We start from the raw sequence: 144,179 nt of genomic DNA, 5'->3' as shown, positions 1-144,179 counted from the left end.
GATAACAGCAGGTTTTGAAAATGAAAGTACCAGAAATGGACTTAGTTTTCTTCTTTATACACATTAGCGGCTCGTGACACCATACACAGGCCTAAGTCGTCACTCAGTAAAAAAGAGTTTATTGCACATAAACGAGTATTAACAAATAATGTGTTATGTTCACACTAGAACCTCTTGTACATAACTTTTCAAACTGTTGGTTCAAATGGTTCAAATGGCTCTGAGCACTATGGGACTTAACAGCTATGGTCATCAGTCCCCTAGAACTCAGAACTACTTAAACCTAACTAACCTAAGGACAGCACACAACACCCAGCCATCACGAGGCAGAGAAAGTCCCTGACCCCGCCGGGATCAAACTGTTGGACTTAGTGACAATAGTCTCTCATTTTCTCCTTCGTGAAGTTTGTTGTAAGGAATTATTCACATTTCGAAAACAACATAACATTCACAAATACAATAGTAGAAGGAGAAATGATTTACACAGTCCTACATTCTGCCATAATGCGACACAGAAAGTAGGTATGGGAAAAATCGACTCCTTAAAACCATTTACCGGTATTTGAGTTGTGAATAACCGCTATTTTTCCCCGTATTTGTACGATCTCGATTATAAAAGGTGTTTCTTTTGTTAAAAAAACAAAAAAACACCTTTTATAATCGAGTGAAAAACCGAAATATAAATTGGCAGCAATGCTGAAATTTTTCCTTTTTAAATAAATCTTTCTAAAAAAATTAGTAATTTTTATTCGGAAAATTTACATTGGTTTGAAATATTGCTTTATTACAGAAAAGCAGTCAGTGCGACATAAACGAGCAACAAACAGATGGCAGAACAATTGGTACAGCACTGTTGAGACAAGGATGTCCACCCTGCGACCCGCCCCCACCTGGTCTGTACGGTAGTGTCTCTCTGTCGCCGTCGGACGTCCGCTGTATTGCAGAATGGCACCAACACTAGTCAGGAAACATTTTTACAAAGTCACGTAGCAATGAAGTACACTGCTTCATTAGCCTTTAAAGACTAAACATCTGTCTGCCATTTCTATGAAATAATAAAAGAGGAAGGAAATTATGGTGACAGTAATAAATTAAAGACTTAGCAGCAGTTCATTCATAGCACACAATAAAAATGTAAGGTAATTGATCTGCTGCCTATGTCTACGTAATATACCTTTATCGGCTTGCAGCCCTTGAAAACGGACTAATTAATGTGAAAAACAGAGTTCTTCACCCTCAGTTATGACCTTTAAGCACTGACCATTCGTAATGCCCAAATAGTGAATGATCCCCGCTTAGAACATGATTTTTGAACAGAGTTTCAAAAAGTTAGAACCAGTAAGAGAATACTGGTATTGTTTGTCGTGTTCATCCTTTTACCACTTTTCGAGAAAAGCAGCGAACGGTGGACGGACAAAGTTTGCTTTCATTTGCCTATTAAATTTCATATTTTGATAAGATGCATTTGGAAAAGTGACAGAACCCAGATTTTTCAACCTTTGATAAATTTCTACGTTTATAACAGGAAATAAGAGGAATAAAAAATCCAAAATTTCAGAGACTGGTTATTTTGAGCGGTTTTAACAATCAAGTTAAACTGCCGTGGAAAAAACGGTATAACCGAAAGCTGGTTGTTTCAGCTACAACGGCCATCCTTAACAAAAATGAGTCACGAATTCAACCGCAAAGAGTTTTGACCACCTACCCAATGATGTAAAGAATATAACAGACAATGAAACGTCAAAAACAAACTGAAATCATTTTTCTCTCACAACACATTAGCTATGGATTACAATTGCAATCTCTCGTCATGATGTGCAACGAGTTGGTTTTACAATTATAACACACTTTTTGTTAGTGAAAAATATGGCAACCTGCTGACTACCTACAAGACTGTTTTACGCTGTCTCTCTCTCTCTCTCTCTCTCTCTCTCGCTCTCTCTCTCTCTCTCTCTCTCACACACACACACACACACACACACACACACACACACACACACACACACACACACACACAGAGAGAGAGAGAGAGAGAGAGAGAGAGAGAGAGAGAGAGAGAGAGAGAAATTAACATAATAGAAACGAATAGATATTACTTTTCAGCATATAATTCGTTAGGTTGGCAACATGTACGTAAACAAACCAAACAGGACGAGTCTTAAAGTGAACTTCCAGTAGTTAGGACTGCAAATCACAGTTTTCGATCAAATATCTAGAACTAGTTATATAAGACTAGCAGTGCTCTACAGAGATAAAGGCAAGCAATATGAAAATTGAGAAGAAAAAAGTTCGAAACATGAAAACGTGCTTATGTTTCGTAAGTGAAGTTATAGTGTGACCTCCAGTATGTGACTAGATGAGAGAAAAACAGATGCCAACTAAAAACGCGAAGAACTGTGAGTAATGACTTATTTGCGTAAAAAACGAGATGTGAACTGTTTTATAATTTAGAAATATCACATATCAAAACAAAACTGTATGTTTCTAGATCCCAACGAAGATGATTTAAAGTAAGAGGTGAAACACATCTGGAAGAAACAAAATACATAGCAGCAATAAAACGTGGTTTTTATTTACGAAACGAATATTACTGTGCTTGCTACGGAAGATTGCCAAGCAAACTTGTTAATAACCGAACACCCATCACAACGAGACCATGGAATGCCTCCAGTCAAAACTGATGACGAAACACGCTTAGACATTTATCCCATTGGGAGACGAGACGATCAGTTCCTGTTTTGCAGAACTCCGTCGGCCGCTGACGAATCCACAACCGCACCCGCTCTTGCACTTCCTGGACCAACTGAAGTCGATGTCCTTTTTCAGGTCACCAAAGATGTGAAAATTACACGGTGAAAGTGTAGCCTTCGTCCATTATGCAGTATAGGGGTGGATGGTACTGTGCAAATGGATGGTTTGTCTGACAGCATTCCGACAGGCCGTGGCCCAATGGCAAAGCCAACAGCGGGAACATCTCACATCACCCCGCCAAGAAAACACAAAACTGTTGACACAAGTTCCGATAAGGTAATTATGACCTCCTCTTTCGACTTCAGGGGCCCTCTGCTCGTCGAATTCCTCTAGTGTGGAAACATAATCAATGCGTAGCGCTATGAAGACACTTTGCAGAAAATGTGCCATAGAGTCAAAACGCCCAGGAATGCTTTCGGGCGGTTTCATCCCGTTGCACGATAATGCCTGTCTCCACACTGCAAATCGGACGAGGGGCACATACACTTCAGTCATTTGGTTGGGAAAGACTGCAACATCCTCCGTAAAGGCCGTATCTTTCACCGTGTGATTTTCGCATCTTTGACGACCTGAAGAAAGACACTCGTGGACGAAGGCTTCAATCAGACGAGGAAGCGCAAGAGCGGGTGCAGTTGTGCATACGTCAGTGGCTGACCGTGTTCTACGAAACAGGAACAAATCGTCTCGACTCTCAGTGGGATAAGCGTCTTAAAGGACGTGGTAATTACTTTTTAATGGCACCATCCAAGGTCCAGATGCGGAGGGTGTTACCTTTTCATTTGATTGTCCCTTATAAATATCGCGATTATGACAAATCAGCTGTTGCCTAACACAGTATCAAGTTTGTCGAAACGAAAATTTTGTTCCATACATCTACCTACTGGGAGTCTTCCATCAAAGATGCCGTTGAGGTGGCACTTACCACAACAACTTTAACTGGGACAGCGTCTGTATCCTTCGTACTGCATGGAAACAAGTGCTACGTGCTCAAAGGCTACAGAGAAATGTGCTGAGTTATCTAACTGACTCAGCATCGCCAGTAACATTCCTCCATCAGAGACATCGACACAGTATCTGGTAGTGTAAGTGATTTCCTGACATGTTAATGACGAAACTCGGTCAGCCATAAGGTTCACTCAAAAGAGAAAGAGACAGTTGGAAAAAACGAAGTAAATTGTATATTATTTGCGCATTAATTCCCGTAACTGTTAATATATTTATCCCAGTACAAGACGGTCAATACCTTCATGAAAAAAACAGCTACCTATGCAGCTGTAACCAGGATTCACCTCTTTGTCCGAAGCAAATCGACAGCCACGAATGTCTTTCTTCTGGGCTCTAGCAATATGGAAATCACGTGGGGAGAGAGTAGTGTAAGAGTTTTCTGCAGCGTAATCCAAAAGGCTAGGAATGTTGACGAACGGCATCATTCAAGTTGCAGAATATGCCCGCCGACATGGTGCTACGGTTGTTTCGACTGCAATGCAGAAGTTTCACTGGAAAGTCTTGCATATATTCCATGCAGTCCGAATCTCTCCTCGTGCGATTTCCATGTATTTGGAGTCCTGAAGAAAGACGTTCGTGGCTGTAAATTTGATCCAGATGAAGAAGTGCACGGCTAGGTAGAATCATGGTTACGAAGCCAACCGCAAACATCATTCAGTGAAGGCATTGACTGTCCTCTCTCGCAGTGGGATAAATGTATTAACAATATTGCGATTACTGCGCAAATGATAAACAGCTTACTTCCTATTTTTCCAACTGTCTCCTTTTCATTTGACTGCTCCTTTGTATACAATGGCGCCGCACTGCCAGTTAGTAGTACCCAGCGGATAAAGTAATTCAGAATATCCAGGATGCCCTCCTCCAACTGCAACGACTGGGGAAGGAGATGTCGTAATTTTGGGTACCAGGGCACTGCGAGGAACGAAGGGGCGGATCTAGCAGCCAAGAGGGCTTGTCGTCATCCTCAGTTATTTCAGTGTGGCATCCCCCAGCACGCTATCACCTCACTGTTGAGGTCCAAAGTCACCCGTCAACGGGAAGACGTGTGGCTTGAAGTGCAATAAAGCCCACAACTCGGCCGTGGCGTACCTCTTTCCAGCCACGTCGACGGGACGAGTTCCTTCTTATTCTTCTCATAGGCCACAGTCCTATGACGCCTGGCTTCTTACTGGGGCGAGAAGACCCTCCAATGTGAAGTGCTTTTGGCGTACAGGTAACTGCGCGCCACATTTGATTGGACTGTGTTTTATTTTTCAACCCGCGGCCCGGTCCATCCTGACGATGGCAGCAGAGATAGTCGTTGAAATCTTGAATTGAACAAAACTGACAAGAAAACTGGGAAACGTTTAGCCAAGAACAACACCACAGAAAGCTACGTCCACGTAGTTCATGTCGCTGTCAACGAGGTTCATCTCTAAGAACATTTACCGAGCAAGGTGGACAAGTGGTAAGGTGCTAGGCTTGTGTACGGGATGGCACTGGTTCAGATCCCCCTCTTGCAATCCAGTTTTCGGTTTACCGTGATTTTCCTAAATTGCTTGTCGCGAATTTCGGGTTGATTCCTTTGAAAGGGCACGGCAATTTCTTTCGCCATCCGACCCTAATCTGAACTTGCGCTCCATGTCTGATGACTTCGTCTTAGACGGGACGTTAAGACCTAATCCTCTCACCCTCCTTCCTTCTTTCCTTCCAACAGATTTCAGACAAAATTTTGCACAAATCTCAACGTATTATCATTCTCCCAGGCTCTTGAATTGACACCGGCCGCATAGGTAGCCACGTTACCCGCCATTTGCGGGTCCGTGCGGCGACTTGTGTCCCGGCCGCCACCCTACAGCACCCGGCACGTCACTTATATTTTTCAAGGATGACGGCTGTAGATCGCCGATACGTTGAGTTGCGGATTGCAGAGGCGCTTAACTTCCTCCTCGCGTGTGTTCTGTCAGAATATCTCCAGGAAACACCAAGTTTCACGGTCAACTGGTCGCACAAACTTGCTAGTCCCATATCAGAGTCATCACAGTGGCTTGTAACGTGTAAGCTTCCATTCCCGCTCGCTCTATTTCGCTGCTTTTTAGTGGCCGCAAATTTGATTAAAGGCAGCAGGAAAAATTTTGTCGAGGGTGAAGAACACACACACATATAAACAAGGGAATGTTAAGACGTGTTTACATGCAGCTCGTACCGATATAAAGCCCCTCTTTCAATTCTAATACAGCTTGATAATGCTGCGGTATCATAATGGTAGGACTGAAATAGTTTACACTTAATAATTGTGATGAACTACACTTGTAAGTATAGTCCCTGTTTACTAGACAATAATTTCAAGCCGGCCGCAGTGGCCGAGCGGTTCTAGGCGCTACATCTGGAACCGCGCGACCGCTACGGTCGCAGGTTCGAATCCTGCCTCGGGCATGGATGTGTGTGATGTCCTTAGGTTAGTTAGGTTTAAGTAGTTCTAAGTTCTAGGGGACTGATGACCTCAGAAGTTAAGTCCCATAGTGCTCGGAGCCATTTGAACCATTTTTGAATAATTTCAAGCTGACAATACATCAACCGGCACTCAACCTTGCCATTACGTTTGCTTCATTATTTCAGTCAGATTACCGCCATTCTGGAAATTTCTCCACGCAAACTGCTGAAGTTTAGATGAAATCTCATACAGGATGTTTACTGTTTCTCATCATGCACACACAACTGTTGTTCTTAAACATTTGACCGACTTGACTCCTTACACTTCTTATTATTTTTCCCACCGATGGTTTTAATCAAAGTTTTTCCTGTTATCGTACTTACACTTAGCTGTGCTGAACGTAACTTTATTCGAGTACTTTATTCTGCCTATCTCCCTTCACAGTGCGGTCTATCGCCCCTCTTTGTCTCTCACTTTACACTGACTTGAAAAACGCTCGTGTGCTCAAATCGGAAAAGTCGCTTGTCAGCACGACAAATGTGTACCTCCGGAAGAAGCTGACCTTTTGTAGATACGGCATCGTTAAAAACCTCATAACATTCATGAATTACCTACACAATAATTCTTCACAAAGTCTCTCGCATTCTTGAACACATCCGCTCCCACGCAGGTAAGTCCTTCGTCTTCTGTAGTGACTCCTTAAGCAGCCTACAAGCTCTCGACCAATGCTTCCCTCGCCATTCTTTGGTAATGAATATAGAGGAGTCTCTTTAAGCCCTCTGAAAACACTGGATGTTCAGTGTCCTTCATTTGGACCCCAGGACATGTCGGGATCCGGGGCTTTGCTGACAAGGTGGCTAAGCGGGCTACCTGTAAACCGAGCCTAGAGATCGGCACACCGCAGACTGATCTCCGATCGATCTTACGCCATAAAATTTTTGGAATCTGGGATACTAAAAGGCGCACCCTCAGTACACAAAATAAACTACGTGTTATCAAGGAGACAACAAGTGTATGGATTCATCCATGCGAGCCACTCGCAGGGACACCGTTGTCCTTTGCTGGCTCGGCATCGGCTGACTCACGGTCATCTCCTACGTCGTGAGGACCAACATCAATGTGGCTGTAGTTCCCACTTGACTCTGGTCCGCATCTTGTTGGACTGTCCAACTTTAGCCACCCTGTGGCGAACTTCTAATCTTCCCGCCACATTGCCTACGGTGTTAGGAGACAAAGCCTCAATGGCTTATCTAGTTTTAGGTTTCTTCGAGGGGGAGGATTTCATAACTCAGTCTGAGGGTGGGCGTCTGGCCTTCTCTCCCAGGTCTTCATCCTCCCTCCTTTTTTAACTCTTCCTCGCTCTTACTTTGCTCTTTGTTCACCTTGATGTTCGTCTTTTCCCTGTTTGTGCTTGTCTAGCCTTGTATTTTTCGGCTGGAGATTTTAGTCTGTTGCAGAGTGGCTGCCTTATCCCTTTTAATTCTTGTAATCAGCCAGCCCAGGCCATCTGCTATATTATTTTAATACTTTCCACCGCTTTTTCTCCATTCAGTGCTCGTTTCCCATTTTGGTTTCTTCTTTCGTTTTCTCTTTCAGTGTGATTCCCGGTTAGTTTTCCGCCTTTTTGCTTTACTCGACTCCTTTTGGGAATGGTGTTAACCTGAAACCGGTTAGCGTGAAGAAAAAGGGGCTGATGACCCTGTAGTTTGGTCCCTTTACTCTCCAAACCAGCCAACCAACCATAGTACTCGGAACATGGAAAGTACCCGCTGTCGTGTATTTACAGCGGCCCGCGTAGGATGGATGTAGATGTAAATTCCGAATTCTGATAAAGAAGAGTCCAAAACAAAATCGATCTTTCCCTGTCTGTGGCTGGCCTCTGTTGCCGAGCGGTTCTAGGTGCTTCAGTCCGGAACCGCGCTGCTGCTACGGTCGCAGGTTCTAATCCTGCCTCGGGCATGGATGTGTGTGATGTCCTTAGGTTAGTTAGGTTTAAGTAGTTCTAAGTCTAGGGGACTGATGACCTCAGATGTTAAGTCCCATAGTGCTTAGAGCCATTTGAACCATTTTGAACCCTGCCTGTGTGTGGTTTATTTAACAAATTAAACCCCAGAGGTAATTCAAAACACAACTTACTTACGTAAAAGGATCGAAATGTAAATATACGGTATAAAATATCACAAAAAAGTACTACACGTAAACGAATTCTCACCTTTTCATCATAACGAGACGGTGCCACTAATGTGACGGCGATTATCGTCATTGCGATGCGTCTTGTTAACGCACTTCTGGGTGTTGTAGGCGGAGCAACAGCGCCTGAAGTATGCTGCCAGGATGGCTCTGATGGTGGGGGGCGTGGTGCGGACCCACCAGCTGTGGTTCCTGTGCACCACCAAGGCAGCCACCGGCAAGGACAAGAAGAAGAAGAAGTAATACGAGAAACTGGGCGACTGACTGCGTATAGCGATTGTTTGTGGTCTACTCCACAATTCATGAATATGTGTGTTTTTGTGCTTACAATATAGTTTACACATTTCTTCAAAGAATTTCTGTTTCATTATTGTAAAGCAAAATTTAAATCTTACGCTGCATTCATGTAGAAAGCAGTAATAAATGCATCTTAATACTTACATCGTCTTCTTCTTCTTTAGCCCTATTTTCCAAGGACTGTAGTCAGAAAATATTAGTGGCGGGAACATGTCGCTTGTACAGCATTTAGAAGGCGTATGGCTCCATACCTATCAATTACAAATATTTATTTCATTAGTTAGTAATGAGAACTTTTCCTTGGTACGGAGGTATGATAAAGAGTGTCTTAAAACATACTTCTGTTGCCTAAGAAATATGGTATTCGTATAAAATTACTACACATAATAACTGTATGCTGGCCAGTACATAATCACTAGGAGGCGAAACATTTATAACTGCCCACAGACACACAAAAAAGTATTAGACATTAGCCAGATTTTGGGGCTGTTTGGTTCTTTTTATCTAGGATTAGGTTGGGTAAGGTCATAGACCCCAGAGATGAAGGGATCCGTCTTTTGTAATAAAGCACACACAGAACTGTCAAAATAACGTGCAACGTGAATATCACTCTGGAACTCGATAGGAGCCGACAAATGAAGAACTTTCGGGAGATCATTTTCGATTTTCTCATACTTCGTCGTTTTCGCATTATAACATGCATGTTATGACATTATACCGTCTGAAGGCAACTACACATTGAAGATTTATCACAAACATGTCACTCTTCGTACGATTTGTTATGATTAAATGCCTGTTAATTACATCTTATTAGTAGAAGTCATCAGGAAATCCCAAAATGAACAACACTGTCGTTGAAAGTTGTGTGTGTTCCTTGTGGTGAATTGGTTAGGGAGGCAGAGAGATGGAGAGGAAAAATGCAGGTTCAGGTCTGGGTATATTCTAATCTTTTTTCATCTCTATGTTTGTAACACATTCTGGGACTTCCGTCTTAGTGTAATAGAAGTATGTTCTGCAATATTCGATATTATTTACATACAACAGCACTCTCCCTCAAGAGTGAGTTTGTTCCATTTTGTGGCTTTATTTTTATCAAACCACAACAGATTAAATTGCTATGAGTGAAATGAGCAGCAATGACATTTATATTCTTGCTTGTCACAAGTACTTGGTGTTTATTTCCGAATATGTCGCAATTTCAGTTGGTGTCGAATATAAGAGAACAACTTAAATTCCTGTGAGGAAAACAAAAAGCAGTGACATTTATATTCTTCGTTGTCACAAATATTTAGCTGTTTTTTCGAATATGTTAGGATTTCCGAGGGTCCACTCACGCACAGCTCACTGTATTGACTGCTGTCAAGTTTCGAGGTCGCACTGAGCGATGCGTCATTTTGACATCACTTCACAGTACGTCAGAAACGAAATCAATTTCTTCTACAGGTAGGTCCCAAGTGTTACGAGAAGGGATATCACGCTGAATGGCTTAGCAAAAAACCTTGGACTGGTTCCCAAAGTATACCTTTCACTGTGTGACAGACTTCGAGCAGTTGCGGAAGTCACTCATGGACTAGAACTGTTTGTAAGATTAAAAAACAGATGAAATAAATTTAAATTATTTGCTCGGCAAGTAATAACTAAAAATTGACAAAGCACCTGCGGACGAATAGCAGCATGTTTCTGTGGTTCATGGTAGAAATGCTGACTCAGGTCTCTCGTCGACATCCTCCTATTACCTCTTTAGAATTGCAGGTATTTAGAGGTTATGAGTAAATTTTGCTCTTTGGTTCAAAATGCTTAAGAAACGAACAAGTTAATTTATAAAAATTCTTGGATGGGCCAAATGGAAAAGTAATAGGTTTCAACAAAAGGTAAATACTATTGAGCAGTCTGTAACTGCTACAGGTCTCATGTACAAAAACATCTGCTTGTAAATCATAAGTAGGACTCTTCAACATTGTCTTACAAGTAACCGAATAGACCTACAATAACTGTCAATAAAGTAAATTAGACCCTCTAAAATTATTCAGTACATAGCTCAAATGATTTCTACCGAAAAAAGAATTTAACTGAAAAACAGAAAAAAACTTTAGACGAACTGACATATCACCAAGTCATAAACAGCTAAGCTATACATTTGCCATCGATCAGCATGGGAAAAAAACTGTAATAATTTAGAAAAGTCAGAAGCAAGGTAAATGTTTTCATATAAGTTCATGTGTTAGGCACCACACGGCTCTTGCTACAAAACATTATAGTTTTCTTACAACCAGGAAGTTATCAACTAATAGCAGACGGGTTGTTTCCAGGATCTCAGCTGGCCTCCTGCTGACATACTGTATTCCGTTAGAACTTCTGCAAAAAAATATATGGATGACAGGAGGTACGAGAAACTCTTCTGAAAGTCTTTTGTATTTGGTATCCATGGAAAATAGAAACAGTGACTTAGATTTTTGCAAAAAAAAAAAAAAGTTACAGGAAAATTTACAGAGAGGTGCTGTTAGCTGCAAAAAAGCTTCCAAACAACAAAATGTTGTTGAAGGCACAAAACAAGAACAAGACAGCCTAGAACTTTATCAGACATGATACAACAGTTGTCGAGGGTGTACTCCTGAATGATGAGAAGGAAAAAAATTATAAACAAAAAATATTGGTAAATAATTGCATTTACATATGTATAAATGAATAAATATTTTATACAGCCTTCTGTAGACTACGCTTTGCAGTAACAATCGCTCACTTGTGTTAGGTTACGCACGATAATAGAAGAATACCAAAATGTAGACTTTCACGGCCGGAAATATCATGTCCATTATAATTATCCGGGCTGTTATGTCGTGGTCGGTTGATGAATTCTGTGTCGATTCCCAACGTTTCGTCTCCGACTGCGGGAGACATCTTCAAGGGGGTCCGTAGCTCAATGGAAGGTCCAACGTACCTCCTGGCTCGCTACTGAGCGAGTACAGTAGCGAGCCAGTGGGTGTGTTGGACCTTCCATTGAGCTATGGACCCCCTTGAAGATGTCTCCCGCAGTCGGAGACGAAACGTTGGGAATCGACACAGAATTCATCAACCGACCACGGCATAACAGCCCGGATAATTGTAATGGACAAGAAGAATACCAACACTTGAGTTGGGTTACATACATAATAATGGCAGTTTAACATGAATCAATAATACCAACAATGACTCCGATTATGCTAATCCAAACACAAAGACAATAAAAGAAAATGCGTTGCAGCAAAGAGTTTCAGAATAGATTAAAGAAAATTCTCCCTGGCCATTTTGATTCGTCGTGAGTACTGTTGTTGTTGTGGTCTGCAGTCCAGGGACTGGTCTGATGCAGCTTTCCATGCTAATCTATCCTGTGCAAGCTTCTTCATCTCCCAGTACGTACTGCAACCTACATCCTTCTGAATCTGTTTAGTGTATTCATCTCTTGGTCTCCCTCTACGATCTACCCATGTAATCTTCAGCATTCTTCTGTAGCACCAAATTTCGAAAGCTTCTCTTCGTGTCTAAACTATTTATCGTCCACGTTTCACTTCCATATATGACTACACTCCATACAAATACTTTAAGAAAAGACTTCCTGACACTTAAATCTTAAATCGTGAGTACTAATCTGTCGTAATTCCGGCTGCGAATGCTCCCAGGGAGAAGCAGAACGCGAGTAATTAACACACACTTTATTACTAAACATGGAAATACAGAGAAATGTGTGTGCAGGAGGCAACTGATCACAAAAAACTGAGAGAGTCAAAGATGTTCTCCCTGTGGAGGCCAATCCCGCTGCCAAAGAGTGTTTTTTTTTTAACATTTTATATCATCGATGGTGAGGTCCCCACAGAGCTCTCCCCCTCCCCTCCACCCAGAGTGTGGAGGGAGATCGCCGAATATCGCAATTACTGACGCCATCTTCGCGCAGTTGTGCATGACCAGCCAGGTGGCGTAACTGGTTACAATGCAAAAAAATGGTTCAAATGGCTCTGAGCACTATGGAACTTAACTGCTGAGGTCATCAGTCCCCTAGAACATAGAACTACTTAAACCTAACTTACCGAAGGACATCACACACATCCATGCCCGAGGCAGGATTCAACCCTGCGACCGTAGCGCTTGCGCGATTCCAGACTGTAGCGCCTAGAACCGCTCGGCCACCCCGCCCGTCGGCTACAATGCAGTCCACAACTGAACAGTCTCATCGAGAAGAAAAAATATATAGTGCCGGTGTCCCTCTCTCCTTGTTAGTAAATGTGTAATGGCTAAGCTATGGATGGGGAGGGAAATGGATGTCGTCGAGGACGGCGGTAGTGGGATTCCTGGTCGGCTTTGAGATTATCAAGTTGTGGTGGCGGAGTTTTCGGCTGCGGAAGTGACTGGAGAGGAGGTGCAGTATCACCTGTCTCTGTCTGTGTGTTCGCTGGCAGCCGTTTTCCTCTAGAAACAGTGATCATTAGGAAACTACTGGCTGATAGCCGTGATGTTATTGCTGCAGGTTGAAGTCTGTTGGATAGTTTATAGTAGCGAGTGAACTGTGTGGAACGAGAAGTGTTTTTACCTGCCATTTCTCATGCTGTCCTTCATGCTCAGTGGAGTTGTCTACTAGTTTCAAATCATGTCGCTGGAATTGTTGCACATCAGAACTCACCTTGAACGCATTGGGTCAGTAGGCTCAGTGTCTGATGTTTTACTGGCAGCAGTTTTAGCTGATTGTCGTCTGTCTGGTGCCAATCTGCCCTGTTTGTGGCAGACTGACGAACCTGGTGTATTATTAATTTATGTCTGGGGAATTTGGGGGGGGGGGGGTGGGGGGTGGAGGGAGGAGGGATGAAAGGGAATTGTGGGAGATGTATTTGTGATGAGTCATGCACTGCAGTAAGCCCCGAATGTATGTGCGTGTCATCCTCTTGCATCACGGCAAGTGCTGTCTCGTTCACATTGGGGGTTTGAAGACCATGATGCTGTTCCTGTTTTTAGCTGTATCCAGGTCACTTCCTAATGAAATTAATTTTTTTTGCAATTCGAGATTTTCTTCAAGTACATTGAGATTCTCCTTTTTCACTGCTTTACAAGTCGTTGTCACTTTTTGTAGTTCCTGTTCTATTGCCTGACAATCATCAAGCAGTTGCAAACGGGTGTTGTGTCTAGAGATTGAGAGAGGTGCTCTCGGAATAGTTTTTGCGGTCAGCTAGAAACAAATCGAGAACATACTGACTATAGTTTCCAGTCTGCAAGTCCACTTTCTTGTCTTGCCCACTGAAAGAAATGTTTCTACTCTCTATTTACTCAGCGGGATCAGGATCTAATATTATAAATAAAAATTTGGAGTCCTAATGGATAGATATATTTGATAACTTTCACACGCACAACATAGTAATATTCCTCATGATAATAAGAGTAATGTTGTCTCTATCATAAACAGCTCCATGAGCAGTACAGAAGCGACCCCTATGGCAAGTTCCCAAGAAATGATTTTTCGCCCTGACTTTTAATAATCTAAATTAATTGGTCACCACAAAAGTGGAAAGTAATCTAACCACTTGGCATGCAGTTTTGGTATCATTACAGGTGGCACACAAACAGTTACTTCCATGAAATCGAATGATCCTGGACAGATCCAGTCCTCTCGAGTTAACTTCCTATTTGTACCGAAAACATGAGTTAAGTTGCAGTCTGGTTGTGATGTCACCCAAGGCAGCACGTAAGCTGGAGAAATCACTGCCTCTCAGGCCGTATTTGTATTTGGGTGCAGCAAGTGGACAAGGGAACACCTGCCGTCATCCAGTCTATGCCCCGGTAGTAGCCTCTAAATGGCCGCTTTCTCGGACACACAATATTTTATAACACTGTTGTGTACTGATTTAGAATTTTCGTAATTTCTGTATGAATGTAATTAAGTTGGCTATAATCACAGAAAAAGATTTAGCTTGACTGCATTTTAACTTTGCCGTCTACAATTTTTAGAACAGAACAGACAGTAGAGCATGACCTCTGAACCACAACTTTAAGATACCTTGTATTGATTGTTTTAATAACAATTAATACAAGGTTCTTAAAGTTGTAGTTCACAGGTCATGTTCAAGGTCTTGAAACTTGCTATAGTTCTATTATTTCATGGGTCCTGCTTCTTCCATACCCAAATGAACTGTGCCATGTGAATCTATAGGCTGCAGCATGCTCTTTGCTTCCACAGATGCTACTTCGGCGAACCACAACCTAGCCCTACTTACTATGCCTTTCAGAAGTCTTGTTCACAAGAATCGGACCATAACTGACCAGGAAAGTCTGTAAATCGTCAGGAAGATATTCCAGAGAGACGGCTACAGTGACACACAAAATAAGAAGGCAATGTGAACAATTTGCAGCGCTGAAATAACACAAGAAGAGGGTGGCAAATGGCGTTTCTTCCAAATGTAGGGCCAAAGACAGCCAAGATCGCAAGGATTCTAACGAAATATGACTTAAAAACACTCTTTCGACCACTACAAAAGATTATACATGATGTTGGCTCTGCCACAAGCTTGGGGCATAGTACATTAAGCATGAAACACTGCTTCTTGGATCACACCAGATACGTTCATTTCAGGCAGGAAGGTAAATCACACAACAACATATGATGACTTTGAAAACTAAGAAAATGTCTACCAACTGAGCTCTACATAGAACCCATTACTGGCCATGGTACTCTGGAGCACTCCAAACTGAGAGACATCCATACTACATCTGAGGTGCAACATGCAGGAGGACATTAGTGCTTTTGTCCCTTCGATGATGAGGTCATTAGACACAGACCACAAGCTAGGATTGGGGAGAGATGGAGAAGGAAATCGGCTGCGTTCTTTCAAAGGAATCATCCCAGTATTTACCTCAAGCGATTTAGGAAAATCATGGGAAACCTATATCAGGATGGCTCAACGCATGTTTGAACCATCATCCTCCTGAATGTGAGTGCAGTGTGCTAATCACTCCGCCACCTTGCTTGGTGGTGGAGACTGACTCAACATGCAAGGACTCGATTTCTTTTCCTATCCCCTACTGTAACTTCTTGCGGCATTGGGAAAAGGTTCAACCCACTATGGCATAGTCTATGTAAAGACAATTCAATGCTGTTTTGATACTTCATCAGAAACACAGTAAGAGCCTCATGATGTGTGGGAACATACAGCAGTCCTCAGCAGTTCGAGGGCCTAGATCAGTTGTAAAGTCTAACAGAAAGAAGAATGTTCTGCTGCTATGTAGTTTGCACAGTAGAGGTGTGGGCCAGCAGTTGCAGAAAGTGTTGGGGAGTGAGTACCAGGTCACCAGAATTGCGAAGCCTAGTGCAGGGTTGGCTCGGGTGACTGATAGCATAAGGGAGTCATGTAGGAATTTTACAAAGGAGTGTCAGATAGTGATAGTGGGTAGAACAGGGAACACTCTTGATAGGGACTGGAAATAGGATATAGGTGGTGACCTGGTGCATTTCGTGCAACTGTTTCAGCATCATGATCAGCCTCATCTTAATGCGGCTGTTAGGCGCTTTAACATGAGGCTGGAGAGGGTGCTGATGGCAGAGGGCATCGTCACATTTCAGTGATGCCAGTTGGGTCTATCAGTAGATTGGGTTTCACTAGGCATGGTCTGCACCTCAGAAGGTATGGGAAGGGGGAAGGGGAGGCTGTTAAAACTTATAGCTGACAGTGTAGTGGGTGATGGTGGGATCACTCATGGAAAAATTCCTGTAGTAATCGGTGTTAGAGCTGTACCTTTTTAGACTGAAGTCAGCTGATAGGTATACTTGCTTAGAGGAAGTCCCTCTAACTAACGGCTCACCTTCACAGGACATCATGTTTCCAAGTAGAGAAGAAATTGGCATATTTCACCAAAATATAAGGAGTGTTAGAGATAATGTTAATGAACTTCATAGATGTTGACTCTGAACTTATTGGTATATCGGAGCACCACTTAAATAATTTGACAATTCAGAGGCTTCCTTTACCAGAATACAGATTAGTTGGCTGTTTTTCAAGGAGTTCCTTGCAGGGGGGGGGGGGGGGGGGTGGCTATGTACGTAAAGAGCAGTATTCCATTTGAGTCCATAGATGTATCACAGCACTGCCCCGAACAGATATTTGAATGTTGTGTTGGGACAGTTGAACTCAGTGAAACTAAACTTCTAATTGTTGTTGTTTATAGGTCCCCTTACTCTGAGTTCAGAGCATTTCTCCTCAAGCTAGAGGGGGTTCTAGATACACTTTGTAGGAAATACCAGAAATTAGTTATATGTGGTGACTTCTGTATAAGTGTTGTATATGAAGGTGCAAGAAAAAGGTTGTTGGTAGACCTCCTAAATTCATATGATATGATACAAACAGTGTTTTTTCCAACTAGGCTGCAGGGGAACAGTAGCCCAGCCACAGACAATCTTTTTATTCATTCTTCATTACTAGATGGGCATTCAGTGAGTAAAAGGGTGAATGGCGTTTCAGACCATGATGCACAAATTTTAACACCAAAAGGATTTTGTACTCAAACAAATGACACATATAATTACAAACTATGTAGGAAACTTAATCCAACAGCAATAGCGAGTTTTTAAACCTTGTCAAGGAACAAGAGTGGCAGGATGTTTATAGTGCCGATAACATAGATGATAAATATAATGCTTTCTTTAACACATTTCTCATGCTCTCTGAGAGTGGCTTTCCATTAGAACGTGCTAAACGGGGTACTAGGCAGCCCGTGTGGCTGACCAGTGGGATAAGGATATCATGTAGAACAAAGCAAGAATTATATCAAAATGTTGGAAATAGTCACAATCAATCTACAATAGCCCATTACAAACAGTATTGCAAGGAGCTTAAAAATGTCATTAGGAAGGCAAAGAGTATGTGGTATGCAATTAGAATAGCTAATTCAAAGAATAAAATTAAAACCATCTGGTCAGTTGTGAAGGAAGTGTTTGGTCAGCAGCACAAGGTCATAGTAAAAATATTTCTGTTACTGATAAATCAGATATATGTACAGTATTTAACAATCATTTTCTGAGCATTGCTGATGAAATATATAAAAATTTAGTTTCTACAGGGAATTATATAACTTTCTTGCCAAATTCCTTTTGCAAGATTGATGTCTGAAATACTCCTCTGTGATACAGACAAGGGGGAGATTGAGTCAATAATTAAATCACTGAAGACTAAGGACTATCATGAATATGATGAAGTGCCTAGCAGAATATTCAAGTACTGTGCTGCGCATGTTAGCCCTGTATTTAGCTATATTTGTAATTTTTCCTTTAGGAATGGTCAGTTTCCTGAACACTTAAAGTACTCAGCAGTAAAGCCGCTTTTTAAAAAGGAAGAAAAGGATAATGTAGACGATTTTAGTGTTTGCTAAAGTTATTGAAAAGGTTGTGTATGTAAGGATAATCGATCATTTTATATCACACGATTTGCTATCAAATTTACAGTTCAGCTTTAGAACTCATTTAATAACTAAAAATGCTGTATTCTCTTTTCTCTGTGAGGTACTGGATGGGTTGAACAAAACGATTCGAACGCTAGGCATATTTTTTGATTTACCTAAGGTGTTTGAGTGTGTTGATCACAAAATATTACTCCAGAAGTTTGACCATTACGGAATTGGTTCACCTCTTACTTTAGCAACAGACAGCAAAAGGTCATTATTGACAATTTTGAGAATGGCTGCAATGTGGGGTCTGAGCGGGGTACAGTCAAGGGGAGGCAGTGCCCCAGGGATCAGTGTTGGGGCCACTCCTGTTCTTAGCTATATAAATGATATGCTCTCTAGTATTAAGGATAACTCTAAAATATATCTGTTTGGTGACGACACTAGTGTGGTAGTAAAGGATGTTGTGTGCGACACTGCACCAGTTTCAAATAGTGCAGTTCATGGCCTAAGCTCATGGCTTGTAGAAAATAAACTAACTCTAAACCACAGTAAGACTCAGTTTTTACAGTTTCTAACACACAATTCAACAAAACCTGACTTCTTAATTTCACAGAATGGGCATATGATTCAAACTGAACAGTTCAAATTTCTAGGTGTTCAGATAGATACTAAACTGTCGTGGAAAGCCCATCTTCAGGATCTTGTTTAAAGACTTAATGCTGCCATTTTTACTATTTGAACGGTATGTGAAATGAGTGATCGTTTGACACGAAAATTAGTCTACTTTGCTTATTTTCACTCACTTATGTCGTATGGTACTATATTTTGGGTTATCTCTTACCATTCTAAAAGGATATTTTTTGCTCAGAAACGGGAGGGTCGGGCAATAAGTGGTGTAAGTTCACGAACCTCTTGTAGACCCCTCAGCTTATTCCGAAGAATAAGCAGCTTTCACTCAGTTAACGTCGTGTGACAAGGGCCTCCCGTCGGGTGTCCGCCGCTCGTGGTCTCGCGGTAGCGTTCTCGCTTCCCGAGCACGGGGTCCCGGGTTCGATTCCCGGCGGGGTCAGGGATTTTCACCTGCCTCGAGATGACTGGATGTTTGTGTTGTCCTCATCATTTCATCATCATCCAGGAAAGTGGCGAAAGTGGACTGAGCAAAGGTTGGGAAATTGTACGGGCGCTGATAACCACGCAGTTGAGCGCCCCACAAACTAAACATCATCATCATCTCCTCCCGTCGGGTAGACCGCTCGCCTGGTGCAAGTCTTTCGATATGACGCCACTTCGGCGACTTGCGCGTCGATGAGGATGAAATGATGATGATAAGGCAACACAACACCCAGTCCCTGAGCGGAGCAAATCTCCGACCCAGCCGGGAATCGAACCCGGGCCCTTAGGATTGACAGTCTGTCGTGCTGACCACTCAGCTAATACTTGGCGGAATTCAAACCTGTGTTTGGATCGGACCTCCTTAGCTCTTGTACAGAGAGGTGTGCAGTATACTGCTGCATCCTTTTTCAATAAGCTGTCATTCGAATAAAAAATCTTAGCAGTAATCCACGCGCTTTCAAATCGAAACTGAAGTTTCCTCATGGGTTACTCCTTCTATTCTGTCAAGGAATTCCTTGAAAAATTAAGCTGATTCTTGTTGTATTGTTGATTGCGTTTACTTAAACTTATGGATTTACTTTTTTCGGGTTCATAAACATTCTATTTTTATCTGTTATTACTTTTATGTTGAAATTTCATGTACTGACATGTTCCATAACCTTGGAGATTTGCTTCTCAATTTGGTCCTACGGAACTTGACGTGTAAATAAAATAAAATAAAGGGGACAGTCACCCAAATGGTGCTCCATTTCAATGAAGTAATCCAGCTAACAATATTGTGAAAAGGAAAGTTGCTACTTACCATATAATAGAGACGCTGAGTCGCAGATAGGAACAACGAAAAACTGTCACAAATATACAAGGGTTGAATGAAAAGTAATGACTTCACCTTTGTTAACTGGGTATGTCTGCTAATATCTTAATAAATCAAATGCAGAAATAATCCTTGGAATGTGGTCTTTAATTGCCAATATTCACTTTTCCATACAATCACCACCCAGTTGGATACATTTCTGCCAACTATGAACAAGTTTTCTGAAGCCATCAGGAAAAAGTCGACACTCTGTTTCCGTAACCACAGTCTCACAGTTCTCTCAACGTCTTCATCAGAAGCATAACGATGTCCCTGCAGATCGTCTTTCACTGTCGGGAACGGATGGAAGTCAGACAGTGCTAAATATGGACTGTACAGAGATGCCGTATGGTGGTGAGATTCAGTCTCTGAAGTTATGCTGTGGCGTCACGTGAAGTGTATGGTTTGGCATTGTCATGCTGCAGGAAAACATTTCCCTTTTCCTTTCAGGCCCTTGTTAGCCATCGTTTCAGAGTTCGCAGCATTGTGATGTAATGCTCTGAATTTATTGTTGTTCCACGATCAAGGAAATCAACATGGATAACACCATCTGTGTCCCAGAATACTGTGGTCATAATTTTTCCAGCTGAGGGCTGCCTCTTGAATTTCTTTTTGTGGGGCTAGTCTTTGTGTCCTGTCACAACAGAATGGAGAAAGGCGTCACTTTCATTCAAGTAATGTGAAAGGAGTTCCTGGCAAATTTCAGGTCTGTGCGCTTTCAATTCAGGAGTCAGTATCCGAGGTACCCATCGTGCACCGATTTCTGACCACCAAGAAAAGCAATAATGTGGCCCACACGTTCCTGTGAAACGCCAGTTGTGCATGCAATTTCTGTCTGAGTGATACGACGATCGTCTTGAATCAATCTGTCGACATCTTGCGTGGGAAACTCGGTGGTTGATGTCACAGGACGTCCAACTCTTTATTTGTCACGCAGTTCAGATGTTCCCGCCTCAACATCTTTAAACGTACTCGCCCAACGATGCACAGTACTCAAATCAACATAATCACCATAAACTGCTTTCATTCTCTGATGAATCTCCTTTGGGGTGATACCTTCTGCTGTCAAGAATTTAATGACTGTGCGTTGCTTAAATCATATTGACCGACCGTCTTATCAGGGTTACATACTTTGCACTGTAACAGCACAACCGTTCAATGCTAAGGCTTCCCGCCAACTGGAGCTGTAGAGAAAAGGCTATGGAACAAGACAGTACCTGCCACATACCAATGCTGCCAACTGTTGAAGAGTTACAAAGGTGGAGGCATTACGCATTGCTTTTCAGTCAATCCTCGTAGCTTGCAGCCAGTAAGGCCTTCGTCAAAATTAAATCACACACACACACACACACGCACACACACACACACACACACACACACACACACACACACAAGCACAAACACAGTTTCTGGCAGCTGTAGCCAGGTTTCGAGCACAAGTGCGTCATGGGAGAGGCAACTGGGTGACGGGAATGCTCCTCTGTGGCCGGATGGTGGGACTTTGGGAGATGGTGGGAGACTGGAAAGATAATGCACGGGAGATTTGTTTTTATACAAGGTTGGGAGGTTAATCACGATTAGTAAAGGCTACAGTGAGACCCTCAGTATGTTTCGAGAGGGATCGATCGTCACTGCAGGTACGATGACCACGGGTAGCTAGGTTGTGTGGATGGCACTTCCTGGTATAGTACAGGTGGCAGCTGTCAAAGTGGAGGTATTGATGGTGGTTAGTGGTTTTGATATGGATGGAGGTACTGATGTAGCCATCTTTGTGGTGAAGGTCAACATCTTGGTAGGTGGCTTGTTGGGTTGAGTAGGACCAGGTGAAGCAAATGGGGAAGAAGTTGTTAAGGTTCTGGCGGAATATGGATAGGGTGTCCTCACACTCGATTCAAATCGTAAAGATGTCATCAATGAATCTGGCATTGGGCATTGGGCATTGAGAAAAGTAGTGTTCAGTAGTGCTAAGGCCATGGGCATTAGGGATGTTAGTGTAAAGGGAGGTAGCATTAACAGTGACAATCAGGGTACTGCATGGTAAAGGGACAGGAAGTGTGAAGAGTCGGAGGAGGAAATGGTTGGTATCTTTTATGTAGGTGGGTAGGTTCCAGGTAATAGATTGAAGGTGTTGGTCTACAAGAATAGAGATTCTCCCAGTGTTGGCACAGTAACTGGCCATAATGGGTCGTCTTGGGTGGTTGGGTTTATGGACTTGCATGTAAAAGATAGAAGTGTTGGGAGTGGTAAGGGTGAGCAGAGAGATGGACTCTGGAAAGAGTGTCTGGGATGGGCCTAAGGATTTGAGGAGTGACTGGAGATGCTGCTGGAGTTCTGGAATGGGGTCACTGTGGCAACGTTTGTAGGTTGATGCATCTGACAGCTGGCGGAATCCTTCTGCGATTCAAAACAACAGTGGTGGAGCTGTTATCTGCAGGTAGAATTATAAGATTGGGAACAGTTTTTATAGGTTGGACTGCGGATCATTCTGTGGATGTAAGGTTAGTTTGGATCTTGAGGAATTTGGGAATGATGGTGAGGCAAGATTCAAGGTTAAGAAATTCTGGAAAGTTAACAGGGAGTGATTTGGGGACAGTGAGGGTGGATCACGGTCGGATGGAGGAGTGAACTGAGTTTGGTAGGGTTGAATGTTGCTCTTTGGTTGAGTCTGATTGGTAGGGTGGGTGGCGAAAAAGTGTCTCCACTGTAGAGATTGGGAGAAGGAGAGAAGGTCTTTAATTGAGAACCTTATATTAGTAAAGGAAACTTTGCAGTTTCTACAGAAGACAATTTGCAATTTATCTGGATCTTTCCAATGCATTTGACTGCATACCACTTCCAGCTACTCATAAATTAAGTAACTACAACATAAGTAGTAAATAGCTGGTGTTCTAAAATCGTACATAGAAAACAAAAAGGACTATAGGTAGATGAAGCATAATACCAGCAATACAGACACAAATGGGTACAGTAATATTATGCTAGCAAAATACAGTGCTCCACAAGGATCAGTTCTGAGGATACTCCTATTCCTACCAAATGTAAATGCTTATATTTCACCAGTTAGTGTCACTGTAATTAGGGTATTGTGGTGAAAGAGGTTCCTTTTGAATATAAAACTTTGTAGTTGTACTCCTACATACATATTCTACAAGGCACCTCATGGTGTATGGTGGAGAGTACCTTGTACCACTACCATGCGTATCGTTTTCTCCTCCACTCACAGACAGAACAAGGGAGAAACGACTGTCTATATGCATCTGTACAAGCCCTAATTTCTTATCTCATCTTCTTAGTCCTTATACAAAACGTACATTCTCAGCAGGAGAATAGTTCTGCAGTCAGCTTTAAATGCTGGTTCTCTAAATTTTCACAATAGAGTTTCACAAACACAACATTGTCTTTCCTCGAAGGATTCTCATTTGAGTTCACAAAGAATCTCCATAATACCTGTGTCCTGATAGAACCGACTGGTAACAAAGCTAGCGGATCACCTCTGAATTGTGTCAATGTGTTCCTTTGACCTGAGTTGGTAGAGATCCTAAATGCTTGGGAACTATGCAAGAATGGGTTGCACTAGTTCTCTATACTCAGTCTTCTTTATAGATGAGTTACATTTTCCTAAAATTCTCCCAATAAACAGAAGTTTATCATTCACCTTCTCTGTCACCACCTATATACGCGGTTTCGAATTCGTATCGGTTTTCAACATTACACGTAGGTATATGTGACTGTGTCAAGCAGCATACCATCAATGCTGTATTCGAAAATAATATTTTTTCTAGTCTTAATTAACTTACATATTTCTACTTTTAGAGGAAGGTGCCATTCATCACACCAACTACAAATTTTGTCTAATATAATACGGTGTTTTCAACTTGTGTTGTCCCACCACCACCACAGCTTCATCTGATATCTGATACAATCTGACTGTATGACCATAATTTCGTGAATATTTGTAGGTTCATCTCATTTAAAGAGGATTGTGGTAAACAAATTAAACTCCTTGTCTATCAGTTTTATAAATTGTAAAATTCAGTTATTGAGTTTCTCCATTGTCCAGAGACCAGCAATGCTGTTTAAACATATACTCAAACAAATCAGTGAACTGTTCATTTCTCTAATGTACACTTGAACATAATTATTTTCAATCTTAACCCTCACGCCTGTGTACCTGAGTATAAAGTGCGCCAATCATAAATAACTTCGTCTTGTGCCATTCCATTGTCGTTTTACTATTGTGATCACATACCTTTTCCTTCATTATTGGCTCAGTTAGCACAATAATATGCTGTGTCATCACATGCACACATGAGTAACAGTAATATAAAATAAACAGCAAGCTAGGTGAGAACAAATTTGTTATCTGTGCAAGAAAATGATTCAGATTTCGAACTTGTAGCACAATCCCACTATGAGGCAATAATACACAGTTGGCAGGGATCTGATAAAACTGTGCTGCTTAATTCTTCTAGTGGGGTAACACTTGTATGCAGCAATAGAGGGATATAATGAAAGGTTTATTTTACTATTGTTTTATTAAACAATGATTTATAATGTAAGTTTATTTTACCATTGTTTGATTAAATTAAAAATAAAATGTGATTTTGCTCATACGTGTTTTCCTTGGTAACGTAAAGACAGCTATTCTTTACATGTGTACAAAGTGCGCCACGTGGCTGCATGTGTTTTGAAAAATGGCGTCTACTCGAGTGTTAATATAGTGGAGGATTATTTCCTATGTAATTGGATTGTGTACTTTTCATCAACATACAGTTTGTAGCCTTTTCCTGTCCTTGAAACATCAAAATATTGTTTTGTAAATTTATGATGATTATAAAATCAGAGCTGTACTTTTAACTCTTAGTGCTTCCCAAAATCAAATAACATTTTCAACTGCACATAACCAGTTAATTAAAATTTCATGACAGTCACTACTGAAATATTATTCTTTGATTATGAGGTAGGTGGTATCATTCAGTGAACATTATCTATTTTTCATAAAACATTTTCAGATGCTTTATTTCCACCAATGATATACAAAGGTAGGCCATGTAATAAAATGTCTTAACTTGTTCCATAAAATGACCTCAATTCAACAGTGGCCAAGACGAGACTGAATATAATATAGAAGGAGATAAAACAGACTTCAGGTTTCCTCATGAGGTGGACAGACATCAAACACTTGTGTGCTGTACCCAGTGAAATGAGAAAGTATAGCCATAATTGCTCGCCATATCGCTGTGATGTGTACATGCAACAAGTAAAAACACACCAACAAGTAAACATAATCAAAACACTTTGTAGTTTAAATTAAACAAAACTATTATTATTACAAATTTATTAGGTTAAATGTAATCAGTACCAAACATTATGTAGGTGTCAAATTTAACTGTGACACTGTACAACTTCTGTATAACTACAGTATGCAAATGACAGTTGTCTCATATAAAATACTGATTTAAGCAAAGACCTGCAAGAGAGAGTTTTTCAAAATATAAGCCACACAAAAACATTTTTTCAGTCAAAATAATCCATTTACAAATGCTATGAAAACTACACAAATGCAGTGCATATTGAGTCATTACATACAGATGTGGCTAGGCATTGAGGCATTACAGGTAGGCATTGCTAGAAGCGTATAATCCGTTTTGGCAGGTGATAGGGCACAACATGCATAAGTTCTGACACAAATGAGTGTCACTCAGAGGAGGTAGGGACCAGAGTCATCTGCTTCACATAATGGACAACACTTTCTCTCTCTGCAATTGGTGTAAATGAGAGACCACGAAGTAAGTTGGCTGAGAGAAGGACAGCAAGTAGCCTGTAGCATTAGTAACAGAGGGGAAAGCCCATGTGGTTGACAGTTGCAGAATCTCACTCTGATGAAGAGCCGACATTGTGTGGATTCAGAGCCCGAAATTCCATTTCACAGCTACAAAATACACAAAATCCCGTCTATTATAATTACAATAATTAATAGCAAATTATGGCAAACTATCTCACTAATTAAAATGTAAATAACAAGAAAAAATTAAGGACCACAGCTAAAATCTAAGGACAGCACAGAAATGCTAGTGAGATTCTGATCGTGACCAACATGCAATATGCACAGTAAGAATAATTTAAATGTAAATTTGGGGAATCATCAACAGATCTCGTTTGTATGAAGTTGGTCACAGTTCAATCTGAGAGTTGACCAAGGTCAGATATATGAATGAATGTGAGGTATGTCAATTATAGTTTTAAGTGACGAAAGTTTCGTGAAATTGTAAAATCTTATGTAGGTGTTGTGAAAAACTTAGAGAAGTTCTGATAGTTGGTTGTAGCTGTAAGTGTGAATACTTACGACTTGGCCTTGGAAATATTTTGGTTGCTAATCTTATGAATTTTAACTTTTATACAGAATAATATTGGCACCTTTAATGTTTTAGATGTTAGTGTCTTGGACTGCAGCTATGAGCTGAATCATTTGGATTTCTAAAATGTTTATATCAGGTAGTTGATGAATTTGTAAAATATTTTGACAGTTAGTTTCCAGAACATTAACACTGAACAGTAACTAGGTGTGCCGCATTCAGTATTTTTGTAATTATGAGGGACTCCATCTCTCATTGTGTTAATTATACAATCTTCAATGATTAACAAACATATTTTATTTCTAATCATGAGCCATTTGGTTTTTGGAATATTACTATTTTTCTCCACTGACCACATCTTGCCTGTAGTTATTAATTATAAAGAAGTTCACATAACTCTTTATTGGGTACTGTGATAGGTGCGTGACCAATCTCCTAGTCATTACAGTATCCAACGAACACTAAGTAGAAGGGAACATCTTTATCAAAGGGAGGTGTGTTCACATTAGTTGTTTCATTAACCCGACTGCAGTTAATCTGGTACTGAATGGCGATAATGAGTTTATGAGATGGTAGTTCAAGATAAAAAAATCTGAGTATTACATGAGAATTAAGGCTGATAGACACTACATATGAATGAAATGGAACAGAATGTCAGGTGATGTCAGCATCCAGTGGTGGATTGTTCACACTAGACAGAATGTCAACATGTCAGTATTCTTAGCCTAATTTCAAAAGACGAAAGTAAGGTTATGTGATATCATCCATGATACAGTAAGTCAGAGAACACTGTCAGAATCAATGAAAAAGTTTGTTAATGGTCTTTCAACTTCATAACACATGTGATTGATCAATTTTGTATAGTACCTGTAAACTGCTGAGAAATGAAACAACATTTCAAAACATCAACAGTTGTTTGCTAACGAAAATGTATACTACAGCAGGGTGGGTTACAAAAATCGTTTGGCGTACTGTTCAAAATAAACGTCCACCTACGTCAGTACAGCTTCTGCTCGACATCCCTTCACTCTGCAAGTATAGATACTTACTAGATGGCGAAAAAGCAGCATTGAAGAAAACGCCGCCTAATATCTGTCCTGCAAAGTTTGTGTAAACTCCAGTAGTATTTCAGTTCCTGCAATCCCACATATATCAAGATTTCGGGTAGTAATATGATGCATTTTTTCTCACTGTAGATGTTCAAAAAATTAGTAGATAAGCCTTTTTATTGGTTCTAGCACACAAGAATCTGAGTATTACATCAGAATTAAGGCTGATAGACACTACATATGAATGAAATGGAACAGAATGTCAGGTGATGTCAGCATCCAGTGGTGGATTGTTCACACTAGACAGAATGTCAACATGTCAGTATTCTTAGCCTAATTTCAAAAGACGAAAGTAAGGTTATGTGATATCATCCATGATACAGTAAGTCAGAGAACACTGTCAGAATCAATGAAAAAGTTTGTTAATGGTCTTTCAACTTCATAACACATGTGATTGATCAATTTTGTATAGTACCTGTAAACTGCTGAGAAATGAAACAACATTTCAAAACATCAACAGTTGTTTGCTAACGAAAATGCATACTACAGCAGGGTGGGTTACAAAAATCGTTTGGCGTACTGTTCAAAATAAACGTCCACCTACGTCAGTACAGCTTCTGCTCGACATCCCTTCACTCTGCAAGTATAGATACTTACTAGATGGCGAAAAAGCAGCATTGAAGAAAACGCCGCCTAATATCTGTCCTGCAAAGTTTGTGTAAACTCCAGTAGTATTTCAGTTCCTGCAATCCCACATATATCAAGATTTCGGGTAGTAATATGATGCATTTTTTCTCACTGTAGATGTTCAAAAAATTAGTAGATAAGCCTTTTTATTGGTTCTAGCACACAAGAAAATGGACTATCAAGTCCGCTTGTACCGAACTAACGTATCTATTGTTCTCTGTTCACAGTTCATACAACCAATTTCACACTCAAAGCAGCCAGAAATTTATACAAGTGTGACCCAACTGATGACGCAATCTCACAGTCACAGATCCGCTACTATAAATGAGTTTCACATTCGGTCCTTCTCAGTGGGTTTCTTTAAAAGAAACTGCACGCCAAATACTCCATAACTGAATACGGAATACGCCACACGGAATTTTCATAAAGACCGAAAGATCACATGTGACTAACTTTCCAACAAAACACTCCCGAAACGCCAAGCTTTCATCAAACTGTTCGTAAATACATCAGCGTTAGTCATAACACGTATTAAACGCGAGGAACTCAATATTCCTTCATTTGACACATAATGAGAATCATCACATTTAACATGTTCTTTTGCTGGTGAGTGACTCCCCAAATGCTGCCTCACTCACAGCATATCTAACTAGCTGTGCGCGGGAATTACGTAATTCTGATTGGCTGATCAGTCTGACGGACCAGTCAGAATGATCCTTCGAGATCATTCTCACGGCAAAACTCGTCTAAGCCAATCACTGTTCAGAAAGTAATTTATGTCATCCCAAAATGCAAATACTAACACAATGTTTAATAAAACAAAACGAAATAAATTGATAATAATTTAGAAAACGATTGCACTTTAAACTGATATTCTGGCTGCCATCTTACAAAAGCAATCACCCCTAGACATACATCATCATCAATGTGGGTAAATTACATCTTTACCACATTCCAATAATGTAATGTTGTACATAATATAATATTGAATTTTTCGTATGAGCCACATACACCATCTTACTCATTCTCATTTATTCACACAACAACATATTAAACAGATACTAATTTTTTCTGAATTTTTATACTACAAAATGAAGAATAATTAAAGTTTTGGAAATAAAAATCCAAACTAATTGATTTGGTATATTGAGAACTGTGATTTCAAATGGTAACAAAAGTGAAAACTGTAATCGTTCCTAACTGAATTTTTCACCCTGAGTGACGGTTTGGTGGATTTTAGGTAATTTTATGGATCTCCAAAACTATTATATGTACAGCTTTGAAATTTGGAGGAGATCTTCTGAATAAAAAAATTAGTATACCATGTTTGAAAATGTTTTATTTAGATTCATAGGGGGTATGAATATATGGTCGTTTTAAGTGTCACAGAAGCCTGTTCTCATACTGGCTAGTAGCGACAGAGGTGCTATGAGTCATGGCTAAGACACAAGTTTGCAGCCTTCTGTACATTCGCCGGGCTCCAAGTCTACGTATCTTACTGCAATGAATGTTATCCTATAATAACTTGCGACGTCACAACATCAAGCACAATTTGTGAGGGAATATGTAGAGCCTATTTACATTATGTTTTATTTTTCATATATAGCAAATAACATCATAAACAACTGTATTTTGTCCTTCAATAAACTGACTTTTTCACTCAATAAAAGTTTATTTAATGAAAACTGCTTCATCAATATATGTTGTCATATATACACAATGTAGGCATCAGCTCTGTTCAGATATTGTAAAACCTAAATAATTTTTTGCATTCATTATCTAGTCTATATTATGGAAAAACATTCAACGGAGAAAATGTTCATGTCGTCGTGAAACATTGACAATTGGTCACGAAAACAAAGCAAAATAATAAAGCAAAGGCTAAGAAGAGAAAAAAGCGCGATATCTACTATTATAATATTAGTGTGCGTGGCGAAAATAAATTAAAATCAGATGTCAGCAAACGACGACACAGTCCCCACACAAATATCAGTGTCTGACCTTTCTTTCCAAGAAACCTTGACCTTGGTGTTCCATTGAGTCCCTTCCCTTTCTGTTCTGTTAACGGCTTGTGTGAGTACCTCATTGTGGAATATTCAGATGTTCCATTCCATCCTGTTCCATTCTTTCAAAGGGGAATTGACCTTTAAGGAACTAGCAATGGTAGTAGACTTTATCAACGGAAAAATCAAAGTTTATAAACGAAGTTCTTGACAAAGGTGGTATAGAGAACTTTCCACACTACTGAGAATCAAAAAAATACGAAAGTATCGTCCAATCATTAAAAAACGTCAAATTTATTTTTTCAAAAAAATATACATCTTACATGTCAATACATCGAACAATATTTATATGTTGCTTTGTTTTCGTGAGAAATTGCAAGTGTTCCATGACGACTTGGATATTTTGCCATTGAGTGCTCTTCTCTAACAGAGGCAAGATACTGACAGCGAAATATGATTTAGATTTTACAATACCTGTGCAGAGCTGATGCCTACACTTCGTAGAAATGGGAATATAAGTTGATGAAAGGGTTTTCATTAAATAGCCCTTTATTAAGTGAAAAAATCAGCTCTGTTGAAGGACAAAAATACTGTTGGTTATGACGCTGTTTGCTTCGTATGGAAAATCAAACATATTAATAAGGTAAACAGGTTCTACGTATTCCCCTATAAAGTTTTGTTAGACGTGTTTATGTATACAGTATATAGTTTCGCTATGTTTTGAAATGTTGTTTCACTTCTATGCAATTTACAGGTGCCACACAAAATTGAGCAGTCACATCAGTTATGAAGTTTTATTTGATCATCAACAAATTTTGTCGTTGTTAGTTCATAAACGCCTATACTATTCGCCTTTCGGTACTGGGCTAAGCAAATTGACATCGTGTACACGTTCCATTTAGTGTGAACCAACGACTTACAGTTGAGTCGGCAAAGTTGATCTCTGGCAGCCAGCTTTCAACGACCAAGTGCAGATGGTAAAGAGTGAAGACAGTGGCCGTCTGTAAAGCCCCGGCAACACTGAGGCGTTAGCATAGAGACATTAACAAAACTGTGTAACGTGATTGTTTGCAGTAGGTACGCGGAGCTGCTGCGCCCAGCCCACTGCAACTTTTTACTGCAACACACACACACACACACACACACACACACACACACATATATATATATATATATATATGTGTGTGTGTGTGTGTGTGTGTGTGTGTGTGTGTGTGTGTGTGTGTGTGTATGCTTTACCTGCAGATAAATCATTCTGGAATAAGCTGGCAGTCATATATATATATATTCCTTTTTGGTCTGAACCGCCCATCATTTGACGGACGGTAAAGTCTGTTGATAACGAGTGTTGAATCGTCCTTTATGCACAGTGTATGATTTTTTTGTTGTTTGGCTGTTATAAAAAGTAAATAATTTTTCGATCTAGACGTTTGACCTCTTTACGGAATAACACTCTTAGGGAAAAAATGAAAGTCCTCCTACAGCCTTGGCAATGTGTCCCGAGCGCAATTACCATTGGCGCACTGTGCGTGCATTATCTTTGCAACACTTGGCATAGTAACTTTGATGAGCCCTTATCAAGATTAAGCCAAAGATATAGTTGTACCATATAAATATGTCATATGCCTAAACGTTTAATAAACATTAAATTATTTGCCGATATGAGTGATGGCGTTCATCAAATAAGAAAAGCTTTTTTTTGCCCCCTAACCTGCCTGTATATTATTCTCCCCTTTGTGCGCCTAATTACGTGTACCGAGCAAATAAAGTAAACTTAATGTTGCCCAACATGAGAAGACAGCGTATTGTTTAAGGGTTTCGCCGGTTACCAGGAAACGTTAAAATGCTAGCGAAGCAAGTCGTCAGTTGCAGATTGGTGACGTACGTACAGGAAGTCAGAAACACTCTGGCTTTACGACTCTGTGGTAACAATGCCTATACAGGTCTTTCCGTAGTTAAACGCCGTAGCACCGAGCTTGTGAAACACGTCAGGGCTAACGAAATGCTCTTACCGGTGCCTACCGTTACCTTTAGATTGACGTTTGTGTAAAGGTGATGAACTAGTAAAAATGTCATTGCGAATTAGTTGGAATGAACTGTTCCCCACGAAATGGAGCGTAGTGATATTCATCGCGTACATGGTGTTGTTTATAAATCAAGGTTGGTGGTAATATCAATTTGAAATATGCTTTACCTGCAGATAAATCATTCTGGAATAAGCTGGCAGTAATTTGTGTGAGGTATGCGTGCTTGTATGAATGAATGCTGTTTGTTTCTCTTGTTCTAATGAAGGCTGTGGCCGAAAGCTTATGTGTAAATGTCTTTTAATTGTGCCTGTGTGCAACTTAACGTGTCATCTTTTGTTAAAATCCATCATATTACTACTTTTTCAAGACTGTATACATTCTATTGAACTGCTCCTCTTAATTTCTTTGTTGTCTCTGGCAGATTTACAATGTCACAAACAAACCATAAGCTTTTTATTTCTTATCCGTGAACTTTTAATTCCTGCTCCAAATTTTTCTTCAGTTTGCTACTTTGCTTGCTCAATGTGCAGATTGATTAACGCCAGTGATAGGTTACAACTTTGCGTCACTCCCATCTCAACCACTGTTTCCCTTTCATGTCCTTCCACTCTTGAACTGCAGTCTGCTTCCTGTACAAGTTATAAATAACAATTTGCTCCTTGTATTTTATTCATGCTGTTTGTTGTTGTGGTCTTCAGTCCAGAGACTGGTTTGATGCAGCTCTCCATGCTACTCTATCCTGTGCAAGCCTCTTCATCTCCCAGTACCTACTGCAACCTACATCCTTCTGAATCTGTTTAGTGTATTCATCTCTTCATCTCCATCTACGATTTTTACCCTCTGCGCTGCCCTCCAATACTAAATTGGTGATCCCTTAATGCGTCAGAATATGTCCTACCAACAGATCCCTTCTACTAGTCAAGTTGTGCCACAAACTCTTCTCCCCAATTCTATTCAATAATTCCTCATTAGTTATGTGATCTACCCATCTTATCTTCAACATTCCTCTGTAGCACCACATTTCGAAAGCTTCTATTCTCTTGTTGCCCAAACTATTTATTGTCCATGTTTCACTCCCGTACGTGGCTACATTCCATACAAATACTTTCAGAAAAGACTTCCTGACACTTAAATCTATACTTAATGTTAACAAATTTCTCTTCTTCAGAAACGCTTTCCTCACCATTGTCAGTCTACATTTTATATCCTCTCTACTTCGACCATCATCAGTTATTTTGCTCCCCAAATAGCAAAACTCCTTTACTGCTTTAAGTGTCTCATTTCCTAATCTAGTTCCCTCAGCATCACCCGACTTAATTCGACTACATTCCATTATCCTCGATTTGCTTTTGTTGGTGTTCATCTTATATCCTCCTTTTAAGACATTGTCCATTCCGTTCAACTGCTCGTCCAAGTCCTTTGCTGTCTCTGACAGAATTACAGTGTCATCGGCGAACCTCAAAGTTTTTATTTCTTCTCTGTGGATTTTAATTCCTACTCCAAATTTTTCTTTTGTTTCCTTTACTGCTTGCTCAATATACAGATTGAATAGCTTCAGGGAGAGGCTACAACCCTGCCTCTTTCCCTTCCCAACCACTGCTTTCCTTTCATGCCCCTCGACTCTTATAACTGCCATCTGGTTTCTGTACAAATTGTAAAGAGCCTTTCGCTCCCTGTATTTTACCCCTGCCACCTTCAGAATTTGAAAGAGAGTATTCCAGTCAACATTGTCAAAAGCTTTCTCTAAGTCTACAAATGCTAGAAACGTGGGTTTGCCTTTCCTTAATCGAGCTTCTAAGATAAGTCGTAGGGTTAGTATTGCTTCATGTGTTCCGATATTTCTACGGAATCCAAACTGATCTTCCCCAAGGTCGGCTTCTACTAGTTTTTCCATTCGTCTGTAAAGAATTCGCGTTAGTATTTTGCAGCCGTGACTTATTAAACTGATAGTTCGGTAATTTTCACATCTGTCAACACCTGCTTTCTTTGGGATTGGAATTATTATATTCTTCTTGAAGTCTGAGGGTATTTTGCGTGTCTAATACATCTTGCTCACCAGATGGTAGAGTTTTGTCAGGACTGGCTCTCCCAAGGCTGTCAGTAGTTCTAATGGAATGTTGTGTACTCCCGGGGCTTTGTTTCGACTCAGTTCTTTCAGTGCTCTGTCGAGCTCTTCACGCAGTATCATATCTCCCATTTCATATTCATCTACATCCTCTTCCATTTCCATAATATTGCCCTCAAGAACATCGCCCTTGTATAGACCCTCTATATACTCCTTCCACCTTCCTGCTTTCCCTTCTTTGCTTAGAACTAGGTTTCCATCTGAGCTCTTGATATTCATGCAAGTGGTTCTCTTTTCTCCAGAGGTCTCTTTAATTTTCCTGTAGGCAGTATCTATTTTACCCCAAGTGATATAAGCCTCTACATCCTTACATTTGTCCTCTAGCCATCCCTGCTTAGCCATTTTGGACTTCCTGTCTATCTCATTTTTGAGACATTGGTATTCATTTTTGCGTGCTTCATTTACTGCATTTTTGTATTTTCTCCTTTCATCTATTAAATTCAGTATCTCTTCTGTTACACAAGGAATTCTGTTAGCCCTCTTCTTTTTTTGCCTACTTGATCCTCTGCTGCCTTCACTATTTCATCTCTCAAAGCTACCCATTCTTCTTCTACTGTATTTCTTTCACCCATTCTTGTCAATCATTCCCTAATGCTCTCCCTGAAACTCTCTACAACCTCTAGTTCTGTCAGTTTATCCAGGTTCCATCTCCTTACATTCCCAATTTTTTGCAGTTTCTTTAGGTTTAATCTACAGTTCATAACCAATAGATTGTGGTCAGAGTCCACATCTGCCCCTGGAAATGTCTTACAATTTAAAACCTGGTTCCGGAATCTCTGTCTGACTATTATATAATCTATATGAAACCTGTCAGTATCTCCAGGCTTCTTCCATGTATACAACCTTCTTTTATGATTCTTGAGCCAAGTGTTAGCTATGATTAAGTTATGCTCTGTGCAAAATTCTACCAGGCGGCTTCCTCTTTCATTCCTCACCCCCATTCCATATTCACCTACTTTCCTTATCTTCGTTTTCCTACTATCGAATTTCAGTCACCCATGACTATTAAATTTTCATCTCCCTTCACTATCTGAGTAATTTCTTTTATCTCATCATACATTTCATCAATCTCTTCATCATCTGTGGAGCTAGTCATTTTATAGACTTGTACTATTGTGGTAGGCGTGTGTTTCGTATCTATCATGCTACCTTCAGAATTTCAGTGAGTGTATTCCAATCAATGCCCAATATTCTGTTTCGTCTGTGGCGTACGTCTTACAAGGATATCGACAATTTTGAGGGTCGTTGTCTTCTTCAGGATCATTGTGTCAACTTGGGTATTTCAGTGCTGTGTCAGATTCCTCACACAGTATTATATCTCCCATATAATCATTGTCATCTGCTTCCTTGTCCCTTTCTGTAACATTTGCCTTCAAGTTATAGTTTCCTTTGTATATGCCTACTTTTTTTCCGTCCTGCTTTCAGCCATCCCTTCTTTGTGTAGTACATGCTTGCTATCTGAGCTCTTGACGTATATATAACTGGTTCTCTTTCTTCCAAATGCCTTTTGTTTTCCCATAGATAGACCCTTTCTTTCCTGTAGTCATGCATGCTTCTATAGTCTTGCATTTGTCCTCTGCCCATACTGTTTAGCAATTTTGCTCTTTCTGCCAATACAATTTTTAAGCTTCTGTACCATATTTCCATTAGTGTGCTGCATTTTTGTATTTTCTCCATTTGTCTGTTAAATTTGGTTTCTTGTGTGTTACCCAAAGATTTCTCCTGGGCCTTTTCTTTTTGCCTATTTCATCTTCTGTCTTCAGCATTTCTCCAGTTTCAATCAGATGTTGTCTATGCTCCTTTTGAAACTCTCACAATCAATGACTCTTCCAGTTTGTCCAGGTCCTATCTGCTTACTCCTAGGTATTTGTGATTGTTACCATTTCTGGTGATTTTAATACCCATAATGTATTTGAACACATAGGTATCTCTATCTGATTTACATACAATAATGTTCCATTTATTTACATTCAGTGCCAATCTCTACATTGATCATTGATCATGTGCAGGTCATCCTCCATTTTGATATAGTGTTTTGCCATTGCAACTTCCCTGTTGACAACAGCATTATCTGCATGCAGCCTCACAGAACTTCTGACATTATTCAGTAGATTATTTAAGCAGATTCTAAACAGCAATGGTTGGGGTGTTTCTGTCTGTTGATTTTATTCTGTTAAGAATGCTATGTTGTTTTAATATAATCCATTATGGAGTCAAGTTAGCAGTTGTCGTTATACTGATTATCACTGTTAGCATTCAACCGCGATTCTTATACATATATTTTAACAACGCGTTTCAAGAGACAATGCTCTCATCATCAGGTTTTAAAGTCTATGTCATGAAATTAAACGGACTAAAAAGACAAAATATGATCACAAATAGTAGGGAAGTCCATAGAGTACAACAGAATTAAAAGTATATTGGACTTTGGGTCCTCGTCTTACATTGAATTTGTTGACACAAGTTGATGGTCGTCCCATAGCTACCAAATATGCTGTCGCACTGTGCCGGCTCGGGAGCTGTTGTGGACTGACGTGCCTAGGCACGTTTTTTAAGAAAGTTATAGGCTACTTTATTTGACCATAGTAGTTACCTAGGCCTACTTCAGATTGCAACATTCCGACTCTTAATGATATTACTGGGAAAACACTTGATTCTGCATCAAACTGGCTTTTAACCAATATACATGTTTGTAATTCAGACGAAACAGCCCAAAAACTTTGTCTAAGCACACAAAATACATGATTTACAAGTAAAGGTAACAACTCACCAAACAGTGTGCGGTAGTGTCCTCCCACCCCCCATAAAACGTGCAAGTTGAGAAATGTGTTTTGTAGTAATTATCTTCATTTGCATGAATCTGGATGCTTTCTAAACACTGTGAAGTTCATGGTGGAGGGTACAGGGTACATCCCATTGTACCAGTTATTAGGACTTTTTCCCTGTTCCATTCACATATTCAGTGCATAGGAAAATGATTATTCAAATGCCTCTTGTAAGTAGTCTAATCATATGCTTACAATTACTGTGGCAGCTTTATGTAGAGGGTTGCAGTGTATTCCTAGAGTCATAATTTAAAGCCAGTTCTCAAAACTTTGTCTGTAGACTTTCGTGGGATATTTTCAGTCTATCTTCAGGAGCCTGTAGTTCCATTTTTTCAACATCTCAGTACACTCTCCTGTGGGTCAAACAAACATGTAACCATTCATGCTACCCTTCCCTGTGTAAGTTTAATATCCTCCTGCTAGTCCTATTTGGTACGGATCACACGCTCTTGAGTAATACTCTAGGATAGGTTGCACAAGTGATTTACGAGGGTTGGAACTTAAATAGTGGCAACTATTTAGTCACAACCGATACAAAAGAGTTACATGTTTGCACCTGTTACTGTCCTTCAAAGTATCACCAGCGTTGTGTAGAACCCATTTCCAACAGTGTGGAAGGCGTAGTATACTGTTAGCAGAGCCTGTTCTGTTGATGGTGCGAATGGAGTGGTCTACTGCCTGTCAAATCTCTGGAACAGTTCTGAAGCGAATGCCACAAAGTGGTTCCTTCACCTTCAGAATCAAATCAAAGTCGCAAGGACTAAGTCCGGGGTGGATGGTACAGTACTTCCCAGTCCCATCGACTGAACAGAGCAGCCACAGCTTGTGCTGTATGTGCCCACACATTGTTGTGCAAAATGATGGGTGGGTTGCACAGAAAGTGTCGCCGCTTCTTCTGCAAACCTGGTCACAGGTGATGCTCCAAAAACGAACAGTAATACTGTGCACTGTCGGTCTGCCGTGGAGGAACATAAAGCGTTTGGATAACACCATCACAATCGTACACAAGAATCACCAAATATTTAGACCACTCCATTCGCACCATCAACACAACAGGCTCTGCTAATGGTATACTACGCTTTGTACATCGCTGGCAATGGGTTCTACACAACACTGGTGACTACTTTGAAGGACAGAACAGGTGCAAACAGGTAACTCTTTTGTATCAGTTGTGAATATATAGTAGCCACTATTTAAGTTCCAATCCTTATATAAGCAAACTATTTCGTAAAATGATTGTGTTTCTGTAGTTTCCTCCAATAAACTAAAGTCTGATACTTGCTTTACCCATGACTGAGCCTCTGTGATCATTCCACTCCATGTCCCTATTAAGTGTTACACCCAAGTATTTATATGAGTTTACAGATTCCAGTTGTGACTCACTAATATTGTATTCGTAGTATACTATGTGCACAATTTTACATTTTCGAACATTTAAAGCAAGCTGCCAACCATAGCACCACTTTGAAATCTTATCGAGGTCAGAGTGGATATTTGTACAGTTTCATTTAGATTGTGCTTCATTGTAGGTAACTGAATCATCTGAGTAAATTCTTAAGTCACTATTAATATTGTCTGCGAGGTCATTAATATACAATTAGAATATCAAGGGAAGCAACACACTTCCCTGGGGCACAGCCGAAGTTGCTTCTACATCTGTCAATGACTCTCCATTTGAGACAACATGCTGCATCCTCCCTACCAAGAAATCCTCAGTTGTGGCACATATTTCTTCCGATACCTCATATGATGATAATTTTGATAATAAGCGTAGGGGTAGTACTGAATCAAATGCTTTCCGGAACTCCAAAAATATTGCGTCTACCTGACTGCCTTGATCCGTAACTTTCAGGATGTCCCATAAGAAAAGTCCAAGTTGGGTATCACATGATCCATGTTTTTGAAATCCATGCTGGTTGGCATGGAGGGGGTCATTATGTTCAAGCCACCTCATTATATTTGAGCTCAGAATATGTTCTAGGTCTCTACAACAAATGGATGTTGAGACTTTGTTCAGTTTTAATGGTTTCAGCTGTTCCTCAGTGACACTGGCACTAACATTTATTTCACTAATCTTTTCAGTGGTATGAGAATTAAATTGCAGTAATACACCTGGGTTTTCCTTTGAAAAGGAACATTTGGAAACAGATAAGCATTTCTGCCTTTGCTTTTCTACTCTCCGTTTCAGTTCCTGTCTCATCCATGAGTGCCTGTTTGGTGCCATTAACAGCCTTTACATATGACCAAAATTTCTTTGCCTCTTGTAAGAAGAGAACACCACTTGATAATTGACACAAAAAGCTTTATTAAGTCTTAAGAACGGTTTATTATAATGGGTACGCTAGCCACGAAGTGGCTCACAGTAACAATCTGATAACACATATGGGTAGAGGTAAACATGTAACTGAGTTAGAGCTGGCTGGGCCCGTCTCTAAAAGGCATAGTCCATATCAATTCAGGCAGGCCTTATCAGAGGCTGCCGCATATTGATTTACAAGCAGCCTCTCCTCTGTGCATTCTAATGTCCGGCTGACAGTTGTTGGCATAATCCGTATCACTTCAGGCAGGGAGTTACCTTCATAGTCTTGGATGTTATTGAATTTAGCCTATCTTAAAATGAAGGTCTCAGTAAGGAACACGTATATTTTGTTTTCTCCAAAACAGTTTCTGCTCCGAGCTAAAACCTGCCAAAGATGACACTGTGCATACCATTTCGAAGATGCGAATTTTGGAAAAAATTTTAAAATCTTGTATCTCTGGAACAGTGGCTTTTCTTTATTATTTTCTTTTTTTAAGATAATTGCTTTGTGATCACAAACAAATCCTCAACGTGGACGTATCTGTCAAAGTTCTTTTACTATAGTGTTCTGAACTTTTTTTACAACTTATGGAAATTTTTTTTTTTCAAAAATGCAAATCCCTAAAATTTGGATTTTTTTTTTATTAGTACCATAGAGTTCTACATTCCCTGAAAAGGAGAGCTTCCACCTTTAGGTTGGACAGGTTTTATAAACAATTGAAATTTTTACCATTCATAGAACCTGTTTTATTACCACATCATCACATAACAGGCTCATAAAAATCAATACATTTAACATAATTTTAGTTTTGAAAGATGAGGAAGGGACTCATTTTTCAAGCATTTTAAATGGTTCCAAAATGCAAGTGAAAGACCCAAAGACTGAGATGTTTCAATTTATACAACTTCCATGCACTCCGCTTTGTACAGAAATTAGCCACTAAACTAACTAAAAATGTCTTCTACTGCTTCAGTATCTTCCTTTGATATACCAGGTGATCAAAAAGTCAGTATAAATTTGAGAACTTGATGAATCATGGAATAATGTAGATAGAGAGGTAAAAATTGACACACGTGCTTGGAATGACATGGGGTTTTATTAGAACCACCCCATATTGCTAGATGCGTGAAAGATCTCTTGCGCGCGTCGTTTTGTGACGATGGTGTGCTCAGCTGTCACTTTCGTCTTGCTTGGCCTCCCAGGTCCCCAGACTTCAGTCGGTGCGATTATTGGCTTTTGGGTTACCGGAAGGCGCAAGTGTATCGTGATCGACCAACATCTTCAGGGATGCTGAAAGACAACATCCAACGCCAATGCCTCACCATAACTCCGGACATGCTTTACAGTACTGTTCACAACATTATTTTTCGACTGCAGCTATTGTTTAGGAATGATGGTGGACATATTGAGCATTTCCTGTAAAGAACATCATCTTTGCTTTGTCTTACTTAGTTATGCTAATTATTGCTATTCTGGTCAGATGTCTGTCGGACATTTTTTGAACTTTTGTATTTTTGTGGTTCTAATAAAACCCTATGTCATTCCAAGCATGTGTGTCAATTTGTACCTCTGTATCTACATTATTCCGTGATTTATTCAGTTTTCAAATTTATACTGACTTTTTGATCACCCTGTAGAATGATGCCTTCCTGTTGAACCATTAGGAACTGGAGCACTTACAATCTTCAAAACATTGTGAACAGGAAGTGAGCACTGATGGCGTTGTTGCTGTCCTTCAGCTGGAAACCTATATCCAGCAGTTGGTCCATGTGTTAACATAAAGTTCACTACAATTTTGTTTAACTCATAACTGGTGTCTATAATCTCTGCAATTCAGTAGTCACAGTCATACACACATGCCATAAACATCCCCCTTCTCAGGTTGTGAATCTGAATATTATCCTGCTGTTTCTGAGGTGTTGGCTGAAAGAACGAAATTTCTTCTTTCTTGCTCTTTAAAGTGCATGCAATATGAGTAAGCCCATCACTTTGAGTCCAAAAATGTGGCTTCTGAATTCCTTTCACAGGAGTAGTTTGTTTGGACCATTCTTCTTTTTTCTGCTCGTAGAATTCTTCAATTTCCTCTTTGGACAAAAGAATGAGTGCTGTGTATGTGTAAGATTTCACGACTCTAGTAAAATTCTCGGCATTTCGAATCACAGCTGTATTTGGTCTGGAAAGATGTAACATGGGGCTTCAGCAGGCCTCCTACACCATCACAAGGCCCCTTCCCATGACCAGTAGCTTTGTATACCCAGTCAGTTGACACAAGTGACTTACTCAATTCAAACAGCTGGTAACGATTTTTAAAATGACTAGGAGCACAATCAGAAGTAATGATCATCTTCTTTGCCCCTGTTTGCAGTTGAAGAATTTTGCGCATTGCTAGTGAAGCATTTGCTAAGTCATGTCCTGCGCCATCACTTATAACTGCAACACTTGTGGTCTTGTTTTGAAAATATATCACTCCTGCAAAAACTGAAATTACAGACCATTTGTCAGCAAAATCACAGTAAAGCACTGAACATAGTTCTTCAGCCTGTACACACACTTTCACTTCTGCAATGTGTTGTTGTTGCAATTACTTCAGATGCTGGTGTGTTACAGCTTTCACTGACCATTTACCAAGTTCATCAATGAAACTGTTAAAGGCAACAGTTTTCTCGATTAGTCTATTTTCCACTCATGTCATGTATGTAATTGCTGCAGAGTTATCTGCTACGTCTTCCAGGCCAAGTGTCTGCAAAGACAGTTCTCCCTTTCCAGGGCAGTCACCACATTCTTGAAACAAACACGTCTCTCGCTTTACGCCACAGACTACTAATGACTTCACATGCCCAACCAAGGTGTCATATGTCACATGCTCCAGTAAATTCTCAAAGTTACCACACAAAGTTCAAAATTCGTGCAGTACACACATAACTAGATATCTCTAGGTGGGTGTAGAACTACCCACTTAGGTCATAGTGCATAAAATTTTGATCTTCCAATATGTGAAGTTGTATAGCTGCTCTCATAAATTGCAAAAGTTTCTTTAATTCTGCAAGTCATGCACCTCTTCACTTACACAACTTTTTGACCTTCAACTGTTACAGTTATAATGTCTTTATTGTTGGCATTGTGGTGAGAACAGTCCCATTTATCTTCCAGATAAAATGACTGCGCTATTTGAACTTGAGCTGCTTCTACAGGATGACCATAATAGGGATCTGGTCATCCAAAGACTCCTTTTACAGACCTCACATTTCTTGATTTGTCTATCCTGTGCTTTGATACTGATGGAATGTGGTTCAAAATTGTTTTCTTTGAAAATGTCTTTGGAATAATAGTCGAAACTTGTACCTTTTCACTGTAGGGTGCACAATATTCAAAGGCTGATTGATATTTGTGAAAAATTCCTGACAAGAGGTGCAAGACTGCATTGGTTCGTTTTCTTCTGAAGGTGGAATTTCTACTTTGAAGAGTGTGGTCAGTTTTGTGGTTGTGTATTCATCCATAGCTTTAGTATTTTATCTGCACTTTCTTGATCCTAGAGTGTGTGTCTTGACTTCACTGACCACTGTTTCTTAATAGGACTAACACCTACCTCTGTAGTTGACTGATTCAGGGTATTTAATTCTTCCTCTATTAATGCAAATGGGAGGCTTCACCTTGTTCAGATACTATCATTATTGTTATTCTGTCAAAACATTTAGAACACAAAAAGTCATCAGTGGAAACATCTTCAGTTTGAAACAGTCTTCAAATGAGAACACTTATCCCCAACCTGAACAAAGTCTGTTTTTTTTTATGTTTGTCTTACGTATCTCTCTTTTTATGGATATGCAAGTAGTCAGTACACCTCACTCTCTTGTGGCCCCAGTCAGAAGACATTTCAAACAGTCCTTTTCATGAAACACATTGCAACTGTGTCAACTTGCAAATGCCTCATGAAAACACAGAGCTCACTGGATGGTCTCAGATTTCTTAGAAGCCTCTTCAGTAGAAAAATTAGCACTGAACAACTACAATACAGAAACCTGCAATGAACAACCACGACATAGAAATGACAAGGAACTACAATAAAGTGTAAGAAATAACTGCAACAAAGATAATAGAAATAAACATTGTAACAAAGAAATTAGTTAGAAAGAACTCCAGTGAAGACACACATTACCCTTGAAAATTAAAATTAAACCTGTCCAACTTAAAAGTGGAAGCTCTCCTTTACAGAGACTATATTACTACATGGTTTTAATCAACAGAAAAAACTAACTTTTCTGGATTGGCATTTTTGAAAAAAAAATTTTTTTTGTGTAAATTATAAAAATAATTCAAAGGGCGTCAGTAAAAGAACTTTGACAGGTGTGTGCAAACAGATACCAGTGCAATCTTAAAACAATTATCTTTCAAATATAAACAAACTCAAACAAAATATCTAACCAAGACTATGGAGGTAACCCCCCTGCCTGAAGTGATATGGATTATACCAACAACTGTCAGCCGGACAGTAGAGTGCACAGAGGAGAGGCTGCTTGTAAATCCATGAGTGGTGGCCTGTGATGATTGTCGAACTTCTAGCTGCGTCTACCAACTTCTGTGGCGCACCTTTCAACTGTGCGCCACAATTTCGGGTGCGGATCTGTGTGAGTTGACTATATAAATCCTACAAAGAGTCACAATCAAAATGCTCAGATATGACTAAAGACATTACAAAAATCATATGGATGCTAAAAAATGATAATTCTTCAGACTATTTCTTGACAGATTGAAATATTCGGTACTGATTTCTGTAAAAAGTTGATAATTGAGTTATTGATAACCATCAAATATGTGTGACAAATTGATGGTGTCAGCCGTAACCATCATATCGGATAACAGTAGTCTTTGAAGCCTTTCTCCTTCTTTAGCAGTTACGCTGTTAGTTAGTTACTCTTATGCACTATAGATCATTTGCATGATAAATCATAATGATATATGGAACAAGTTAGTTTACATTCAAATAACAAAAAATAACAAATTAATTTTTTAGATATCACTCCTTGCTGACCATTGTCTCTAAATATACATATGTAACTTAGTAATTCCTACCCACCATCAGCTACATGTTACAGTAATAGAAATTATTCTAAGGAATAGAAGGAGCTGTCAAGGAAAAGCTCTCTCTGTTTTCAAAGTCTACATTGCTATCTGTCAAGACACCTTACATGAGTAGAGTGCAAAAATTTTGGTTGCAGCATTGTGCACTCCTTTTCATGCTAAGAGCAACCTTAATGTGGAGTAATGAGTGTTTTTTTTTTCTTCTGGTATTGTAACTATGTGCATTATTGTTCTTTTGAACTTCAATGGATTACTTGTAGTAAACTTCATGATGGAATACATATGCTGTGAAGCAGTGGTCAAAATGCCCGTCTCCTTAAACAGATGTCCACAAGCTGATTGTGGGTGAGCACCACATATTATATTCCTATTTAGCAATGACCAGCTCAAGTGACCAAATCTTCACTCAACAGCAGGTACTACTTCTTGTTGAGCCTTTGTATTCTCTGTATGTGATAGTTGAGATATGAGCACTTGAAGCTAGTTCATGATTCCCCTTAACATGTGTTTTCTGGTCCTTAGCAAATATTTTTTTCATTGTCCACACATATTAATGTTTATTTGAACCTCACCCCTTATTTATGCAATTGACATGATTTATGCGTCAATAAATATAAAAAGCATAATGGTCATTCAAATGATTTGGTAGCGTTTTACTAATTCTGGAGTAGTAGTAAAGAATTTGCTTTGGTATAACCAAACCATTAAGGAAGCTCCCAAATGGTGCAATATATCTAATGAAACAATATAAGAATATGTAGCAAAAATTGGGACTTGGCAAAAATTTTGAGAAATGTTATTTCTTGAAAGGTTCTGAAAAAAATAAAAGCATATGATGTAAACTTTTCTCAGAATCACTGGTGATTATAACCACACACACACACACACACACACACACACGGCAGGGGGGGGGGGGGGAGAGAGAGAGAGAGAGAGAGAGAGAGAGAGAGAGAGAGAGAGAGAGAGAATAAACAAAGACTATGCAGATGCTAATATGTTTCCACAGCATGATACCATTCATAATAGCTTCCCTCCCCTGTCACGTATGTGTGATGTCTGTATGTATCTCTGTACATTACTTGCATATTTATAATTTACCTTTACCTGTGACTGTAAAAGTGGCTCAGTAGTTAAGACACTTTACTCGTATACAGAAATAGCGCGGTGTAATTCCATCTCAGGCCATATAAATTTAGGTGTTTTGTGGTTTCCTAAAGCATAGCTGTTGCTGATTTATTTCCCCACCCTTGTCTAGCTTGGGCCTTGTCTCTGATGCTTGTATTATTAACTATAATTGTCTCTACTTCCTTATTTCTTTATCCTGTACTCTTTTCTTATAATAACCAATGTATGACTTTTGCTTCTAATACTTAAGATATCATTTTTTTTTATATTTATTGTTCACATTGGATTCCATTATACTTTTCAACTGTTGGTGAAGACATGTGGTTAAGTATTTAGCCCACTGGTAATTTTAGCTTACATAAAAAAGATTTTTTGTGTCAGTGATAAATTTGTAAGCAGTTCTTTTTATCCTGCATAAAACTTGAAACATCATGTGTGTCACACACACATGCACAAAAAAAAAACAGCTCACATGCACGACAGTACCCTCTGGCTGCTGAGGCCACACTTCAGGCAGCAGCGCATAATGGGGACACAGCCATGTGGTGGGGGTAGGGAGGAGGCTGGAGAGGGAAGGAGGAAGAATAGAGGGACAATGGTGGGTGATGGTTAAGTGCTGCTGTGGGAGCATACAGGGAAGACATGAACAGAGGATAGTGCAGCTACGGGCAGTAAGGGAGTTAGACACAGAGCAGGGGAGGCTTAGTGCAAAAGGAGAGAGGTGAAAAGACTATGGGTCCATATGTGGAATAGAGGATTGCATAGTGCTCGAATGGGAACAGGGATGGTGCTAGAGGGTAGGGACAAAGACTAACAAAGGTTGAAACCAGGAGGGTTAGGGGAGCAGAGGTTATATTCCAGGGAGCAATTCTGAAAAGCTGCTGTTGGTGGGAAGGATCTGGCACAGGGTGTGAAGCAGTCATTGAAATGAAGAACATTGTGTTGGCTGGTGTGCTCAGCAATGGGGTGATCCAGCTGCTTCTTGGCCACAGTTTGTTGGTGGCCATTCATGCGGGCATACAGCTTATTGGTTGTCATGCCAACACAGAATGCAGCACAGTGGTTGCAGCTGAGCTTGTAGATCACATGACTGGTTTCAAAGGTAGCCCTTCTTTTGATGGGGTAGGTGACACTTGTGACTGTACTGGAGTAGGTGGTGGTGCAAGGATATACGTGACAGGTCTTGCATCTAGGTCTGTTACAGGGATCTGGTCCATAAGGCAGGGGTTGGGAGCAGGAGCAGTGTAGGGATGGACGAGGATATTTTGTAAGTTTGGTGGGCGGCAGAATACCACTGTGGGAGAGGTGAGAAGCATAGTGAGTAGGACGTTCTTCATTTTAGGGCACGAGGAGAAGTAGTCGAAACCCTAACAGAGAATGTGATTCAGTTGCTCCAATCGTGGATGGTACTGAATCATGAGAGGAATGCTCTTCCATGGCCAGACGGTGGGACTTAGGGAGGTGGTGGGTGACTAGAGAGATACGGCATGGAAGATTTGTTTTTGTACAAGGTTGGGAAGGTAATTATGGTCAGTGAAGGCCTCAGTGAGATCCTCAGTGTATTTGGAGAGGGACCGCTTGTCACTACTGATGTGACTGTCACAGGTTGCTAGGCTGTATGGAAGGCACTTCTTGGTATGGAATGGTGGCTGTTGTCGAAGTTGAGCTATTGCTGGTGGTTGGTAGGTTTGATATGGACAGAGGTACTGATGTAGCCACCTTTTAGGTGGTGGGCAACATTTAGGAAGGTGGCTTTTTGGGTTGAATAGGACCAGGTGAGGCGAATGGGAGAGAAGGTGTTGAGGTTCTGGAGGAATGTGGTTAGGGTGTCTTTACCTTCGCTCCAGATAGCAAAGATGTCACCACTGAATCTGAACCAGGTGAGGGGTTTGAGATTTTGGGTGTTTAGGAAGGATTCCTCCAGAGGGCCCATGAATAGGTTGACATAGGATGGTGCAGTGCAAATGCCCACAGCTGTACTCCAGATTTGTTTGTAGGTAATGCCTTCAAAGGAGAAGTAATTGTGGGTGAGGATATAGTTGGTCATGGCAACTAGGAATGAGGTTGTAGGTTCAGTATTTGTCGGGTGTTGGGAAAGGTAGTGTTAAATAGTGATACAGCCATGAGCATTAGGGATCTTAGTGCAAAGGGAGGTGGCATCAATAGTGATGAGCAGGGCACTGTGTTGTAAAGGGACAAAAACTGTCGAGAGTCAGTGAAGGATATGTTTGATGTCTTTTACATTGGATGGTAGGTTGTGGGTAATCAGCTGAAGGTGTTGGTCTATGAGAGCAGAGATCCTCTCAGTGTGGGCACAGTAACCAGCCACAATGGTGTGTCCTGGGTGGTTCGGTTTATGGACTTCAGGAAGCATGTAGAGGGTAGGAGTGCGGGAAGTGGTGGGGGGTGGCAGAGAGATGGACTCTGGGGAGAAGTTCTGGGATGGAACTAAGGATTTGAAGAGCGGCTGGAGATCCTGCTGGATTTCTGCCATGACATCACTGTGACAGAGTTTGTAGGTGTATGAAGCCAACAGTTTTCAGAGTCCTTCCACCAGGTAATTCTTGCGGTTCAAAATGAAAGTGGTGGAGCCTTTGTCAGTAGGCAGGATTATAATGTTCGAATCAGTTTTAGGTGGTGGATTGGGTTCTTTCTCTGAATGTAAGGTTAGTTTGCATGTTGAGGGGTTTGGGGAATGAAGGCGAGACAAGGTTTGAGGTTAAGAAGATTCTGAAACTGTTAGTGGGGGGGGGGGGGTCGTTATTTGGGCGCAGTGGGAGTGGATATTAGGGTGGATGGAGGAGTGAACTGAGTCATGCTGGGTCCAACAATGGTCTTTGGTTGAATCTGAGTGGCAGGGCTGGTGGCGAAAAAGTGTTTCCACTGTAGGGACTGGAAGAAGGAGAGAAGGTCTTTAACTAATTCTGCATGATTTAATTTGGGAGTGGGCCAAAAGGTGAGGAATCTGGAAAGGACAAAGACTTTTGCAAGGCTAAGGCTTTTGGAGGAAATCACTCCCTGTCCCTACAGTGGAAACACTTTATCACCACCAACCCTACCAATCAGATTCAACCAAAGATAAATAATGTTGAACCCTCATGACTCAGTTCACTCCTCCATCCACCCCCACTGCCCCCAAATCACTCCCCCTCCCCCCTCACTAACAGTTTCAGAATCTTCTTAACCTCAAACCTTGCCTCACCATCATTCCCCAAACCCTTCAATATGCAAACTAACCTTACATCCACTGAAAGAACTGCAATCCACCACCTAAAAGCTTGAGCCTATTACCTGCTACCTATCCTCGTATGTAAAAGATACCAATGATTTCCTGCACCGACTCTTCGCAGTTCTTGTTCCTTTACCATGTGGTGCCCTGCTCGTCACTATTGATGCCACCTCCCTTTACACTAACATTCCTAATGCCCATGGCTGTACTGCTATTTAGCACTACTTTTCCCAATGCCCGACGGATACCGAACCTACAACCACATTCCTACAGTAGTTTGGTTCGAGTCATAAGCTTAGCAGTTAAGCTTTACCAGGTAGCCATTGCTATGCGTCAGGTGCTCCATCCGTATCTATACGGGTACCCTTCCTTTTTCACGTGCTTTGTCTGGTTTGAATCGATTGCTTATTTTGCTTTGATCTGATAAGTGCCGTTTTCTTTGTTATAGGTGTTTACGTCCCTGTAAGCTGAAAATACATTACTGTACTGTGTCATGCATTGTTCGTCGCATTCTAATAGTGCGTGTTTACGGCCTGTCGCCGCTCGCGGCATGGCTTGCTTTTGTGCGCGCTACCGCCGCTTAAATTAAAAAAAAAAGAGAGAGAGGAATCGTTTCATTAATGAAACAATGGCAAGAGACTGCTATTTGTTGTTACTTACACTGCTGCATTCTTCGATAATGATCTACAAGAACCAAATAACAGACAGCGTATGATAGAGGATGTTCTGAACGAGAGTTTAGTGAAGATTTTTCTTTGAAAATCTTTGCAGATGCCTCTTTAGTACATTACATTCTGCACTGAAATTAGAGTCATCTTAGATTTAAAAATCTAGTCAATTGCCGTGCTTCATTTCTGACTGTATCACTATTAGGCATAAGAATAATACAAATATAAACATGAAATGATACATATATTCTTCTGCGTTTGCTGTTGTCTCACCCTAGTTTCGTAGTTTATTAGGCAGACAGGATTTAAATGAGATAGCAGCAAACACGAAAGAATACATGGCAAAATGTTTGTATTCGTGTTATTCTTGTGGTGAAGAGAATACTGTATGTGATTCATATTTCATCAGGTTCTTATTTATTAGCAACCATCTTTTCTCACGGGTAGGAAAAAATTCAGAATGTAGAGTTGGCCATATTGACAAACATCCCAAACAGTCTTGCCAGTCGGATTTTCGTAGTACATTGGAATTCTGCTACATTCAAAGATGAACAATACGGAATTTGTATTTACTTCGTTGGATAATGTATGAAAATGAAAATGCAGTGGTCGAAACTCGGGGCGGAGAAAAAAAGCTGGTCTTCCACTTTTTTTAAATTTATTTACTGACGCAGAGGTTTTGGCGCCAGTATTTATCTTTGTGCCTACAAAGCATGCTTGTGTAGCGCTACATATATTCGACGGCAGAAGTTAGTTGTGGCGGCACCTACCAACATTTTTGAGAACTTCCACTTGCTTTGCACTCGATTCTAAGCCGCAGGTGGTTTTTTGGATTACAAAAACCGGAAAAAAGTGCGGCTTAGATTCGAGTAAATACAGGTAGTTCTCCTGTGAAAGCATTACCTACAAACAAATCTGGGGTACGGCTGTGGGCATTCGCATTGCACCATCCTATGTCAACCTATTCATGGGCTCTCTTGAAGGAATCATTCCTAAACACCCAAAATCTGAAACCCCTCACCTGGTTCAGATTCATTGGGGACATCATCACGATCTGGATCGAGGGTGAGGACCCCCTATCCATATTCCTCCAGGACCTCAACACCTTCTCTACGATTCGCCTCACATGGTCCTATTCAACTCAAAAAGCCACCTTCCTCAATGGTGCCCTCCACCTAAAAGATGGCTATATCAGTACCTCTGTCCATATCAAACCTATTAGCCATCAGCTCCACTTCGACAACAGCCACCCATTCCATGCCTAGAAGTACCTTCCATACAACCTAGCAAACCATGGCCATCACTTTAACATATTGCAGCGTGTCAGCAACTGTGAAATGTACAGCAAATAAACAATGTTTTCAGCCTTCAGTTGCAAGGTAATTTTATTCGTTTACCTAGGTTTCGATTCCAGTAATGGAATCTTCTTCAGAACCTATAAATTAAACCACATATGGACATATATTACTCACTAAAATGCATTATCAGTCTAATGATTGAATAATGAAGAAATTGTGATACTTACAACAATGAAATTATTTTGTGAGCCAAACACTGGCCATGTCACAGATTAAAAATTAAAACATTAAAGACGCATAATCATAAGATTATGTCAGTCAAAATTAAAACCATTAGGGCGAACGTAGACGGAGCTGCGCCGGCCATAAATCAGGACCACACGTAAGCGGCTCGAAAACTAGGCGTCGTGAGCACGCATGGTTTTGACACTAATTGTTAGTTACTGTAGCAGGGCTACCCCCTCTTACTATAATATTAAAAAAAAAAAAAAATAATTTATACCTTGGCTTTGTAGTTTGTTCTCAGGTAAATTGTTTAATGTTGCTATACCAATAGATAGGTATGTCCAATTGTAAGACAGCTTTCAGTTACATTTGCTCTAAGTAATTTTGAGACAGTTTGTCTCTCGCGCTTGCGCATGCGCTTGGCCGCGGCCGAGCCTCGCCGCGTAACGGCTCACGACGCCTAGTTTTCGAGCCGCTTACGTGTGGTCCTGATTTATGGCCGGTGCAGCTCCGTTTACGTTCGCCCTAATGGTTTTAATTTTGACTGACATAATCTTATGATTATGCGTCTTTAATGTTTTAATTTTTAATCTGTGACATGGCCAGTGTTTGGCTCACAAAATAATTTCATTGTTGTAAGTATCACAATTTCTTCATTATTCAATCATTAGACTGATAATGCATTTTAGTGAGTAATATATGTCCATATGTGGTTTAATTTATAGGTTCTGAAGAAGATTCCATTACTGGAATCGAAACCTAGGTAAACGAATAAAATTACCTTGCAACTGAAGGCTGAAAACATTGTTTATTTGCATGGCCATCACATTTGTAGTGATGAATGGTCTCTCTACAAATACACTGATGATCTCATTGAGGCCCTCACAGACCATAATTACCCTCCCAACCTTATAAAAAAAATCTCCCATGTATTATCTTTCCAGTCACTCACCGTCTGACCCCAGAGGAGCATTCCCTTCATGACTCAGTACTGGCCTGGTTGGGAGCAACTGGACCACATTCTGCACAAGGGTTTCAACTACCTGTCATTGTGCCATGAAGTGAGGAATGTTGTAGCCACTATCCTTCCCACCCCTCCCACTGTTGTATTCCACCACTCACCGATCCTACAAAATATCCTCGTCCATCCCTACACAGCTCCTGCTCCCAACCTCCTGCCTTATGGTTCATATCCCTGTAAGCTACATCCAGTGCAGTCACAAGTGTCGCATATACCTTCAGAAGAAGGGCTGCCTGTGAAACCAGTCATGTGATCTACAAGCTCAGCTGGATTCACTGTGCTGCATTCTATGTTGGCATGACAACCAAGAAGCTGTCTGTTCACATGAATGGCCTTTGACAATCTGTGGCCAAGAAACAAGTGGACTACCCCATTGCTGAGCACGCTGCCCAACACAGTGTTCATTTCAATGACTGCTTCACATGCTGTGCCAGATCCTTCCCACCAACAGCAGCTTTTCTGAGTTGCTTTCTGCAATATATCCTATGGTCGCGTAACCTTCCTGGCCTCAACTTTTGTCAATTTTTGTCTTTACACTCTAGCCCTTTCCCTGTTCCCATTTGAGCACTACACAGTCCTCTGTTCCACCAACGCAACCACAGTCTTTTTATCCCTCTCCTTTTGTGCTAAGCCTTCCCCGCACTCTGTCTAACCTTCCGACTACCCCTTGCTGCCCTACCCTCTGTCCACCTTGTCTTTGTATACTACCATGGCAGCACTTTACTGTCCCCCACCCCTACCCCACTATCATTCCCCTCCCCTCCCCTGCCTCCCCACCACCCAGTTGTGCCTCTCATTATGTAGTGCTACTTGCAATGTGGCATCAGCAGCCAGAGACTGCGGCCATGTGTGTGTGAGTTGCATTTGCGTGTGTGGTTTTTTTAAATCTCTGAAGAAGGCCTTGTTGGCTGAAAGCTCATTTTCTGACAGTCTTTTTGTTGCGTCTATCTGAAACTCAGCATCTCCGCTTTGTGGTGAGTAGCAATCATCCCTTTCATAATATTGTTGCGTTCCATCTGGGATTTTCTATTATAAAATATGATCTATGGACAAAAATAAAGTAAATAAAATTAATGCTCTACTAGAATGCTCAACGACTGATAAGTCTGATGTTCCTGGCATGGAATTATTCTACTTCTTTCCAGTGCTTACACACTGTAGGTGATGTGCTATCTATCGCTGTAGCTATGACAGTGTAGTTGTCCCCGTATCTCCCAGATTTAGACTCACATTCTGGAGGCTTGTAGTCAAACTCTCATCCAGCCGTCTAATGTTGGATTTGCAGTGGCTTTTCTAATGCATGTAAGGGAAATGCTGGAATCATTCCTCTGAAAAATGACAATGCTTATTTCCTTCCCCAACCTTTTGTAGTCTGAAGCTAAGCCTGTCTATATTATGACCTTGTCAGTGATTGGGTGTAAAGCCCTGACCTTCGCTTCTCCTGAAAAGCTGCATTAAATTTCATGTCCCAACATTACTCAGTTTTAGCTTAGCGTCATGTGCAATTTTTTCTTATTTACAGTATCCTGTTTGTCTTGTTACTGATCAATAAATCACTGAACTGCCTCAAAAGTCTCTCCTTTGTTATTCGTCTGTTGTCAAACCTGTTTCATTTTTGTTTCCCTTTCACTGCATGTTAAGTAGATACTTGTCTCCTGTCTCAAATTGTAGTATTTTCCTTATAAACATCATCTGCTGTCCTGTAGTCCAGAATAGTTTCCTGTCCTGAGATAAGATTTTCAGAACACTGATAGTCGACATAAGGCAGTAAAGTGGCAGCTCACATATCTCCAGTAATCTGGCAAATATTGATCACAATATACTTTTTCATAAATTGCTGATTTCATAATATCTGCAAATAAAAGAAAAAAACCATTTATGCACATTGGTAGGGTAACAGCTAAAATATAAATTTAATCACATAAAAATTATATTTTTTTCAACCAACTTGTCCTTGTGCAGAAGTCTATGCAGCGGCTACTAGGTCTAGAAAGCTGACAGTGATGAGGAGTGCAGTGTGCTGACCCCACACCTCTCTATACTTCTTTAGTTGTCTGATGACTTTAACATTTGGCTTCTCTTGATATATTGTTCTTTTTACCTTCATATGCAACTGTTCCTGATAGCAGCTTTATCTTTGTTGCAGGGATACTTGTCACAGCATCACAAAGTTCAACTAGTACATACAGCTATAACACAGTGACTGTTGTACTGCTCACAGAGGTGGTAAAGTTGGTGGTCTCTGTCTCCATTTACTGCAAAGAGTAAGTTATACATGTATTGGGTTGCTTAACTTCCATTGGTACTTCTGTGCTCTGATGAAATCTTTTGAAGAACATAATGGGCATGACACGCATGTTCATGACCTCGCGCTTACCATCTCTCCTTAACCGATTGTTTGTAACCCTAACATAGTGTAGATTTCCTGTTGCAGTGGAATGTCAAAATATGAAAACTTAAGTGTGATGCAGCATAAAATAGTTACCCCTTGCCAAATAAATCTTTTCCAACTATAGACTTTTAAAGAAAATGACAGTCCTGTATTTAGTTGCTCTGATACTTGTATCAAATATTTGATTGTGAATGACTAAAAGATGTTAAATTATATGATACTAGTCACTGGCTGGTCCTTCTCGTGAGTAATTTATCAAATAATTGGAAAATTTAATATATTGAATATGGGCCTAATTGAAGACTGTAGTACGCAGAGAAATATGGAATGCGTCTTCATGCAGTAGTCTCAGCTCTGTGATGCCTGCTGAGGAGCTACTTGAATGCGAAGTAGCGGCTACTAGGTCTAGAAAGCTGACAGTGATGAGGAGTGCAGTGTGCTGACCCCACACCTCTCTATACTTCTTCAGTGACGCCATTGGCAGAGGATGAACTGCAATCAGTCAGTTCTGGATGGCCCACATGGACTAGAATGTGGAGCTTTGCTTTTATGCAGCAGTGACAGTCAAATGGCTTATGTTGAGGCTATGTAGATTTACTGAGCATTCCAGCAGGCCGCTGTCCGTAGTGACAAAAAATACAAGGTAAACATTCATTGTTGGAATCTTTGAACAGGAAGCAGATGATGGTTGAAGCCACCCCTACTATCACTAATGTCTTTGCTTCTGTCAACAATTGATAAGGCTAAATAAGAAAGAAAACGTGATAAAGTAGGAATACTAACTTCAGTTTTTCATTCAGGGCAAAAGACAAGAAAATAATTCTTGATAGTACTGATTACATTCATGTGCTTTATCTTCATATGAAATCGCAGAAGCACGGTTCTAGACCCACTTTTGTCTTATTTTTGTTAGTAACAAACATGCTATGAACACCTAACTCATAAATCCACCATTTTTACAGATACTACTATTGGTGTGATTGAGTAATGAACGATGCAATGAGAATTTTGAAGAGAATGTAAGCAGTGTTCTTACTGAGCTGGTAAAATTATTTAGTTTCAGCTAATTTTCACTAAACTTCTGTAAAACATCGTGCTCATTTCCATACAAATTTCTAAAATGGGGAACTGATAAATGGGGACTATAAAATGTTGAATTGCTAAAATAAAATTCTGTGTACACAGACTGAGTCAGTCTTATCACATTCTACACATCTCTACAAGTGATCTGCTTGCAGACAATGAGGATGATGCTACTATGAGGGTGAATCAAATGAAAACTCAGAGCGTTTAATAATGATAATAATAATAATAATAATAAAAATGGTGCTAGTTGCCTTTAAGTTAGTATGCGTGTTCCTAATTGTGGGCCATATGTTTACTAAGTGTCAGCATCGTACAAATGCACAAACACCATCACAGGAGCAGTCCGTAGATGGCTTGCCCACTGATACTAGAGAGGAAGTGTGTGCTGTCTGTAGGAGCTTCCAACCGCACCTAGCTGCTGTACCCTCTCCCCAGCTCGTCCCTGTATGCTCGCACAAGCAGATGAATTTTTGGATATAGTAAGTGGGTAATTTCCCCAACCCCCACAAAAAAGAACTTAAAAATATTGAGTGTCATGTAATATTTTTTGTAATGTAATATCTTGTTTGGACATATTTTATTAACCTGACACATTCCACATCATTACGAAGTGTCATACTCCTGATCTATGGAACAATTACTAATCTAATCTAAAGCAGTTTATTGTCCTCCATCCTCAGCCTGCTATTCCTCCCCCTCCCTGCCCCGATCCCCTCCATATCACCACCACCTTGTTTGCTTCTACTGGTACTTGCAGTCTGGCTTTGGGAGCCAAAGACAGACAGGTGTGTGTGTGTGTGTGTGTGTGTGTGTGTGTGTGTGTGTGTGTGTGAATTTGAGCTCGTGATCCCTCTCTAATGACTATGTCTCCTTCCTTCCAAATTCTTTGGCAGATCTCTTTTTACCGGTACTGTTGATGTGTTCTTAAATTAGTCAGTAAAATCCTTTTTGTAACTGTACTGAAGATGTACAATACCACAATTTTAAACCAAGCTGCTGACAATTTTATCTGTATATTTCTTGCCCAAGTTCTGTTTAAATATTTGATGTTACTAATGTTGTACTTCTATTTTATTTTAAATATGTGTTTATCTTCGTGTAGTGCATGGATTGAACAAGATGATATAAACACCCACCTAATAGGACACAGGACCAGTGTTAGTAACCAAAATAGCATAATCTCTTATAACGCTCAAAGCATTTAAATTCTTAAGCCATTGTTGGGATGTGATACCCTCATTTATTAATAAACTGTTCAAATTCATTGAGAGATGCTGAAAGGGGCAAGGGAGGAGGGGGCCAAGGATCGTTAATTGTTGTTCCAATATTTCCACTGGTTGACAATCCAGGATTTATGCACTTGACACCATCTCCCTCTCTGTAATTAAACAACGATTTGTCCAAAAGCTAGTGAGGTTCTGTCTTCTTTATGTGCATTTTGAGAAGTTCTGTTCAGTGAGCTGTTACCCAAAATTAAATACGAAATATAGGTTGAGAATGAATGTAAAAATATGTAACAGGAACATAGACCTATGTTATGCATTTTCTGTTGGATCTCATAATACTTAGATAATGCAGGTTTGCAAGTTAAAATAACCCAAAAATCTGAAGGAAAAGTAAATATCTGTTGGGATGAAAAGCAAAAGGTATTCATTAATATTTCTTGAACAATAGGTAGTGATGTGAACAATTTCTGACATTAACATTTAGGAATAGCAACAATATTAGGAAAAGGATAGATTTCTACTATTAGGAAAGGAATAGAGTGCTACTCACTGTAAAGATGGCATGTTGAGTTGCAGTCAGCCACAATGAAAAGGCTGTCTGGTCTGTGGTGTGATGGTGGCTCTGTGTGTGTGTGTGTGTGTGTGTGTGTGTGTGTGTGTGTGTGTGTGTGTGTGTTTTTCTGAAGGAGGCTTTGGCTGAAATAAGTCTTTTCGTTGTGCCTGTCGCCAACTCAACTTGTTATCTTTATGGTGTGTAGCAATTATTCCTTTCCTAATATTACTGATATTCCAACCTGGTGTTTCCATAGTTTGACATTTAGGAATAATCTTCACATATTCTTGATCTTTTTAATAGTGGATTATGTTTTGTTTTCTAGCAATGCAGTGTCTTCCCTGCTTCATGAGACAAAGTTACACATTAGAGGTAAGTGAAATCACCTAATCAGGATAAAAAAGCAATAGTTGTTGTGAAAAATCAGGAAAGGACATTCAAAACTGATAGTTCATACCATAAGCATCCGCAGATGGTAAACACATTACATATAGAGGGTGTTTGTTTTAACTTGGAAAAACTAAATATTTCAAAAAAATACATATCATATGATAAAAATGTTCCAAATGAAAAGTTAATATTTTCAAGGGAGACTTCTGTTTTTGCTAAAACTGTCCCGGCCCCACCCACTGCTCATGGGTAGTCAGCTTTTTATATTTGAGTGGGAATCCCCCAGTTTGATCACAAATTCAGATTATTTGCCAAAAATACCTATAGTTTACCCACAAGCATTTTTTTCTTCTTTTTTTTCCATTCGTGGTAGAGGATGCTGTTAACTGACAAAGTTCAATTTTTGTGGTTTTTGCAATTAAGAACTGAGTCATTTGATATGACATTACATTTTCAGTAAAAATGTAAACTTTTTTGTAGTAGATAGTTGATATTATCATCAAAATTTTAATTTAGTTCTAAAAATTTGATTGAAGGAAAACTTTTATGTTTAGGCATTTAAAAGTCTGGCAAATAAGCTTCTTTTAATGTAACATAGCTTACAGTTCCCTTTGTGGCTGATTTGGGTGAGTCTATACACCACCAGGTTGCTTGATTTCAATGAGTCCCCTTAAATCTAACCATCAGGGCAACTGGTTTTATGTTCTTCCATTCAACCGCCACGCTGATTGCAGTGCAATCTGCCACAATAATAATAATAATAATAATAATAATATAAATTGTGTCAGATAAACTGCAGATATTTGTTGGTGTAGAATTCAAATCTGCAATAAAAAGAAGGAAAGTTGCCATGTGAAAATAAAAAGTTGACCCTCCCACAGGATGGGTTAGGGAGAGGCGAGTTTCAGCACTGTCAGAAGTCTCCTATGAAAATACTAAATCTTTATCTGGAACATTCTTTTTGTACAATACATATTTTTTGAGATGTTTAATTGTTCCAATTTAAAACAAACACCTTGTACCTACAAAACGTGATGAAATCACAAGCTTTCACAATCGGAGCTTCTTTTTCGTTTAGTTATAGAAAGGAACGGTTGACTGTGGTGGAGGACTTGAAATGTTCCTTCTGTCTCTCACGTGGAGCTTCAGTGCTTGTGTGACACAGTGTGAAGTCTCCCGTTGTTGGAGTCTGCGCACTCTTAATAATGTGTGGGACAGTAGATAGGTTATGTGATGCTTTGTTCTGCAGATTTATTCAAAAACACCCATTGCTGTGAGGCCTCTTCATACCAAGTTGAACACTGTCATCAAACCGCAGCACTTACCAAACCAGAATATAGGGCAGAATTCTATGTTGCACATGGGAATGCACTTGTGAATCTTACTGGCAGAAAAACTTCATTGCTCACTGATGGTCACTCATTTCTGATTTCATACATGCAATAGAGGTCTGCAAATAGGGCATCTTACTCACTCCAGCCAATTGCATGTGGCTTCCCGAAGTACATATGGTTGAAGCAGATGGGCTGTGATTGAAGCAGATGGGCTGTGGGAAGGGTGAAGGCTGCCTGGTCCAGTGCGTTTTCTATGCTGCTGCTGTGACTGTTTTAGTCATAACTCTGTGTGTCTGTAGGCTGGTGCTGACATACTCCCACCAGCTGATGGAACTACTGTCAGATCAGTTAGGTTATGCTGCTGATGTAAATTCATAGATGGTAGTGCCTAATCGTGACATCAATGTGATCCACAAGAGAAAATAGCCTGATTTATGAAATAACAAAAATTTGGAAACGGTTTGAATTTCACAGAAAAACTATGTAACTACCAACTTTTGTAATGATGGTCACTCTTGCAATGAAAAAATCACATTGGTGTTTTTTAACACACCATCTGCATTATTGATTCAAGTGTACATACCTGATCTTGACAGTCTAAGAAATTAGAAGTCTAACAGGAACAAAATTGTCTCAAAATTATTCCCTGTTGGTGTAATTACACTGAATTGGATTGTCTGGATCAAGTTTGCTTCATACATCCAATATAAGGTTCCCTGCTGTACTGAAAATTCTTTTACTGGAAATCAGAACATTCCTTTTTCCAAATTTGATAGCTTGGGGAAAAGACTATGGTTGTGCTTTCATCTCTCAAGCAGATCAGCAGTATCCATTTAGGTTAAATACAAGTCAACATCATTGATAGATTGAGTATGACATAGGCCACAGTCTAGTTATTCTGAAAGAGAGACTTCATCTTTTTGGATGCTGAGTGCAGCTGGCATTCTCTCAATGACTCTAAATAAATGTTTACATATATCACATAAACAAAGTAAGATGTTGCAGCCATGTTATAATTTTGTTCTATTTCATCACATATTTAATGACTGTATTTAATGTCTAATCTCTATTAGAACAAGACATCAGTTCCAATAATTGGAAGGGCAACCACAGAAGTGCAACATCCGAATTTTAACTTTTTCACCTGTGAGACACAGACAGCAATTTTTTCGTTATTGGATGATAATATGACAGTTGTACTGTACTGCCAAAATAACAGTCCCACTGAATCTGATATTTTGCAGTTGAGTGCAGTCTTTGTCGCTGGTCACACAGCATGTATTAAACCAGAAAACTTGATCTACATTAAATTAAACGTACCCCTGTGTCTTCAATCCCTGTGCCCTGTATTACAATGACTTTTTAGTTTGTGCACATATAATAATAATAATAATAATAATAATAATAAACACTACATGGCAAGCACCCGTATCATCTAACACAGCCACACATCGATCAAGACGCATCCAACACATGGCTAAGAAAAGGCAATATATACAGTGAGATGGAAGGATTCATGATTGCAATACAGGATCAAACAATAAACACCAGATATTACAGCAAGCATATTATTAAAGATCCCAATACCACAACAGATAAATGCAGACTTTGCAAACAACAAATAGAAACAGTAGATCACATCACAAGCAGATGTACAATACTAGCAAATACAGAATACCCCGGAAGACTGACAATGTAGCAAAAATAATACATCAACAGCTTGCCTTACAACATAAACTTATAAAACAACACGTTCCCACATACAAGTATGCACCACAAAATGTACTGGAGAGTGATGAATACAAATTATACTGGAACAGAACCATTATAACAGATAAAACAACACCAATAAAAAGAAGAAATTAACACAACTAATCGAAATATCCATACCCAATACAACAAATATACAAAAGAAAACAGGAGAAAAAATTGAAAAATACATCCAACTGGCTGAGGAAGTCAAGGACATGTGGCATCAGGATAAAGTTGGCATTATACCGATTATACTATCAACTACAGGAGTCATACAACACAGTATCCACCAGTACATCAATGCAATACAGCTACATCCAAACTTATATATACAACTACAGAAATCTGTAATTATTGATACATGTTCAATTACTCGAAAGTTCCTAAATGCAATGTGACATATACTGTACAGTTAAAAGGAAGTCACGCTTGATCAAGTTCCACGTCACTTTCCATTTCTAACCAGACATAACGTCTGAGAAAGGGAAGAAATAATAATAATAATAATAATAATAATAATAATAATATCGTCTGAGAAAGGAAAGAAATAATAATAATAATAATAATAATAATAATAATGAACTGTTGGGAACTTCTCGCCTTCCAGCACTCCTCAATGTAACTTTCAATGGCTCTAAAAATGCCATGAGTTATTTTGCAGTGTATTTATCAAATAATCATCATTAAACATGCATTTCAGGACTGTGTTCAAAATGTGTGTGATGCATGTATAATGCTGAAAGGATTGCAATGCCTTGCATATATTAGCATCTTGGTCAGTGACAATGAAACCTCACTGAAGTGCTGGTGATTTATTCCTAGCACTGTGAATAATGTTTCCCCAATGTAGATCAAAATAAATTCTCCAGATTTTTCTTTTCTCATAAAAGTGAATTGTCACCAGTACAGTATTTCACAGTGCCTAATTTTGAAAAATGAAATTCCCAGTAATAGATAAATAACACATTTTCCAATACGTATCAGTCCGTATATCTGCTATACATCCACATGCGTTCACACCCATGACCTGGATAAAGCTGTGTATCATATTTGCCTGTATTTCATCAGCTTGTCTTTCAGTGTTCTTGCTACTGTCGTAGCATGAGGAGAAGTGTTAGAGATGTCGGTATGTCCCAATTCTGGACTGATGCTTACAAGCTTCTGAAATAAAGCACAAAATCCTACACCTAATATTACTGTAAACGGACATTTCTGCACACCTTTTTAGTTACTTCAGCTTTCACTCAAACTAGTAATGCTTCAGAACTTACACTTTGTCGTGTTCTGCACACATGTGCCTTCAGGTGTGTGGTGGCAGATCTGTGAGACAAGAGAGCAGAGTACCGAGTGATCAAAAAGTCAGTATAAATTTGAAAACTTAATAAACCACAGAATAATGTAGATAGAGAGGTAAAAATTGACACACATGCTTGGAATGACATGGGATTTTATCAGAACAAAAAAAAAAAAAAAAAAAAAGTTATCGGGCCTTTTTCTTCGAGGAAATGTGTGATTCTGGTTTTGTAACTGCTACCATGATGGGTGAGAGGTACGCTGATATGTTACAGAATCGCACAGCCCCAGCCTGGCTGATAAACACCCGCTGGAACATACAATGTTTATGTACGATGGCGCTCCAACCCATATTGCTAGACGCGTGAAAGATCTCTTGCACACTTCGTTTGGTGATGATCGTGTGCTCAGCCACCACTTTTGTCATGCTAGGACTCCCAGATCCCCAGACCTCAGTCCGTGCGATTATTGGCTTTGGGTTTACCTGAAGTTGCAAGTGTATCGTGATCGACCGACATCTCAAGGGATGCTGAAAGACATCTGACACCAATGCCTCACCGTTACTCCGGACATGCTTTACAGTGCTGTTCACAACATTATTCCTTGACTACAGCTGTTGTTGAGGAATGATGGTGACATCTTGAGCATTTCCTGTAAAGAACATCATCTTTGCTTTGTGTTACTTCGTTATGCTAATTATTGCTATTCTGATCAGATGAAGCACCATTCGTCGGACATCTTTTGAACTTTTGTATTTTTTTGGTTCTAATAAAACCCCATGTCATTCCAAGCATGTGAGTCAATTTGTACCTCTCTATCTACATTATTCCATGATTTATTCAGTTTTCAAATTTATACTGACTTTTTGATCATCTGGTATTTGCCACAGTGCATGTAGCCAACATCCTTATCGGTAACTAATAAAAATCTCTCCCAACCATCGTTACGATCATTGTCTTTTGCACTGAAGTGTTGCTTTCACAATCTCCTTCATCTCATGTTCATGCGCCATGATCCTACAGTGGGCAGCTTGCAGCGCTTGGGTAACTGTAGCAGACGTCTGGACAATTCGAGCATGAAATGTAGTCACAGCCAATGGACAAAGTGGCTGTATTGACATCTGCCAGACTTAAGCAGAACTACAGGCACAGGGCAGTTCCAGCAAGCATAAATTTCAGATGCAGGCCTCTAATGAAGAACTCTCTTAAAACATAACCTCCACCTGTAACGCCCATGAATTGCCTCCTGCACCAGAATGGGCTGCTGGCCAACCCCAGGTTTTGTGAGCTCCAGACTGAGATTTCAACATCAGTCAGCTTTAGAAAGCAACACTACCATGAAACTCAGCTTGCCCATTTGTCACATGATATACTGCAAAGCATGGATGAAGGGCAACAGACAGTTCCGTGTTTCTACATTTCTGAAAATCATTTGACATGGTGCCCAACTGCAGACTGTTAACAGAGGTATGAGCATACAGAATAGGGTCCCAGATATGTGAGTGGCTTGAAGACTTCTTAAGAAATAGAACCCAGTATGTTGTCTTCAATGGTGAGTGTTAATGAGAGGCAAGAATATCATCAGGAGTTCCCCAGGGAAATATGATAGGACTGATGTTATTTTCTAAATACACTCATGTTCAGAAAAAAACCGAACACCTTGAGTCACTATAAATGGGACTTTCATATTTACAAGACATGTACATTAGTATGTTCTGTGGAAATGATTAGCATTTGAACCAAGTGAGCCCATGAGTTCAAGGTCAACATAGATATCGTGGTGCAGCTCCAGCTACTGGTAAAATGTACATGCAGCTCTCTTTGTCACTACAAATCAAAGGTAATCAATTAGTGTGATTTTAGCAGACACGCAGGATGCCTCGTAGATGTATGTGCGAACTGTACTGTCAAATCAGTGAGTTTGAGGGAGGGCACATTATTGGCACGAGAGAATGTAATGCATCCATCTGGGAAATAGCCGCTCATGTGGGATGAAGTGATCGGGCAGTGCAGTGGATGTGTGCAGAATGCTTCGTGGTAGGCCATAGTACATGATGAGATGGTCAGGTTGCACCACCCAGACCACCACCCGAGAAGATTGACACCTCATCTGAAGGACATTGCAGGACAGATCTGCATCCTCCTTGACTGTGGTGTAATAATGGAACAATGTAAACATCGTACACTATCATGGGTGACAGTCCGTCGCCATTTATTTTGGCATGGGTTGTGTGTGCATCATCCACTTCTCTGCCTACGTTTGACAAATGTGAGAAATATGCCAGGCGGCAATGGTGTATGGAACGACATCACTGGGGTCAGGAATGGGATCAAATAGTGTTTTCGGATGAATGCACGTTCTGTTTCTTTGAAAATGGTGCCTGCCTTTTGGATTGTCGCAGACAGAAGGAACAGCAGTCACAGTGACTGCATTCACACAAGACATACAGAACCAGCTCAAGGCCTTAGGTGTGGGGTGCTATTGGGTACAGCCATAAATCACAGCTGGTGTTTGTTCAGGACAGTGTGACCAGTATGACCTATGTGAATGATGTTCTGCGACCTGTAGCCATATCCTTTCTGCACAACACTCCAGACACCAATTTTCAGCAAGACAATGCACAACTACAAGTTGCTGTATGAACATGTTCCTCTTGGTGTCACAGGATGTCAGCCTTTTACACTAGCCTGCCAGATCACCAGACTTGTCGCCTATTGAAAATGTGTGGGATATGGCGAAATGACAGGTGCAGCACAGTGACCCGGTGCCAACAATCACAGATGAACTTTGGAACCAGGTGAATGCAGTTGGTAGTTATAACACAGGACACCATTCAGGCCTTATATGCTTTGATGCCAACATGCACGGACCAAGTTATCAGAGCCCATGTCAGACCCTGTGCCTACTAGGCAACAGGACACATGCTGAACCAAGGTGACTGAAATGCTAATCATTTGTGCAGAACATGCTAATATAAATGTCCTGTGAATATTGTACATATCCTGCAAATATGAACATCCTATCTCTAATCATTCAAGGTGTTCTGTTTTATTCTGAACATGAATGTACATTAGTGATTTGGTAGATAGGATGGGCTGCAATCTGCAGTTGTTTGCTGATGATGCTGCGGTGAATTTGAAGATGTAGAACTTGAGTGACTGTAGGTGGATACAGGATGCTGTAGGCAAATTTTGTAGTTGGTGTGATGAATGGCAGCTAGCTCTGAATACATAAAATAATAAGTTAATGGAGATGAGAGGAAAAACTAATCTGCAATGTTTGGATACAGTGTCCTGTGTGACACAGTCACGTTGTGACGATGTTCTATGCTTTATTTCTTTGTTTGTAGTCTTCACTGTTGGTGTACTGGCTGAAAAAATAGGGGGTGGGAGTGCAGTACTGTCTACTGTAAATGATGTAGCCAACAGGTACACATTTGCATTTCACAGTTGTTTACTTTCACTTTTTTCAACCCCCCCATATACGCATTTAATATGGCCAGTGCACTATTGTTTAACTTTCTATAAGCCTCATTAACAGGTTGCAGGCAAACATCCACATACTGCTACAATAGTTTTGTTGTTGTGGTCTTCAGTCCTGAGACTGGTTTGATGCAGCTCTCCACGCTACTCTATCCTGTGCAAGCTTCTTCATCTCCCAGTACCTACTACAACCTACATCCTTCTGAATCTGCTTAGTGTATTCATCTCTTGGTCTCCCCCTACGATTTTTACCCTCCACGCTGCCCTCCAATACTAAATTGGTGATCCCTTGATGCCTCAGAACATGTCCTACCAACCAATCCCTTCTTCTGGTCAAGTTGTGCCACAAACTTCTCTTCTCCCCAATCCTATTCAATACTTCCTCATTAGTTACGTGATCTACCCATCTAATCTTCAGCATTCTTCTGTAACACCACATTTCGAAAGCTTCTATTCTCTTCTTGTCCAAACTATTTACCGTCCATGTTTCACTTTCATACATGGCTACACTCCATACAAATACTTTCAGAAATGACTTCCTGACACTTAAATCTACACTCGATGTTAACAAATTTCTCTTCTTCAGAAACGCTTTCCTTGCCATTGCCAGTCTACATTTTATATCCTCTCTACTTCGACCATCATCAGTTACTTTGCTTCCCAATAGTTTACTGTTGAATATCTATGTGCAGTAAAAACATAACCACAAAGTTCACAGTTCTTGAAGAATAGAAAGGTACGTATGGGGCAGACACTGTCATTGTTTAAACAAATGGCGTAACTGAGTAATACTTATTTCACAGTTAAGTTGAAGCATTGTTGTTGTTCTAACCAACACAGGTTTCTCATCTGAAACTTGGCCGTGGACTGACTGTCTCAGGACCAAAATTGGGCCCTTATGTATCCTCACAATAATAGGTGCTGAAAGTTCACATTGTTCGAAGTTTAATTTACAGAAATTACAATTAAAACTTAACTCATTAAATAAACTGAATGCATTGAAAGATTGGTTCTTTTTAACAGTTTCTTCCACTACAAGAGTTAGGCCAGATTATTTGTTTGAATCATGAAATTAACAAATATTGTTACACAAACAATACTTTTGACAAAACTGTTAATTACTTTGGAATTAATTAAGGGCCGGCTATGCTAACATGTTTTCGAATAGATCCAAATAAATCCTGTAGAAATACTATTAGTTGTTCCTCCAAATGTGTTAATTTGTTTATATGTCAACAATAGAATTTAAGTTATGAAGCAATTACTGATTTCACACCAAAACAAAAGATACTGACTAGGAATAGTTGAAATGAAGTAGAAAATCAGTTATATACATAAAACTAAGCACAAAATTAGATCTTCTGTTATATTCTTTAAAACTGAGGGCCAACCTTTCTCTTTCATGAAAATTCAGATTACACTCACATATGTTAATGGTAATTAGTTAAAAGTGGAAAAAAAATGAATTTAAGGAGGCAGATGGTGAAACAAGAGGGGAAGTAAAAATATCCTTGCTTGCTTTGGCACAAAGTCATTTAAATGTCTGGACATAATGTTTTAAAGAGATATGAAATGGAATATGAGAATTGTGGGGGAAAAGCAAATGGTCAACTTCGATATATTGGGAGCATGTAGGAAAGTGTGGTTGATCTGTAAAGGAGACTGCATATAGGATGCTAGTGTGAGCTGTTCTTGAGTACTGATCAAGTGTTTGGTATTTGGTATCCCCACCAGATTGGGTTAAGGGAAGACATCAAAGCAATTCAGAGGTGTAGTGCTAGATTTGTTACCGTAGGTTTGAATAACATGTAAGTATTACGGGGATGCTTCGGAAACTGAAATGGAAATCCATGGAGGGAAGGCAATATTCTTTTCAAGGAGCACTATTGAAAAAATTGTATAAGCAGCATTTGAAACTGACTGCAGAACGATGCTACTGCCAACACACATTTTGTGTGAGGACGACAAAGATAAGATACAAAAAATTAGGGCTCATAAAGAGGCATGTAGGCAGTCGTTTTTCCCATGCTATATTTGAGATTGGAGCAGGAAAGGAAATGACTAGTAGTGGTGTGAGGTACCATCTGGCATGCACTATATGATGGCTTGAGGAGCATAGATGTAGATGTAAACGTAGATTTAACATTTAGCTCTTTTCACGAATTAACCTCAGGAACAAAATGCAGGCATTTTCATTGGCAATTTCCTGTTTCTGTCAGTAGTGTTCCTCAACAGAATGTGGCTTCCTGCTCAGACTTTTCAAAAGAAAAATGCCTTCCATCAAGGAAAGCCCCTAGCCCTTGAGCTAGGATAGTAGGTCCTAATGACAACCCATTTAGAAGTGCTACTCAGAAATCAGGCTATCCTTTCAAGAGTGAACAAAGCCCCCTTCCTCCTGATATCAGAAGCTGGATCTGGCATCCACAACAGCCAGAGGACAAGGCCATGAACACAGCCAGAAATGATATATTACAGACTGATGTACCCTGATTCCTGTTGAATTTTTGTACTCATATGCCACCTGCCAGATGCATCCGCATGAAGCTGTAATTTTCATTACTCTGTCAACTGCATGATTCACTTAAACTATATACAGTGTGGAAAATTAAACCTTATTTAAAATAATAATGGGAGCATTGATGGTGAAGCTGTATTTTAGAAATATTTTGTGCAAGTAACATTAAATAAATATATGCCATTAGCAGCTTACCGCTGTATATTATGTGAAAAAAAAAGGGTGAGGTCAAAACCTCTGCTCTGAGAGCTCAAAATTCTACCATATTTGTTATGTCATTTCTACAAACAGACTGAGCATGTTCTGAACATCAGTTGTTCGTGTGTCATATTTAATATACAAATTATATTCTATAGAATTGTCACCTAAGCCAAGTGGTCACCTTTGCTGCCTTTGGTGCAGAAGGATCAGTTTGATTCCCTGTTCCTCCTCGGATTTTTTTCGGAGCTAGGGAGGTCTTGAATGGGATCCACTCAGCCTTGAGAGACCAAATGAGGAGCTGCTTGAATAAAGAAACAATTGCATTGGAATTGGTGACACATGGATCGTGTGTCCCATAATCTTAGATCGTATACCATTCCTTGTACTGCCTTGTAGGCAGCAGTTGGACAATCGGAACTGACCTAAGGCATAACCTGTAAGGGGTGTGTATGTTTACTTTAGAACTATCTCTTTTCTGATTATCCTGATTACATTGGGCAGACTCCTCTTGTAGTAAGTAATTGACCACTTGGTTATGGCCTTGGGGCCTACATTGGTCATGAGACTGAATATATTTTTATGCAACTGTGGCTACTATCAAATAAAATTGATAATGACAGTTTCAGATGCCCAGGGTTGAAGATGAAGAACATGTTGGGCAAAATAATAAAATAATTCAGCTGAGTATAAATTCATGCTCCAGGTAGTTGATCTTTTTCTCAGATTTTAATTTATGAAATATTAGAAAATATATTCTAGCTGATTGGCAGCAAATAAATAAAAAAACAACATTTTAGTAGAGCTATTTACATAACCTTTTGCAACTAGAAGTTCCTCCACCTGGCAAAATGGATGAAAGGCTTTGTAAAAATGAGACCAAACAGCGATTAAATAGAAAACAAATACACTTTTTTATGCATATGTCTGTTGTGCATGTTGCTGTTGCTGTCATTGGTAGATAGAAATTTTCTCCTTTTATGTGGTTCAAGTTTCATTTGGGAGGTAATTTTCTGTACAGTGATTTTCATTTATGCATAGGATATTCAAAAGTAGCAAGATCATTCCATTAAATGGTTGTCCCACATAATTTTGTGTTTATCCATTAAAAAAAATAGTGTGTTTTATCTTATCACAATTTACTACAAGGCATGTCTGGCATCCAAAAAGTTTCCATATTTCTTTTCTTTAATATAACTGTCAAACAATGGAAAATTCAGGATGGAATGTAATAATATTATGAAAAGGAAAGTTGCTTCTCACCATATAGTGGAGATGCTGAGTCACAGATAGGCACAACAAAAAGACTGTTACAAATAAGCTTTCAGCCAACAGGGCCTTTGTAAAAAATAGACAACACACTTGTCATTGTGTGTGTGTGTGTGTGTGTTTTTTTTTTGTCTATTTTTGACAAAGGCCCTGTTGGCTGAAAGCTTATTTGTGACAGTCTTCTTGTTGTGCCTATCTGCAACTCAGCAGCTAATATGGTGAGTAGGAACTTACTTTTTTATAACATTGTTACAAAATATAAATTGTGGTGTTCTGTGTCAGATCAACATTTTTTACTGGAAGCAAGAGGACTTCACTGAAAAGCATTGGGACAAAAAATGCTAATATTCATGTTGTATGGCAATGATTTTCAAAATTTCAACAGATAACGTCAAGGAAAGGATGCACCAATAACTCATTTGTTAATTCCTCTTTTTTTAATGGGCTCATTGGCCTCCCAAAAATTTTAGCATGGAACTGGAATCTGCCATTTACTTCTCCTACAGTCAGACGTATGTGCTCATTTAGCTCATGTACCCTCAACAGTAAACCCTAGACATTTCATTTATGTGACTGAATCTTTGACATCTGATTGAATTCATATGTTAGGTAATCTCCTTGGTGCAGTGTTATAATGTTCACCTAATGCTTTCACCATTCAGTGCCAACCACAGTGATCCATTGTTCTGTTTCTGATGTCTCGGTTGTTTACAGAATACTAACCCCAAACAACAGCATGTTTGCAATCTGCTACAGTGCTGACACGGTTTCCAAGTGCTTTTCTTTTGTGTACACTGTCTCTATTGTGGTCTAATGTCTGACAGACAAATCAGTTGCTTCAGATAACTAAACATCAGTTGTATACTCTAAAGTAAGTCTACAAATTCACTTGAAAAATTCATTATTGTTAAGCATGTGATGGGATACTCACCAGAGTTATCGAAACTGTTTCTAAGACAATATCAGAACTCTTGTTGACAATTATAAGAGTATTGTGTTAAGTTAATAGCTGAACATCTTGCAGAAGCTTCTTCAGGGACCTAAAGATTCTTACACCTATATGCAAATATGCCAATAAATGTGCCCCGTAATAGTATTTGTGGTTAATAACAAGAGTGAATTCAGTTGGTTACATGTTACATAGATAATTCAAACAATTCTTTTATCAAGATGATGACTTCAGCAATTGACAACAACAGTACTAGAAGTGGAAATAAATATATAAAGAAATTCCTGGCAGAATGCAAATATTTTAGGAATAAAGGAGACTACTCACCAATTGGGAGAAGTGTTGAGTCCTCAACAGGAGGGAGAAGCATTGAGCCATTGACAGGTACACACAAAAGAAAGTGAAGACTTTGCTAGTTATTGGACTGCTTGGGGCATGCATTGGATGGGAGAGAGGCAGGAAGCAGGAGGAAAGGTTGGGGACGAATAACTAGTGGCAGAGACAGAGGCAACAGGTTACTGGATAGGAATAAGCGGGAGAGGGGTGGCAGGTGGACGGGCTTGGCATATGACATACCAGTACTGGAGCTAGTGAGCAGTGAAGCCTGATGAAGATGACAGGGAGGTGTGGATAGAGATAGGGTCACAGGACAGAAAAAGGGGAAACTGTACAGTAGGTCTCTAGAAGAGCGTAGCGTTCCAAAGGATTGGAAAAGGTCACAGGTCATCCCCGTTTTCAAGAAGGGTCGTCGAACAGATGTGCAGAACTATAGGGCGTTTCAAAAAGAAAGAGCAGATTTCAAACATTTATTTCTCAAAAACTACAAATGATAGAAACACAATTCCAACGGTCCTTCACTCAATATGAGTACCAAATGTTACACAACAAATATCAAAACTGTACCTCAATATGAGCACCATTTGTTACACGACAAATATCAAACCGGTATCTCATTTCTTGCCACACACGACGCAACTGGTCTTTAGTTACCGAATTCACGGCCGCAACAATTCGATGTCGTACCTCTTGAAGAGTAGCGGGCATAGGTGGGACATAAACACAGTCCTTTATGTACCCCCACAAATAAAAATCGCAGGGAGTAAGGTCTGGTGACCTGGGAGGCCACAGACGATGACATTGATCTTGTGCTCCTGCTCTTCCAATCCACCGTCCTGGAATGGTGTTATTTAGGTACCGTCGTACAGGTTCAGAGAAGTGTGGTGGGGCGCCATCTTGCATGAAGATGAAGTGATTTGAATCTTCCTGAAGTTGAGGAAATAGCCAGTTTTCTAACATGTCCAGGTAAATGGTTCCTGTGATAGTTTTCTCCATGAAAAAGAAAGGTCCATAAACTTTGTTTACCGAAATTGCACAAAAGACGTTAACCTTTGGTGAGTCTCTTTCATGTTGAATAACGTCCCTCGGAGTTTCACTCGCCCAAATTCGTACGTTATGTCGATTAACTTTACCAGAAATGTGAAACGTTGATTCATCTGAAAAAATTAATCGTTCGGCAAAATTGTCCTCTTCCATGTCCTGTAGAATTGCAGTTGAAAATTCGAACCTTTTGTTGTGGTCGTCAGGACGCAATGCTTGCAATAACTGCAGTTTGTACGGCTTCATGTGCAGACGGTTACTCAGAACGCGCCATACCGTTGTTTTAGACATGTTTAGTTCGTGACTTGCCCGTGTCGTGGATTTTCTAGGGCTCCTTTCGTAAGCTGCACGGACACGCTCGACATTTTCATCCGATGTGCGTGGACGACCCGTGCTTTTTCGCTTGCAGATGCAACCATCTTCTACGAATCTGTGATGCCACTCATAAATTTGCTTATGACGAGGCGGCTGTTTGTTGAATTGACGGCGGAATGCACGTTGCACACCAACAATGGACTCTAACTTTGCAAATTGCAGCACACAAAATGATCGTTCCTGTGGTGTCGTCGCCATTTTCCTACAAACAAACGCCAGCGCCACTGCGGATTTGCATGGAACTTCTGCGCGGACCATTGAAAAACTTTGAACCTTTCTCTGACAAGAAACGTTTGAATTGTGTTTCTATCATTTGTAGTTTTTGAGAAATAAATGTTTGAAATCTGCTCTTTCTTTTTGAAACGCCCTGTATAGACCTATATCTTTAACATCAATCAGTTGTAGAATTTAGGAACACATATTATGTTCGAGTATAATGACTTTTCTGGAGACTAGAAATCTACTCTGTAGGAATTAGCATGGGTTTCGAAAAAGACGATCGTGTGAAACCCAGCTCGCGCTATTCGTCCACGAGACTCAGAGGGCCATAGACACGGGTTCCCAGGTAGATGCCGTGTTTCTTGACTTCTGCAAGGCATTTGATACAGTTCCCTAACAGTCATTTAATAAACAAAATAAGAGCATATGGACTATGAGACCAATTGTGTGGTTGGATTGAAGAGTTCCTAGACAACAGAGAGAAGTCTATCGAAGTAAGAGTGATTTCAGGTATGCCACAGGGGAGTGTCGTAGCACCATTGCTATTCGCAATATACATAAATGACCTTGTGGATAACATTGGAAGTTCACTGAGGCTTTTTGCAGATGATGCTGTAGTATATCGAGAGGTTGTAACAATGGAAAATTGTACTGAAATGCAGGAGGATCTGCAACGAATTGGCGCATGGTGCAGGGAATGGCAATTGAATCTCAATGTAGACAAGTGTAATGTGCTGCAAATACATAGAAAGAAAGATCCTTTATCATTTAGCTACAATATAGCAGGTCAGCAACTGGAAGCAGTTAATTCCATAAATTATCTGGGAGTAGGCATTAGGAGTTATTTAAAATGGAACGACCATATAAAAGTAATTGTCGGTAAAGCAGTTGCCAGACTGAGATTCATTGGGAGAATCCTAAGGAAATGCAATCCAAAAACAAAGGAAGTATGTTACAGTACACTTGTTCACTCACTGCTTGAATACTGCTCACCTGTGTGGGATCTATACCAGATAGGGTTGATAGAAGAGATAGAGAAGATCCAATGGAGAGCAGCACACTTCGTTACAGGATCATTTAGTAATCGTGAAAGCGTTACGGAGATGATAGATAAACTGCAGTGGAAGACTCTGCAAGAGAGACGCTTAGTAGCTTGGTACGGGCTTTTGTTGAAGTTTCGAGAACATACCTTCAGCGAGGAGTCAAGCAGTATATTGCTCCCTCCTACGTATATCTTGCAAAGAGACCATGAGGATAACATCAGAGAGATTAGAGCCTACACAGAGGCATACCGACAATCTTTCTTTCCACGAACAATACGAGACTGGGATAGAAGGGAGAACCAATAGAGGTATTCAAAGTACCCTCCACCACACACCGTCAGGTGGCTTGCGGAGTATGTATGTAGATGTAGATGAGGGTGTGGGTTAGTAGAGAATGAGTGAGGTGGATTATGGGAGCAAATGATGTGTCAGGGATAACGCCTATCTACAGGGTGTTACAAAAAGGTACAGCCAAACTTTCAGGAAACATTCCTCACACACAAAGAAAGAAAATATGTTATGTGGACATGTGTCCGGAAACGATTACTTTCCATGTTAGAGCTCATTTTATTACTTCTCTTCAAATCACATTAATCTTGGAATGGAAACACACAGCAACGGAACGTACCAGCGTGACTTCAAACACTTTGTTACAGGAAATGTTCAAAATGTCCTCCATTAGCGAGGATACATGCATCCACCCTCCGTCGGATGGAATCCCTGATGCCCTGATGCAGCCCTGGAGAATGGCGTATTGTATTACAGCCGTCCCCAATACGAGCACAAAGAGTCTCTACGTTTGGTACCGGGGTTGCGTAGACAAGAGCTTTCAAATGCCCCCATAAATGAAAGTCAAGGGGTTGAGGTCAGGAGAGCATGGAAGCCATGGAATTGGTCTGCCTCTACCAATCCATCGGTCACCGAATCTGTTGTTGAGAAGTGTACGAACACTTCGACTGAAACGAAGAAATACAGTACATACTGACGAAACTAAAATGAGCTCTAACATGGAAATCAAGCGTTTCTGGACACATGTCCACATAACATCTTTTCTTTATTTGTGTGTGAGGAATGTTTCCTGAAAGTTTGGCCGTATCTTTTTGTAACACTCTGTATGTACACTGAGGCGACAAAAGTCTTGTGATAACAATATTCACTTATACAGGTGGTGGTAGTATTGCTTAGACATGGTGTAAAAGGGCAGTGTATTGGTGGAGCTATCATTTGTACTCAGGTGATTCATGTGAAATGGTTTTTGACATGATTACAGCTGACGATGGGAATTAACTGACTTTGAATGCGGACTGGTAGTTGGAGCTAGATACATGGGACATACCATTTCAGAAATCTTTAGGGAATCCAGTATTCTATGATACACAGTGTCAAGAGCATGCTGAGAATACCAGACTTCAGACATTATCCCTCACCATGGACAATGCAGTGGCCGACGGCCTTCACTTGACTGAGAGATGCGGTGTTTGCTTAGGGTTGTCAGTGCTAACAGACAAGCAACACTGTATGAAATAATGACAGGAGTCAATGTTGATGTATGCAATGATATCCATTACGACAGTGGGGTGAAATGTGACATTAGTGGGCTGTGGCAGCAGATGAACAACACAAGTGTCTTTGCTAACAGCACAACATCACCTGCAGTGCCCCTCCTGGTCTTGGGACCATATTGGCTGGACCCTAAATGATTGGAAAACTGTGACGTGATGAGTACTGATTTCAGTTGTTAAGAGCTGACGGTAGGGTTCAGGTGTGGTGCAGACACCATGAAGCTGTGAACCTAAGTTGACAACAAGGCACTGTGGAAGCTGATTGCGCCTCAAAATAGTCTGGGCTGTGTTTACATGGAATGGACTGAGTCCTCTGGGTCAACTGAACTGATCATGAGTGGCAGTGGTTATGTTTGGCTGCATAGAGACCGTTTGCAGACATTCATGGACTTCGTATTCCCGGGGAATTTTTATGGATGACAGTGTTCCTTGTCACCAGACCACAGTATTTCGTGATTTGTTTGAAGAACATATTAGGCGATTTGAGTGAATGATTTGGCCACCAGATTGCCTGGACGCAGTCTCATTATGTACTTTAGATCAGCGCAGGATTTCTTCCAAAAGCTAGTGAAGTTTTCATTCTCTTTTGTGTCTGGCTGTTGATGAATCAACTGCTATGCAGCGAGTGGTGGTCTTCTCCACCCCTACATTATTTAGAAGTTGAAATAATTTCCTCATAGATTATGCATGCCTCTCTAGGTTTCAGAATGATGTTTTATATTCTGGTGCAAAAGTCTATAAACAGTTGCCAGTAGACATCTGTCAGGAAATTGAAAATCCCAAAAAATTTAAACATAGTGGGAAAGAATATTTCATTTGTCACTCCTACAATTTATCTGAAGACTCAGACTCAAGAATGTAAATAGTGCCTAACTCTCTTACTTACTGGTCATACCGGACTCGAGAGTCCATTACCGCAGCAACGTATTTTCGCCATCTGTCCCTGTCTTGAGCTATTTCCTCCCATTCACCTTCAATACCTAGGCTCCTCAAACCAGCCTTCACATTGTCCTTCCATCTACGCCTCGGTCTCCCCACAGGGCGTTTTCCCTCTAGGTGCCCTACGAGTACTCTGCGCGCTGCCCTGCCCTCATCCATTCGAGCTACGTGACCCGCCCATCGCAGCCTACGTGATTTAATAATAATGATTATGTCAGGACTTGAATAGAGTTCTTGAACCTCTTTGTTATGTAGTTTTTGCCACTCTCTGCTAATGTCATCCCTTTTTGCTCTGAAAATTTTCCTCAAAATTTTGTTTTCAAATACTCGAAACGGCTTTTCATTTTGCACGGTGAGAGACCAAGTCTCACACCCATACAGCATAACTGGTAGAATAATAGTTTTGTATATTCTAATCTTTAAATTCCTAGACAATATCTGTCATGAAAGTAATCTATTCAGTGAGAAGTAGCACGCATTTCCCGCCCATAATCTCTTCTTCAGTTCGGATTCAATCTCATTTCTCGAAGTGATGTCCACGCCTAGATACTTAAATGTGTTAGCTTTTTCAAACTGCATGTCTCCAACTCTTAACATTTCCTGATCTACTGCTGTTGGCATTCTAGTAGTAACCAGGTATTTAGTTTTGTCTTCACTTATCCTTAGACCTACATCTTCACTAGCCTTGATTAACGCATTCACATTTGCTGTTACAGATTCTTTCCTATCGCTAATGATGTTTAGATCATCTGCATACCCTAATATCTTAATATTTCCATTTAACTCCACACCCTCTGAATTATCTGCTGCCATTCGTACAATATATTCTAGGACTAAATTAAAAAGTAGCGGAGACAGGGCATCTCCCTGCTTAAGTCCGTTCTTTATTACAAATCCTTCTGACTCCAATTTCCCCATGCGTAATCTACCTTTTGTGTTTTTCAAACTCGCTTCTATAAGTCTAACATACTTCTTTGGTATTCCAAGTTCCAAAAGAATTCTATACAATTTTGATTGCAATACTGAATCATATACTTTTGTAAAATCTATGAAAAGATTATGAACTGATTTATTGTATTCCCATTTCTTTTCCAAAATTTGACGCAGGGTGAATATTTGGTCTATAGTTGATCTGTTCCTTCGAAAGCCGGCTTGGTAATCCCCCACAATTTCATCTGCATATGGTGTAAGCCTGCTTAGCAGAATATTCGAGAAAATTTTGGAACATACTGGTAATAGCGATATCCCTCTATAATTACTACAATCCATTTTGTTGCCTTTCTTAAAAATTGGGATCAGAATAATCGACTCCTGCCACTCTTCATGTATCATCTCTGAGTTCCATACTTTAGTTATCACTTTGTGAACTACTTCCACCAATTTCTGTCCCCCATTTTTAACTAATTCTGCAGTTATGCAATTTGATCCTGGTGCTTTATGGTTTTTCAATTTGTTGATTGCTTCTCTTACTTCCTTTAATGTTGGCTCAGGTATCTGGGGTTCTGCTGTATGTATTTCGTACACCTGCTCATTTCCTGCTTCCTGGTGTACATTTAATAGATGCTCAAAACACACCCTCCATTTACTTCATGTAGCACTGGGGTCTGTCGGTATTCCCCCAGCATCCCCTCGAAGTGCATTTGTCCTAGCTTTGAAGCCCTTCCTATACCCATGTATGTCTAGGTAAAGTTCCCTAATGTTTTTTGTTTTACTGTTTGTTCCTAACTCTAATATTTGTATAAAATATATTCTGATTTTGGTGTTATATAGGCAGCTAATAATGGTCCATGTGAAGTTGAAACACTTTGTTTGAAGTATTAGAGAGTAACAGCAGCCGAGTAGTGAAGGGTAGCGTAAATGAGTCATAAGGTTCCCAAGCACTTTTTATTGGCAAATGTGTGATGTACATGGAGAGTTGATGCATGAAAAGATTGATTTGCCAAGTTTAAAAAGCCCGCCTTGTGGCGTGACTCGTGTGCACGCTATCTAACAGGCCTGTGAAGGCACTCCATGAGATGGCAGCAATGCAGGAGAAAAGTTTCTGTGTGTTAGAATATGGGAAGTGTTAGTCCATTATGGGCATACGTGTGCATTTGTATGCAAATACAGAAAAGCTGCACCTGGCTGCTAGAGCGTTTTGTGTTGGTTTCGCCAGTTTAGTGGTACTGTTTGTCTGTGTAAAAAGAAAATCATGGGGTGACCACATGTCTCAGAGGAAAACTTGGAGCATGTGAGACAGAGCCATGTGCGTAGGCCACAAAATTCAGCCATTTGTGCTAACTGTGGACTGGGCATTCTGTATAAAACGACATGTAATGTTTTGCTGTGGCATTTGCATTTTAAATCCTACAATTTGTAACTGTTAAAACACCTGACTCCAGATGATTTCACCCACTGGTTGGAGTTTTGTACCAAAATGCAGCAGGTTGTGGACGTGATTATGATTTTGTGAGAACATTGATATTCAGCGATGAAGTGGTTTTTGATCTATCGGGAAATATGAGTCATTACTGTGAGAGAGTGTGGGGTATGTCCGTATGGAAAGCGGTTCACAAAAAGTGAATGTCTTCTGTGTCACATCCAAGACAAAGATGTATGGCTCCTCTTTCATCATCAAGCAGATGGTGATATGTTCCATGTACATAGATATGTTGCAGTTGTGGGTCTTGCTGACTCCTTGACTTTCATCTTTCAATAGGATGGTGCTCCACCTCACTGTAGTACAACTGTCTACACCTTTCTCAATATGTGATGAAGAAGGCTGGGATATTTTTACTTCACCTCTTGTTTTGCCATCTGCCTCCTTAAAATTCATTTTTTCAGTTTTAACTAATTACCATTAACATACGTGAATATAATCTGCATTTTCATAAGAGAGATAGGTTGGCCTTTAGTTTTAAAGACTTTAACACCAGATCTAATTTTGTGCTTACTTTTATGTATGTAATTGATTTTCTAATTTATTTTGACTATTCTTATCGATGGATAGGTTGCACTGCTCTGGGTGATGTTCCTCTGTTGCCATAGTCTATCAGGTCACTAGACCTAATGCCATTCGGTTTCTTCCTGTGAAAATATGTTAAAGACAATGTGTATGTGCCCCCAAAGCCAACAACACTGCAAAAACTGTAGGAATGCAATAGAGGTGCTGTTATGGATGTTGGTGGAAATTAGCTAGTGAAATGAACTGGATTTCTGTTTGGATGTGTGCCAGGTGACCAATGGCACACACATAGAGTATTTGTAGAATGTACCAGAAACTTGGTGGGTGCATCTATCTTTTCATGTATCAGCTGTCCTCGTGTGTCATGTACCTGTAAGTAAACAATGGTTTGAAACCTGATAAATCATTTAGGCTAACCCTGTAGGAGCAGCAGCTACTTTTAAATGTAATTGTTTTTCTTATAACATGTATAAAGTAATGCAGAAATAATTATGACAGTTATCAGCTTGAATGAATTACTTCTATAGTCATAATTGGTTATTGTTATACTGTACAGAAGTAGCTAACAGTGGTTGTTCCTGCCCGTTACTTGACTTGTTCCACATCCAGCAGCACCTGCATGATAATTTGTAGGAGAGGGTGGGGGGGAGGTGGGCTGTTAGACCTGGGGGTATGGAGTATATGTAATATTTTAGAAGATGAATATTGACTTGTAAGTAGCCACAGGAGTTCCATTTCCGACCCTGTTAAAAACCAATGTAATGCCTACTTTAAAATCATTTTCTTGAAAGGAAACACCTAACTACACTATATTTTTTTTCCTTTCTCTGAGAGCTTGGGCTCTCTGTCATGGTGGGATTGACAGAGCACTCATTGTGGGACTGAATGTAAGAAAGAGAGAGAGAGAGAGAGAGAGAGAGAGACGTGTGTGTGTGTGTGTGTGTGTGTGTGTGTGTGTGTGTCAGTGACTAGTTTCACAATCTCTTACCTGTTCATATGCAGGTCACCTCTTTATTATATCCTTAAAGAAAGAAAATAAACAATTCAAGTTTGAAACACACTTTTACAACGGGTTGAAGAGAGGACAGGCAACAAAACTAGTTACCAGATTTCTCTGCTATTTATGCACTGCCATGATTTTTTGGAAGAACTCTTGTCTTCTCTTTAACAACTGCAGTCAAATATGTTTTAAGAATTAACATTTGTTTCTTTTATTTTTACAGTAATGCTGTTATATTTTGTACCGGCCTTTTTATACTGCTTGTATAACAATTTGGCCTTCATAAACCTGTCAGCCTTTGACCCTACAACATATTACCTCCTGCTACAGTTCAGAGTTGTAGTGACAGGTATTGCCTTTCAGGTTAGTATATTTTAATTTATCTTTTCTGATTACTAGTTGAGAAGAATGTTTATTCCATACATGTTGTAGAAGACAGGATATGAAGTTGCTGACAAATGAAACTGGAAGCAACCCAACTACTAAATGAACAAAAAAGACCAATATTAAGTAGGCTCAATTTAGGAAGAAATTAGTACTTGAATCCTTTTAATGAAATTTAGTGTATGTTGATAAATTATTACACTATTAAAAAAAGTGCATCTTCAGTTGTCGCTATTATCATATGAAACATTTATATATTGTTGCTAATTGGATCCTGAGACTTTGAGGATAAAGAGTAAATCACTATTCAGAATAGCGCATCACATCAGTGATTTTATTTAGCTCATATTTGGAATAAAATTCGTCAGATTAGCTCATACAGAACTGTATTGAGTTGATAAAATTCTCTGTGTTGGTACATGTTAGTTTTTGGCTCACAGTGAGAAGACTAATTTTCTAAATTATGAAATTTGCTTACTTTGTTCAGAAGTTCATGTTTCTGTCATTTATATCCCACAAACCATTATGTGAGACAAAGTACAATCCACATCTACAGATATTATATGAATAAGTGTTTATTTGGAAATGCCTAGCCTATCATAAAAAGCATCACATATTGGTATATGACCCTATCCATTAAAGCTATAATGATTTTAGAGATATGTTCACTAATTTAAGATAGTAAATGTAAATGTTTTTATCTTGAAAGTATAATTGTGAACTAGATAAAAGTGTCAAGTTCATAATGTACATACAATCTGTGCCATCTGAAATGATTAATGAGGAATATGTGCCATAATTTATTGCATGCTCTCACTCTTAGAGTGACATATTATGTCCACAAACTCATGATGGTTAAATATTACTTCCATACTAGTAAGTCTGTCTGCATCAAAAAGGAGTTGCTGTCATATACCGTATTATACCATCAAAATGTATTTTAGAAGTGGTAAGTATTACCTGCACTTCAAAAAAAGGAAGGAAGGAAGACTGAGTTAATTATTATCCCATCGACATCGTTAGAGACAGAGCACAAGCTTGGATTATGTTGGAGATTGGAAGGAAATCATCTGTGCCCTTTCAGAGTAACTATGCTTTGGCAATTGCCTGGAGTGATGAAGGAAAATAACGGAAAACGTAAATCTGGATGACCAGACATGGGTTTTGAACCATTATCCTGCCAAATGCAAGTCCAGTGTGCTAAGCACTGCACACCACCTCACTCGGTCTGCATTGAAACTTGTTTATTGTGACTGACTCCTCATTCAGTACCAATGATTGTGGTACTCATTATGATTAACAGAACAGCAATCAGTGGTGGTTGGTTTGTAAGGCCTGGTTAAGAAGTCTTGCATTGGTGATTGAATTGATGGTAACTTTTCAGTTTGTAAGAGATGTGAGTGTGAACACTCAGTGAACAAATGAAAACTGAATAGACTAGATACATCAGAAAGGAGAATTGTTTGAAATAAAATCGCTTGGTTACAGACAACATGTGGGTAGGCAATGAGAACTAATGGCATGCAGGAAATCTTGCAGATAAAGATAAAGAACAAGATGATAATCTTTTGAACACCTTTGTACTGTAGCATCCTCTCCCTCAAATGTGCTAACAACGGCTACAATGTAGTCAACATACATGCCCCAACCAACCAGGACAACAGACACGATCCATACAGAACTGACAAATTCTGGGAAGACTTAGAAGGTGTTCTCTCTAAAGTTCCAGAGACACACACTGTCAAACTGCTTTGTGACTTCAGTGCCCAACTGGGAAGAAAGAAAAAGAGCAGAAATATCGTGGGCAGCTATCCAGCACATATGAGAACCAATCGCAATGGGGAACGATTGGTGGATCTGTGTAGGACTTTTGGGTTGGTCGTGAAGTCTTCAGCCTTCGAACACCTGCCAAGGAAGCAGACAGGGTGTATATGCCCCAGGACAACCGGGATAAACCTGGGAATTTTTTCATCTGGGAGAAAACTGGGAAAAACCTGGGAACAATTTACAATTCCAGGAATTTTTCATGGTCTTAGTTTTCAGTTAAATTTTTGTAATTTTGACTGGTAAGAACAGATATTCTAATAAAGAATTCTACTGTATCCCATTACTGCAGAATAATACTGCAGCAATAAAACATGAATGTGAGAGAGAAACCAAAATAAAATGTAAGTTGCAAAGTGTGATAAACCTTTTGCATTTTCTTTATGTTTTCGTCTTCCTTAAAGGCAAAGAGACAAGATGAAGCGGTAGCCCATCATAGAGCCTATACCTACCGTCATGTATTTTTTGACTTTCAGTTGTTAATAAAGAGAGGATTTTTTCTGGTACCGGTAGGAGCAAGGAGGGATTCGCGCTCGGCTAGTGAAAGAGTGAGAAGCACGTCAATATTTTAGCGAGTAATTGTAGACCGCCATTTTGGGGTCGCTATGAATAAGTGAGGAGTGTGGATTTTATATGTGCACCGTTCAGAAAAATACAGTATTGTTTTATTAACAGAAAGGTCGTGTGAGTTGTTATTTCAAATAGTGCAATAATTACAACCACTGAAGCCCACCTGTGTACTTTGGAAAATTACGAAGATCCGATAAGCTTAATAGGAACACGGTCAAGACTTCAAAGGTGAACGCGGCGACCAAACATAGTATTATAAAGAATGGTAAGCACAAATCTACAGCGGAGAAAGAAACTACTCCGCCCTGCAAAATAATATGAACTAATACGGACTTATTTCCAGGCACAGCTCAGCTTATTGTGCTTGTCATTCACGCCGAAAAATTAATCTCATTAATTCAATACATTTTAAGAAGCCACGCATATTATTATCATCTATTTCATTATTTTATTATACTATAAAGTGGCGACCGTGACAGGACAGATTGTCTAGTATCGCCAGACAATCTGTCCTGTCACGGTCGCCACTTTATAGTATAATAAAATAATGAAATAGATGATAATAATATGCGTGGCTTCTTAAAATGTATTGAATTAATGAGATTAATTTTTCGGCGTGAATGACAAGCACAATAAGCTGAGCTGTGCCTGGAAATAAGTCCGTATTAGTTCATATTATTTTGCAGGGCGGAGTAGTTTCTTTCTCCGCTGTAGATTTGTGCTTACCATTCTTTATAATACTATGTTTGGTCGCCGCGTTCACCTTTGAAGTCTTGACCGTGTTCCTATTAAGCTTATCGGATCTTCGTAATTTTCCAAAGTACACAGGTGGGCTTCAGTGGTTGTAATTATTGCACTATTTGAAATAACAACTCACACGACCTTTCTGTTAATAAAACAATACTGTATTTTTCTGAACGGTGCACATATAAAATCCACACTCCTCACTTATTCATAGCGACCCCAAAATGGCGGTCTACAATTACTCGCTAAAATATTGACGTGCTTCTCACTCTTTCACTAGCCGAGCGCGAATCCCTCCTTGCTCCTACCGGTACCAGAAAAAATCCTCTCTTTATTAACAACTGAAAGTCAAAAAATACATGACAGTAGGTATAGGCTCTATGATGGGCTACCGCTTCATCTTGTCTCTTGTATACTGTCGGAAATAAGTCTCTTTATTTAGGGAGACAGTATAAAAGGAAAAGTGCCATTTACAACAACAAAAAACAGTGCATACACAAGAATCCGTGAACAACAGAATGTGTCAAAGTCTTCAGTATGAAGACTATGCAATACTTCATAACAACAAACTGCTTCCAATGAGAGTGACATCACAATTATTTACATTAGGTTCTTTTGAGTGGTTGCCAGTGTGCTCATGCGCATGAGCAGTAGAGTTGCGTATGAGCAGTTCCTTTTCCTGCTTGTTGCTGCTTGAAGTGGGGCTGTTAGCTGTATCTGCAGTAGCAACAAGCTGCCAGATGCTGCCCGGAAAATTTTTTCTTGTCCACCCAATCTTCCCCACATGACCCATGTTTATGTTTCTTCTTCTGACGCACACATGGCATTATGCCAAACACGAGATAATACAGTACTGGTACACCAATAAAATTTGCAGCCTGAAAACTGCACTGAAAAGCTTAGTATCAGGTTGGGACTTTCATTTGGCTGAAACAACCAACACACTCGCTCGTGTACTTAATAGCGGCCCAAATAAATGGAGCGCTTCTGGTAATTCAGAAGTTAGCCTCTGCGTAGTGCCATGTACATAGGGTCAGAGGAGCCCAAAACAAATGGAAGTTGAGTGGTGGGCAATGTGGGGGTTCTTTCGCACTTTATTGAAATCCTATTAAAGAAAAATATTTAGTTAAATGTGAATAATTTTATTTTGCTGTTTTATTTACCTCAGACCTTCAAACTTGATTTTTTTTCTGAAAAAGGAAATGTGAGAAAATGAACATACTCATTTTTCTCTTAATTTTCTATGTGTTTTGTATTAAAATTTTAGATAAATGTGAATTATTGTAACTGCGCGAATTTACTGTAATGATTTACCTCCATCTACCTTTTTCATTTTCTCTTAATTTTATACAAATGTTATAATAAAATTTGTTTTTTATAATTTTTATATGAGGAAAAGTGAGCTAGAAATTAAAATTTGGGCTAGTAGAAGGAAATTTTAGGTACATGCTGATTTTCTTAAAAGTAAGCTCTATGAATCGGGACATACAAATTTGCATTTTAAGCCAAATTAGGCATTTTAGTATAGTTTGCGAAATTCTGATGCTCTTGGAGTATCCTTTGATGTCCTGTTTCTTTTGTGACATAATGTAAGACCTCTTAATGCTATATATGTACAAACATATGGGCTTCCTGCATTATTGTAGCTGCACACATGCAATATCTGGCACTCTCTGGCAACTGCTGAAATGAACCTATTTCTAACAGGTCGCTGGAAAATATTGTTAGTGGTGGTTTGAAAAGCATTACTTTCAAAGTGATTTTCCTTTTATGTAAGATGAATTGTATTACGTGTATGAATGTGCAATCAATTTCTTGAATCACAGAGAGTTTGACTATCACTTAAAACTTAACACTTAAAGGATCAGCTACTTACAGGAACTTTGTGCCCAGAAGACCAAACATTTCTGTCGTTATTTAAAATTTTACTGGAACATTTGTGTGATGTGTCTTAAAGTGTAACACACACAAGAAAAGAAAAAAAATATTATATGTGAAAGCTTAGCCTTTCGTGTAGCTACACTGTGTATATTAATCTAAACCATTAACTTTTCCTCTTTGTGTGTTCGTGCTACTTAACAGTGGTATTGCTATTGGCTGACTACATCATGTGTGCTATGCTCTGAATATCTGCTGTCATTGGCTGTCGAGATCACATGACATGAACTGCGATTGACATACAAAACGCATCGCAATCTCTATTTCAGTGCTTTGGAAACTAACGTGCTGAGTGTGGTGGGATTTGACTGTGTACTTTCATAATACAAAGATAAGCAGTGTACATGTTGCCGCACATCAAAGATCTTTCCAAAATGCTTTTTTTTGGGCGGGGGGGAGGAGGGGCTTGTTCATTTTCTAAAGTGCCGGGAAGCTCTATGCCGGTATATAAAACCTGAAACATTGAAATGATTGAAAAGTTTTACAGTTCCAAGGGAAGGTATACTGTCACTTAACATGGAAAATGTGTATGTTAACCCAGGAAAAGTGTGTTTTTAACTGGGAAATTTAGGAATTTTTTTTCCTTGTATACACGCTGAGCAGAAGACTTGGATTTCACCTAACACCAACTTGGGTGAATTCCAGATGGATCATGTGGCCATTTCAAGAAAATCTCAAAAGGAAATACAAAACATGAAGGTATTAAGAAGTGCCAATCTGGACTCGGACCACTACCTCTTGAAGTTCAAATTGAGACTCCAGCCTAGAAACACTAGTGTACACAGAACCTCCAGATGATAAGATTTGATGTAGAGCAACTTAAGAACAGACAAGAAGTAAGCCAGAGACTGAACAGTACAGATTTCAATACCTGGGACCAACTGAAGGAGACTCCTGTGGAGACAGCCAATGACCTCGCCCCCCTCATGAGAAGAAGGAAGTGTCTGTGGTGGAATGAAGACTGTGACAACGCAGTAGCCCAAAGACAGACACTCTGGGGGAAGTGGAATTGTAAGAAAAACCAAGAAAAATTGGAGAACTTTTTTGGAACAAAGAAGGCTTACAGCTAAGATAATAAGGACAACTGCCACCTATTAGCTCAGTACTTTAAAAACCTACTCAATTGTGATCGAACTAGTGAAGATTTCAACTACAAACAAACCACGGGCTCACTGCCTCCTTCATTGGAAGAAGTCAGACAAAGCATTCAGCTTCTAAAGAATAATAAGGCACCTGGAGAGGACTCTATCGTTGCTGAAATCTGGAAATGTGCTGGAAGCAATGCTGTGGGCAAGCTCACTTAGATGTCCGCCGCTCGTGGTCTCGCGGTAGCGTTCTCGCTTCCCGAGCACGGGGTCCCGGGTTCAATTCCCGGCGGGGTCAGGGATTTTCACCTGCCTCGAGATGACTGGGTGTTTGTGTTGTCCTCATCATTTCATCATCATCCAGGAAAGTGGCGAAATTGGACTGAGCAAAGACTGGGTAATTGTAAGGGCGCTGATAACCACGCAGTTGAGCGCCCCACAAACCAAACATCATCATCCTCAAGCTCACTTAGATGATCCAGGACATCTGGGAAACAGAGAAATTACAGCCTGATTGGAACATGGCTCTGATCCATCCACTTCCCAAAAAGGGAGATTTAACATATCTGAACAACTGCCATGGAATTTCTTTCATCCCAATAACATATAAGATTCTCTCCAAGGCATTAGTAACAAGGGCAGAAGATAAACTGGATAGTCAACTTGGAGAATATCAGGGAGGCTTCAGGAAGACCTGATCCTGTGCTGCACAGATCCTTGACCTTAAAACTTTACTGGCATACTCCAAGATGAGAAACCACAAGGTGGTTGTCACCTTTGTTGATTTCAGGAAGGCCTACAACTCTGCTGATAGAGAAATGCTTAACAAAATACTCCAGGAACTAGGACTAGACAACAAAACTTGCAGACTCATTCTAGAAACCTTTACCAACACCGATTCGAAGGTCAAATTTAGAGGCGAGACCTCAGAAAGCTTCGATATAAAAACTGGAGTGAGAAAAGGGAATGGACCGTCTCCAATTTTCTTCAATTGTGTCCTTGAAAAGGTTGAGAGAGAATGGTGCAAGGAACTGACCAATGTGGTTGTTCAGAGTGTTGTCTACCTGGGCCGTAAGAACGAACAACTGATTGTAGATTGTCTGGCTTTAGCAGGTGTCATGGCACTGATAACTGATTGTCTTGAAATGGCAGCAATGAAAGTAAACTGCCTCAGGAAACAGCCAAAGTGGGTCTCAAAGTGTCACTGGAGAAAACACAGTTCTCCCCGACATCAAAGAAGCTAACAGAGAGATGTTACTAGACCAGGGTAACATCAGAAGGACTGAAAAGTTTGAGTATCTTGGTGAATGGATTTGAACTCATCTTATCAGGTAAAACATCATTATCCATGAGAGTCAACAATTTAGAACTAGCCTATCGACTGACTATGAAGACATACAACAAAAAATGCCTGTCGTGCAATCTGAAACTTAAGACTACACATCAGTCATACGACCAAAAGGCTTGCATGCCATGGAATGTCTTTCCATGAACTGGAGAGGTCTGATGGAGAACTTGGGAAGTCAGAGAGAGGAGAAGCCTCAGGAAGATCCTAGGCCTGGTAGAAGAAGATGGGAAATTCAGAAGGCGACATAACTCGGAGCTCTACGAACATACCGAGAGGCTCCCTGACTGGGCAAGAAAAAGAAGGGTAGCTTTCTATAGCCATGTTGCAAGATTGCCTCCAAACAGATTGACCAACTGTCTGTTCACCTTCTGGCAAAACAAGAAGGTTCACACCACTTGGCTGACAGAAACCGAAAAAGACATTAAAGAACTGGGAATAATTGATATCCAGAACAGTCAGTCTGTGATGCATACCCTGAAGGAAGTCCAAGGATTTCAGGAAAAGCCCTGAAGGAAAGGTACCCGCTGGACAGAAGAAAGGAAGGAGTTGCATCGGCGGTAGATGCGACAGTACTGGGCAATGATCAAAGCCCAACAGTTGAACAAACATGGTCCAAAGTAGGCCCATTCAAAACAAGAAGAAGAAGAAGAAGAAGAATGGGGATTGTTTTCAGGAAAATAAACTCCAGCTTGAGTCACAGTCTCTGCTACAAAAACCCACTGAACTCTATCACTATCTGGGCCACTTGTGAAATATCGAAGTCTGCTGGAAAAGTTTATTGTGCCACTTTCTGTAATTCAAATGCCTACTCTGTTTGTAGCACTTCAGCTATGAACGGGTGCTGACTTAAAGCTTGTGTGCAGTCCTCCTTATCCATGGCTGAGTGAATTACTACATCATGAATTAAAATTTCAGCATATTATTTACCGCATTCACACTTGAATTTACATTTTCCACCCAACCCCTGGCATTCTGTAATCCATGCTGCATAGCTTACAGTGTGTTACTTGCAGTGTTGTAAGAATTATACCCTTACTCCTACCAAGTGTATCTTGTTTGAAAAGTGGTTGGACAATGAAAGAAATTTGTCAGGCAGTAGTAACATCTATGGACTGGACAATGGGGCTAACTTTTGAACTGAGGAATATAAATGAGGAACCATAGAAACCAAAAAGACTTGTTGGCAATCTTGTCATTTAACCTCACTTGCCTAAAATGCAGCATGAGGCATTTTTTATATACTTTCCAGTCTTCTTCAGTTTCATTCAATGGCTGAAATGCTGGCATGGGTTGCTGGTGCTGATGCTCCTGTTGTAGTTTTAGATGCTGTTGCTATTGTAGTTGTGTGTTTTCAAGTCCTGATGCTATTGCTGTTGCTGCCAGAGATCAAGAAATTGACATCTATGGTAGCACATGGTAAAGCAGATTTGCAGCCTTCTCATTAGTAATGTTATAACACACTCGTCAGGTCACAGTCTTTATTAACATAAACAACTTTGTTAAAATCAAATAATGAATTAGTCCTTGACTCAAACAGAAAGAGTTCTTGAAGGAACTCATCTGAGTCCCAATAGAAACTATTCAGAGATTGCTACAGAATAGACAGATTAGGTTCATTGTTAGTAGCCAGTATTTCTGCAGATTGGAGGAAAGAATGTAAATTTGTATCAGGGCTGGCATTCGAACCCAGGTCCCCTGCTCACTAGACAGATGCACTAACCACTGCGCCATCCTGCCTTAGTGGCTTTGCACTACTGCACGGAGTACCCTAGCCCACCACACTCCTCAATTCCCATGCTTCAGCCCACTTGGTATTCTCCCTAAACTCAAACAGTACTGCAGATGCTCTCCAGCTGTATTGGTAGGGGGAATATCAAGTAGGCTGAGGAATGAATGGGAATTTGGATTGAAGAGGGAGGCGTGCTAGGGTAGTGTGTGCAGTTGCGCAAAGTCACTGTGCCAGGATGGCATAGTGGTTAGTGCATCTGCCTAGTGAGATTAGAATCCAGATTAGAATCATAGCCTTGGTACGAATTTTGATTCTTCATTTCAATATGCGTGTATACATCAAAGATGTTTGAGACTTTCCCTATACAGTTTCATTTGAGCCAGTATTTTGTAAGTTAAGTTCCATCTGGAAACCACAATTTCAGAGTGTTCTGCACTGAACATGTAATCTGTTGGTGGTTCAGAGTGCACTGTAGTGGCAGTCGTCAGCGGCTCTTATTCTTGTGGTTAGCATTGATGACTCTCAATTATAGGGCCCTGGTTCAAATCATGGTCGAGTCAGGGATTTTCTTCCCTTGAGACTCTCTCTCTCTCTCTCTCTCTCTCTCTCTCTCTGTGTGTGTGTGTGTGTGTGTGTGTGTGTGTGTGTGTGTGTGTGTGTGTGTGTGTGATCATCATTGATGCACAAGTTGCTGAACTGTGGTCAAATAAGTCATGCACCACGTGGCGGAACCTCCAGAAGGGAATACCTAGCCAAAGCTGCAGTATAGTGGCAGTTGAATAACAGCAAAATGAGGCACAACCAGCGAGCACCTTGCCTTTTGTTTGGTCCTCTATGGATGCTGGTGTGAGTGGCCTATCATAATGACTGCATTCCCACTCTAGGGAGCCTTGCTGAACACAAGTGACATTACACCTGTTGATTGTTTATTTATACATTTGGTGGAGTTGATAAAGAATTGATCTGTTGTATGGCCAGAGGACATTTTGAAGTGAAAGTATTTCTGGCCACCTTTTGACAGTTTACACATTGTGTCCAACCACATATCAGATGCACTGAGAAGCTCTGATAGCCATTTAAAATCAGATATGGATCTGGGAGTAGACAACATTCCATTAGAACTAATGATTGTCTTGGGAGAGCCAGCTATGACAAAACTCTACCATCTGGTGAGCAAGATGTATGAGACAGGCAAAATACCCTCAGACTTGCAGAAGAATATAGCAATTCCAATCCCAAAGATAGCAGGTATTGATAGGTGTGAAAATTACCAAAATATCAGTTTAATAAGTCACAGCTGCAAAATACTAAAGCTAATTATTTACAGACGAATGGAAAAACTAGTCGAAGCCGACCTCGGGGAAGATCAGTTTAGATTCCATAGAAATGTTGGAACACGTGAGGCAATACTGACCCTACGACTTAACTTAGAAGCTAGATTAAGGAAGGGCAAACCTACATTTCTAGCATTTGTAGACTTAGAGAAAGCCTTTGACAATGTTAACTGGAATACTCTCTTTCAAATTCCAAAGGTGGCAGGGGTAAAATACAGGGAGCAAAAGCTATGTACAATTTGTACAGAAACCAAGAGGGGCGTGAAAGGGAAGCAGTGGTTGAGAAAGGAGTGAGACAGGCCTGTAGCCTATCCCCGATGTTATTAAATCTGTATATTGAGCAAGCTGTAAATGAAAGAAAAGAAAAATTTGGAGTAGGAATTAAAAACTGTGGAGAAGAAATAAAAACTTTTGAGGTTTGCCTGTGACATTGTAATTCTGTCAGAGAGAGTAAAGAACCTGGAAGAACAGCTGAATGGAATGGACAGTGTCTTGAAAGGAGGATATAAGATGAACATCCACAAAAGCAAAACGAGGATAATGGAATGTAGTCGAATTAAATCAAGTGATGCTGCCGGAATTAGTTTAGGAAATGAGACACTTAAAGTGGTAAAGGAGTTTTGCTATTTGGGAGCAGAATAACTGATGATGGTCGAAGTAGAGAGCACATAAAATGTAGACTGACTATGGCAAGGAAAATGTTTCTGAAGAAGAGAAATTTGTAACATCGAGTATAGATTTAAGGGTCAGGAAATATTTTCTGAAAGTATTTGTATGGAATGTAGCCATATATGGAAGTGAAGTGTGGACAAAAAATAGTTTAGACAAGAAGAGAATAGAAGCTTTCAAAATGTGCTGCTACAGAAGAATGCTGGAAATTAGATGGGTAGATCATGTAGCTAATGAGGAGGTACCAAATAGAGTTTGGGAGAAGAGGAATTAGTGGTGCAAATAGACTAGAAGCAGGTATTGGTCGGTAGTACACATTCTGAGGCATCAAGGGAACACCAATTTAGTATTGGAGGAAAACTTGGAGACTAAAAATCATAGAGGGAGACCAATAGATGGATACACTTAACAGATCCAGAAGGATGTAGGTTGCAGTAAGTACTGGGAGATGAAGAAGCTTGCATAGGATAGAGTAACATGGAGAGCTGCATCAAACCAGTCTCTGTACTGAAGATAAGAACAACAACAACAACAACAACAACAACAACATGGATCTAAATTTCTCATGACCTTTCCTTCAGGAAACTTCATGTTTCCAACTGAAACCAACAATTAACAGTATGTGGAAGTTGCTATCCCATTCCTCTGTTGTTTTAAAGATGATCCTAGAGTTAATTTGCGCAGACAGTGAGAACTTATCACCATGATCCACACAGCAAGTAACAATTTATGGAATGGAGACATGTGTCATTTCCACTTAACAAAATTGAGTATTCCACCATTAAAATTTTGCTACCATTGTTTTGAGACATGAAAGGACTAATTATTTTATATCGACGGTAAACCTTGTAAGTTGCTGTGCAATGTTATGGAAAATCTTAAGCCCTTAATCCACAAAAACTGAAGTGGAATGCTGTTCAAAATAATTTTGTTGTACTGTGATGATAACACACAGCAGCTACAATGTTGGAATCGATCCGGTGACTTGGTAGTAGAAATTACTGCACATATTTGTCTCGGCTCAGATTTAATGTCAAGTGACTGTTTCAGTTTTGTTCAACTAGAAGGGCTACACAGAAGCAGATTCTTCAGAGATAGGGAAGTTCCAGTTGTGGCACAGACATTGCTTGAGAGTCAGCTGCAAATGTTCTCTCCTATTATACACAGTAGCTCATTATCAGTGCTTGTTTTGCTAATAGATTACATGAAAAGTTGACATAATGTACAGTATTGACATATTGTACATTATTGACATATTGTGCATAATTAACGCTTACTGTTATTGTTTGAAGTGTTACGACAAAATTTTCATTGCAGTTTTGTTTGCCATTTCAGTCGGAATGCCTTCTAGTGCATTCATGTTTGTTTTTCTGAATTGGTGGTTGATATAAGCCAATCTTAATGTAATAACTTAGAACAGTGCAGAAAATTTAGTTGATGTGAGTACAATTACCTTACATTATTTCTGACTCTGGCAGCCTGCTGGTTGAAATTCACTACCCAAGGACAGTTCTCCAGCAGAACACCTATACAGGGAAACAAATTAAGTAGGTAAAGTAAGTCCAGCTCATTGCACTAAATGAATAAACAGAAGCATCCAATACCACTCCCTTCTTGTCATTCTTCAGCACAAGTAGTCAAGAATTGAAACAATTCTTGTGTGTGTCTTTTGCTCACCTGTGAAACTGAGAAAGAAATGATTTCAGCTTTAGGAAAGAAGACCCAGTACTGAACCTTGCGAGACTTCCCATGTTGTGTACCCCCATTCTATGTTTAACGTTGTTACTACGATACAGTCAGTAAATGTGGCTGTGTGCTTTTTGTCCATGTAAGAGGGATGTCATTGATGCCATAACATTTCAGTGAGCACAGGAGTATTTTGTGGTCCACACAGTCGAAAGCTTTGAGAAGACCCTAAAGTATGCAAACAAAATCTTTTTCTTGTTTATCTCTGCCCTGACATCAGTTTTTAGGTCTTGCATGGTATTGTCTGTGGAGTATCTGTAATGAAAGCCAAACTGAGTAGTATTTAACATGTTCTGCTCAGAAAAATGAGCCAATATTTTATCTTAGGCCACCACCTCAGACACCTTTGAGAAGACTGGAAGTAATAAAATGGGTCTCAAATAAGAACTTGGTGGCTTATATCTAATTTTATAAATGAGTCACTAGACCATATCTAAGTCTCTCAAGAAGTACAAGGACAGTTCAATAAGTAATGCAACACATTGTTTTTCTGAAACAGGGGTTGTTTTATTCAGCATTGAAATACACCAGGTTATTCCCCAATCTTTTAGCTACACAACACTATTTTTCAACGTAATCTCCATTCAATGCTATGGCCTTACGCCACCTTGAAATGAGGGCCTGTATGCCTGCACGGTACCATTCCACTGGTCGATGTCGGAGCCAACGTCGTACTGCATCAATAACTTCTTCATCATCCGCGTAGTGCCTCCCACGGATTGCGTCCTTCATTGGGCCAAACATATGGAAACCCGACGGTGCGAGATCGGGGCTGTAGGGTGCATGAGGAAGAACAGTCCACTGAAGTTTTGTGAGCTCCTCTCGGGTGCGAAGACTTGTGTGAGGTCTTGCGTTGTCATGAAGAAGGAGAAGTTCGTTCAGATTTTTGTGCCTACGAACACGCTGAAGTCGTTTCTTCAATTTCTGAAGAGTAGCACAATACACTTCAGAGTTGATCATTTGACCATGGGGAAGGACATCGAACAGAATAACCCCTTCAGCATCCCAGAAGACTGTAACCATGGCTTTACCGGCTGAGGGTATGGCTTTAAACTTTTTCTTGGTAGGGGAGTGGGTGTGGCGCCACTCCATTGATTGCCGTTTTGTTTCAGGTTCGAAGTGATGAACCCATGTTTCATCGCCCGTAACAATCTTTGACAAGAAATTGTCACCATCAGCCACATGACGAGCAAGCAATTCCGCACAGATGGTTCTCCTTTGCTCTTTATGGTGTTCGGTTAGACAACGAGGGACCCAGCGGGAACAAACCTTTGAATATCCCAACTGATGAACAATTGTGACAGCACTACCAACAGAGATGTCAAGTTGAGCACTGAGTTGTTTGATGGTGATCCATCGATCATCTCGAACGAGTGTGTTCGCACGCTCTGCCATTGCAGGAGTCACAGCTGTGCACGGCCGGCCCGCACGCGGGAGATCAGACAGTCTTGCTTGACCTTGCGGCGATGATGACACACGCTTTGCCCAATGACTCACCGTGCTTTTGTCCACTGCCAGATCACCGTAGACATTCTGCAAGCGCCTATGAATATCTGAGATGCCCTGGTTTTCCGCCAAAAGAAACTCGATCACTGCCCGTTGTTTGCAACACACATCCGTTACAGACGCCATTTTAACAGCTCCGTACAGTGCTGCCACCTGTCGGAAGTCAATGAAACTGTACGAGACGAAGCGGGAATGTTTGAAAATATTCCACAAGAAATTTCTGGTTTTTTCAACCAAAATTGGCCGAGAAAAAAAATGTGTTGCATTACTTATTGAACTGCCCTCATATGTCCTGAATGATTAACTGCTTACAGGTAAATTTGTTTTTGAATGGAATCTGCCTCCAGCAAAATACAATTGTTCTTCCTTGATTGAGATATGTTTCAATGAAGTTAAAACATTGTCAGTGGGTTTTTATTTTCTTTCTATTAAACACAAGGAAAAATTTTCTTTACTAACTGTGTGTATACAAATTTGAGTTTTTAAGGAATTATTCTCAAATTTGAAAACAGACATGATTTTTTTGTGTATACCTTGTTACTAAATACTATGGTTTTTGTGGTCTTTTATGTTTTGCATTACAGTTGTTTATCTTCCATAGTTTGTCATCTGCAACCTCATAGAGCTGAAAATAAAAAACATCATTAACATCATTTATGACTGGTAATGTTATGGTTAGGCTTAATATTCATTAATTTTATGTGGAAGTGTGTGTGCATGCATGCATTTGTGGTTCACTTTTTTTTGTTTTCCCCATTATCTTCACTGTGAGAAAGTGCACTTCTTAAACTTTCAGTGTCACTGTTTACAGAAGTGCAAAAACAAAATGATGGGCAGCTGAACAGTTGAATTTGTTCGAGATGGGAATTTTAAATCTTTGTAAGGTTTATCTATCACTGTACAAAAAATGATGTCTGTTTTCCAATTTGTGAATACTTTCATAAAAACTTGAATTAATATATGTATAGGTAGTAAAGTACATTTTTGTTGTTGTTTAATAGAAAAAAAATAATTGTAACTTCAGCTAAACATGTCTTGAGTAAAAGAGGAAAAAGTGTGTTTTACTCGAGCCACATCCAACCCAAAAACAAATTTATTTGTGAGCAAGTTTGGACACAAGAGCTTCAACATCAAGAGGAACTGCTTACAATGATAGATCATGGCTAGTCCTGTAAACTGTGCATACAATTTCAATGTTTTTCTAGAAAAATCATTATGGTGACCTAATTAATTTGTAATCTTCGTAGAGTTTGTATGTTTGAAACTAATGTCTTGGAAGCATTGAGTCGGAGATAGGCACAATGAAAATACTGCTAAACATTTACATTTTCCACCAAAAGGCCTTTTTTTGGAAATAGAAAACACACACACACACACACACACACACAGATGCGCGTGCACCATCTCTGGCAACTGTGGACTGCTGTGTATGTGTGATCATGTAGCCATGCGTTGTGCACGTACAAGACTGTTGATAGAGTGTGGCTTGGAAGTCTGAGCATATGAGGTTTGGAAGTCGACAGTAAAACACAAGAAAGACGAGAATGAAAAGGACGGACACTGAATAAAGCATGAGTTAGATGCTAGTAACAAATAAAAACAGCATTAGGAAGAAAAACCATTAGGCAAAATCAACTGTGGAAAGTCGAGGATAATATTGTTTTTATTTCATCTTCCACTATGCATTTTTTGAAACTAATGTTTTTCAGTGTGCATGCTTTGTCTGCCAAAGTAAATCTAATAATCTTTATTTGGTTGTTAATAGTAGGTGCAGTGTTCACTGCCACTGCAACAAGTAATCAATGAATTTAGTGGTGATCAGATTTTTGTGCCTCATCATTACTGCCATAGCTCTTTCTGGGAAGTCAGTTTCATTCACATCAGTATTTTTGTTAGTGCCTGTTTACTAATGTTCCAGACTGTTTATGCTGTATTCTTCGAATGTTTTAATGTTTGTGAATAGTGGCTGTGTTTTTCTTCTTTGATAATAGACTGAAGAATTTTACAGTACTGGTGGTAACAGGGTTCCAAATCTTGGCTGCAGTTTGTCCTCTGAGTAAGATAGTACAAGGTACTTTAATCCAGAAGTTATGAATGTCCCATATCTGATTTTATTTAAATTTTGCCATGTTTCTTTTAGCGGTAAATAAGACTCAAAGTGCTGTAGGAATATGTTTTTCACAATGTTAATTTCTTTTATGTTCACATTGGTGTGTACCTGCAGTTGCTCCCTCCTTGAAGCTGTGTCTGTGTCAGCAAAGACCAACACACTTACTTGTTGGTGGTAGACACTTATGAGATAAGTTATAATAGGATATTTTCTTTGTCAAAAAGTTCAGATTTCTATAACCATGGAATTTTCTTGGTTTCAGTTATGATCTACAGTTTCCTTGAATTCTTGCTACCAATACCGTCACCATCTTTCTGTTTGGCTGTCCAGTTTCTTTCATCCTCTCAACCATCTTCCTCTAAAAATTCTACTAGAGTTCATTCATTCATTCATTCTTCTTCTTCTCCTCCTCCTCCTCCTCCTCCTCCTCCTCCTCCTCCCCCTCCTTCTTCTTCTTCTTCTCTTTTTTCTTTTTTTAAAAGAAAAAATGCTTAAGAGTATCTCTAGTCAGATATACATAAGGTTCTAAATTGGTGGTAAATAACTGCACAGTAGTTAGCATTTTTGCTGGAAGGCACACATTTGTCAGTTGTGTAATTTGCTGTAACATTTTTTTTTTTTTTTTTTTTTTTTTTTTTCCCATTCCAAATGCTGTACCATATCAGAGTTCATTAAGATTTCTTTTGCATGTGTAGTCCATATTTTGTGGTTCTCTATGAACTAACTAAAAATGACACAATTGTTAATGGAACTGGTTATTTCTGATTTTTTTCAGGTGCTATTTAAGAAGAAGTTAAGTGGTAAACAGTGGTTGTCACTGGTTCTGCTTACAGTCGGTTGTATGATGAAAGAGACTGATATGAGCAGTGATAAGAAAAATTCATTTACTTCTACCAGTACACCAACTGCCTCCCAGGCTGGCTTCCATTTCAGTTTCAACGCTTTGCTTATTGTAATTCAGGTAGGTTATGTTTCTCACAAAAAATTGTGATGTCAAAACAAAGCAGTAAGTATTCTTACATTATATTTGGCTCACCTCTGCATTAATGAATGTCATTATTCTGAAAATTTTTGAATGAGTGACTACAATCCATTGTTATACTCCCAAGAAATAAATGAATTTGTCACATTCCCTCTACAAAAAACAGGGTGTCTCTTAATTGCTTTTAGATGTTTCTAAAAGTTGTAGAAGAGAGACGGTAGTAGTAGTATTGCATATACACCCATATGTCAAATCACACTGAAGTGTGTGGCAGAGAGTAATTCCCATTGTACTATTTATTAGGGTTTCTTCCTGTTCCATTTGCCTATGGAGTAGGGGAAGAACATTTGTGTGTGCACACTGTAATTAGTAAAATATTGTCTTTACAATTTCTACAAAAGTGATACATACTGGTTCACGAAAATCTATGTGTCTTTACAGTGTAGTAGACATCTGTCTCCAAGAGTCTGCCAGTCCAGGTTTTTCACTTTTCCATGATGCTTTCTCGTGAGTCAAACAAACATACTACCGTTCATTATGCCTTATTAGTATACTTTCAATAACCCCAGTGATGTAGATCCCACACAGTAAGCAATATACTTTATATACTGAATTTTCTAGTGTCCTACCAGTTAAAACTGAAGTCTCCCAATTGCTTTACGAATGATTGAGTCTCTGCTTCCATTTCATCTCCACAAATTGTTACATGTCGGTATTTGTATGAGTTCACTGATCCCAATTTTGACTGATTTATATTGTAGCTCAAAGGATGGTACTCTGTATTTGAATTTGTTAAGTGTAAAATTTACATTTCTGAACATAAAAAGAAAGTTGCCAATCTCTGCAACATTTTGATACTTTATCAAGATCTGACTGGATATTTGTTCACCTTTTTTCATTATAAATAACTGCATTAAGTGTCAGGTCATTACTTTCACTTTGAACAGTAAGAATTATAATAGATTTCCGTGAGCGAATGTTCGAGTTAACTCCAGATTTAGCAAAAACTCTCCATGCAAGATAACATGCTGTGTCCTGCATCCTGAAAAATCATCAATCCAGGCACAAATTTGGTTAGAAAGACATGTCCAGAAATGATAATTTGCATGTTACAGATATAAACACAATGAACTTTCTTCTTTATTCTCACTCTAAATATTGATTTTTTAAGTGTAGTTAAGTACAGAAACTGCTTGCCATCATGACCACTGTATTCAAATCCAAGTGTTATCTTCAAGAGTAAAGTGTGATATGCTTAGTCAGGAATATGTATTGTACAATGAATTACTTGTGCATTGACCCTAACCCATGTAGTGTGATTCATCTGTTATTGTACAGGGATGATGAAACCACGACTCCTCGTGTGGACAAGAAAAAGTCCAAACCAAGGGCCTCATTGGCTGAGCATGCGGACTATCTCGTCATACCCACTTTTATCTGAATGTTACAATGAACTGATCTGGGTGGGAACTAGAGTGTAACATACTGATGTGTCATTCTCTTGAAGATATGATTTCAATCATATTTTCTCATGATTGTTTACTGCTGGCATATCTTCAAACAACTTTATGAACACTTGTTACAAGGAAAATCTGCCATGTTATATGGGGAGAACTGAATTAAGTCACAATCATTAATACCTGTGTCTCTGGTAATCATATTTTGTATGCACTTACTGTGGGTAGCCAGTTACATAGGAATACTATATGAGGAACTGCAGTAGAAGAATGAGAGTTAAAATCCTGAGACAATGTTGCTTTCATTGCAAGACAAAAATTGACCCTTGCAGTATATGCCTCTGTGTAAAATTAATTCATTAAGTCCCTAGGAGAATGTAAAGCCTAGTTTATAATGGGATGAATACAAGCAAAGGAGCATAAGTGAGCAAAGCATACTCTGGGGTGAGAAACAGCATTTGGTGGCATTCAGTTTGTAATTGCAAGTGCTTGCTTGTGTTCTGCTGGTTGTCAGTCTTTCAGAGAAAGGTCAAAGGAATTTCACCTGCTTTCTGCTTTGAGACTGTGCTTAATGTGATCATCACTGAGATGATTTGCTTTCACAATCCATTATTTCTCACATGTGAACTGTTGTAATTATGTCACATTATTGCTGCTATTTTAGGAGCAGGTTATTTGTATGTTTTTACATTACAATAATAGTACTCTTGGACATTATCTTCCTTACCCTTACCTTGGTAGAATGCTTGAGGGCTTTGTGTTTGGCACCACAGATATTGGAAACTATCTATAGTATAGCAGTTGTTGAAATGCAAAACAAGTTCATAAGACAAGCATAACTGTATCCAGTTACTAAAAGGTGTATACAAGTTCTAACCTTTATTCATCTAAGAGCATTCGTTGCTATTTAGTATCCTGCTTTGCAGCCTTCTGCTCAATTGTAGTGAGCAGCCACTAGAACTCTTGTATCAATGTACTTACAAAATTTTGTAACTAGGCTAAGGAAGGCTAGAGCTGGAGATCAGTGGTAAGAGAACTACCACCACATATTTAACCCTTGTGTAAAAATTCAGACAGCCATATGTATTGTTTCCTATGATGATTTGCTGACTTAATTGTCAATTCATTCCCATGCAAAATAATCCTGTCTGGAGATCACAGTTTTGTCTCATAACAATAAACATCGTTCTGACAAATGAAACCTGGGCACTTGTCAGCATTCACTTGGTTCGAAGCTCATTCTCTTGTTTTTTCATTCTCTCCTTTGTAAATGCTTGTTTGCAAAAATGGTTCAAATGGCTCTGAGCACTATGGGACTCAACATCTTAGGTCATAAGTCCCCTAGAACTTAGAACTACTTAAACCTAACTAACCTAAGGACATCACACACACCCATGCCCAAGGCAGGATTCGAACCTGCGACCGTAGCAGTCCCGCGGTTCCGGACTGCTGCGCCAGAACCGCTAGACCACCGCGGCCGCTTGTTTGCAGATTAAAGTGATTAGTAATGGGCAATAGTGAATTGTTCTGTCCAGGCTAGGCTCACTTCTGTTCACTTCATTGTAAATTAGATTTAACAGTAATTTATACAACATAGGCAATGATAAAAAGTAGCAAAAGAGTGTCTTTCGTAATATTCTCCTCGTGATGTACAATTGTCGTCAACAACAGTGGCATTTCATTCAATGATTTTGTGCAGTTTTATATTGCTTTGAATTACTTCTTGGTACAGAGGTATAGTGGATACTAAAGACAATAAAGACTCTTGTGGTCTGAGAACGAGTGAAGGTGATGCCCACTGCACATGCTCACACATTCAGTGGCTCTATCTGCCTGATACTGTGATACCTGAAAAGAATGTATTCATGTGTTGATGATTTGCATGCGTGCTGCCGAATGAGAGACATAATGTTCAACATCTGGTGTTTTCTGTCAGCTGCTTTTGGTAACTTGTAGAATTCTTGGGTGTCCTCCCAGGCCACATCATAATTTCTCCAAGGTGTTTCGGCAAACAGACTTTTTGCCATCTTCAGATGGTTCCTGATGACTGTCACTCTACTCTTGTCAGTGTCCTATATATTTTGCCAGTAACCTCTCCATCACTCCACTCCTGTCACTATTCATGCAGCCACCATGGTTGTGGCAGGAGTGTTGCCCAGTTCTGAACTCTGACCTCAAGTGTCTGCATTATTGCTGTTGGGTACAGACCTCACTGTATGGAAATGCTTCTCTTTTTCTAAGCTCAGTGCAGACTTCTGTGTCTGACTCAGTTGTAGGCTACAATCTTTGTTAATTAGATCATCCTGGCCCCTAATTTCAATGCACTCTTTTAATCACCCAGTCCTAGAAGTAAGATGATTGCCAAAGTATTTTGGTGTTGTTATAGTCTGTAGTATGGCCATATTTTATACCATGGTCAACCATGGCTGTTTTGGTGGTCTGGCATTATTCATTGTCGCATCAGAGTTCAAGGCACCTCTCTCCTACCAAGCATATAGTTTTCTCACTGTTGGCTTTGCCACATTGGCAGGGGATTTCATGGACCCCTGATTTGCAAAGGCCTGGGTCATCCTTTACAGAACCTATTAGTGTCAAGGTTTTTGGGGGTGGGCAAAAGTAGGATTTAACATGGTGTTGCTCCAAGATTATGTTGGCTTTTCTGGACAAGCAGGATACACACTATTGATTTGTTCTCTTCTTAGTCCTCCTGATGTTTTCTAGATATAGTCTACCTAAATGAACTCCTTATCTGCTTGCTGCTGTACCCATTTCTTTGGAATGTCATCTCCGGGTGATTCAGCTCAGTTGGTTGCAGTTGGATTGTACCCTGTGAACAAGCATGTGTAAAATGTCTTCACACTGTGAGTTGGGGTGACTACTGCAGACATGTAGATACAAATCAGTGTTTGTAGGTTTTCTTTACACACTGTGGCCCAGCTTTCCATCTGGTTTTCATTTCACCAGGACATCAAGGACTGGAAGGTGGCATCCTGTTTACTTCTGTGATAAACAAGGTGTGTTGGAGTGAAGCAAGTTATGATGGAGACATTCACCTAAATTATCCCTGCCCAAGTGGCAAAATAATGATTGTGTTATCCACGTACCTGTAGAAAGAAACTAGTTATAGCTTTGCTTGCTCCAGGACTTTCTCTTTGAAATATTCCATGAACAAATTCACTGCAACCAGTGATACAGCATACTATGTGGCAATGCCATCCATCTGTTGCTAATAGTTTCCATTGAACAGGAAGTATGTTGAAGTGAGCACAAACTTGAAGAGTCTCATCAGGATGATGTTGAATTTGTTGTTTAACAGTTCTATGGAGTCCTTCAGTGGTACCCTGGTGAAGAGGCACATTACATCGAAACTCACCAAAAGGTCACTATTATTGAGGCGAAGTTCTTGTAGATGGTGTATAAAGTGAATGGAATTGCCGATGCGATGTACGCATTTCCATACAATCAGGAGGGTAGTCAGGTCTATGGCCACATGATATATTGCTGCTCCTGTAATGCTATATATGGGGTGAGTTGGAATGCCCTCTTCGTGGACCTATGGCAGCCCCTACAGTCATGGTGGTGCAGCTGCTTGTGAATGAAGTTTCTTAACAATTTTCACATCAAAACTACCATAACGAAGTACAGTAGTTTTTCTCTGAAAGCAACTTGTCAAATCTCCTTCTTTCTTCCTGTATGCTGCATCATCAAGATCGTCATTTTCTGTTTATATTTTGTGTGCAGGAGCAACACAGTAGCACTCCGTTTGCCAGTGGGCAGGATGACCAGCTCTGGATCATAATGTAACTCTTGGGTAGCCAATCTTTCTACCTAAAATGTTGCTCTTCAGTGATGTGGTCCTGGTGAACATGTTACATGTTTCATGGTGTATTTCTCCAGCCTTGTTGACACTGGAAGCCAGAGATCAGAGGAAGGTGCCACCCCCACCGCCACCACAATCATCCACTGTGGCAGCCACATGGACAGCAATAGCAGCAGAGTGGTGAAGGGGATAATGGCCAACACATATAGGATACTGACAAGAGTGAAGCAGCAGTCATCAGGAATCACTGGAAGATGGAAACTAGTCTGTTTCTGTTTGCCAAAACATCTTGGAGAAATTATGATGTGACTCGGTCTGATACCTGAGCTTTCTAGAAATTAATAATACACTGGTAAAACATCAGGTCACCTAGCTTTTCGATAAGATTTCTTTTGGCAATTAAAATTTGTATTCAGCATTGTAACTGTTGAAAAGGGGTGGCTTTATTGTAACTTCCTGTAAAGTTAAATTTGTATGAATGACTGGGACATAAATTCACTTCCCCCTAAGCTCAGAAAATCAAATCTGCATATTTCTTGCACTATGTAAGTGCTGTAGTGCGAGCAAACATGATTTGTGGTCATAGTACTTTATAGAGCAACACGTAAGTTCAGGTTGTGTGTGAACACATGGCTGGACAACAGTAATTCAAGTTACAGAATAGGACAAGCACTCGTTTGTGATTACTTAAATACTACTGTTTCTTTGGTGGCTCAACAGAGCACATGAGGAGGCTGATCCAGATGGCCTCTATAAACACATCTGTGAACTGTATAGATATACAATCTTGGAAAATTGCGTGCATCATGAGTGAGGGTATATCAGTGTTTGTCTGCTTTCCTGCTAGAAATCTATCCCACCATTTAAGAGGTAATTGACAATAGGAACTGGAAGACAAATTATCTGCAATTCTCCTATCACAATGAAACCTCAGCTAATTATTGAAAATCGGTGGACCTATTCTGTACCAAAAAATGAGAGCCCACACATATAAAGAATCATCATCAGCACACAAAATACCTATTGGCCACATGGTTGCAGCTTACTCACTGGGTGTGTACAACATTAACGATAAATCGGAAATTCCAAAATGTTTGCACAAACAGTCATTATATGCACAGAATACACACCAATAAGAAGAGTTTGAATCATTTAGGAACAAAAAGAATGCGGAGATGAGCAGTATTTTTGTATGAGATTTTTTATGAAGCTCACAGTCTGCAGTGTTGATCATAAAACGAACTAAAAATTTCTGGCTTTTAGCTGTGTGTGAAGTCTGAGCTAAAGACTTCAGTGATTTTGTGACATCCCAAGTTGTATTTTGTCAGTAACTTGGGTGCGTGAGCTCGGGATGTCACAGACCTTTAATTTGTAGTCTCTTCCTCATTGACAACTCCTGATATCCTCTACGCTGAAAGTTCACATTGGTGCAGAATGATGTTTGTTCAGTAGTGTATATGACACTAACATTCTAGCTGACATTAAAATGCATTTTATTCATTGCAGCTATTGATTAATAATAATGCTGACCAGTACATTTATTATGAATGATAATTAGCATGAGGTTACATGTCAGCGCTCACAATTTCACAATTTTGATGGTGAATTTGATGCTTCAATTGTGGCACAAAATAATCTGTTCACTTTTGCATAAAATCACAGTTCACAAATTGTTAAAACTCTGCCATAGTAGTTTGTTAAAGAAGAAGATCACACCATAGTAGTTCAGTTAAGTCCATCCTTTATCAAATTCATCACGTTCAACAATCAGTAATTTCAGTGAGAATAACCTAATACACTTTTCATAATTGCAACACTGGTTACACAGAATACTCATTAGTTTTACATACTGAATTCACCCAAAGGTTTACTTGTTTGCAGAATATACATACTTGTATTATGAGTCAAACAACAGGAGCAGACTGATCACAGATGTTACTCATTGTATTTCAGACTGTGTAAGAATAAACAGCTTTTTTGAAAACTGCATTAGTCTTTAAAATTCAGCTAGGTTGAAATTTACTGTTTTTTATTGCAAAAACTAATAGAATTTTTGAGCATGGAAAAGTTACTGTTTACAAAATTAAAAAAAAAGAATGAACACTGTTTTTCTTCTGCAGTTTGGATCCCCTCGTTTACATGAATGTACATTATATTGACTGGAATACTCTCTTTCAAATTCTGAAGGTGGCAGGAGTCAAATACAGGGAGTGAAAGGCTATTTACAATTTGTACACAAACCAAATGGCAAAAGGGAAGTGGTTACTGAGAAAGGAGTGAGACAGGGTTGTAGCTTATCTCCGATGTTATTCAATCTGTATATTGAGCAAGCAGTAAATGAAATGAAAGAAAAAAGAAAAATTTGGAGTAGGAAATAAAATCCATGGAGAAGAAATAAAAATTTTGAGGTTTGCCAATGACATTGTCATTCCTCAGAGACAGCAAAGGCTTGGAAGTGCAGCTGAATGGAATGGTCAGTGTCTTGAAAGGAGGTTATAAGATGAACATCAACAAAAGCAAAACGAGGATAATGGAATGTGGTCTAATTAAATCAGGTGATGCTGAGAAGGAATTATATTAAGAAATGATGCATTTAAAGTAGTAAATGAGTTTTGCTATTTGGGAAGCAAAATAACTGATGACTGTCGAAGTAGGGAGGACATAGAATTTAGATGCTATGGCAAGGATAGTGTTTCTGAAGAAGAGAAATTTGTTAACATCAAGTGTAGATTTTAATGTCAGGAAGTCTTTTTTGAAAGTATGTGTATGGAGTGTAGCCATGTATGGATGTGAAACCTGAACGATAACTAGTTTCGACAAGAAGAGAATAGAAGCTTTTGAAATGTGGTGCTACAGAAGAATGTTGAAGATTAGATAGGTAGATCACATAACTAATGAGGAGGTACTGATTAGAATTGGGGAGAAGAGGAATCTGCAGTACAACTTGACTAGAAGAAGGGATCAGGTGGTAGGCCATGTTCTGAGGCCTCAAGGGGGTGACCAATTTCATATTGGAGGGGAGTGTGGAGGGTAAAAATTGTAGGAGGAGACCAAGAGGTGAATACACTAAGCAGGTTCAGAAGGGTGTAGGTTGCAGTAGTTATTTGAAGATGAAGAGGCTTGCACAGGATAGAGTAGCATGGAGAGCTGCATCAAACCATTCTCTGGACTCAAGATGACAACAACAACAACAACAACAACAACAACAACAACAATCGTATCTTGCAAATAATACTTAATTACATGAAATTATTATGTAGTACATTAATTAATGAGTGTTGTACAGCAAGTGGTACAGAAAAAAATAATATAACAAAAGTTGTAGTTGAGTTCAGAATCTAATAGTGGTTGTTACAAAATCTATTGTGGAAAATGCTAATGGTTCAGAACTTCATGTTAAATTATTGCAGAAGATAATTAGTTTTAGATAATTTAAAATTCTTTCCTGTAAAGTTGGAATGCTTAACTTTCAATTGGTGTAGGTCACTTCATGGAATTTTACTGATTAGGTTATAGGTTTTTGCAGGTAGCAAACTGTAATACAAACTTAAGCTAATTACAACATTTAATTAACAGTGCCCTAACATAAAGTTATTATCAAATTGAATCAGAACACTTGAAACAGTAATTTGAACAATAAATTTCAGAGAAATCCAGTTGAAATAAGTTGTTATATAAAGGCTAATGTCTCGAGGTAAATGTATTGAAAGTAAGACCAAAATTAGTTGAAACTTCTTGTTATTGATGGGAAGAGGAAAACATAACTGATGGTTCTGACTTCAGCTGCTTTGTCACAAGCTGTTCAGCTGATTGTGTAAAAGTTCTCAATTTTATGTACCTCTGATATATTTGAGAGTGGGCAGATGATATTCTTCTGCCTTATGGTATGTCTACATAGACATCTACAATCTATAAACCACTGTGAAGTGCTTGGCAAAATCTACTTCTTGTTGTACCATGTATAAAGGTTTCTTCCCGTTCTATAGTGTGTGGGAAGAATGAGTGTTTAATGCCTCAGTGTGCATTGTTATGAGTCTAATCTCTCTCTCTCTCTCTCTCTCTCTCTGTGTCCATCTCCTACGTTTATATCTACATCTACATAGATACTCCGCAAGCTGCCATACTGTGTGTGACAGATGATACCCTGTACCAATACTACTCATTTCCTTTCTTGTTCCACTAGCAAATTGATTGTGGAAAAATGACTGTCTAAATACCTCTGTATGAGCCCTAATTTCTGGTGTCTTACCTTCATAGTCCTTACGTGCAGTGTCTGTTGGCAGTAATAGAATTGTTCAGCAGTCAGCTTCAAATGCTAGTTCTCTAAATTTTCGCAATAGTGTTCCTGGAAAAGAACGTCGCTTTCTCTCCAGGCATTCCCATTTGAATTCCAGAAGCATCTTTGTTCAAGCCTACTGGTAACAAATCTAGCAGCCTGCCTGTGAATTGCTTTGATGTCATATTTCAAGCCAACCTATAGATTGCACCTATACATAGTCTCCTTTGCTGATGAACCACACTGTCCCAACAGTCACCAATAAACTGAATTGAACTGTTTGCTTTCCCTACCACAGTCCTCACGTGCTTGTTCCAATTCATTTTGCTTTGCAACATCAGGCCCAGATATTTAAACAACATGACTGTGTGAGGCAGTACATTACTAATGCTGTATCCAACCATTACAGGCTTGTTTTTCCTACTTACCTGCATTAACTTACATTTTTCCACACTTAGAGATAGCTGACAGTCATTACACCAACTAGAAATTTTGTCTTAAGTCATCGTATACCCCTCTACAATCACTCAACTTCAACATCTTACCATATACCATGACATCATCAGCAAATAACTGCAGATTACTGCCCACTCTGTCTGCCAAATCACTCATATATGTAGAGAACAACAGCCAGTGGTCCTATCACACATCCCTGGAGCATTCCTGACAATGCCCTTGTCTCTGATGAACACTCGCCATCAAGGACAACATACTGGGTTCTATTACTTAAGAAATCTTTGAGCCACTCATATATCTGTGATCTTATATGCTCATACTTTCATTAACAGCCTGCAATGGGGCACCATGTCAAATGCTTTCCTGAAATCTAGAAATATCGAATCTACCTGTTGCCCTTCATCCATAGTTTGCAGTATATCACGTGAGAAAAGGGCAAGCTGAGTTCCACAGAAAAAATGATTTCTGAATCCATGCTGATTCATGGACATAAGCTTTTCAGTCTCAAGAAAATTTGTTATATTTGAAATGAGAGTATGTTCGAAGATTTTGCAGCAAGCCGATGTTTTTCAGGTTTGTTCTTTTGCCCTTCTTGTATAATGGAGTCACCTGCACTTTTTTCCAGTTGCTTGGGGCTGTGTGCTGGCTGAGAGTTTTGTGATAAATGCAAGCTAGGTAAGGGGCCAGTGCCGTAGTGTACTCTTTGTAAAACTAAATATGGAGTCCATCTGAAACTGGTGAATTATTTATTTTCAAGTCCTTCAGTTGTTTCTCTACACCAGGGATGCTTATTACTATGTTGTCTATGCAGGAGTTTGTCCAATTGTCAAATGATGGTGTGTTTGTACAATTCTCCTGTGTGAACAGTTTATTGAACACAAAATTTAAAACTTCAGCTTTCGTTTTGCTATCTTCAAAAGTCACAACAGAATGGTCAGCAGGGGAATGGAAGCCTGAGAGCCACTTAGCAATTTTCCATAGGATCAGAATTTTCTTGGATTCTGTGCCGGATCTTTTGCTAAGGTATGACGGTGGTAGTTTTTGTATGCCTTGTGCGCAGATCTTTTCACAGACGCTCATATCTCTATTAAACTTTGCTTTTCGTCATTTGTGCATTCCCTTTTGAACCGATACTGCAACAGCCTCTGCTTTCTCAGCTTCCTCTGAATCTCTTTATTAAACAATAGTGGGTCTTTTCCATCCTTTATCAACTTACTAGGCTCATAACTCTCCAAACCACGATTTACAATCTGCCTGAAATTTGCTCATAATCCTTCTATGTCCATCTTACTGGAACTAAGTGACATCAGTTCACTCTCTAACAACTGCTTGTCTGCTCTTTCTAGCAGGAACACCTCCTAGCCTTCTTGACTGATTTGCTAACTTTCATAACCATAGTTGCTATAATGACATCATGCTCACTAATCCCCATTTCTATACTGACATTGTCAAGAAGATTAAAAAGGATTACAATTCAAATATCTGTATCCACATTTAGGTTTTCCATGGTGTCCATAAATTGTCAAAGCAAATGTTGGCATGATCTCTTTGAAAGGACATAGTCAATGTCCTTCCCCATCCTTCATTAATCTGAGCTTGTTCTTCATCTCTCAGCCCCCATTGTCAGCAAGATGTTAAATATTAATCTTCTGTTTTTAGTATTTAAAGTAAGTTGCCAATCTTCACACTTCTCTCATAGCTTGCCAAAATCTGGCTGAATATTTGTGCAACTTTTTTCAGACAGTACTTCATTGTATATAACTGCATCATTATCTGTGAAGAAATGGAGGTTACTCCTAACTGTCTGCAAGGTCATTAATATACAACAGAAACAGCAAGAGTCCTAGTGTTCTTTCTGGAGCGTGTGTGAAGTAACTCCCACTACACCTGAAAATGGTAGTAAAGCCCTGAAATGTATTATGCTATGTGGAAAAAAAACTGTAACTGGTGCAATACCTTATTATTTAAATCATTGTGTTGTTGTCTGTGTAACAAAACAGGGTATTACTGTCAGTAATTAATTATAAATTATAAGAAACAACTGTACTGATCCCCAGGACATCTGCCATATACTACTGACATCTCTATGTTGCAGAATCTGAGAACATATTCTAATGTGGCAAATTATGACTTGCATTGAATCAAATAGGGATCTGAACACCATTGATTTGAAACCCAGCTTGTTGTGTTATTTTCAAATCTTTGAGTTGAGGTAACTACATTGGAAAGATTTTGATCTTTTGTGGTCTTAACACCTAATGAAGTCTATACATACATATGGGATACATTGCCAGGTTCATGTCTGAAATGAAAATTTCCTTATCCCTAAATGGCAAGTTATTTTAGACACAGTAAAAATGTCAGGGATCCCCAGTCAAGTGCAATAGGAGCAAAACTACTCATACTACTACAGACTGGAAAAAAGTGAAATGAAATGATCATATGACATTGATGACTTGGCCTAGGGAAGTTTGGGTGCCATGTTGCAAGTCTTTCCAGTTGATGCCATACTGAGTGACTGCATGTCGATGGTGATGAAATGATGGTGAGGACAACACAGCTCCCAGTCCCCAAGCGGAGAAAATCTCCAACCTGGACAGGAATTGAATCCGGGCCAGCTGCACGGCAGTCAGACTTGCTGATCATTCAATTAAGGGGGGCAAACCATAAATCGAAAATTAATAGTCAAAGCCAAAGAATTTGATACATTTACAAGAAAAGAAAAAGAAAATTCGTAATTCCCAATTTTTGAGTTTTGCAACCTAGTTAATGTTATCAACAATGGAAAATCCAGGATGGAATGTAACAATATTACAGAAGGAAAGTTCTACTCGCCATATAGCGGAGATGCTGAGTCGCGATAGGCACAACAAAAAGATTCACACAATTATAGCTTTCTGCCATTAAGGCTTTTTCAGCAACACACACACACACACACACACACACACACACACACACACACACACACACACACAACTTGCACACACCTCTGCAGTCTCAGATAACTGAAACCACACTGCGAGCAGCAGCATCAGTGCATGATGGGAATGGCGACTGGGCGAGGGTAAGGAGGAGACTGGGGCGGCGAGGGGGAGGGATAGTATGGTGGGGGTGGTGGAGAGTGAAGTGCTGCAGTTTAGACTGAGGGCAGGAGAGGAGATGGGGGGGGGGGGAGGGGGGAGGAAGTAGTGGTAAGGAGAGAAATAAAAAGAAATTAAAAACGGAGTGTAGCAGTAAAATGACGGCTGTGTAGTGCTGGAATGGGAACAGGGAGGGGTTGGATGGGTGAGGTCAGTGACTAACGAATGTTGAGACCAGGAGGGTTACGGGAACGTAGGATGTATTGCAGGGAAAGTTCACACCTGCGCAATTCAGAAAAGCTAGTGTTGGTGGGAAGGATCCATGTGGCACAGGCTGTGAAGCAGTCATTGAGATGAGGGATATCATGTTTGGCAGCGTGTTCAGCAACGGGGTGGTCTACTTGTTTTTTGGCCACAGTTTGTCGGTGGCCATTCATGCGGACAAACAGCTTGTTTGTTGCCATGTCTACATAGAATGCAGCACAATGGTTGTAGCTTAGCATGTAAATCACATGACTGGTTTCACAGGTAGCCTGGCCTTTGATGGGATAGGTGATGTTAGTGTCCGGACTGGAGTAGGTGGTGGTAGGAGTATGTATGGGACAGGTCTTGCATCTAGGTCTTATACAGGGATATGAGCCATGAGGTAAGGGATTGGGAGCAGGGGTTGTGTAAGGATGGACGAGTATATTGTGAAGATTTGGTGGATGGCAGAATACCACTGTAGGAGGGGTGGGAAGGTTAGTGAGCAGGACATTTCTCATTTCAGGGCACAACGAGAGGTAATCGAAACCCTGGTGGAGAATGTAATTCAGTTGCCCCAGTCTTGGATGGTACTGAGTTAGGAGGGGAATGCTCCTCTGTGGGCGGACTCTGGGAGGTGGTGGGAGACTGGAAAGAAAAGGCACAGGATACTTGTTTTAGTACAAGGTTGGGAGGATAATTACGGTCAGTGAAGGCTTCAGTGAGACCCTCGGTATATTTTGAGAAGGACTGCTCATCACTGCAGAAGAGACAACTAGGCTATACGGAAGGGACTTCTCGGTATGGAATGGGTGGCAGCTGTCAAAATGGAGATATTGCTGGTGACTAGTAGGTTTGATATGGACGGAGTTACTGATGTAGCCATCTCTGAGGTTGAGATCAACATCTAGGAAGGTGGCTTGTTGTGTTGAGTTGGACCAGATAAAGCAAATGGGGGAGAAGTTGTTGAAGTTCTGGAGGAATGTGGATAGGCTGTCCTCACCTTCAACCCAGATAGCAAAGATACCATCAATGAATCTGAACCAAGTGAGGGGTTTAGGATTCTGGGTTTTAATTTAGGATTCCTCTAGATGGCCCATGACTAGGTTGGCATAGGACAGTGCCATGCAGGTGCCCATAGCCGTTCCTTGGATTTGTTTGTAGATATACCTTCAAGAGAGAAGTAATTGTAGCTGAGTATATAGTTGGTTCTTGCGACTAGGAAGGAAGTTGTTGGTTTGGAATCCATAAGGCATCTGGAAATGTAGTGTTCAATAGCAGTAAGACCAGGGGCATTAGGAATGTTTGTGTACAGGGAGGTGGTATCAACAGTCCATATCAAACCTACTAGTCACCAGCAATATCTCCATTTCGACAGCTGCCACCCATTCCATACCGAGAAGTCCCTTCCGTATAGCCTAGTTGTCTCTTCTGCAGTGATGAGCAGTCCTTCTCAAAATATACCGAGGGTCTCACTGAAGCCTTTACTGACCGTAATTATCCTCCCAACCTTGTACTAAAACAAGTATCCTGTGCTTTTTCTTTCCAGTCTCCCACCACCTCCCAGAGTCCGCCCACAGAGGAGCATTCCCCTCCTAACTCAGTACCATCCGAGACTGGAGCAACTGAATTACATTCTCCACCAGGGTTTCGATTACCTCTCGTTGTGCCCTGAAATGAGAAATGTCCTGCCCACTATCCTTCCCACTCCTCCTACAGTGGTATTCTGCTGTCCACCGAACCTTCACAATATACTCATCCATTCTTACACAACCCCTGCTCTCAATCCCTTACCTCATGGCTCATATCCCTGTAAAAGACTTAAATGCAAGACCTGTCCCATACATCCTCCTACCACCACCTACTCCAGTCCAGTCGCTAACATCACCTATCCCATCAAAGGCAGGGCTACCTGTGAAACCAGTCATGTGATTTGCAAGCTAAGCTGCAACCACTGTGCTGCATTCTATGCAGGTATGACAACCAACAAGCTGTCTGTCTGCATGAATGGCACTGACAAACTGTGGCCAAAAAACAATTAGATCACCCTGTTGCTGAACATGCTGCCAGAAATGATGTCCTTCATCTCAGTGACTGCTTCACAGCCTGTGCAATATGGATCCTTCCCACCGACACTAGCTTTTCTGATTTGCACATGTGGGAACTTTCCGTGCAATACATCCTACGTTCCCGTAACCCTCCTGGTCTCAACCTTCATTAGTCAGTGTCCTCACCCATCCAGCCCCTCCCTGTTCCCATTCCAGCACTACACAGCCGTCATTTCATTGCACGCCCAGTCTTTTAATTTCTTTTTATTTCTCTCCTTACCACTACTTCCTCCCCGCCCCCCCCCCCCCACCTTCTCTCCTGCCCTCCATCTAAATAGTAGCACTTCACTCTCTGCCACCCCCACCATACTATCCCTTCCCCTCCCCGCCCCAGCCTCCTCCTTACCCCCACCCAGTCGCCACTACTGTCATGCACTGGTGCTGCTGCTCGCAGTGTGGTTTCAGTTATTTGAGACTGCAGAGGTGTGCGTGCGTGCGTGCGTGTGTGGGTGTGTGTGTGTGTGTGTGTGTGTGTGTGTGTGTGTGTGCGCGCACATGTGTTTTTGTCTATTGCTGACAAAGACCTTAATGGCCGAATGCTATAATTGTGTGAATCTTTTCCTTCTGCCTATCGCGACTCAGCATCTCTGCTGTATGGTGAGTAGCAACTTCCCTTCTCTAATTTAGTTAATGTTATTTTACACAATGTTTTGACAGCTTTTCTTGATATCTGCTTTAGGTGTGTTTAGTGTAGTTCTTGGTTGATCATTGCATGGACTGCATCCAAACTGTGTTAAAGACAAGCTGTGCACAAATTTTTATACGTGTGTTTGTTTCCCAATGCAAACAACACAGGTAGTTCCTTGCTGGCCTGGTTGAATGAATTATTTGCTAAAACATGTTCTGTCTGTAGTCCGGTTGGTAACTCATTGCTAAGGTTGGACACACATTAAGGAGACAACTAAGGAAATATGTTTAAACTTTGAGTAAAATTACAGTATTAACTTGTTTAAAAACTTGAAAATATGGAAATTACCACAGAAACGCTGAAAAATATGAACAACCATGCTCAAAGGAAGAGCCATCTTAACTAATAAAAAAAACTACTTTAAAAATGTAAAGATCTTGTTTCTAGAAGAAATGCAAGAGCAATAAATAACCACAACAACAGTGCTCTTGCAGTTGATCAGAGAATTGACTAATGGCAGTTCACATGAACAAACATAAGCAGTCTTCTCAGGCTTCAGCCGTGAATGGAGCAATAAGTAATCTAGATATATTGTGCAATTAAAGCTTTCTCCACCACATACCTCTGTGATTTATGGAACACAGGTGAAGGTGTTCTTACAACATTAACAATGAGATGTCTTCTTTTTATTTAGGAACTCAGTAATGATAATGGCTTTGTAATTTTTTGTGCTCATTATTATTATTTTTTGTTTCAGACCGTGTGTTCCTCATTTGCTGGCGTTTACAATGAATACCTTCTGAAGGCAGATGGTGCAGATGTCAATGTGTTTGTACAGAATGTGTTCATGTATGTGGATTCAATTATATGCAACGGAGGTATACTTCTGGTGCAAGGACAACTTTATAGTGCTTTCACATGGGAAGCACTTTCATCGGTGTTTACATTTAAAGTAATGATTATAATGTTCAACAATGCAGCTATTGGTATTATTACTAGCTTCTTTTTGAAGAACTTAAATTCTATTCTGAAAACATTTGCAAGTGCGCTTGAATTAATGTTTACAGCAGTACTCTGTTGGTTAATATTTGGAATACCAATATATGTGAACACTGTTATTGCCATCTCCATTGTGTCGTATGCTGTTATACTCTATTCTCAAAATCCAGTTGTAAATCAGTCACAGAAAGAAGACAAGCAAACAGAGGAAGAGGAAGATCTGTTAGATGTTTCTTCTGCCTAACTTATTAATATTTGCAGAAATGGTCCATGTGAATTTAAAAGGCTGCACCTTTGTACTTGCAGAATGTACCAAGGAGTTCTGTAGGTTAACTTGCGTTGGCAACTGGCTTTTTATTTCTGAATTGAAGTCATAATTATAGCCTGTGATATTTACATAGATTTAACTTTCGTTATTTATTGATATTATAAGAAATGGTCCACATAAATTTAGAAGCCTGTATCTTTATACTCGTGAATTTTATAAAGGATTGCTGTAAGTTAACTTGTGACCATAATCAATGGCACATAATATACAGTTGTTATGGTGAACATAAATGTGGAACATTTTATATGCTGAAACAATACAAGTGCAAGGAACAATGAGAGCAGAAGAATTTCCGTACTTTTCATATTTTCCAACCATTTCTTGTGGTGTACTCTATTCTGTTAAACAAAAACTTTAAAACATTATCTTTCAAATTGGTCAATGTTAGCAACTAATGTCAAGATTTGTATAGTCATCATTTCACCAGAATATTTACTGGTTTATATGCTACCAAGCAGACAAGTATAAGCTTTTAAATACGTTAGGACGTGAAATGATGGAACATTTCCATGAACTTGCCCCAAGATTGATAAGCATTTAGCTTCTGTTGTACTTGGTCTTTTTATTTATCGTGGTTATAATGTGTTTAAAGATAATCATTTCAAGATAATTTTGCATTGATATAAGGCTCAGTGTGTTCATTTGCTGTGTACTGAATAGTTACATAACTTACACTGATGCAGTTTTTAATTCATTAATTTTCTTCAGCTATATTCCAAAACCTTCAAATAACTTGAAATAGTAATTATAATAGTAACAATATCAGAGAACTAATGAATATTTGTGGCCTTGGTGAAGTGAAGTTATGAAAGGTGCTGGATACTGTCTCAGCATATACTTGTTTCTCAAGCAGAAATGTCGGTGGACTAACTAATAGAAGAGCTATGTTTTTTCTTTGAACCCTTGTGCTGCGAAATAAATATAATGGCCTAAAGTTAGTAACATCAGAATAACCTACAAAATATGAAGCCATAACGTAAAGATATCAGTTTCAAACCACTTTTTGGCGAGTATTTTTACAGTACAGAATAGTCATTTAATGTTGTACTCCAGAAGTATGTTTACATTTAATGTTTTACAGTTTTTGGGAGACTCTTCCCAATATTGGTCACATTTATTATTTGTTTTGATCAAAAGAACAAAATGTTTCACTTTTGATAAGTCTTTCTTTAAAATTTCTTCTCTTTGTCTGATTTTACAAGGATTTATTCTATGATTTTCATAAAATAAAATAAACTAAATAATATGCTGAAAGTGCTGCCTTTTGAACCACAGCATAATGCAGCAGATTAAAAATAATAATTTCAGATTGTTCTTGACATGTGTTTAATCTGATTCCTGCTGAATCCTAGTTGCATAGATTTGCACAGAAACAATCTTTTACTTTGTGCCAAGAGGTGGTAACACTAAAAAGAATCACTAAGAAGTGAACTTGGCTGACATGCTTAACTTCATTTGTGGAGCTGCACCTTATGATAATCTCAGATAAAAATTTAATTATTTATTTTAAATTTCATATTTGGTCAGTCTTGCCATTCATTATCTGTATTGTAACAACAATCAGGAAGCTGTAGAAGATTCTGTTGCTGTAGTAATTTCTATAGCTGTGCTACTTAAATGTATTTTACGATTGAAGTATATGTTTGGTGCTTAAATGAAAGAGTATTCTTGTTTTGATGTGTTGGCTTCATGAATATCTGACTTTTTTCTAATTTTAGCAGTTTTTGAAAATTTTATGTGTGCTGTGATTGCTATAGTTGTTGTGCTGTATGTCTCTCTGCTTCCAGAGCACTTAAATCATCTGTAAATGTAAGAGTAACTTACGAGTAAATTAATGTTAATTTTTATTTATATGTGATGTATTTATATATGGATTTTCCTACCATCTAATATATTTCTAAAACAACCAAATTATAATTTAAAGAATTGTTGTATAAAATGAAAAATTCAATTCAGAAAATTGGTAAAATTACAAAGAGACATGAAGACTACTCGGTGTACACCTTCAAGATAGGCAAAGCCCAGTACTGCCTACAGATGCATGTTCCTAGCATTAGGACAATAGGTTCCTTTTTGAGCGACGTAAGTTTCAAGAGAAAAAGAAAGACAAAGACGATGAAAATGTAACTATAAAGTGTAAGAGGTAGAACTGTGCTACCTTCAGCTCAGAGATTATAGGCATGATAGAGTGAGTAGTATGGCCAGAGGAAGGAAAAAAGGAACGGAAAACAAAATGTGGCCAGAGTAATGCAGTTAGTAGGGGGGGCGGGGGGGAGGGGGGGAGGATGGCAGTGTTGTGATGCATCTGTTATGGATGGCAGAGGCAGAGGCAGGGCGAAGGGGGGGGGGGGGGGTGAAAGTGTGAAAAATTTTAAGACATAATAGCACTGAAAGTAAAATTCACCTGAGAAGACTATAGAATTATGAGACATAATGGCTGCTTGGTAGTCACTTTTATGAGGCAAAATTATTAGTGCTGCTGACACATATAAAAGCACAAGAAACTACCCTAGCATTTGTAATGGTTAGTTTATTCTTTGAGAAGGTAAGATGGATAAGATGGGGGAAGAGAGAAAGGAAGGGCAAGTCACTCAGGTTTTAGGATGACAGGGACCATCTGTTCATTCTCACTGTGGAAGGAATTAATAGTTTCAAAAGCTAGGATAGTTTCTTGTACTTTTGTAGGTGTCTGTCAGCACTGTTATTGAGGTAAGTGCTGGCCAATCATTCTGTCTTGTAATTTTAAGTAAATAATAGGTAGGATAGAACTTTAAAAATCATCAATACATGCAAGGGGTGTTAGCCTAGGAGGGCATCGGGATGAGGATATCTTAGAGAGTGACTTCCTGTCTCTGGATGTGGCAAAACTGGTGCTGGGTAGAGGGATCCAAATGGGGTATAGCAGGCACTCTGGTCCTCTGAGAGAGACTTAGTAATTGGGTACTTGACATTCACAACACAGATAGTTTTTCATGTCCATTTACACCCTCTACCATTTTGGTGTTCACCATCCCAATACAGAAAGCCATGGCAGAACATAATTAGTTAGGAGTCTGGGAGGATGATAGTGAGTGGGTGCAAAGAACAGATTAAGCAACATAATCAGTAGTAGGAGTTGGAACCTTGAGGTGGTATTGGTGGTCTGGGAATGATGTATGTTCTGTTAAGAATCTTGTAAAGGTTAGGAGTGTGGCAGAAGGTGACAAGTGGATTGTGCGGAAAGGATATTTCTGAGAGATGATTATATTTCAGTGCTTGATGTGAGAAATTAATGTACTGAGATATTCAAGTCCTAGCTGGTACTTGGTAACCAGAATAGTAAGAACAGCAGTCAGAGCTGTGCTGTTTGGAGGGATGGGGAAAGGGGGGGAGGGGTGACTGTCTGGGAGATTTGACCACAAAACAGTTCAGGGGTGCGTGTGCCTCCTGAAACAACGTTCTTGCCAGCCTTTCTGTCTCCCTGTAATTTTAACAATAAGTGCTGTGTGTCTGTGATTGTATATTTGAAACTGTTATGTACTATTTTCTCTGTGATGTTACAACTGTGATATTTTTTTCATGTTTCTTTTCATTATGGGATGTAAACAGATGTGAAATTATATGCACTCTGTAACCATATTGTAATTTTATAATTAGTTGTCCTGAATGTAAGACTAAATCAAATTTTCTTCAGTTACTCAGCAATGTTGAATCCTCTTCATCTTCACAGAGAGATTCTGGTTGTCTCTTGTCTCATAGTTGTATCTTGCTCTAATCAGTGCTGCCTTTAAAAATGTGCTCCATGTTTAATTTATAAAGCTGGCACACAGTCACAGTGAAAATATAATGTGGAGACATAAGTTCCTTGTTTTGTAAAGAAACATTCAGACTGTTTGTTCTTAGTGACAGAAATGGTTTTTCATCACAGTCATAAATTTCTGCGAAACATTTATTTTGTAAGAGTATAAGACAATGTATAGAGTTGCTGCCAAATGTTTTTGTACGGGAATATCTCTTTGCTGTATGATATGTATTTGTTTTGGTAGCGTTGCTCCTTATTATAGGCTTTTAATTGCTCATCAGCTCTGTCTAGACATTAGCTTGTTAAGTAATCACATTATGTGTACTGCAGGTACTGCTAAGTTTTAAGACGATCTTTTCATGTACATTATGAATTTGATATAAGGCCAGTATGATCTGAAACAGTTCTAATTAGACTGATTGCTACCACTGTTTCCAACTAGTAGCCGTAAACAGTGAAAGATAAAGCAGTGCTAGTAAACTACCAACTACTCGAATTGCTGTTGACTTGCCAAATGACATTAATAGCATTAAGAAATAATGCCCCAAACGTATAGGGAACTTACTTGCATTGTTTTCTTCATATAAATTTTTATAAGCTACAGACTCACACCTCTTTGTCTTTTTCTTACATCAAGGTATGTTAATTGTTTGCTCTGTGGTACAAATAAAAGTGTGCCAGCAGGTGCAACTAATGAATGATATTTGTGTAAGGTTCTGTTCTGTTACAGCCTTTCATGACAGGCAGAGTTGCAGCAATAAACCCTGTCTGGCCACACTCCTCTGAAGTGCACAATCTCTGATGTAAATTCCTAGATTAAACAATGTAACAAATTCTCAAAGTTATTCTTATCAGTGGATAAGAGATATCTCATCATTTCTTACATTGGAGTGATTTTTGCTTTAAGTAACAGTGATTGGCATTGAAGCTGTGATCTGTTGGACATATCTTAAGTTCATTAGTTTATTAGTGGTTTTACTTTCGATAGTGTAGCAGTACATCTTGCATTTAAATCACCTTCATCATTTTCCTTTTCTATTTTGTATGATTTACTATGTGAGTTACATTTTATGAGACATGTTGTAGTTAGCCCATTCTTGTTAAAGCACATTTCTTGCAAAACTTGCTGCTTTAAAATAACGCTGCAAACAATAGAGTTGCACATATATTTTGTGTCTTCTGATGAGCCTGTAGATTCGGCCTTACCGTTATAACTTAGTGGTGTTACTTCTTATGTAATTCACTCAGAATCAGTTACAGACATATTCAGGTCTAAATGTATGTGAAACTACATGAAGGTTCCTGGTTAATGATGGCCATCCATGTGTTGCTCTTTCGTATCCAAACCTTTCCAATTTCCTTGTAAGCAGCTTAAGCACACGGGGCCACTAAAAAAAAATCATGCCATGTATTTCGTGTTATTTAGTGTCCTATCACAAATTCCCTTCATGAAAAAGAAGGGACCACAAACTGTTTATAGAACAAAAAGTGTGTATTGCTTTTCATTTGGCACCTGTGTGCTGCAATGTCTACTATTCAATCTGTATTCTAGTCTTGACAGAAAATACCTTACTCAGTTTGATCAAGAGCAGAAAAGATCAAAAATCAAATGCATATATTAATATATTTGCACAGCTATTTGTTGTTTGCTTTTGAATTTTCTCTTTTTTTAGTGCATTCGGACTAGTCACTGCAAAAGGTTAATTCTCAATAGGTGTAATTTACCATCTAATTCATTAGTATCCAAATCACTAACATAACTTCTGTGACAAAATAAGTAACCAAGTAAAATATTAAATAAATGGAAACTACATAGGACTGGTTATGATAAACGAAACAAAATGTGCGCTTTATTCTCAAAGTCACAGGTAACTATAAGTCTTATAATTCTTTTAGCTCTACTACCAGCTAAAATCATTGCAATTCACATCTTTTTATGTTACTGATTACTGTATTTCTGTGTTTCTGTACTGCAGACAACACGTAGCATCTCCTCTTGTAAAGAATAGTATTGAAAAGTTCTGAAATGTTATCTACAGAAATGTTGTACATACACAACAGCTGTTAAATTGTTAAAAGTAAAGACATTGGTATGTGCCACAGCTGAAATAAAATCTATCGTTCACAGCCCAGGTTCTTCAATTTTTTTCCCCTTCATGTAGAAGTTTTTCTTGTGTGCAACAGTTAAAACATTTTTTCTACCTTTTGACCACTTTAATTTCACTAAATTGTTAAAACCAAAACTATGTAATGGATGCATTGTCCAGAACTTGGGGCTGTATTTCTACAAAAAAACCACCACCACCTTGCCTTTTAGTTAGCCAATGACTTGGGTATGAGAATTGGATCAATGCAGAAAATGTGTTATACGATCTACTTTACTGTGAAGCTTTTTGCTTCATTTTTCAAACCTGTAAATACAAAAAAAAGCTAAGGAAATAATTTGTCTATTTACAGTTTCCTATTTGTGTTTAAAATCTTGTCAATTAACAGCCATTTCCTAGTCAACATGTAACATTTTGTAATAATTACTTTTGAAAGATGATTATATATGAACACATTGTTGTTACCAGATAACTATGTACAAAGTTTGTATGTATGTAAATACTATTTTGAAATATTTATTCATCAAAAAATTGGAACCAATAAAGAATGGGCATAAAATTTGTGCTGAAAATTCTCTTCCTTGTAATTTTTCAATAATGTTCCATAATTACTCTCTGCTAAAATCAGCTAGCTTTAACAAAAATTAATTCTAAAATTAAGTGGAATGCATATTTCTCAGCTATGTTTCATCACAAACAGTTGTGACTGTAATACTACGCAGTAATAATTGTGAAATTTGCTATGGCAAGAAGGGATATATATATACTTGAAATAAAGAAATCTTGTGTTAAATTGTCACAGTCCACATTATTACAAAGTGTCGTATTCATGATCTATGGATCAAGTATTAATCGAACCAGAGGTTATCTATGTGACAGAACAAAAGTTATTACAGAATTGTACGTAATCTCCAACTCTGAGAATTCATTAACGGTGTGGAGACCCCTTATGATATAATAAGAACCTTTAAATGTTGTGACACGGAATCAAGGCGCACCTTTCTCACTTTTTTAAGTGTCTATGGGTGATTCAGCTACTGCTTGGTTAAATAAATATATAGCTAGTTGTTAAAATACTTGTCTTATGAACCAGTTTCCAGCTTACTGGGCTGTCATCAGATGGTAACTGACTATTGACTTCAAAGATGATTGCAAACGTGTGAGGAAGTATGAGAAATATTACATGTGATATGTGTGTTGCAAATCTCAGAATTATAGTGCAATTGTGACATAGCAGAAAACGTGAAAATTGAAAATAAATGAAGAAGTGGAAGTGTTGCATTATGTGGAGACAAACTAAGTTACAATCAAATCAAAATTTGCGACAAAGTAGTTACCTAAATCCATTGCCCAGTATGCTGAAGGTCTCTCAAAGATGTTGTTCACCAACAGACATTGACACCCCCCCCCCTTCCTCCCAAATGTAGTCCACAGACAGATCTGCTGTGTCATATCCACACACACACACTCCCAGAACCCAATTGCAAAGGAGCACCTCCCCATCACCCAGTACCATCAGACTGGAACAACTGCCACAGAATCATATCCATCATCTGGGCTTCCACCCTTCCAAATTGGTGTGCACCCACCCACCCAGTATATTCAATCTCCTAATCCACCCTTCTACCACACCTACACTCAACTTCTTGCCAAGTGGGTAATTCCCCTGTGGAAGTCCCAGCTGCAACACCTGTCCTGTGCCCCCACCCACCAAATCCTATTTCCATCCCACCATTGTTTTATCCTATCATCTAAGGGGTAGGGCAATCTTTGAAAATGCTTACATTGTATACCTACTATGTTCTAATTTCTACATGGCATTTTATGTGGGCATGACCACCCATCCACCCGAATAAGTGCCTGCCCACTGCCACAGTGCAAAGAGCAGAGTTGGACACTGAATGGCAGAATGCACTGCTGAACACAACATACTCAGTCTCAGTGGCTGCTTCACAACCGTGCCATCTACATCTACATGATTACTCTGCAATTCATAATTAAGTGCCTGGCAGAGAGTTCATTAAACCACCCTCAAGCTGTTTGTCTACTGATGCACCCTCTAACAGTGCGCAGGAAAAACAAACACTTAAGTCTTTTTGTGCAAGCTGTGATATCTCGTATTTCATTATGATGATCATTCCTCCCTATGTAGGTGGGTGCCGGCAAAATATTTTCACACTCGGAGGAGAAGTTTGGGATTGAACTTTCATGAGAAGACCCTGCTGCAGTGAAAAACTATTTTGTTTCAATGATTGCCATGCCAATTTTCATATAATATCCTTGTCATTCCCTTCCTTATTTCACAATAGAAAAATTGAGCTGCCTTTTTTTAACTTTTTCAATATCCTCCATCAGTCCTATCTGATGAGCATTATTCTGAAAGGGGTCAGACAAATGTAGTGTAAGCAGTCTCTTTAGTAGTCCTGTTCCATTTTCTAAATGTTGTGCCAGTAAATCAGTCTTTGGTTTGCTTTACCCACAACATTATCTATATATTGTTCCAATTCAAGTTATTCATAATTGTGGTTCCTAAGTGTTTAGCTGAATTTACAGCCTTAGATTTGTGTGTCTTATCCTGTAACCAAAATTTAGTGGATTCCTTTAATACTCATGTGTACAGTTTCACACCTTTCATTATTTAGAGTCAATTGCCACCTTTTGCACCGTACAGGTATCTGGTCTAAATCATTTTGCAATTGGTTTTGATCACGTGATGGCTTTATAAGACAGTAAATGACAGAATCATCTGCAATCTGATATGGGCACTCAGATTGTCTAGTAAAACTTTTATGTAGATCAGGAACAGCAGAGGGCCTGTAACACTTAACAGGGGATGCGATTGGAATAACATTTACATGGGCAGAGCTTGTGTAGTACACATTTCTGCTGCTAGGCTTGTATAGTGCAACTTATTGCCAGTTCAGTGCTGCCTGTGTTGTTGACCTGAATTGTTATTTTCATCAGCTCTGATTGTTTCTGCTAGCACTGTTTTGCCTTTGTTTCATTTTTATCATGGCAAATTTAAGTGAACAATGTGCAGATGTGCAATTTTGTTTTCTATTCGGTAAAAATGGTGCTGAAACTGTTTTAATGTTGAAAATGGTTCACCAAGATGATACTATGGGAAAAACTCAAGTGTACGAATGGTTTACTCAATTTAAAAATGGCAACATGTTGATTGATGACAAACCTCATTCTGGATGCCCATCAACTGCCTGAATTGATGAAAATATTGAAAAAATTTGAGAGCTTGTGCTCACAGACAATTGATCAACTGTCAGAGATTAGTGGGTTATCTTGGAGCTCAGTTCAGCAAATGTTAATGGAAAATTTGGGAATGCAAAAGGTTGCTGCCAAGTTTGTTCCTCGTGTTCTCACTGACAGTCAAAAGAAATGAAACTTTCTGGCAGATTAAAACTGCGTGCCAGACCGAGACTCAAACCGAGTTCGAGTCTCGGTCCGGCACGCAGTTTTAATCTGCCAGGAAGTTTCATATCAGCGCACACTCCACTGCAGAGTGAAAATCTTTCTGGAATCAAAAGGAATGTCGAGCTGAAACATGGTCATACTTTGAAACAACAGCTTTAAACTGATTCAGATTTTCTGTTAAAGGTCATTACTGGTGATGAGTCATGGTGCTATGGGTACAACACAGAAACAAAGCAACAGTCAAGCCAGTTGTAGACGTCATTGTTACCCCATTCAGAAAAATGTCATCAAGTCCAATCAACCACCAAAACAACACTGATTTGCTTTTTGGATGCTATGGGCATAGTTCATTTGGAGTTTTTTTCCCCCATGTCAGATTGTCAATTAAACCTTCTATTTGTAACAACAATAACAATTAATTTTTGACAATTTAATGGATGTGGATAGATGAAAAATTATCTATTCAGCAGGTGGTGGCAGAAAACACACCTAAAAGAAAGTTATAATTAGGCAAGCTTTTGGAGCCAGTGGCTCCTTCCTCAGGCAGAAGGGTTGATGGGGAAGGAAGAGGGGTGAATGAGAAGCATGGGTGTGGTTTAGGAAAAGGGGTAGAGATCAGGAAAGTCACCCAGAATCTCAGCTGTGGAGAGACTTACTGGACAGGGTGAGAAGGAAACCTGATAGCTTAAAGGCGGAATAATAATGTGCAAGGCAGACTAATAATAGGAAAGACAGAGATACTGCTAAAATGTCATGTACGAGTTAGTAAGAGTGAAAAGCTAAGTGTATTATATTTAACAGAGGTGTGAGGGTGACAGCAAAAAATAGACAGGTAAGAAAATGAAAGATGTAGAAAAGTAAGCTAGAGTGGAGAAAAAATGAGTAATTACTGTGAAGAAATGTTGAGATGGAAGAAATTAATGTAAATTAAGTTTGGAGGAGTGGCGAGAACCAAGGACATCCTTTAGAGCCAGTTCTCACCTGTGGAGTTCTGAGAAACTGGTGCCTGGCGCATCAAAATGGCATGTGTAGTGAAACAGAAACTAAAGTCACAATTGTCATGTTGTAGAGCTTGCTATGCAACAGGATATTGTGTGTTGCCAGTATACACCCTCTGCCTACGCCCATTCATTCTAACTGATAATTTGGTGGTAGTCATGCTGATGTAAAAGGCTGAACAGTGTCTACATAACAGCTGGTATATGACGTGTTGTTTCGCAGGTGGCTGTCCCGTGGATAGTATAAGTTTTGACAGTTACAGGGAAGGTATAGGAAGTGGTAGAAGGGTGCATAGGCAAGTCTTGCAGTAGGGATGGTCACAGGGGTAGGAGCCATAGGGCTGGGAGATGGGTGCAGAAGGAGCATAGGGTCTGACAAGAATACTGTAGAGATTGGGAGGGTGACAAAAAGCTGACTTCAAAGCACCCACTGGACGTATCTCTACCTTAGTTGATCAGCACCTGCATCCCACCACACTATTGTCACTATTGATGCCACCTCCCTCTACACCAACATCCCCTACGCACATGGTCGGTCTGTTGCTGAACATTTTGTCAGTCAGTGCCCACCTGATTCCAAACCTGTGACATCCTGAATCAGCTTTATTCTTACGAACAACTACTTCAACTTTGAGGAGCAGACATACAAACAGATCAGGGGTATGACCATGGGAACGAGGATGGCTCCTTCCTATGCCAACATTTTCATGGGTCACTTGGAGGGGGCTTTCCTGGGATCCAGGTCTTCAGCCCCTGGTTTGGTTTACATACATTGATGACATCTTTAACATATGGACTCATGGTGACACTGACCTGTTAAAATTCCAGGTATCTTTGAATATCTTCTCCTAATTAAATTGCACATGGTCCTATTCTGAACCCCGTGCCACTTTCCTCAATATTGATCTCGTCTTCACCCAAGGCCAGCTACACACATCTGTCCACATTAAACCTACTAACATACAACAGCACTTACATTTTGACAGTTTCCATGCTTACCATGTCAAATGTTCCCTCCCACACAGCCTTGGCATTTGAGGCAAATGTATTGGTTCAGATGCAGACTCTTTACTGCAATACACCACCATTCACACCTCAGCCTTCACTGGACATAATTACCCCATCAGCCTAGTTCAAAAGCAGATTTCCCAGGCCATCCCATCTAATCCTGGTACTGCTGATCCCTCCAAAAAACAACTTCAGAGCAGACCATTGGTCACTCAGTGTTATCTTGATCTAGAATGTGTTAATCAGCTATTTCAACAGGGCCATGAGTTCCTCAAATCATGCCCTGAAATGAGATCCATTATGTCTGAGATTTTGCCCACCAGACCTAGAATAGCTTTTTGTCACCCTCCTAATCTCCAAAATATTCTTGTCAGATCCTATGCTCCTTCTGCACCCATCTCCATGCCCTATGGCTCCTACCCCTGTGACCATACCTGCTTGCAAGACTTGCCCTATGCAGCCTCCTACCACTACTTATACCAGCTCTGTAAGTGGCAAAACATATACTGTCAAAGGGAGAGCCACTTGTGAAATGATATGTCATATAACAGCTTTTATTTAGACACTGTTCAGCCTTTTACATCAGCATGACTACCACCAAATTATCATTTAGAATGAATGGGCATAGGTAGAGGATGTATACTGGCAACATGTAATATCCTGTTGCACAGCAAGCTCTACAACATTACAATTGTAACTTTGGTGCCTGTTTCACTACAAATGCCATTTTGATGCCATAGACATCAATTTCTCAGAACTCCGCATGTGGGAACTAGCTCTAAAGTATTTCCTTGGTTCTTGCCACTCCTGTGACCTTAATTTACATTAATTTCTTCTGTCTTAACATTTCTTCAGAGTAACTACTCCTTTCTTCATTCCATTTTAGTTTTCTACATATTTCATTTTCTTACCTGTCTATTTTTTGCCGTCCCCCTCACACCTCTGTTACATACAATGTACTCAGCTTTTCACTCTTATTAACTCATACACAATGCTTTAGCAGTATCTCTGCCTTGTGTATTATTATTCTGTCTTGCATATTATTATTTCATCTTTAAGGTATCAGGTTTCCAAATCTCATCCGGTGCAGTCCCCAACAATCAATCTTTCCATCTACATCTACATGGATACTCTGCAAATCACATTTAAGGGCCTGGCAGACAGTTCATTGAACCACCTGCACATTTCTCTATTATTCCAATCTCATACAGCGTGCGGAAAGGATGAACACCTATATCTTTCTGTACGAGCTCTGATATCCCTTATTTTATCTTGGCGGTCATTCCTCCCTATGTAAATTGGTGTCAACAAAATATTTTTGCATTCAGAGGAGAGAGTTGGTGATTGGAATTTCATGAGAAGATTCCATCACAACGAAAAACACCTTGCTTTTAATGATGTCCATCCCAAATCCTATATCATTTCTGTGACACTCTCTCCCATATTTTGCGATAATAAAAAATGTGCTGTCTTTCTTTGAACTTTTTCAATGTACTGCATCTGGTAAGGATCCCACACCACGCAGCAGTATTCTGAAAGAGGATGGACAATCGTAGTGTCAGCAGTCTCCTTAGTAGGTCTGTTACATTTTCTAAGTGTCCTGCCAATAAAACACAGTGTTTGGTTAGCCTTCCCCACAACATTTTCTATGTGTTCCTTCCAATTTAAGTTGTTCATAATTGTAATAGCTAGGTATTTAGTTGAATTTACAGCTTTTAGATTAGACTGATTTATCATGTAACTGAAGTTTGAGTTCCTTTTAGCATTCATGTGGATGACCTCACACTTTCTGTTATTTAAGGTCAACTGCCACTTTTTGCACCATTCTGATATTTCTTCTAAATCATTTTGCAGTTTGTTTTGATCTTCTGATAACTTTATTAGTCAATAAACGACAGTGTCATCTGCAAACAACCGAAGAAAGGTGCTCAGATTGTCTCCCAAATCATTTATATAGATAAGGAACAGCAAAGGGCCTATAACACTACCTTGGGGAATGCCAGAAATCACTTCTGTTTTACTCTATGACTTTCCATCAATTACTACGAACTGTGACCTCTCTGACAGGAAATCACAAATCCAGTCACATAACTGAGACCATATTCCATAAGCACGCAATTTCATTTCAAGCTGCTTATGTGGTACAGTGTCAAAAGCCTTCCAGAAATACAGAATCAATCTGAAATACCTTGTCAATAGCACTCATCACTTCATATGAATAAAGAGCCAATTGTGTTTCACAAGAACGATGTTTTCTAAACCCATGTTGACTATGTGTCAATAGACCATTTTCTTTGAGGTAATTCATAATGTTCGAACACAATATATGTTCCAAAATCCTGCTGCATATTGACATTAACGATATGGGCCTGTAAGTTTGTGGATTACTCCTACTACCTTTCTTGAATAGTGGTGTGACCTGTGCAGCTTTCCAGTCTTTGGGTATGGATCTTTCATCAAGCGAACAGTTGTATATGATTGTTAAGTATGGAGCTAATGCATCAGCATACTCTGAAAGGAACCTAATTGGTATACAATCTGGACCAGAAGACTTACTCTTATTAAGTGATTTAAGTTGCTTCACTACTCTGAGGATATTTACTTCTACGTTACTCATGTTGGCAGCTGTTTTGGATCGAATTCTGGAATATTTACTTCATTCTCTCTTGTGAAGGCATCCCATCTGGTAAATTTCTCATGACCTGCAGTTCTGGGTAACTTTTCCAAACTCTACCCCTTTTCCTAGACCTCTCCTGTCATTTTCCTTCATCCCTCTTCCTTCCCCATCAACCCTTCTGCCTGAAGAAGGAGCCACTGGCTCCAAAAGCTTGCATAAGTATAACCTTCTTTTATGTGTGTTTTTGCCACCTTTTTGAACTTTTTACTTGGAACTTTTAAGAAGATTGCACAACAGGGTTCATCAAAAGGCCCAAATTGTGGCAGACAGGGACTGGCTCTTCCACCACAGCAGTGCACCTGCATACACAGCCATGTCTGTTAGGCAGTTTTTGGCAAAAATGGCATAGTCCCACTGCCTCGTGCACCTTACTCAACTTACCTGGTTTTGTGCGACTCTCTTTCATTTCCACATATGAAAAGGAGCATGAAAGGACAAAGGACACTGATTTGATAACATTGAAAAAAAAAAGAATAAAGGAAAAAAAAAGAAACTAGGGAGGAGCAGTCAGCCATTTCTAAAGCTGACTACAAAGAATGTTTCAAACAGTGGAATCACTAGTGGGGTGAATCTATTATTTGTAATTGAGAGTACTTGGAAGGGGAAAGGTTGTTTTGTAAACAGTTTGAAAATATATAGCATTTAAAAAATAAATTTGGTTTTCTTTGGGTAGCCCCTCATGTTACTTCTGTTTTACTTGTTGACCTTCAGTCAGTTACTATGAGCTTTGATGTTTCTGACAAGAAATCACAAATCCAGTCTCACTACTGAGACGATACTCCATGGGCAAGCAATTTGATTAGAAGTTACTTATGAGGGACAGTGAGAAAAGTATTCTGAAAGTCTAAAAACATGGGATCAATTTGACATCCCTTGTCAATAGCACTCATTACTTCATGAAAATAAAGAGCTAGTTGTGTTTCACAAAAATAATATTTTCTGAATTTATGTTGGCTGTTTCTCGATAAGTCATTTTCTTTGAGATAACTCATAATGTACAAACATAGTATATGTTCCAAAATCCTACTGCAAATCAACATTAGTGATATAGGTCTGTAATTCAATGCATCACTCCTATTTCCTTTCTTTGGTAACTTTCTTGTGTAGCTTTCCAATCTGAAGGCACAGATCTTTTGATGAGTGGGTGGTTGTATGTGATTGCTAAATACAGAGCTACTGTATCTGTATACTCTGAAAGGATCATGAACTGGTGTATAGTCTAGACTGGAGGCCTTGTCTTTATTAAGTGATTTAAGCTGCTTTGCTACACCGAGTTCTAAGTTATTCATTTTGGCAGTTGTTATTGATTTGAGTTCTGGAATATGTACTTCATCATCTTTGGTGAAGGAGTTTAAGAGAACAGTAATAAGTAACTCTGCTTTACTTGCACAGTCATCAGTAACATCGTCATTGATATCATGCAGTGAAGGTTTGATTGTGTCTTTGTGCTGGTGTACTTCACACATGACCAGAATCTCTTTTAATTTTCTGGCAGGTTTCCAGAGATGTCATTATGGAAACTATTAAAAGTATCTTGCATTGTAGTTCACACTAAATTTCAAGCTTCTGTAAAACTTTGCCAATGTTGGGGGTTTTGTGTGCTTCTAAATTTTTAATGCTTTTTTCATTGCTTCTGCAACAGTGTTCTTGACCTGTTTTGTGGACCATGGGAAATCAATGTCATCTCTTATTGGTTTATATGGTATGTCTCTCTCAGTTGCCATGGATACCACTGCTTTGAATTTCAATAACATCTGGTCTACATTTATGTAGTCAGATTTGAAGAATGGGGACTGTCTCTTAGGAAGGCACCATGTGAATTTGCATTTGTTTTTGGTGGGTCTGGATGTTATGGTACTCAGTCTCATTACAACAACCTACTGATCACTAATCACAGTATTCATCATGATGCTCACTATTTGCTCAAGATTATTTGTTCCTAAGAGGTTAAGTATGTTTTAACAATCTTTCACACTTTGAGTTGGCTCCTGAACTAATTGTTCATAATAATTTTCTGAGAATGCGTTCAGAATTATTTTGATCCTTTCCCATGACACCATCTCCTCTGAATTATGAAAGGGAGCTATTCATGCAGCATATCCATTGAGCCCATAATCCACCTGGTCTCTGCTAGCCCCAGGTCCACATCCACCTCCACCACCAGCCCCGTGACTCTTAATTTCACTCATCCTGCACCAACATCATTTTCTCCACAAACTCCATCTTCCTGTTTTCTATCCCACCCATTCCCATTCCATCCCTCCACATCATGCCACAGGCTACTGCCCTTGCCCCATGCCAGTGACGAGGACAAACTTACTAGTGGCACATTCCTATCCCATGCACCTACTTCCTCTCACTTGTAGCTGTCAGCTATTCTTCCCTAAGCCTACCTTCTTTCTCCTCTTCTCTATCCACATGACACAACCCCTCACCCTTGTCAAGGTGCAGTGCCAGCAGCAGAAAATTAAGCAATTTGGAACTACTGAAAACTGCAATAAAATAAATGCAAATATGTTCTTGAAAGTATCTGAACACAATTTTTATGTAAGTCATCAAAGCATAAGTAATTGTTAGTGGAAGGTTGTGACAAATAAGTTTACAATATTTCAGACATGTTTAATGTGCAACACCTGCAGGTGAACATGCAGCCTAAGAAAATAGTGGACCTCTCATTAATCAAGAAGATTTGCATCTTCATTTCCAACTGTGGCTTGATGTTGTCCTAAACCAATACAGGTGACATAGGCATGCTATGCTGAACCAATCCAGACTGCCAGTGTAGTAAAGAAACATAAGCGTGTGATACATATGCAACCATCTCTATAGTACAGGATGAAGTAGGACTTGTCTGTCATACTCATATTTTGCTATTTAAGACAGAAAATATAGCATTCATTTGTCTATTATTACCTGAGACCTTTGTCACTCCTCAAGCCAGCACTGTGGATGAAGTTGTACAGTCTGTTTTGACCAACTGGTTGTCCTGTGCTGTGGTCACATAGACTGGTCCAGGTCTCACTCCACACTTCACAAACTTCTACCCATTCAATTAGTCATGGTACAGCAGACTCATGTCCTGGAGACCAATTGTTTTACCTTGTTTCAATAGGCTGAGAATCACTTACTAAGTTTAATGATGTTGGTGGGCATCCCTTTACTTGTCTTCACACTGCAACTTCATTTTGTGGATCTTCACTGACTGAGCTTGGCATAATACTGATCTTCCCAGTCATGCATGAGAGGAGATACTTCTTGGCCTATAAGTATGCCATTTCTCATCAATTTGATGATTTATTGTTAGAATACTGTGTTACACATCCTCTGAGTTTAGATACATTTGGGCCATTTTTCCTAGAAGATATGATACCCACAAGTGTTAGTTTATTTTTCATATAGCATTAGTAGGAATAGTATAGATAGGATGCCTGTAGAAATTGTGGCTCAAGTTGGTGCTGTGTTTCTTGATTTTCAAAAAGCCTTCAGTACAATTGCTTGGGAAATGAAATATGTGCATATGGAACAGACATGTGATTGGACTGAAGACTTCTTGACAAATGAAACTCATTGTGCTATTCTTAATGGAAGGACATTGTCAGAAGCAAAATACCTCAAGGTGATGTGAGAGGGCCTCTGTTGTTCATGAGTCTGTAACTAACCTGACTGCTAACTCATGTAGCTCTGAGGCTGCTCACAGGTGATTCAGTTCCATACAGGGAGGGGACATTGTTAGAAACCTGTTAGGAAATTCAGAGGCTTGCACATGATCAACGCCTGATGCAAAGATTGGCAGTTGACTGTAAATATAAATAAATGTAAGTGAAGTATGTAAACAGATGACAATATGAGATATTGTTTTTGGTGATTAGTCTCTCAAATCAGCTACAACATTGTTAAGGACTCTAGGAGTTTCTGTCCAGAGCTATTTGAGTTGGAATGACAGCATAAATATATCCATGGAAAAAGCAGATGCGAGGCTCAAATTTACTAGCCAATTGCTCGGGAAGTGAATTTGGCAGAAAAGAGGTCACTTGTGAACCCATAATTTGATTATTTTTTTATTTTTTTTGTCTGTGTGGGAGTGTTACCAAGCTGGATTAAAGTGTAGGAAAGTTCCTTACTTTATTGAAATAAATAACAACACTGTGTATGAAGGTTCCTTACTTTATTCAACTAAATAAAACATGAAGTTACAAACACATGAAGGACAGGCCTGCACAGGGCTTGAGTAACATAAACGGCCTCAGGTTCAAAATGTAAATCAGTCACTCACACACGATGTGAATGTACTATCCAGGAGCAGTGTGGTAGAAACGACTGAGCTGGAGAAATTGTTGCCTCATCCCAGTGTTCACTGCACAATATCCACACTTACGATCTCTGCACTTACACACGTGAAGCAAAATTTATAGTCTGAACAAGAGTGTGAAGCAGAAACACTACATCCTCAGTGATTGCTTTCCAAGCATAAAGACAGTATGGTGCGGGCATCTTTCAGCATTGCGATAGCACCAGCATCATGTGCGTCACCACATGGGCAGTTCCTCATGGTGTAGGTGCAGAGCATCAACCAAAGTGTATGCTACAATGGACAGACAAAGACTGATTAACCTCTGTTGGTGAAAGCCTCATTAGGGGCAGCTATTGTTCCTTACAGGTAGTCAGCAACCATAGTGGTGAAATGTCCTGTAGCATGGAAAGATCAACAGCCGTGGATGGAAGTACTGTGTGGGGGGTGAAACTAGCTGCCTTAGCAGACGGCCATAGCGAGTTGTGAGCATACAGAACTGATAAGAAAGCTTGCTGCAAAGGCTGCTACACAGTTCCCTGTTCCCATTCCTGTCCCCCCCTCCACCTCCCCCTCACCCTCAAGATTGGAGCTGTCAGCAGTGAGGCCAAAGGTGGTGGCATTGACAGTACGGGTGTTGGCTCTGCAGTGCGTGTGGGTGCCTAAAGTCAAGGCAGCAGGCACATGGAGGGCACGACAGCCATCTGTCAGTAGTGCTAGTTTGCTGGGTGACAGCATGCAGTGGCGCATGTGGTGGGCGTGCTGTACCAGTGTGGTCTGAGCCTGTGTTCGATGCTGTGCTTGCAAGTGTGGGCACGTGCAGGGCACAGTTGCCAGTGTGAGACTGCAGAGGAAAGGGTGCAATGACCTTTTTGGGTGGCTGCGAGGTGGTGTTGAGAGGGTGGCTGCATTTTACAGCTGAAAGTGCATGCACCTGGCACCATGTGCATGGGTCACCTGTGCCTCCAGTGTCAGGACAGGTGGTGGCAGGTTGGGTGCATGACACTGGGAGCACATAAAATAATGCTGTTGTACAAATGTCAGGAGCTGCAATGTGGTGTTGGGGGCATACTCAGCAATTGACAGTGGTGGAGGTGAAATCGTTGACTCAGTTGTAGGCTGTGGAAGAGGTAGAGAAGTAGGGACGTGAGCATCCTGTGTGCCTGTGTTGGTGGCTGCCGGTGGGCGAGGTGTGGTGCCGGCATAGCATGGCAAGTTTTCCATGGTGTTTTGGCTGTAGTGCTGTGGATGGGTGTCTCACGGGCTTTGGTGGTGGGGGTGGTTGATGTGATATCGTCGGCATTGTCAAAGGGCCTAACATCAATGGCAGTGTGCATCTGTGGGTTGTTGATGTAGATGGTAGTCAAGGTTGGCGGCGTGGGGTTGAGCAGTGTATGGGCGGGCTTCAGCCTACTGATCGAAATGTCGGTCAGTGTGCTTTGCAGATGCAAGGTAAATCTCATGGAGTCATGTTTCAGGACCTTCTGGAGGCCCAAGTAGTGTGGTTGGAGGGGAGTCTGATGAGTACTAATGTGCAGCATAACGTGTGCATGACACAAGGTTACTGTGAATGAAATTTCTGCATTCGTTGTGGCACTGGAGAGGGGTGGGTCACAGGCAGCCCATGCAGTCCTACAAGTGATGTACTCAGCAATGATGTCATCCGCGGGCAGGTTGGTGGGCTCCAGAAAGTCACCTGGAATGGCAAGTGGCTGGTTCGGAAACAAGCTTGGGAGCTGTTATCTCAAGGTCAGCCTTGTGAGTGATACGGAGACTGGGGAGCACCAGCCACAATACAGCAGTCCACCTGTTCTTGTGGCAGGCGAGGGTGGCCCTCAAGGTGCAATGTAGCCATTCAACCATGCCTTGCTTTATGTCAGGTGCATGCCTCACACAGAGCTCTCAGCGTACAAAAAAGGAACAATGTAATATTGTGCCTGCAGTCTGCAGTGATGTGGCATGGGCAGCCGAAATGAACAATTCACTTGCAGGTGAAGGCAGCTGCCACCATGGTGGCAGTAATGTCGAGCACTGGTGTTGCTCCAGGCCAGTGAGGGGACCGGTCCACCACGGTAAGAAGATAGCGGCAGCCGTCAGGTGAAGGTAAGGGGCCAACAATGTCCATATGTATGTGGCCAAAGCAATGCCTGATGTCTGGGAAAACCGTGATGGCGGCGCCAGCCTTGGCACACTGATAGGCGAAGCAGGTGCTGGACCAGGTCCTGCTGTCCCCCTGAATACCTGGCCACACAAAGTGCTGTCTTACTAGAGCAGCAGACACACACACTCCAGAGTGTGCCAGGTTGTGTGGTCGGTCAAATGCGGCCTTGTGGAAGCTAGTGGCAGTGGCTGGGATGGAGCATGGTGAGTCAATGGATACGTTGCACCAGATACTGCTGTCAAGGTCAGGAGCCAGCATGAGTTGAAGGTGGAGGCCAGAGGAGCCAACCTGGTGGAGTCGGGCGAGTTCTGGGTCGTGCTCCTGGGCAGTGCTAAGTGCCTCGTAATCCAGTGATGAAGCGATGGCACAAGTGTGTCTGTGACGGTCAGCGAGAATGTTGTCAATTCCGATGTGATGTATGTTAGGCGTAAATTATGAGGTGAACGACAGCTGCCAGAATTGAGGTGGGGAACACTGGTCAATGTATTTCGTAAGGACAAACGTTATGGGTTTGTCGTCAGTGGAGATCCTGAAGTGATGGGCTTCCACTGATGGCCGAAATTATTTGATAGCCTTCCAGATGGTGAGGAGCTCTCTATCGTATGTACTCAGCACCGTTGAGGGAGAGAAAGTTTCCTGGAGAAGAAAGCAAGTGGTTGCCATATATTGTGCACGGGCTGCTGCAGGACAGCACCAATCGTTGGCGTCAACCTCCACGGCAAGCAAGATGCTGGGGTGGGAGTGGGTGAGCGAGGTGGCGTTTGCTAAGTCGTGCTTGGTGGGCAAGAAGCTGTCTTCCATTTGGGGCATCCACAGTACTGGGTTGTTGCCCTTTGTTTTGATACTGCAAAGGGCAGCGGTGAGCGGCTCCTGAATGGCAGCAGCATTCCTTAAATGGCAGTGGAAAAAGTTTAACATGCCGAGGAAGCATTGGAGATCCTTCAATGTCTTTGGGCGCTGGAAATCGAGTATAACTTGTACCTTGTTGGGCAAGGGACATGAGCTGGCGGCGGAGATGGTGTTGCGCATGAAGTCCACCTAGCTGGCGCTGAGCACTCATTATTCCGATGCTGATGATGATGCTGGCGTCCTGGAGACGTTCAGAAATACTGCAAGAAGGACTGCCATGTTTGGGCAGCATTACAGAGGCCAAAGTTCGTAAAGGTGTTCTTGTGGAGTCCCAATGGTGTGCTGATGTCTGTCTTCTGGATGTCCTCAGGTGCAATTGGAATCTAGGTAAAAGCCTTGGTGCAGTCGATCATGCTGAAGATTTTAGTCCTAGCCAGTGCATTGTTGTATCTGCATAGGAATGGCACTGGGCACCTGTCAGGGATTGTGCGGGCGTTTAGCTTCTGGTAATCCCAGCATGGGCACAAGGAGCCATCCTTCTTCTTGAAGTGGTGAAGCGCGAATGACCACGTGCTCATCGAAGGTTGCAGTACACTGGCAGCAAGCAGCTCATCAAACTCGGCCTTGGCGATTATCAGTTTATGAGGTGCCAGGGGGCATGGCAAGCAAAGGGTAGGTGGTCCAGGGACAGCACTGATGTAGTGTACAGTTGCATGACAGACTTCCCAAGACGCGCTTGACAGTCGTATGAGACCAGAGAATTGTGGCAGGAGGTCAATGTATGGCCCAGAATACGGCAACTTCTTCACATCAAAGAGAACAGCAAAATAAGTAGTGAACTTTGTTGATCTCCCAGTGTCATTGTCAATGAGGGGCCAGCTGGCAACATTAGGGAGCAGGCGGTGGTGTTTGATGAAGTCCGCTCCAATAATGAGGTCAGTGATGTCGGCGACAGTGAAGGTCCCGGGAAGATCTTGTTGCAGGCCAGGACTGAGGACACTATGATGAATGCCGTATGTAGCAATGGTGGAATTACTCAGAATGGCTGAGGCAGCACCAGCATTCTTAAGACCCACTGCGGGAACATAGACAATTTGGAACCATTGTCTAAGAGGAATGGCGTGGTGTAATGGGTGTCACAGATGGACAGGCACTGGTAGACCAAGCAGCAGCTGAGTGTGCATAACCCCGTGGTCATTGGTGTTTGGGTGCGAAGGACAAGGTTCTCTGCAGTTGGTGATGTCTGGACTGAAGCACTCGTGATAAAATAGTGGCTGTCCATCCCACGAGGGGCATCAGCAGGGCAGCTGGAGCTGTGACATCAGTAGCAGTTGTTGTGCCAATGGCTGGGGCTGTGCGGACTGTGTCAGTCAGAGTTGAGTCAGGCCACGGTCGCTTGCAAAGTTGCCATGTTCTTGCTAAGGTGGACAGGCATACTGTATACTCTTGGCTGCCGAGCACTGTGCTGTGGACCAGCTGGGATGGGTACAGACGGTGACTTGATTAATGGCACGTCGGGCAGCAAGGGTGAACACGTGGCAGGATGGCTGACAAGGTGGCAGCCAGCTGAGTGTGCCAGACAGGGGTGAGGTTGGCGCATGATGGTGGCAGTTGTAGGCAGGGGGACCTGCGTCTCATGCACCCTTTCAACACCACTGGAAATGTCAATGATGGAGAGGTCAGGGCGCAACGCCACTGCTGTCTGTATTGGGGCCAGGAGCCGAGACAACCAAATTTTATAAGGATATCCATCAGGGACCATGTGTGGCTCCATGAGACTTCGAAGGTGGTGCAGGAATGGAAGGGGTTGTTGGTCCCCACACTGCTCGAGGGAAAGGTAGATCCAGATGTGCTGTATTTTGGAAGGGGTGAGTTGTGTCATGAGGCAGTGCCGGAGTGTCTCGTGGTGGTAGGTGGCTGGGGGCGACGAGATGAAATTGTGGGCTTCCACTGCATATGTAAGCTCGAGCTGGCTGATCACCACGGTGAACTTCGTGGTGTCTTGGGTAACGCAGCAGCTGGCGAAGATGGTGTACGGCAAAGCAAACTGAATGCGTGGGTCCTGTAGGTTGAAGGGAAGCTGATGAGCCATGGCACAGCTGAATGGAGTGGTGGCAGTGTGAGGTGAATCAGACGGTGGCACTTCGAAGCCCGGAGGAGCGGTGGTGGAGGCGACGGAAGCCAGGGTTGGTGCAGGTAGAGGTGTGGAGTCTGAAATCTGGGGCTGGGCCACTGGCAGTCACGCTACTGCGAGCTGGTGCACAGATCAGCACTGCAGCGTTCTAGTTCCGCGGGGCGCATGGTCAGGTCAGCGATAATGTCATGTGGCATTGGCATGGCAGCTGCGTGCAGTGGGATGTCAGTTGGGGTGGTAGCAATAGGCATTTGTTGCTAGGTTGCACATGAGGTGGCAAAACACACGTAAAGGAATGAGATCATGACGCCAAGCACACTAGGGTTCATAGCACGAAAATGGAAGTTTCTGGAACTTAACTGAGTTCATTGTTGTCACCAGTGTAGAAAATTTACTTGCTTTATCAAAATAAATAACATGGTGTAGGAAGGTTCGTTACTTTCGCAGCAAGAGACCTCCTAGGAATATCGATGACCTGAGCGCCCGATGGACGGTAATATCAATTGCATTGATGTTTTTTGTAATGACGTTCATTTGATCACTAGTACGTTAGTCCAAGTCAGTCACTGTATGATAAGAGAAGATTAATTCCGGCATTTATCTTCAAGTTGTCGGATTACTCCTTTAGTAGAACTGCTGATTTATGGATAACTAAGGAGTATCTATTGGGAGTCTATCGACTTTTACTGAATGCAGAAGCGCTTGACAGCCGCGGACTCTCGCACTTGACGACCGCTTTGAGAAGAATGCTGCTACAGGGAACGAGGTTCGAACAGCAAAATAAATAAATAGGTGGTATCGGAATTTCCGTCTCATTAACGTCAGCCTGTAACATCCATGTGATAAATTTTTGGCTACAGTGCGACGAGAGGAAATTATGCCTGTAACAGTTATAAACATTATATATTCGACATATAAAAAAATAGTGAAAATGATGATAAATATTAATTATTTATATAATATTCTATGATTTAATTGGATATATCGATGTGTATCATACAAAGACAATGATAATTGTAAATTCCTTTTATGATCTGCGTTTGTCTTCCTTTGTTTTTACCTTTTGTTGGTTGGCTTTTGTAGGTTGCGGACGCATATCAAACTGAGGTCTGTTAAAAAATTGTAATTATTTGTTAATTATTACTTGAAAATAGAGTTCATTATTATTATAAATATGAGTGAATAATTATTTCTAACTTTAATTCCTCTCTCAATAAGCATTATCTGTGTTGAAACTTCCTGGCAGATTAAAACTGTGTGTCGGACCGAGACTCGAACTCGGGACCTTTGCCTTTCGCGGGCAAGTGCTCTACCAACTGAGCTACCCAAGCACGACTCACGCTCCGTCCTCACAGCTTCACTTCTGCCAGTACCGCGCCTCCTACCTTCCAAACTTTACAGAAGCTCTCCTGCGAACCTTGCAGAACTAGCACTCCTGAAAGAAAGGATATTGCGGAGAGATGGCTTAGCCACAGCCTGGGGGATGTTTCCAGAATGAGATTTTCACTCTGCAGCGGAGTGTGCGCTGATATGGAATATCCTGGCAGATTAAAACTGTGTGCTGGACCGAGACTCGAACTCGGGACCTTTGCCTTTCGCAGGCAAGTGCTCTACCAACTGAGCTACCCAAGCACGACTAACGACCCGTCCTCATAGCTTTACTTCTGCCAGTATCTCGTCTCCTGCCTTCGAAGCTGTGAGGACGGGGCGTGAGTCGTACTTGGGTAGCTCAGTTGGCAGAGCACTTGCCCGCGAAAGGCAAAGGTCCCGAGTTCGAGTCTCGGTCCGGCACACAGTTTTAATCTCCCAGGAAGTTTCATATCAGCGCCCACTCCGCTGCAGAGTGATAATCTCATTCTGGAAACATCCCCCAGGCTGTGACTAAGCCATGTCTCCGCAATATCCTTTCTTTCAGGAGTGCTAGTTCTGCAAGGTTCGCAGGAGAGCTTCTGTAAAGCTTGGAAGGTAGGAGACGAGGTACTGGCAGAAGTAAAGCTGTGAGGACAGCAGTCGGCTTTCAGCCGTGATACCGTGCGGACGGGCTCGGCGCGCCGGGAAATGCTCCGCAGGTGTTGTTGTTTACCCGCTAGCGCGCGGTCGCGTCGTTGTATTGCCGTATAGTACCTGTACCGACCCGACATGGCGTTCTCATATCGAAAAGCTACAATCACACTAATGTTCAACGCATCGTACACGAGACTGAAGGCCCATGAAATTGAACGGTTTCTACGAGACATCATGCACATAGAACCACAAGAACTGATAGGAATTCATCTGTCTATTGTAACCAGCACAGTGTACCTCAAACTGATTGACGAAGCGGCCTGCGACAGATTACTCCAACGATCTGCAAACGGCTTTCGCTTCTGTCACGCAGACGGTAACGTGAGCGTGGTAGGAGTTGACCATGCTGGTCTGGGGGTGCGTACCGTGCGCATCTTTGAACTACCGTTCGAAGTTCCTGCCAACCTAGTCGTTGATGCGCTGCGGCCATACGGCACAGTTCTGAGCCACACAGAGGAGAAATGGAACACATTCGAAACGTACCCTGTCCTTAACGCGGTACGACAAGTGCGCATAGAACTTAAGAAGCACGTTCCATCATATGTTTTCGTTGGTGGCTGCCGCGCAATTGTTATATATGATGGACAACCGAGGACCTGCTCGGGCTGCGGCCAGGAAGGCCATGTTAGAACTGAGTGTCTGCAGCGCCGCCTCGTTCAGGTGCCCCGCAATGAACTTCCCCAACGATCCACTATGACCTCTCTCCCGCTAACATACGTGGAGGCAGCACGACATGATGTGATGGATGATCAAAACCTGCTACCTCCACAAGCCGCTGCCAGCTCCGTTGGAGAGTCAGCGCCGTCAACGACGCCGCAACCCAACGGTGCAGAGGTTCCTACAGCCTCTGCCCACCGCAGCGTCGTGGGCACCCAGCCACCGTCACTGTCGGAATCGGACACAGGGGTTCCTAGCGACCGAGACTGTGTCGAGCCCCGCCCTCCAGTGGATGTCGAATCTCGGACCCGAAAGCAAAAATCACCCAAGCGACACAAGAAGAGGCGATTGTCAGCTGAAGAACAGGACAGGGATGTGAAGCCGGCGGAAGACATCGACTTCGTTGACTCGTCCACAATTGCAACGGCCTCCAGTGGCATCATTCACCAGAAGGTGCCTGAAGACAAGGAACACTCTCCTAAATCTGGTGGCCCAGAAAACGAGGCGCATTGCGTCGACTCCCAAAATGTGGGCTCCTGTGAAACTGACCAGCCCCCAATGACATCACAATCGTCTCTTGGTGATTGGGCAGACGATATGGAGGCAGATGATGCACAGCAAACATTGATATCTCCACCAGAGCCCATGGCTGACATTGAGACCGGAAGGCTCTGCCAGTCAGGGACTCATACAGCACAGTAATGCACAGCTTGCAGATGGATGGCTGTGTGGTGTGTGAGATCACTGTGGGCTTGCACCGGCACACTGCCTCAGTCATACCGTGTGGGAACAGTCAATGTAAATGGTGTCCACTCCACTGTCAAGACCCGCATGTTACACGACATGATTAGAGCGGCAGACTTGGACATTGCCCTTCTCCAGGAGGTCCGTCCCGAGCTGCGTTTAGACCTATATGGCTACACCGCCTACAGCCTACCCTTAGGTGATGGCGCAGGAGGAACGGCCATCCTTCTCCGAGATGGCATAGACGAGACGGACGCGACGTACTTGCCGAACGGGCGAGGCATCGCACTCACATTTGGCGCAGTCCGCCTCATTAACGTCTACGCTCCCTCCGGTAATTCGCACCGTGGTGACAGGCATGTCTTCTATTCGGAGGAGGTAGCCCCACTTTTGCAAGGAAATATGGACCATTACATAGTGGGCGGCGATTTTAACAGTGTTCTGCGGCCCGAGGACCAGATACCGCATTACGTCCCATGCCCGGCTCTACAAGCATTGATACGTGACCTCGCGCTCCACGATACATGGCTCTTACATCATGGGACCCAGAGTGGATATACGCACTTTACCAGCCATTCTGCCAGTCGTCTGGACCGGATATACGTCTCGCGTGCCCTCCGCACAGCAACCCGTGATGCAGAACTCTGGCCGACGGCCTTCACGGACCATCTCGCGTACATCTGCACTGTCACCTTACCCCGACAACTCACAAGACGCAGCAGGGGCCCGTGGACGCTGAACGTCTCCCTCCTTCGCGAGGAAGCGTGTCGGCGAGCAGTCACTGACACGTGGCGTCGATGTATCAGGCGCCTGCCCATGTATGCTTCCACGTTGCTGTGGTGGCTGGGATGTGTCAAACCTGCACTCCGAAAGACCTTGATGGCCTACGGGCGTGACAGATCGAACTGGCAAAGGGCAACATCGGAATTTTACTATACAGCGTTACGTGAGCTGGCGACGCAACCGCCGTCTCCCGAACGTCAGATGTCCGTACAACGCATCAAAGCTCGTCTACTTCGCATCAGGACCGAGCAGCTCGAAGGTGTCCGCATCCGTGCGCGAGTGCAAGACTGTATCCCCAACGAAACAGCGTCAGTGTATCACATTGTGCGCGAGAGGCGCCACCGCAAACGTCAGCTCATTACGGCAGTAAACACGGAGGAGGGCGGCCGCGCAGTGACACAAACGGACATCGCGCACACGTTCGCCAGACACTATGGGACCTTGTACATGGAAGATCCGCGAAATGTACGTGATTGTGACGAGCTGTTGCACGATTTTCCCGCCCCTAGGGACGTGGCACCCGATGATAGTCTGCTGTTGCCCATTACACCCGACGAGCTGACATCGGCCTTGGCACGTGGAGCACCGAACAAGTCGCCTGGACCGGACGGTTTACCCCTGGAATTCTACCGCACTTTTTACCACCTTATGGGTGACAAGTGGCTCCAAATGTTTCAAGACCTGATCCGCCCTGATTTCACTGTCTCCACAGCATTCACAGAAGGCATCTTGATCCCAGTACCGAAACCGAATGGTGGTTGTAGGTGGCAGGACTTCCGCCCACTCACACTCCTCAACAACGACTACAAGATCTTCGCCCGTATCCTCCGCGCGCGTCTCCACACCGCTATCGGGAAAGCCATCCACACCGATCAAACATGTTTAGGTGGTGTCAGCAACATTATTACGGCGTTAGGAGCATACCGCGACGTAATTGCTTTGACGGCGGCCTGCAAAATACGAGGCGCCCTTGTCGCCGTAGATTTTGACCACGCATTCGACCGCGTCGACCACTGCTTCTTACGCGCAGTTTTGCAACGCATGGGCCTCTCTCCGGAGTCTGCACAGGTGGTCCTTCGACTTGTCCACGGAGCGCGCTCCCGCATGATGGTCAACGGTTATCAGTCTGGTCACATTGTTGTTGGACGGTCAGTGCGACAAGGGTCCCCCTGTCGGGTATATTACACTCCTGGAAATGGAAAAAAGA

At 40.4% G+C, this 144,179-nt stretch overlaps 1 protein-coding gene across 1 annotated transcript; it reads left to right on the top strand.

The window, feature by feature from the left end:
* Positions 1-31,941: 31,941 nt before the first annotated feature.
* LOC126092158 (UDP-galactose transporter senju) lies at positions 31,942-117,549 on the top strand. Its single transcript, XM_049907628.1, has 6 exons — positions 31,942-32,270; positions 54,179-54,296; positions 57,615-57,661; positions 80,154-80,293; positions 97,693-97,878; positions 114,725-117,549. Exons 1-6 carry the CDS (start codon positions 32,180-32,182, stop codon positions 115,208-115,210), a joined length of 1,068 nt encoding a protein of 355 aa, XP_049763585.1. The 5' UTR covers positions 31,942-32,179; the 3' UTR covers positions 115,211-117,549.
* Positions 117,550-144,179: the final 26,630 nt, after the last annotated feature.

Source organism: Schistocerca cancellata, chromosome 7 (assembly GCF_023864275.1).
Source record: "Schistocerca cancellata isolate TAMUIC-IGC-003103 chromosome 7, iqSchCanc2.1, whole genome shotgun sequence".
NCBI classification, from domain to species: Eukaryota; Metazoa; Arthropoda; class Insecta; order Orthoptera; family Acrididae; genus Schistocerca; species Schistocerca cancellata.
Note: the sequence above shows the minus strand (reverse complement) of the source record. Positions and strands in the feature narration are given on the sequence as shown.

Excerpts from the sequence above, each read along its gene's own strand:
- LOC126092158 (XM_049907628.1), top strand. The coding sequence starts at position 32,180 with ATGTCATTGCGAATTAGTTGGAATGAACTGTTCCCCACGAAATGGAGC. Across the intron at positions 80,294-97,692 it reads TGACAGGTATTGCCTTTCAG|GTGCTATTTAAGAAGAAGTT; the intron begins GTTAGTATATTT and ends GATTTTTTTCAG. Across the intron at positions 97,879-114,724 it reads CTTTGCTTATTGTAATTCAG|ACCGTGTGTTCCTCATTTGC; the intron begins GTAGGTTATGTT and ends TTTTTGTTTCAG.